Below are 144179 nucleotides of genomic sequence, written 5' to 3'. Positions count from 1 at the left end.
CGTGTATCATTTCACAAGAGTTAAAAGTTGACATTTTTATTAAAGGAAAGTTTGATTCTTACATGTAAAGCATGTACTTTAAAGATACATTTCCTTTTTCCGTTAAAACAATATGCATCCATCTTTCAACACTTTAAAGCAGTTTTCCTTGATTGTTTAGCATTGGATTATGATGATAATGAGAATAAAAGTTAAGATCTATATATAAGTGAAGTTTTTTCAAAAAGAAAACTGCAAAACAATAGAGGAAAGAAAATGTTTAACGTCGTCTCTTTTTTACTTAACACACACAAAATAAATAAATAAATAAATAAAACACTTATCGTTCTAAGCATCGATCTTGCGTAGATCCAAATATGCTTTTTTCTTTCTTTTTCTCTGAATTTTTTTTTAGTTAGACTTTCCATTCAAAGTAGATTGGCGACTCCACACACAAAATCCTAGGTTCGCTCGTGGGTCCATAGATTTATGTTTATTGATGTTTAATGTCTTGGGTCCAATAGTTAGAGGTGACCAACGTAACCATGCATATGGGTGATGGTCACAATGAAACAACGTCGGGGTGAGCCACCCCAACCATGAGTCAGAGGAGGCAAAACGGTAGTATGGTGGGAAAGAGATTGGTGGGGGAAATGGATTCTAGGCATAGAAAATTGTAAGAAGAAATGGAATCCAGGCAAAGACAAGAGTGGTTCTATTTTTATGTTTATGTTTGGAATATGTTACTTATTGAGTTTGATTGGCAGTTGGGACTTTAGAGAATATTAGTGCTGGGCTTGGAGGGGATTAATTATGATGATTATGATTATTAATGGATATGCAAATAATTATTTTGGTTGCTTGTGGCATTAAGCATCTTAAACTTGAGTTCAAATTCTATACGAAAAGACTTAAAAACTCTAACAATATAAACATTCTCATATAGTTAATCTGCAAAAAAAAAAAGTATCTTGTGTGTCTCCATGTTGTCTAACACGTGCTAATTAAATTCTCACTACCATTAATTTTTTTTTTTGGTGTCATTTTTGCTTCATGCATTTTTGTTTTCATTTAATTTGTTACTAAACATCAGTAAAAAAAAAAAAAAAACCCTTAAAAGAAACATATATAGTTACCAAATCGCTAAATAATTTTTTAGTAGTAAAACTTTCTAATAAAATTTTACGGTCAAAAGTTATATTTTCCAATGCAAACTTAAACAAGCTCGTAGTTTAGTAGGTCCTAGAATTTTCATTGTCTAGTAACAAAACACAAGTTTAATCTATAAACATATATCAACGCTGACCACAAATCAGCCAGCTACTTCTAGTGCTATTTCCTACAATTTCTATTGTATGCATGGTTCAGTTTTTGAAGGGCAGTAAATTTAGGTGGACCAAAAAAAAAAGCAAGATTTAATGAATATGCATCCAATAAATGATAGGTGATATAGACTTCATAAAGGATAAATATTTTGTATTAGGAAGACATATATTATGTTATAAATTATTTTAATTTTAAATTGTATGCATCATATTTTTTTATATATGATAAAAATATAATAAATAAAAAATGTATATATAATTTTATTCTTTTAGTGTTGCCCCTACTAAAGTCAATTCCTAGATCCGCCACTGCTCATACCTATTAAAACAAATGTCAGAAGCACATGTTATTAAAACAATCCTCACTGTTAATCAAACTCCTACGGGTAATTAACCCCACCCCCCAGAACTAGTTACCAGATAATCCAGAAGCTTTCACTCCTGACGGACTAAGCAGTTTATCCTCATGCCCAGGAGGCAACTGACCCCTAACATGTGCTTCTCTCATGTTAAGACACATATGTTAGTCTATTAAATTAATTTATATGAATTTGTAGCTAATTTTTGTCCGAGCAAGCTTCCCGGTTTTTTTTACCCTTTTTCTTGAGCCCCTTAAGTAAATAGTTTATGGTGACATGGGAAATCGGGATCTTCCTAGCTCATTTGAAGCGGAAAAGAATCCATTTTTTAAAAGAATGGGCAAAATTATCCAATAATAATAATAATAATAATAACATGGTAATTAATTTGGCCCCTACTTTTTAAGGAACGAGCACGGTGCCATGTTGAAATTTTTATTTGTCTTCTATGGCGGTTCTTCCCTTAAAAATAGGCGGAATTGCCTCTTTGTTTGGCATGTATCAAAAGATGTTTTATTTATAGAAGTGCTATAAAAACAATGAAATTCATAAAAAGGTGTACCGAATTTTCATACAAAATAAATTAGGACTCTTTTATGAAAATATGTTTACCGAACAGAGCTCCATTCCTGTGCATCACTAAGCATGTACATGATCAATAGGTCTTTCTATTTTGTTTCATTAATAAATATTATTGATGTAAGAAATTTTCTTCAAAAGTTTCATATTTAGTAATGATTTTCTTACAATCGTGCACTGCATGTCTCATAATTGATTAATTTTGAAGGCATATATACTTGATTAATTAGAAACAAAAAAATTATTAGATAAAGGATTTCAATTATTCTCTTCATGCTCCGCTAATTAAAGATCATGACAACCTCGTAAAGAAAAAATTACATGTGCCATATCCATTTTCATACAACTTAGGGACATTTATTGAAATCACACTCTCTGTGCCTCTAATATCTGAGTAATCACACCCAGATTTGATGCAAAAGCAAAATATGATGCAAAAGATGATAATGAGGTAATTACTTACAGTTACAGTGCTAGACAGGGGCTGTCTTCTAACACCGCGGCTCCTAAATCTCACTTGTGCAGTAGACGAACTTGAATAAACGACGGGATATAAAAGATGAAACGACTGGATAAGACTAAGACAGCTAACTAAGCGCAACTTGCTTCTTATAGTACTCAATACAGATTTGACACCCATCACAATTTTGACAGTTGGCAAAGACAGGAGTTAAACAAATGAGTTAATAGTTTCAACTGTTTCATCATCCTCTTCAATTATTGCAAATAATTCTTGAATTGATGAATGGACACAAATAATTCGTTTTGATATTTATTGCTACCGACACACTCATTGCTTTATTTGACATGTCTCCGCAATAACGAGAAGAGGGAGAGAGATTCGAATTAGTGACTTCTGTTTTATAAGGTGTGGTTTTCAGCCGATTAAGCTATCCTTTGGGGACAAAGCAGTGCAACGGAACAACAATTTTTTTTATTTTTTTTATTTGGGAAAATTTCAGTAAACTCCCCCGAACTTTCAGCCGATTTGACAAACACTTTCCGTACTTCAAACTCTCTCACTTTACCCCCCTGAACTTTTAATTTCTATCATTTTTTCTCCCTATGTTAGTTTTCACCATTAAACCGACATTTTGTGCCCATTATACCCTCAACCAAAACTACGTCGTTTTGGGTTTCAAAACTACATCACCACCCAACCCAAAACAACGTCGTTTTGAGCATAATATTAATTTTTTTTTTTTTAAAAAAAAAGACAAAATCGGGGTGGCTGGACTTGGCGATGGCTCCCCCTGGCCGGTCTGGGGGTGGTCGAACCACCCCCATGGCCAAGGGGGTGGTCCGACCACCCCCAAAAGGCCAAAAAAAAAAAGGAGGGGGGGGGGGGGGGGCTGGGGGGGATCGGGTTGTTTTGGCCACCTGGGGGTGGTTTCGGCCACCCCATACGGTCAGTAGGGGGTGGCCGAAACCACCCCCAGCCCCTTGGGGGTGGCCGAAACCACCTCCAAAACACTCGATCCCCCTTGTTTTTGGCCTTTTGGGGGTGGCTCTTGTCCAAAAATGGGGTGGTTCGACCACCCCATTTTGGTTAAGGGGGTGGCTGGAGCCACCCCGATTTGGTCTTTTTCTTTTCTTTCGTTTTTTTTAATATTTTGCTTTTCTTTTTTTTTTTTTTAAAAAAAAAAAAAAAAAATTAATGCCTTAAACGATGCCGTTTTGGGTTGGGTAGGTGTTGTAGTTTTAGGGCACAAAACGGTGTAATTTTGGGGTGAGGGTAAAATGAGCATAAAAAGTCAAACTATTTGACGTTAACGTTGAAAATTAACAGAATGGTCCAAAGTGAGAGTAAACTAAAGTTTAGGGGGTCTAAGTAAGAGTTTTGATAATTCAGAGGGTGTTTGTCAAATCGACTGGAAGTTCGGAAGGGTTTACTGAAGTTTCCTATTTTTATTTTTATGAAGTATTAGAGCATTTATACTCGGTTTAATAAATATTTCGTTAAATTTTAGCTAATTATCTATTTTTTAAAACACTTATATTTGACTTAATAGTTTATCTATCAACTTTTATTTTTTTTATTTAAAATATTATTTATTTTTCTACTTTTTCGATTAAAAAAAAAAATTGAATTTCCTTTTTATTATTATTAGTTATGGATAGTTGAGCTACAATGCTCAACAAATCTTTTGTGTAACTGCTCAACAAACTCTTGGTCACTTTGGCTAGCAGGATGTAAAGTCCTTTTTGCGACATGGCTTGAGCCAATGTGAGTGCTTCTCATCTTTACAAACTTATAAAGGTGATGGAGAGAAAAAGTGTGAGAAAAAATATAGAAACATAAAAAAATGGAATTGAGAAATGATTTTGTTCTCTAAATGTAAGAAGATGTTTGACAAGCCCTAAAATAAAAAGGGGAATAGAGAGCTTACTTTTTTTATAGAATTTAACCATAACAAAAAAGTGAATTGTAGAGCGCTTGTTGAAGATGCTCACCTTTTGTAATTTTCTTTTCTTCCTTTCCCCACATTAAATAATTTTTTTTTTTTTTTTTTTTTTTTTTTAAAAAAAACTATTCTTCTTCTTTCCAATGGCTGCATCAAACTCCACCTCCGTGGTCTTCTACCCACCCAATTTTGACCAACTAATTTTAGTGAAATTAAATGGGACAAATTATTTAAATTAAATTTTTTCAATTTGAACCAATTTTACATAGTAATGATCTTTTCAGTTTTGTGAATGGTAGTGAACCATGCCTAGTAAAATTCTTGCCTGATTCTCCTCCACATTGAATCTTTAATTATTATGTGTTTTGCCACATTTCCTGTGAAAGTTCTTTCTAGCTACTTTGTTTGGACTGCATTGGCAAGTGGATTTGCGTCATAATCCCGTCAATAATTCATCACCTTAAATGACAGTGGGATAATTTCATCAAGGTGGTCAGTGTGCAGTAGTGGACACCGGTAGACAAACTTGAAGAAACGAAAGGATAAGACTAAGACAGCGCGCGCACTGCTTCGTCGTTGAACTTGCTTCTTAGCATTCAATACCGATTTGACAATACTACATAATAATCCAATGTCCATACTACATAGTACAGTAGCCGAGATAGCTAGCAGGTTACCAAGTTTTGAGTTGGAAAAGGGTTGCATAGGCCCAATCGTAGATCTAAAATAAGAGGAATGCTAATATTATAAATAAATTGTCATCTTTTGATGTCTAGACCAAGTCAAGCAGCCTTTTCTAGTTTTATTTTTATGTTTATAAGTAATTAAGATATTATTACACATGCATTTTAAAAATTGTGATAATTTTACAGATATCATTAACAATGTTGAGGATGAGGACAGGAAGCTTCAATTTTTGGGAATGGCTGACTTACCATATTCAATTTTAGCATGTTGGAGTTTCTGCGATACAATTTATATGTAGTTAATATGTTTCTATAATGACAATTTCCTAAGCATTTTATATAAAGTGAAGTTTAATAATTAGTGTTAAGACAGCTAGCTTTCACGCCTAGCTAACAACCAGTTCGTCATTATTCAATATAGATTTGACAATTCTTGAACGAAATTAATGGATTTAAATAAAGAATCCAACGCCCATAGTACATATTACAGTTGGTGTAGTAGGTGTCTCGTAATAATAAGAACTGAGAAATTTAATTGCACTATTGATTTTTACAATTATTTTGTTCAACTACCGAGGAGGCTGCAATGTTTCCTTCGTCACATGCCATGTACCGTGTACGTGCCACTATTTAACACAGTCTGACCGTTTTTTATTTTTTATTTTTTAATTTTTTTCTTAAGCGTCTGACCCTTATTGGGTGTATTTATGTATGTATTTTTTTTGTCTGTATTCTTTTGAATTGTTTTGAAAATTGTGAATATCCAGAAAAAAAAAATTAAAACAATGTTTTGATGTTTTAGAGTCTAAAAACCTAAGTTAATAATATATGTTTGAAAAAATATATTAAATTTTATGTAATTGGAAAACTAAAATAATAATTGAAAAGTAATAAAAACTAAAAACCTAAAACTGAAAGTAAAAAAATAGAAGGGCTTGTTTCGGAACAACCCCATGTATTTGGGGTGGTTCGGCTATCCCTAGGACTTATAGGGGGTGGACCAAATTTGACGGAGTGGCCGATCCACCTCTAGATAGTGTAGACACTTGAGATAGTCTGACCACCACTTCAACGTCTTTTTTTCTTTTTTCTTTGGATTGCTTTTTCTTTTTCTTCTTTTTTATTTTTAATTTTTTCATGTTCAGTTGAAAAAATTTGAATTGGTGTAAAAAATAAAAGAGTTGGGGTGACATTGCAAAAGATTGAGTGTTTTGTGAACTTTTGAGGAATAATAGCAAAAGTGATTGAAATTTAAGAGGATTAAGTGAAGTTTCCAAAAAAATAAAAATGGTTTGTTGAAACCTATATTAAAAAAAAAGTTTAACAAAAAATATGGTTTTTTAACCTCTAAATCCAATTTAAGCCATGTGTTATATATGCTTCCTTTTTGTTTTGGGGAAAATATGCTCTAGCCCCCAAACTATTACCAATTTCACAATTACGACTTTAAAATTTAAAATGTGGCATCAAGGCCTCATGTATTATCATTGAGTGTCAAATTAAATACCCTTTTTTTTTTCTTTTTTTTTTTTTTTTTTTTTTTTTCAAAAAACCCTTGAAGTTTGTTAATGCATAGTTTTTCGAGGAGAAACGTGGCACACTCTCCGGGTTCCGGGTGATGTCGTGGTGTCCAAGCATGTGTCTGGCCTTCACACAAGAACAAATAATATGATTAGAGTCTCCGGTGATACTCCGGCGGAAATATTTCGATGCCTAAGTTAATCATTTGAGAGAGAAGATACAAGCAACAAGAAAACTAAAGAGCAAAGGTTGCAATTACCTTGGCATCGACAATTTCCTAAGCATTTTATCTAATGTGAAGTTTAATAATTAGTGTAAGACAGTTAACTTTCACGACTAGCTAACAACCAGTTCGTCATTATTCAATATAGATTTGACAATTCTTGAACAAAATTATGGGATATAAATAAAGAATCCAACGCCCATTGTACATATTACAGTTGGTGTGGTAGGTGTCTCATAATGATAAGAACTGAGAAATTTAATTGTACTATTAATTTTTACAATTATTTTGTTCAACTACCATGAAGGCTGCAAGCCTGCGATGTTCCTTCGTCAGATGCCATGTACCGTGTACGTGCCACTATTTAACACAGTCTGACCGTTATTTATTTATTTATTTTTTTAATTTTTTTTTCCTAATCGTCAGCCCCTTATTGGGGGTATTTTATTTTTATTTTTATCTGTATTCTTTTGAATTGTTTCGAAAATTGTGAATATCCAGAAAAAAACATTAAAATAATGTTTTGATGGTTTAGAGAATAAAAACCTAAGTTAATAATATATGTTTGAAAAAATGTATTAAATTTAATGTAATTGGAAAAAGTAAAACAATAATTGAAATAAAATAAAAACAAAAAACCTAAAACTGAAAGTGAAAAAGTAGAAGAGCGTGTTTTCGAACAGTCGTGCGGCTACCCCTGAAACTTAGAGTACTAGTAACAGACTCTCTATAGCTCATTCTCTTCTCTACGTTTATGAAAAATTTCAAAAAAATCACCAAAAAGCACCCACATCAGAAGCCCTAAATATAACCAACATCAAATGACATCTATAGTATTTTTCAATGCATTGAAAAACACTGTAAATACCCAATACATTATTAAATTATAAAAAACTAATTCTACCTCCTCTCTCATTGGTTGCAATGATAAAAAAAATAATATTTAATTCGTATAGGGAAAATAAGAAAATATATTGTGAAGTGATTTTTTATAGAGAATTAAAAAGTAGTTTTATTTCCTAAATTGAAGAAAAATGGTTGGAAAGCTGCTGCTAGTGCTTTTAGCATTTACAACAGACTCCCTATAAAGGAGCATGTTCTCTAAATTTAGGGAATATGTCCAAAAAAATCGCAAAAAACGTCACACAACAAACTCCCTAAATGAACCTTAAACATTAGGATTGCTACAGTGGAACCCAGTGTTTTGGGTTCCACTATTGCAATCCTTATGATTATTAAAAAAAAAAAAATGATTCTCTCTCATCTCTCCTCTCATGAGTCATGTTTTACAATTCTCTCTCATCTCTCCTCTCATATATATATATATATATATAAAACAACAAATATTTTAATGATATAATGAATGATTAAGAGAAGTTATTGGGGTGTATTTTGATATAGGGAAGCAAAAAGTAGTTTAAATCCTTAAATGTATAGACAATAACGAGAAAACTGTTGAGAATGCTCTTATAGGAGGTGGACCAAATCTGAGGGGGTGGTTGATCCACTTCTAGATAGTGTAGACACTTAGGATAGTTTGACCACCACTTCAAAGTCTTTTTTTTCTTTTTTCTTTCGATTGCTTTTTCTTTTTGTTCTTTTTTATTTTTAATTTTTTCAAGTTCAGTTGAAAAAATTTGAATTTGTGTAAAAAAAAAAAAAAAAAAACGAGTTGGAGTGACATTGCAAAAGATTGAGTGTTTTGTGAGCTTGAGGAATAATTGCAAAAGTGATTGAAATTCAAGGGGATTGAGTGAAGTTTTTTTTTTTTTTTAAAAAAAAAATGGTTTGTTGAAATCTATATTATAAAAAAAAAAATGTTTAACAAAAAATATGGTTTTTTTATTTTATTTTTTATTTTTTTCCTCTAAATCCATTTTAAGCCATGTGTTATGCTCTTTTTTTTGGGGGATGCTCTAGCCCCGAACTATTACCAATTTTACAATTACGATTTCAAACTTTAAAACGTGACATCAAGGCTCACGTACTAACATTGAGTGTCAATTAATTAAGCACTTACTTTTGTTTTTCCTTTCTTGAGTGTACATTTTAGGTCTAGTCTCGGCTCTACTGTAACCTGCGGACACAGCAACCACTCAAGATGGATAAAGATGGCATCGCACAGTGCAAGATTAATTTGGACGTCCATTTTGCCAGTGCGGTCTTCAAGCTTGCACAAAATTATTCGATAGAAGGTTTTTTGGTTGTATAATTTATAAGGTAAGAAATTATTTCGTTTGTTTTTCTGTTGGCAATCTCTATTAAATTTGTTCGTGGTTTTGGAAATTTGGGTGTGCAATTTGATTAGTCTTGTGGCTTTTTTCTCTGATTGATCCTGCAATGTGCGAGTATGCATGGCACAAGACTCGAGTGGCATTAGCCCTTTTTATTTTTATTATTTTTTATTTGCTTAAAATTTTATGATAAGCGATAATTTTAACAACATTGAATTCTCTTACCTTGTATAATGCTAAAAATCTTCTTGTATCCCTTAAAAAAATTATGCGACTTTTAAAATTACAATTGAATTTGTGATATATTATTACTAGATTTTTATCAAATGGTAATTCATTTCAGTTTTGGAGGGACATAAAAGAGATACAGAGAGAACTTATAAAATTACTCACCAGGATGGATAAAGATGGCTTCATCCCATAGTGATAGCATGGAATCAAGTAACGCTAGATCTGAAGTGATGCAAGATGTGGAAGTTTTTTTTTTTTTTTTTTTTAAATCAAAGCGAGAGAGAGGGAACTTCAAGATTTGGAAGTTATGCAAGGATTTGCAAGTCAATTATGCCACCAGGAACTTCAAGCTTGCACCATTTCTGCCTTAATTGAGGATAATTTCGGTAGAAGGTTTTTTGGTTTCATAAATGGTTGGGGATTATGCCCGAAATTCCAAATGATTCCATATAAAATGTTTTATCAACTTTCACATTTAAAAGTTTATAATGAATATAAGTTGTTATTCGATTAAATTATTTGAGCATATAGCAACTTGTGAGCCATTTTTGGTATAGCAAATGTTCAAATTAGAAGAAGCTCGTGAAACAAAATGTTGTATATCTGAGAAAGATATTTCGAACACCGTTGAGTTTGCATCATTCGGAGCTCGAGATCAAATGTTATGGCTAAGATACTCCGACTAGTTTATTTATGCAAACAACTTTTCAACTTTATTTGAGTTTTACCATTTCTCTTCCTTTATAGAGAATATGATGTTCATTTGGAAATTAAGACATCTAAGCACGAAAATACAAAGAGAGAGTGTAGAGAAGGTTCCTTACTTTTGGTTGAGAGCCATCTATGCTTTTCTTCTCCTGATGTTTGTGAAGTCTTATATGCATCACCATTGTTGTGCCAATTGAGATTTCCCAAAAAGCTTGAAGCTTTTTACCACTTGGGGTTTTGCTTGTGATTTCAAATCACACCATACATATCCTTCAACTGCAAATAAGTGTACCCGTTAATGGTCGGTAAGGAGATGTACTCTATGAAAATAGTCAAGCAAAGAGGCAAGCGGAAGCTTGTTGTCTTACAAAGTCTCGAACTTGTAAGGGATTTGTAAGTATTTTCTGTAATTTGGTTCTTTAAATAATGATTTTTCAGCTTTAACTGCCTCGGAGTGGGTTTTCTCTTTGTTTTGTTCACATAATTATTTTTTACTTCGTTAACAAATCTTTGTTGTGGATTTGTCAATATGTATATAATTGGACAATAGACAATTACACATATCTACCATTGTTAGAATATAATTGTATATGCCCATTGTTCAGTAATATAATCAGAAAATAAACAACATTTATTGTATTATAATCAAAACACTATCTCACCAATTGAAATTTTGGGCATCAGTTCCAACATATCTACTGCATGTTTGAGCTTAGATTGTTGTGGCTTCTTATCATGACTGTTATCTTGATCTACTCGAGAGGTCTTCGACTTCTCTGGAGTATCACTAGATGAAGTAGATTCGTCTCAACAGGCCCCACGGGTACTTCTTGAATTTACCTTTGGAATTAAACTAGATTTTCACTTCCCATTTTCTTTGGTCCGAGGGTTATTCCATGCATTCAAAGTCTCTTTCACAATCACGTATATAGTATGCATCATCAAAATGTGAAATATTGTTATATGAACCATGAAGTGGACAAATCCAACTTTAAATTATATATAAAAGGAACTATCATTAAATCACAAGACCTTCTTTAAAATGATACGGTATTTTTTTAAGAAAAAAAAAAAAAATTCTTCATGATTCTTCCCATTAAATATAATTTGGATCATTTAGAAATACATATATTCATTAAAACAAAAAACAAAAAAATAAAAACAAAACAAAACAGAAAAGAAAGAAGTGGCTTTAGAGCTCGTTCCCTCAAGGCCAGGGGCATAGCTTGAGCCACAAGCAGCCCAAAACACTGCAGAGTCTCTTTCACTAAACTAATATGCTAAGTTTTGTTTTCTTTTTTTAGGATGAACCATCGTAAGTTCGTATCTACACACAGTTTAACAACATATATATATATATATATATATATATACACACACACACGTATTGTCCAGCTAAAAATGAGGTAGTTCTTTTTCTCTCTCTTTTTTTTTTTTTTTTTTTTTTTTTTTTTTTTAAAAAAGCACAAATTATTGGGAGCTAGCCAGAAATTATAGATACTACATTTTACGGAGCCTTTGATTTTTTTTTAAAAAAAAAAAGTTAGTGCTGTCTTCTAGATATTAATTTTACATTCACAATGTTCGAGCATGTGCATTAATACAGAGACTGAGTCAGTATCTATAGGTAGGTATTCATTATACTTTTCTGCCAAGTATTCCAAGCGATTTTTGCCCAAGTAATCTCAATAATCTCAAAAAATGTGTCAGGTCCACATGAAATGTGTATTACATGTAAGCAGAGACGGATCTGGGGGACAGGTAGTAGCCCTGGCCCCCTCAAATTATAAGAAAAAAAATTTTTAAGGCAAAAAAAAAAAAAAAAAAGAAAAAGAAAAAGGTAAAAATAATTAATTTAAAATATTTTTTGTCAATTAGTCCCCCAAAATTTTTTTGGCCCTTGGTCCCCCAAATTCAAAGTTGGTTCAGTCCTGCATGTAAGGCCGTGGAATTCTTCTTAATTACTCCAAACCTTAAAAGCAGCTTCATCATATTCTTGCTTTGGAGGTCCGGTGGTTGCTTCAATTATTTGTCAAAGATCGTGGGCCATCAAATAGGTTTTTACTCAGAAAACTCTATTCCTTATAATTATCTTCTTCAAGTGAGGTTTTTACTCAGAACACTCTGTTCCTTATAATTATCTTCTTCAAGAACTTGAAGAACAACTGCACTCAAAAGCAACATTAAGAAAATATAGATAGTTAATTATCTTCTTTAAGAACTTAAACATCTTCTCCCACAAATTTAGGAACAATTAATAAAATATTGATAGTTGGGTTTTCATGAGTTTAAAAAAAAAAAAAAAATGGAATGATTTTTGCTTTTTTGCTAGCTTCCGAGACACATTGATAATTTTTGTTAATTTTTTTTTTATTAATTAGGTGGTAATTTGAGAGGATATGTAAATTTTTTCCTATTAAATATGTATAAATCTCTTTACTCTATGGTTTGTGAAATAGTTATGATGTTTATTGAACTCTTTTGTGCAAAGCCTAAATATATATATATATATATTTTCAGTAAAAACTAGTTAAAGGGATTTTTCAATAAAATGACCATAATGCTTATACCACACATACATATGTAAAATTGTGATAATTTTACAAATATCACTGAGGATTTTGAGGATGAGGACTCGTACTCGTGTCTAAATTTATGTTCATAAGGTTGACATTAAAGTTCAATTTTTTGGGAATGGTGGACTTACTATAGTCAATTTTAGCATGTTGGTATTTTTGCTGCGATTGTTATGATTCTAATGTAGCATCACATGAAAATTCAGATAAGTTTACTTACGACTTGTATTTAAAGCTAGGGTGCTACAAGCCACGTGTGTGGCTACCGTGTCCATAAATTTTGAGTAATGCTATAAGTCTTCTTAGAGTCCTTTTAAAGTCATCCCAAATGTAATGTGATTTTTAAAATCACCAATATATCCAAAGTCAATAAATCACATCTCAAATTCAACGGTAATTTTAAAAGTCACATCACATTTGTGATGACTCTAAGAAGACTCATAACATTACTCATAAATTTTAGTAGAGCCGAGACTATGACACAATATCATCACCATCCCCAGGGTCGAATGACTACCATGCCACCACCATCATATGTTATCACCATCTATTACCTCCGCCACTACCTCCAACATCATCATTCACCATCGATCGTTGTCATCATTACCATGATACCGTATCATTACCATCCCTAGGTCATTAATAATTTTTTTTAATTAAAATATTCATTTTTAATATGGAATTGGTATTTAGATTCTTCATCCAAATAAAACCTAAAATACTATAAAAAATAAATTAAAAAAAAAAAGATTAATATAATTTTCTATATATATATATATAGTCCGTATAAGATATATATATATCTTATACGGTATACGGTATAATTAGGTTGAGGACAAAGAAAAACTCAAAGAGTTAGGCTTCGTTTGGTTTGCACAATGTCTAGTCCATTGAAAAATGAATAGCTACTACTAGAAATAGAAGAGTGTGAAATAGTCGCTGCCCATTGGTTCACTGGCCATAGCCGCTACCATCTGATAGACACCATTTGGCATCGTTTCCAGCAGCCATCATCAGTGCACCAGTTCCAACAACCGTCCACTTAGAATATTCTCTATATTAAGCCTTATTCTAATTTCCTTGTAGGTCTATGCTCTTCCTTATTTAGTTTCAAATTTCATGTTCATCACTCCTAAACTTCTATATAAATATCATCTATTATAATACAGTTTATTATAATTCAATAGTCAAGATATAAGTCTAACGGTTTTTATTAGCCTTTCTCTCTCTACTTTCACTCTCTTTCACTACTTTATATGTTCAATTATATATTTCAATAGTTCCGCACTAACAGTTTGTTGGGACCCTCTTGAACTTGATTCATCATCATTGACTATTCGGATCAAGTTACACGGTGCCATGTTGTGTCCTCTTCCAATTCTTGAAGCGTCTAATCAGTTGAGTCAAGTATTAAATGTTCAAGTTCTGTTCATTTAATTTTATCTCGAACATGAGTCGAGCTTGAACTTATTACTAAGCTAGATAGTTTGTTTCAGCTTGGCTCATTTATTTTTCGAGCAAACCCAAGCTTATTCACGACTTGCTCACTTAACTTATTTATTCTTATATAAAGTTAATATCATGATTGCTTATTTTTTATTTTTTAAATCCATACTAATTATTAGTTAATTAATTATTCATTATGCACTCACACACAAGCATACTCATGCATACACAAACACACATATATCTATATAGAGACACAATAACAATAATTCAAGCTATATTTATTATGTTAAGAAGATAATTCTGCTCAGATGTTCTAGTTAAGAAATTAAAATAATACTATAAAAATATTAGAAATTAAAAATTTATACGAGTTTATACGAATCAAGCTAAGTTTATAAGAGTGTATATAGCTCATTTAATAATCAAGCTAATTTTATATTTTCGACTGGCTCATTTATTAAACGAACGAATTTGAGTCAAATTTATACGAATGGCTATCAAATGGGCTGTCGAATAGACATTTTCATTTACAATCCTAGTGGTGATATATAATTGCCATAAGAAAAGGGAAGGCTTATGTATTGACTTGTCTACTTTTGCAGTAACTAAAGATTGCAATGATGTAAATTATCTCGCTCTCTCTCTAGTGAGCTCCCCCTAAACCTAGTTCCCCTCTGAAAACCTTGTTTTCCCTCCTCTTGATCTTCTCTACCTCAATCTCCCTCCCTCCTCTATGGACATGGAAGCCCTTATAGCCCAGAAAGAAGCTCTATCCTGGGAGGATCCTTCCTCCTAAATTGAAACCTTAACACCCACTCAAGTTATAGAAGAATGCCTCCTTCTGGTTGGGCAACTTATTTCACAAAAAATTCACAACAACCAATATGTCCATACAGCTCTCACAAAGGCTTGGGATTTTGCAGTTCCCTTCTCTTTTGCCATGCTTGGCCCAAGCAAATTCCTGTTTAAATTCTCCAAACAGGAACATATAGAAAAAATCTTCAAACAACCTACATGGAATGTTAATGGATCTCTTTTAGTTCTTCAAAACTGGTCTCCCAAGCCTACTATGAGTGAGCTAAATTTCAACCTGTCCCCATTCTGGATTCAAATCCATGGTTTCCCTCTTCTCAACATGAGTCTGAAAAATGCCATAGCCATTGGGAAAGGTCTTGGAAATCTCATCAAGGTAGATGAAACTAGTGGCGAAAATAAGATTTTTAGAAGCTATCTCAGATTGTTGGTTGAGATAGATGTTACTAAACCTCTCAAAGCTGATTTCTCTTTATGTAGGGAAGAAGGTGAACCTTTATAGATTTGTATACAATTTGAGAGGCTAGATATCTACTGCACCTCTTGTGGGATGATTGGCCACAAACTCCAAAGCTGCCGAGCTCCTTCTGAGGAGCAATTCCCTGACAGGTTTAAAATCTCCCTCAAAGTTAACATCTTCTCCAACCTCCCCCCAATTTTAGCAAGTGCCAAGGAAAATTTCACTGGGGCAACCCCATCTTCACAAATTTCCAAAACTCTTAACCATGGCGGCAATCTAACTCAGCCACACGGAGTTAACCTCAATCCCCAAACATCTATCAGCTCCTATACATCACCTACTCTCCTCAATCCCCTAAAAAATCTCACCATACACCCCCTCAAACCCTATTATCCCCCCACATGCATCTGACGTACCCCCATCATCCACCCCATCTCCATTAAATGCAACCCAGTCTTTCTCACCTACCACCGCAAGATGTGACGACTTCACTTTGCCTTACCTCTTAAGTGCCCCCTCCAGGTCAAACCACCCTTCACCTCAACTCTCATCCAAACAACCAGAGTTAATCAGTGTAACCCTTTCATGCAACTTCATGTTGAAATCCAACCAGCCCATCATTGGGCCCATTTTCTCATCTCATGCTCAAGCCCAAACCCCACAAATACCCATAAAGCTAAAAAGCCACATCTCCTTCCAAGTAGCCTCCTCCCCAACAAACTTAACCACCTTTCCTATCTTTCCTGCCAAAAATTACATCAAACATACCCGCATCTCTCCTTATCCTCCTCGCAAAATAAAACCAAAAAAACCAAATCATCCTGGCAATGATCCTCCTTCTCCCTCTCAGATTACTGCTATTCAAAGGAAAGGACTAGGCTTCTTACCATCCTAGCTCCTTACAAAAAAAGTTGAAACCCCTTCTCCTATGGATTTCACTATGAGATTCTCTCCAAAACCTACAACACGATCCATATACAAAGTAGCTCGAAAGGGGAAAAAGGTTGTTGATGCAGGAAATGTCAACACAAATGTTTCAGGGGGACCGATTTGTGTCCCCCAAAGGCTCATGAAATTTCTGTCTTGGAATTGCAGGGGGATCTCTAGACCTTCTGCAGTTCGTAGCTTTAGGGTCTTGATTCATGAAAATAGACTTGAAGTTCTCTTTCTATCTGAAACCAAATCCTCCCCCCCCCCCCCCCCCTCCCCTCTCTTGTCTCCTCCATTCTGAATCATCTTGGGTTCTTCTCTATGACTCATGTGGCTTCTGCTGGTTCCAGTGGTGGCTTAGTTCTTGCCTGGCTAACATGTATTGATTTAGAATGATTCATTTCCAATAAAAATAATATTTCAGCTTGGTGTTTTTTGGATCCTCCTTGCTTTCTATGGATCCTCTCTTGTATTTATGGTCCTCCCTCTAGTAAGGACAAGTTAAAGTTCTGGGATTCTCTCATTGCTGTTGGTGAAAATTTTGTTGGTCCCTAGCTTTGTATAGGTGACTTTAATTTTGTTCTGAATCAATCTGAAAAACTCGGAGGCAGACCAGTAGCAAGCTTTTCTTCTTGCCCTTTTAGAAATTTCATAGACAAACTTGGTCTGATAGATTTAGGGTTTGCTGGAAACCCTTTCACTTGGTGCAACAATAGACAAAGTCCAGCTACCATCAAAGAGAGATTGGATAGAGGTTTAGCCTCTCTCAGCTAGGTTCATCTCCATCCTAAATTTCGATTCTCCACATCCCCGCTTTTGATTCTGACCACAACCCCATTACCCTTGATACGGCCATCCCCACTACCTTCCTTCCTAGACTTTTTAGATTTGAGAAATTTTGGACAAAAGACCCCTCTTGTGGCCTTGTTATCAATTCTGCATGGTCCTCTACCACATCTGCTGGGTCCCTAGCCCACTGTTTGGTAAAGAAGTTAAAAAGGACTAAAACAGCTTTGAAGAAGTGGAATTCTCTTCATTTTGGTCACATCCAGACCAAAATCAAAGGCACTTTGATCCAAATTGACTTGGCTCAACAGTCTCCTCCGGATCCATCTTCGCATTCTTTGGAAGCCAAGCTAAAACTTGATTTGGATGATCTTCTGAAAAAGGAGGAGATTCTTTGGAAGTCAAAGTCTAGGGAAACTTGGTTGACTTGCAAGGATCTCAACACCAAATACTTTCATGCCTCCACTCTTATTAAAAGAAGATTAAATGCTGTTAATTTTTTGAAGATTGGTGAGAGGAATTGGATCTCCGATAGAGCTACAATTCGAGGTAATTTTGTTTCTTACTTCTCTAATTTGTTATCTTCATCTTCCCCTCCAATTAAGGAAGAGATGCTGGACTTGTTCTCCCCTGTCATCACTGAAGAGGATAACTTGCTTCTCTGCTCTATCCTCTCTGAAGAAGAGGTGATCAAAGCCTTGTCCAGCCTAGGCTCCACCAAAGCCCCTGGCCCTAATGGCTTCACTGCCCTCTTTTACAAGAAGTATTGGTCAACTGTTAAGGATAATGTGCTGGCTTGCATTTGGAATCTTTTCCAAAATGATCCTCATCTGCAAGAGCAGAATCACACTTTCGTCTCTCTTATCCCAAAACAAAGTGGTTCTCATACAGTGCATCAATTTAGGCCGATCAGTTTATGCAACATTGTTTACAAGATCATCACTACGATTCTTACCAACAGACTAAAAATCTTACTCCCAAAGATTATCTCCCCACTTCAGTCATCTTTTGTTCCAAATAGGAGCATCCAAGACAATACAATTCTAGCTCATGAGTTGCTGCATACTTTCAAGGAAAAAAGAGGAAAATGGAGTCTTATGTTTCTCAAAATGGACATGGAAAAAGCCTTTGATAAAATGGAATGGGAGTTTATTTTGGCTATCATGAGCAAATTGGGTTTTCATTCTACCTGGATTAATTGGATCAGGACTTGCATCTCCTCGATCCGCCTCCTTCTCCATCCTTATTAATGGTAGCCCCTTTGGTTATTTCTCTCCTTCGAGAGGTCTAAGACAAGGAGACCCCTTGTCTCCTTTTCTCTTCATTCTTGGCACTGAAGTCTTCTTAGATTAATGTTTAAAGAAGAAAGAGCAGGCAACATTAAAGGTCTACATATCTCGAGAAATTCTCCAGCGCTTCACCACCTTCTGTTTGCAGATGACCTCCTCATCTTTGGCAAAGCCTCTTACTTGGAAGCTTGCAGCATCAAAAAATGCTTGGATAAATATTACTTATGGTCTGGCCAATCCATCAACAGTACCAAATCCTCCATTAGGTTCAGCAAAAATACCAACCATACTACCTCCTCTACCATTCTAGATATCCTGCCTTACACCTCCAATCCCATTGATTCTATCTACCTTGGGCTCACTATTTTGCTTGGCAACTCCAAAAAAAGCAGCTTTTCAAAGTATTAGTTTTAATGTTCTCAATAAGGTAGATGGATGGCGTGCAAAAACCCTCTCCCAAGCTGGCAGAATGGTCCTTATCAAATCAGTGGCAACTGCTATCCCTTCTTATGCCATGAGTTCTTTCATGCTCCCTTCCTCCCTCTGCAGCTCCTTGGATAGGATCTTTAAAAATTTATGGTGGGGGTTCCCTTCAACTAAGACCAGAAACGTCTCCCAAAAATCTTGGGACTCCCTTTGTCTTCCAAAGGATCAAGGTGGTCTGAGGTTCAGAAAAATGAGTGAGGTTAACTTGGCCCTCATCTCAAAGCTTGGTTCTAAGCGTCACACAAATTTCAATATAGCATGGGTGTTTCAACTCCAAGGTAAGTATCTCTCTTCTGGTTCTTTTCTCTCCCCCCCCCCCCCCCCCCCCTTCCCATTCTTTTCTATCTTGGCTCTGGGAAGGTATCCTCAAATCCCAATCCATCATCTCTTAAGGTACCTACCGTAGAGTCCACCAAAACTCTTCTTTTTCTGTTTGGAACTCCCCTTGGATTCCATCTCTTCCAGATTTCTTCCCCACCCCCTCCTATCTCTTAGACCAGCCCCTCCCCAACATCAAGGTCTCTGACCTCTTCTCTCCAAACAACTATTGGAATATTTCTCTCCTTCTTTCCCTGTTTGACCCTGTTAGTGTTAGGGAAATCCAAAAAATTAAAATCCATCCCCTCCCCCATTCTGAGTTCATTTGGACTCCTTCTTCCAATGGTCTCTTCTCTTCTAGTTCTGCTTATAAGTTGATCAGTAGCCCCAGAACTAGTTTGGCCTCCTCTCCTCTTGTCTCTAGTACTTGGAAGTAATTATGGAATCTCAATCTCAATGCTAGACTCAAACTTTTTCTTTGAAAAATTGCTTGGGATATAGTCCCCTCAAAAGCTAGGTTGAATAGAGTTTTCCTCATCTCCCTCTCAGATTCTCGTTGTCCTCTTTGCCATACAAAAACAGACTCTCTTCCTCACCTCTTTTTTAAGGGCATCTTTTCTAGGGTAACTTGGAGATCTTCCTTTTGGCCCATGGATTCTTCTGCTTGGTCTTCTCTTAGCCTTTCCAGCTGGGTTGAAGGCATTATCAGCCCTCACACTTCTTTTGGAATCCCTCTAGCTAATTCTCACCTTTCCCAAGTTTTTGTTGCTGTGCTCTGTGACCTTCTTTGGTTTTCCAGGAATAAAGCTTTCATGAAGGAGTCATTCCGGATGTGTTATCTCTGGCCAAAACTATAAAGAAAACTTCTTTGGATCATTCTTTGGCTTGGAAGGCTCTTACACCAGATACTGAAGTCTGGTCCCCTCTTGAAGCAGGCCCTTTAAGATCAACTTTAACACTGCCATTAGAGACATTTTCTCAGCCCAAGCAGCAGTGTGCAGGGACTCCGATGGCAAAATTATCAAGGCCATCTCTCAAATCAGTCCCCCCTGTGATCCTAGCTTTGGTGAAGCTTTAGCTGCTCTACTTGCAGCCTCCCTAGTAGTCTCCTTGAAGCTCAAGAAATTTCTGTTTGAGGGAGAATCTTTACTAGTTATTTCAACTTTACAATTTCCCTCCATTTCCCAGGATTGGCAAATTGAAAAAGTTATCTCTCATTTTTTTTCTTTTACTCCCAGCTTCTCCCTCTTTGAAGGCTAGGAAAGTTAACAGAAGTGCAAACTTCTGCGCCCATCATGTGGCATATTGGGCCGCAGCAAGAGTTTACTTGGGCTGCATTCCTACTCTCTTTTGCCCCCTCTCATCCATCCCTATCTGTATTGGAAAAGATTCATCTCCCTCTCCTTTGTATTTTTGTTCTCTGGTTTGTTTTTGAATGGAAAGTTTGTTTAAAAGAAAAAGAAAAAAGAAAAAAGATTGCATTGATTTCTGGAACTTTTTTATAGTCTCTTTGATCTTCACATAGTGGGTATTCTCACTTGGTCAAAGAAGAGACAGCAAGATCCCGTTCGTAAGAAATTCTGGCTTTGGTCAATGCTGGTTGGGAATCTTTCGTTCAACGCTACTTTTATTTTTTTTATTTTTTTTTATATTTTAAACTAAAAGTTGGTTAGAGCATCTCTACCCTAGCTAAAATATCAATATTAACTATATTTAGTTATTATTGCTTTTTCTTTTTTTCTTTTTTTTTAATTTTTTAATTTTTTTTTTAGCTTTAACAGAGTAGCTTGCCATTAGCTAGAATAGCTACATTGCTACAGTGAAAAGCAATTTGGAGCTATTCACTGTAGCACACTAGATGAATAAAATATTGTTTATTTTTCTTTTGTTTATTGTTTCTTTATTTCACCTCTTTTCAACCAACATCTTTTATTTATTCTGAACAGCGCTTCACATTTGCTACGCCTCTCTCTTAAACACAAAATTTATCTTTCTTGCTCACAAAAATTTGAATGCAGAAAAAATTTATTTCATGAAAACACATGGATGGAAACAAAATAATTGCAATTGGATGAAAAAATTTATTTATGTTATTAATTTTAAGAATTAGTACCTGCATGTGAGATGAATGTTCTTCATACATGTTTATTTTTATTTTTATGAATGATTTCTATATATGCGTTTGTTTTTTTTCCTTTAATTAAGTGTTGACAATAATATAATAAAAAAAGAATGAGAAATAATATTTTAAAGCAAGTAGAGAATGAAATAGAGAATTTACTAGAGTGTGTAGTGAAAAAACAATAATTAAAATAAAAAATTATACTTTTTCACTAGGTAAAATATCTAATGCTGGTGGAGATGCTCTACGTGCTGGGTAGTTAGAGTTTTTTTTTTTTTTAATTGAATAAGGAAAGGGTTACAGGGAAGAATCATTACCACTCCTAATCCGAAAGGAAAAAAGAGGGAACGATCCTAAAAACGAAAAAGGGGTGGGCTCCGCAACAATAGACCCAAAACAAATTAAAGACGAAAACGACAGAAAAATTCTAGTAACAGTTGGGAATGAGTCAAATAAATGACTCGGCCCATCAAGTGAACCGAAACAGCCAAAAAAGGCTGTAATAAACGGCAAAATTCTGTAAACGGAACACCCCAAAGGGTAGCCGACACGACCATCAGTGGTCGGAAAAGAATAACACAGCTGACCATCAGTAGTCGGAAAGGAGAAGATCTCTGTCAAAAATACAAACAAAGGCCAGATCAAGGATCTAGTCCAAAAAATGAACATAGTGAGCAGAAAAACACAAGCAAATACTAAGAGACAACAAATACAAGCAAATAAAAGCATAATAAAATCTCCTAAACCAAAAATCAGCAACCCCAGCGGTGGAGATGGTTGAGACGCGGCGGAGGAAGGAGATGAAGCCGGAGATGATGGTGGATGGGCGCGATAGGTGGCAGGGCTGCCATGGGAAATGAGATCGGATTGCAAAGAATCCAAATCGTAGACCCACGACAAAACCAAACGAAAAGGCTGAATCCGCGGCTCAGAGGAGGCGGAGGAGCGTCGGAGGAGGGGCTGGTGTTGGGATTCTTGGCGGAGATGGGATAAATCGCACAAGGCGATGGATAAAACCGGAGAAAACCAATCACCGGTGAGAGGCATAATAGAGAGAAAGAGGAAGAGAGATAGAGAGAGAGGGAAGGAGGGGTGGAAAGAAACAGGTCAACCGATTCTTCCCACCCCAAGTCGTTCTTTTCTCTGGCTGGAGGCGCTAGAGAGAAAAGAAAAAAACCCTGGGTAGTTAGGGTTTAATTGTGCTGTTATTCTTTATAAAGCTTTGGGCCTTTGGTTTTAGTCATTTCGTTAAGTACTTTTGTAAAAGTTCTTTGGTTCATTGGAGTACGGATTTGGCCATTTACATGTAATCGTTCCAGATCAACCATTTTACCAATCACTTCTTTATTTCATATCATCATTCCCCATCAATACATGGTGCACACTACACGGCCCGAGTAACTTCTAGGTTGTATTTAGCTTAATTGGAGGGTTAGCAAGATTGTATACCTGATGTGTTAACTATGTATACCTTGTTGAATGCATATAGCAAAGACATGCATTTTTTTTCCCTAATACTCCATCCGCTCGCAACACAAAATATTTTCTCATCGAGATATCAAATATGTGAACCCCTATATTTCAATTCATAACTCTTGTAATTCTGAGACTAGGAGTTGTAGGTAGACATCTATATTCGTTCTAGATGAAGTTGGGCATCCGATAATCAAGGATAAAATGAAATACGATTGTTTCATGCACAACTAAGGTGGCAAGTTGTACGGAACCAGCATCACTGACCAAGTAGTAGACTAAGCCTTACATTGTGTCAGTTCGATGCAAATTCTGGGTGTCTGTTATTGAATGAACTCATGCTTCACCATTAGTCGGATGCCTTAATATGTTGTCCTTTGTACACCCATCTGCATGCCACCTCGTATGGACAGCAGCATGTTGTGACATAAACAACCTTTGCGGTCGTGGTATGAGTGAAAACCACCACAACACCTTCACGGGCCGTCTTTAGGCAGTCGGAATTGCCCATCTTCATCTATAATTCTGTCCTTGCACTTTGATTTTCCACCAACTGTACATGAGACTAATTGTTCATTACGATCATTGCATGTCATCAATGTGGTACCACTGCATCTGTTATCATATATATATATTAGTCTTTAATTTTGAAAAGAAAAAGAAAGAACAGTGGACATCAGGTTATTGTTCTTTCTAACCATGCACATTGCCACCTAGTAAATTTTTTTTTTTTTTTTTGGTTATTAGTAGGAATTCCTCTAAGGCAAGACATGCCACACCGCGAAAAAAAAAAAAAAGCTCCTAGCTACACCACTAAAAGGAATCAACCTAAATTTTCATAATTTGATGTTATTTTTGCTTGACTTGAAATTGATCGATTGATTTGAGCTCTGGGCTCTACAAGACTACCTCCAAGTCAAGTTGCTTGGGGGACCTGCCATGAACCGGCGGTACCCAAATGAGGTTCTGTGCTGTTGTGCGTGCTTCAAAGAGATTATATTTGGAACAACATAAAATTGAAAATTTTAAAAAGGGTTAAATACCAAATACCTCTCTGGGGTTTGATACCTTTATTTTTACTCCCTTGGGGTTTCATTTTTATCACAGGACCTTCCTGGGGTTTTGATAAAGGACCAAGTTAGTCCATCCGTTAGTTGACCGTTATGACTGACACGTGGACCAATCAGATGTTGACATGTGACACATATTTAATTTTTTTTTTTTAAATTAAAAAAAAAATTGGGGGTGGCTCCTTGGCCATTTGGGGGTGGCCCTTTGGCCATGGGGGTGGCCAGGCCACTCCCATCTGGCCAGATGGGGGTGGCTCGCCCAAGGGGGTGGCCGAAACCACCCCTTGTACTCACTGGGGGTGGCTCGGCCACCCCCATGGAGCCTTGGGGTTGGCCGAAACCACCCCCAAATCACCATTGGGGGTGGTTTCGGCCACCCCCTTGGAGCCCGAGCCACCCCCAATTTATTTTTTTTTTTTTTTTTTTTTTTTTTTTTAAAAAAAAAAAAAAATTAAATATATGCCACGTGTCAACATTTGATTGGTCCACGTGTCAGTCATAACGGTCAACTAACTTGGTCCTTTATCAAAACCTCAGGGGGGTCCTGTGATAAAAATGAATCCCCAAGAGGTAAAAATAAAGGTATCAAACCCCAGGGGGATATTTGGTATTTAACCCTTAAAAAAAACAAAAAAACAAAAAACAAAAAACAAAAGATTAAATGATAATTGGTCTAAAACCAGCTGAATGAATCACAAAATATGCAAAATAATTAAACCAACTGAAAATTTATCAATCATTAGTCCAAGAAAAAGTAAAAAAGAAAAAAAAAAAATCACTAGTTTTGGCTGGTATGCCAATCTTAGTGGAGGACATTTACATTATACATCAAAATGAATAAAGTTATACCCATCGCTCTATTTTCTTATCGAAGATGTCTGGTCTGTAAGTTGAAATGAACATCTCAACGAGAAGGGGAAACTACATCAATACGAAGAAGGTGATGGGTACACTAGCCAAACAAATGGCAGGAATGATTATCCAAGAGTGTCCCTGTAGTATAATTATAAGAGTAACCGAAAAGGCTATCATCATGATTGCAATGGAAAAGAAAAGAGTCGAAAGGCTTATGATCATATTTCTTGGCAATGATTCAAGGAAATCGTCTTCTGCATAGTGTGTGATGTTAGGATTCCCAAAAACATCAAGACTGAAGTTGTGGAGGAAAAGAGCGACAAGGCAACAGATATTATAAAGAGCATGAACACTTTTTCATTTAAGAATAAAGGAAAGCCAGTATCTTGTTTGTTACCACCTGGAACAGTAAATGTTGCAGCAAACATAATAGTAACAATGAGAGAGCCTACCACTGGACAAGAAGTTGTTGTGCCCTTCATCAATTTCTCTCCATCTTTCATTAAGGCCTTGTGGTTCTTCGTAAACAATTCCATTGGAGTCAAATCATCAATGTTCAAAAATTCCTTATACCTTGGAGGGACAATACTCTCCACCTCCTACATTGTAGATTTATATCTTATAAGTCCCACCGTAAGCCCAAAAAAATTTAAAAAATAATACCTCCACATCACATAAAAAAACATTGTGTGGGAGGAAACCTATGGCAGGCCGTGCGTCTCTATATATGGCTAGTGAATTTTTTACTCAAAGGACATAATTGTATTTTTAGAGAAATGATGATAGGGGTATAATGGACATTTTACTCAATTTCCATCGGATTTATTAGAAGATTCTAATGGAGAGGACGTCTGTTTAGGATTGCGTTTGAGAAATAGAACTTTTAAGTCAAAAAACACTTTTTGACAAAAGCTTAAAAATGAAATTTTTGCCAAAAGTGCATTTTGGCCATTTTTAGGCTTTTTAGACCCTTAAAAGCGTTTTTAATTTTTTTACCAAACAACTACTTTTTTCTTCAAACGGGCTTTTAAGTGTTAAATGCAAAAAATAAAAAAATAAAAAAAATCTACTAATATATGAACTTAATACCCTATTAGTTAATGACAATAGCATACAGACAGGGAATTTAACCTTATAAGTAGGAAAATTAAATATAAACATTAAAGCTCAATACGTCATATAACTAAATGAAAAAGAAGTGAATTATGAAAATAAGATAAATATCATATCAAATCATTAGTTAAAAGGATGAGTATGATCGTTAACGTTTAATCGGTATTCTAACTTGATAGATATATATTAGAACTTTATTTACTTTATCCCAAAAACTTGGACTTTTAATTATTTATTTTATTTGTTTGTTTGTGTTCGAAACACTAAAGCATCTAGAATCCTATTCGCCATCTTAGGCATGTAACAAAGACCGATGTTGCACCGCTCCATGGCCTATTTTACATTATACAAATTTGTTTGCCCATTTTTCAACCACTAGAGCTTCCCCCTCTCTCTCCCGCTCTCTCTCTTAGACTCTGTTCTCCCTTTCCCAATCTCCATGTGCTCGTGTTTTCTTCTCAACTGAAATTTGTTTTGTTCGTGTTTATATATATTCAAGTTGGGAATATATATAATCCCAACTTGAATGCTGCCCCAATTGAACTAGCCTCCGCCTTCCACCGTTGAGTCCACTCGGTGTGCACCCCGCAGCCCCTCTTCACGACCATATGCCCCACCCACATCAAGTGTGCTTGAGCCTCCCACGAACCCCACCAGAAGATCTCACTGATCTGGGTTTCTCCAAGTTTCAACCACCTTCGTTTTGCTCACATCTTACCACTACACGTCTCCCAGATCCTTCGTCAAGTGACAACTGTTTGCAGAACATGTTTTCTCAAAATTAAGAGTCTTTGCAATTAGTAGATCTAACTTCTAAGAAATGCATTCATTTAGTAGTCCAACTCATTGCATTCTAAATGCATCAACAACGTAAGTACGACTCTCCACTTCAATGATCAAGGCAAATCATTATATCAGAAATAGTAAATATAAAAAATGCCAAAAAATCATTATAAAAAATGCAACGAATTTTATTTTAAAATATGAAGTTCCATTTGGTTTGTACGGTACTATTCCTAGTAATTAAGAGTGAGAGTATATAAGAAAAGTTTGGAATGCGAGAGATTACCTAAACCATTGTAGTTCTTGCAGATGCACCTTGAATTTGAATAAATTGAAATGAAGCTTCTGTCCTTCCTATCATATGTAATATGATATTGTGTTTGTCATCAAGCCCAAGTTGCCATAGAGGTTTTCACAGGAAGCCCAATATAAGACTAAAGATTTTTGCTTGACGATGTAGTATAGCAAATGCAAATATGGACATTGAATCTTCGCCACGGTACCACATAAGATTTGATTTTGCTTTGACTTTAAGAAAAACAAATTCAAAACTCCCCCTCGCGATAGAACGGAAGATGGCTTCTTTAAAAGGACGCATGTTCTCACTAATTCATACTTCTTTGCACATGTGATCTAGAAGTTCATGGGACTGGACATTGACTAACTTCATTTCATATAAATCCTTGATTCCTTTATCAACAATTGAAACAGTACAAACTTAGCTAGATGAAACTATAAATTAATAAAAATATAAATTAAGGAGATTTGAATTGATATAGGCTTGACAAAGTAAGTGAGGTATGGTATTAATTGAATTGACATAGCATACCAATGATATTAATTGAATTGACGTAGCATACCAATGATATTAATTGAATTCCGTCCATTAATTTAACAGCTTCTGTTAGTGTGATACTAAATTAAATATGACAAATATCACAATTTTATTGGCTCTAACGTTTTACACTATCAGAATTTGTTAAGTTAGTGAACGAAATTTGATTGTATGAACTAAATTATTTTTTTGGCATACGTGGGGGACCTTTGAGTTCATTTTGATACCACATAGAGTTAATTGCAAATTAGGTAAACCACATGGATTGATTTTGCATTTTTCCCTAAAAATTAAGGTTAAAAATTCTGGAAAATTGAGATTGAAAATAAGGGTGTTTCTTTGTTTCTTTTTCTTTTACTTTTTTTTTTTTTTCCTAGAGATGGCAGCAGTTGACAATGGAGGCTGGAGATGGTGGCCGGCGGTGGGTGTAGGAGATGATGGCCGAAAGCTCACTAGACTTGGTGGCGTCCGGAGACTAGAGTTTGTGGCGTTCAGCGACACTGACCAAAGTTGGGTTTTTAACAACAATAGGCCAAATAATGAGCCAAAATATGACTAACTATAGGCTAAAATAAGGGTCAACTTAGGCGAAAAATGAGTCTGAGTCATCAAACAAGACCAACAAGGGCCAGACTTAAGTCATCAAATAAGACTATCAATTTTTTCTTGCACTGTTCCACATGATTCATTAGCGTTTTCTTCCTCGCGGCGATAGATCACACTACATGAGTCATAACCCCAAAATTCACAGTCTAAAAGAATTGAAAAAGAAGCACATTAACAAAGACGCTATGGCCAGATCTAGACGTCATGCTTGGCCTACTTTAAGGGCCAGATGTTACACATTGCTTATCATACAACAAAGCAAGTCATTTTCCTTGGCTATGATGACGGAGATTAATGTACATATTCTTGGTATAAAATGGTGAATTAAGGGGAATTCCAAACATTTGATCCCTCGGTAATAAAATTTAATTAAAAATAATAGAAATATAACTAGTGAATTCTTCACTATAACGTATATCAATGATATATGTTTCAAGTCAAAAGCTCAGTAAAATTATTGTTGTTTTTCATAATCTCAGACAAGTATTATTATATATTTCATACGTACAATTAAAATATATAACAAAACTTATATATATTCATAAACAATTAATTTAAAATAGGAATTTAAATATAAAAATTTAATCAATGGAAAAGTTGTCAAAAAATTGTAGTTCAATCGGCTAGAAAGTCTCATAAAGCAAAAGTTATTAGTTCGAATTATCATCCCTCTTTCCCTCCCCTTATACGAACATGTAAAAAACAAAATGTAAAAGTTTGATTACGAATAAATTAATTTGAACTGTTCAAGGCTTGAAGTAGAAAGAAATTGCAAATTGTAAAATTTTTGAAATGTTGAATAGCTTCTAATTCTTTGATTTGTCAAATAGGCAAATAGCAGCATAGCTCTCGGTGTTAAGTTCGGTTTTTGAAAAACAACCAAAAACTAGTATAAAAATGATTTGACAAATGTATTTTAAAAACTGTGAAATAATTATTATTAAAAACAATAAGTTTTCATAGAACATCAATATGATAAGTTTATACAATAAAAAAAAAAACCTGAAAATGGATCATCGCAAATGAAAATGAAACCAGTTTTAAAAAACCATTTTATGGGGAAAAAAGCGACAAGGCATCAGATATTATAAAGAGCATGAACAATTTTTCATCTAAGAATATTGGGAAGCCAGTATCTTGTTTGTTATCACCTGGAACAGTAAAGGCTACACAAACATAATAGTAACAATGAGAGCACCTACAACTGTACAAGAAGTTGCTATGCCCTTCATCCATTGTTCTCCCTCTTTCATTCGGGTCTCATGGTTCTTCGTAAACAATTCTCTAGGAGTCAAACTATCATGTTCGAATATTCCTTCTACGTTGGAGGGACAATACTCTCCACCTCCTGCATTGTTGATTTATATCTTATAAGTCCCACCTTATCCCAAAATTTTTTTTAAAAATTATACTTACTCCCTCAAATTTATACTTGAATTCAAATTTCTCCCAAAATTTGAAGAGTTTCAATTGTCCCCCCAAACTACCTATATAGCAGTTACACATAGTCCCCTAGGTTGGGATTTTCCATTAAATTTGACGAAAAAAAAAAATGATAATAATACCCCCACATGACATAAAAAAACATTGTGGGACGAAACCCATGGCAAGGCCGTGTGTCTCCATGTCTAGTTAATTTTTTATTCAAAGGACATAATTGTATTTTTAGCGAAATGATAGGGGTATAATGGAAATTTCACTCAATTTTCGTCGAATTTAATAGAAGATTCTAATGGAGAGGACTAAGTGAAAGGATTAGGTAGTTTGGAGGTCAATTGCAACTTTTTAAAGTTTGAAAGGACATTCCAATTTAGATGCAAGTTTAAGAAGGGTAAGTATAGTATTTCAAAAAAAAAAACAAACTACTAATGTATAAACTTCATACCCTATTGGTTAATGACAATAGTATAAAGACAGAGAATCTAACCTTATGCGTAGGAAAAGTAAATATAAACATTAAAGCTCAATACGTCATATAACTAAATGAAAAAGAAGTGAATTATGAAGGTAAGATAAATATCACATCAAATCATCAGTTAAAAGGATGAGTATGATCGTTTAATCAGTATTTTAACTTGATAGATTTATATTTAAACTTTATTTACTTCATCCCAACAACTTGAACTTTATTTATTTATTTTATTTGTTTGTTTGTGTTCAAAACACTAAAGGATCTAGAATCCTTTTCGCCATCTATACTTTTAAATTAGTAGTTACATGCCTATTTTACATCAGGCCTATTTTACATGCCTATCGTTAACGAAGACTGATGTTGCACCGCTCCATGGCCTATTTTACATTATACAAATTTGTTTGTCCATTTTACAACCACTAGAGCTTCCCCCTCTCTCTCCCGCTCTCTCTCTTAGACTCTGTTCTCCTTTTCCCAATCTCCATGTGCTCGTGTTTTCTTCTCAGCTGCAATTTGTTTTGTTCGTGTTTATATATATTCAAGTTAGGAATATATATAATCCCAACTTGAATGCAGCCCCAATTGAACTAGCCTCCGCCTTCCACCGTTGAGTCCACTCGGTGTGCATCCCGCAGCCCCTCTTCACGACCATATGCCCCACCCACATCAAGTGTGCTTGAGCCTCCCACGAACCCCACCAGAAGATCTCACTGATCTGGGTTTCTCCAAGTTTCAACAACTTTTGTTTTGCTTGTAAAACATAAAATGGACATAACATACTATAACTTCCAGATCTTTACTATCATGAATTTCACAATAAATTGATAAAAGAAAACATACCAGAATCCATTGCTTCTTTAATTCTTCTTTAAAAGCCTAAACACCAGAAATCGGTTTATCTCGCTTGACCCACTTAAGGTACACGAAGATGATGAAAATTGTGTACATTTATAGGGTTGAGAGAGGACCGGTTTCCTTTATTCCTTTATAGCTCAACTTCCCATCAAAGTAAGAGTTAATTCAATAGGAAACCACTTCTCTTAATTAATTAATCAACAGTTTATTAAGAATTAGGATTAAATAATCTCATAACTTAAGGAGTCTAATAAATACTCATATGTGCCATGTCATGTGGGACATTAAATTCTTACATTGCTCACAGCTTACCACTACACGTCTCCCAGATCCTTCGTCAAGTGAAAACTGTTTGCAGAACATGTTTTCTCAAAATTAAGAGTCTTTGCAATTAGTAGATCTAACTTCTAAGAAATGCATTCAATTAGTAGTCCAACTCATTGCATTCTAAATGCATCAACAACGTAGGTACGACTATCCACATCAATGATCAAGGCAAATCATTATATCAAAAATAGTAAATATTATCGTCATTGCAAACAAAATACCCCATTTAGATATTTAATTTGTGCATTAATTGGAGTTAAAGCACCTAAATCACATACAATACAGCGAGGAATTCAATTCATCTCGTGAATCAAAATTATCCAAACATTATGAATATAAAAAATGCAACAAATTTTATTTTAAAATATGAAGTTCCATTTGGTTTGTACGGTACTATTCCTAGTAGTTAATAGTGAGGGATCGGGCTTACATGCGGTTGATAAAATAACCGCATAGCTGCTGTTAAAATTTGAAAGGTCCAGATTTAATACTAGTAGTTGAACGGTCTAGATTTAATAATAGCAGTTTTATCAGACGTTGTGACTGACCGAAAGAAAAACAAACGCCGTTTATTTTCTGGCGGAAGAGTGCTTATGGAGAGACACAAGGCTTTGAGGAATGAGAAGCAAGAGAGAGATTTGGGAGAAAGACGATTATTACAGAATGCTCTTCTTAATCCAGTCACCATTTTATTTTTCAGTCTCAAGCTCTCTCAGTCTGTGTTCGGCTGAAAGGGGTTTCTGGAAAGGAAATTTGAGGACAAGACGCTGGGCATGGAAGGGATAAAAAAGACGAAACAAAATGGATTAGATAGGGACACTCCTTTCATATTCCTCTTTTCCATGTTTTTATTTCCTTGCTGCTTTACAATTACCAGTGTTTTTTTTCCCCCTATTTTCCTCTTCAAAAGCCCCAAAAAGAGGAGTAATTGACGAAACAAATATTTTAAGCAAACTCACCGATCCAAGAAAATATTAACCATATTTGTGAACATCCACGCCCAGACTCATAAACTATTGATACCAAATGGGGAGATGTCTGTGGAATTACTGGAGTAATTGGGAACAAAGCTTTTAAGCAAACTCACAAATCCATGAAAATATTAAGCAGACCCAAATTTTTAAGTAAAGCTAACATAAATCTTCGAAGAGAAAGAGAAAGAAAGATGGGAAAGGAAGTCACAGCGGTGGGAGCGAGAGCAAGAGGTGGTGGAGGAACGAGTGTGGTTCAGTCTCTTGAATCCAACGTCGTTTGCTTTGCCTTTTTGTTAAATCAACATCGTAAGTGTAAAACTACTAGTATTAAATCTGAACCGTTCAAATTTTAACAGCAGCTATGCAGTTATTTTGTCAACAGCATGTAAGCTGCATCCAATAGGGAGAGTATATGAGAAAAGTTTGGAATGCGAGAGATTACCGGCCCTTAAACCATTTGTACTTCTTGCAGATGCACCTTGAATTTGATTAAATTGAATTGAAGCTTCTGTCCTTCCTATCATATGTAATATGATATTGTGTTTGTCATCAAGCCCAAGTTGCCATAGAGGTTTTCACAGGAAGCCCATATATATGACTAAAGATTTTTGCTTGATGTTGTAGTATAGCAAATGCAAATATGGACATTGAGTCTTTGCCACGGCACCACATAAGATTTGATTTTGCTTTGACTATACGAAAAACAAATTCAAAACTCCCCCTCGCGATAGAACGGAAGATGGCTTCTTTAAAGGGACACATGTTCTCACTAATTCATACTTCTTTGCACATGTGATCTAGAAGTTCATGGGACTGGACATTGACCAACTTCATTTCATATAAATCCTTGATTCCTTTATCAACAATTGAAACAACACAAACTTAGTTAGATGAAACTATAAATTAATAAAAATAAAAATTAAGGAGATTTGAATTGATATAGGCTTGACAAAGTAAGTGAGGTATGGTATTAATTGAATTCCATCCATTAATTTAACATATTCTGTTAGTGTGGCATTAACTTAAATATGACAAATATCACAATTCTATTGGCTCTAACGTTTCACGCTATCAGAATTTATTAAGTTAGTGAACAAAATTTGACTGTATGGGCTAAATTATTTTTTTGGCATACATGAGGGACCTTTGAGTTCATTTTGATACTATATAGAGTTAATTGTAAATCAGGTAAACCACGAGGAATAATTTTGCATTTTTCCCTAAAAATTAAGGTTAAAAATTCTAGAAGCTTGAGATTGAAAATAAGGGTGTTTCTTTGTTTCTTTTTCTCTTACTTTTACTTTTTTTTTCCTAGAGATGGTAGCAGTTGACAATGGAGGCTGGAGATGGTGGCCGGCGGTGTGGGTAGGAGATGATGGCCAAAAACTCACTAGACTTGGTGGCATCCGGTGACTAGAGTTTGTGGCGTTCAGCGACACTGACCGAAGATGGGTCTTTAACAACAATAGGCCAAATAATGAGCCAAAATATGACTAACTATAGGCTAAAATAAGGGTGAACTTAGGCCAAAAATGAGTCTGAGTCATCAAACAAGACCAACAAGGGCCAGACTTAAGTCATCAAATAAGACTATCAAATTTTTCTTGCACTGTTCCACATGATTCATTAGCGTTTTCTTCCTCGCAGCGATAGATCACATTACAAGAGTCATAACCTCAAAATTCAGAGTCTAAAAGAATTGAAAAAGAAGCACATTAATAAAGACGCTATGGCCAGATCTAGACGTCATGCATGGCCTACTTTAAGGGCCAGATGTTACACATTGCTTATCATACAACGAAGCAAGTCATTTCCCTTGGCTTTACAAATTGTAAAATTTTTGAAATGTTGAATAGCTTCTAATTCTTTGATTTGTCAAATAGGCAAATAGCAGTATAGCATGCTATACACCGAGTAATTATTATTTTTGAAAACAAAATGATTTGACAAATATATTTTAAAAACTGCGACATAATTATTACTAAAAACAGTAAGTTTTCATAGAACATCAATATGATAAGTTTATACGAAAAAAAAAGAAAAAAAAAAGCTGAAAATGGATCATTGTAACTTTTTTTGTTTTTTTTAATGAAAATGAAACCAGTTTTAAAAAACCATTTTATGGGGAAAATCAAACATAGCCATAGATCCTACGTAATGCTTTCACACTTATTGTGGAATTTCAAAAGTGGCAGAGGTTGTTTTTAACGTGGCAGATTTTTAAGTATAATTTGTTAAAGTAAGCACATATTTCAAAAAAAACAAATTCAATTTGAGTCGAAGCAATCAAATAAGTTATTTAAATATATTAAATATGGTTTGCAGTTTCGAAGCTTCAGAGTTTTCGTCAAAACCCAAAGCCCAACCCTCGCGCTTCTCAACGTTAGTAAACGGTGCGTTTTATATTGCTTAAACGGAGCGTTTTGTTAAAACGCACATCTAAACTTTGTCAACCTTTGTCCTTCGTCTTCTTCAACACACATTTGAACTTTGACCTAAATTTCAAACGGCCTGAGCAGAAAGAAAATTACTTCAACAAGTCGTAAATCTTGGTGCTCTTAGAAAATATTTGCCCCCTATGAATAGCTGAGAGGGGGAAACTAAGGCATACGAATTTTTTTACAGGGGTAAGGGAAATTTTTCGCGGTTGAGGGGGGGGGGGGGGGGTGGGCATGTGCCCCCCTCGACCCCCTCGATCCGCCGCTAATTGTGACTCACCCCTAGTGGTTGAATTAATAGCCTCATTGAACCGTAAATATTTTGCATGTAAAATGTTTCTTTATTGGGGATAATGCCATAAATCTCAATGTTTTTATTTGTATGACATTCTAGTTTATAATGAATAAAGTAATTATTGACTTATTTATTTAATTGAGCAAAATTGAGCATATGGCATATAATGAGATTATCACGTAAGATCTTAGATTAGTCTCTTTCATTTGTGTTTAGTGTTTTGGTATCGTCATTCTCTCTCTATTTTGGTTTCTGCTTAGATTTTTTTTTAAACTCAAATAAATTTTTTTAATAATACGACTCGTTGTGAGCTCGAGCTTGACACAAAATCAAACGAGCCAAGCTCGAGCTAGTACTACTCGCTCAAGCTCGGCTCGTTTATACTCCTAACTATCAATTGTCTTACATGATTATGTATTTTAATGTTAAAAAAACAATTTTATAGAAATATGAGTTCACAAAATGGATAATTGCCTTACATGTGATTTTACGTTACTAAGTGGTGGACTTATACTTGATTTTTCTTTCCACCCATGAAACACAATTGTGTTTTGCAATTTGTCAATCATTAATTGGTAGCCATATGAGACAATATGTACTTGTGAAGGATATAGTCAGACCCATCTTTGAGGAACTAGACTCAAAGTAGCACCAAACCATGTGGGATAGAAATGAGGGTAAGTGTAGCAAGATGATCAAGATTATTTATCTAATTTATCTTTTTAGGACTTGACCTTGATATTTCATGTGTATTTGAGATTTTTAAAATGTTTGCAGTTTCCTTTACTTATTGATGGTTTGAGGTTATTTTGGGAATTATAACGCTTTGGTTTTTAAGTTATTTCTCTCGAGAGATTTGTTATTTTCTATGGAAATTTAATGATTAATGGAATTATTTAGATGTGCTATATTGTATTAAGTTACAATTATTTTTGTTGTTTATTTTATACAAAGTAAACTAGTTAGATACATCCCTTGAGACTTATTTACGTTGTGAATAGGTCTTGGAAGGCGCACCATGTTAACTATAGTTTAGTTAATTCTCAAGGGTGTTATAGGTGTTGGGAATAAGATTGCAAATCAAACTATTTGCGTAGCAGAATGAATCGAATTCCCATGTCAAGTTCCTTTATGAAGAGCATGTGAAGAACGTTGGTATTTAAAATTAAATGATGAAGAACATTTACTTGGATATAAACGGCCACTCTTGGCTTTGGGCAAAAATCTTTTTGCTTCTCTAAGAATGTGTTCTTTATTGTTCAAGAACATGAAGAACGATTTCTTCTTTCTTGAAGAACTTAACCCTTCATATTTTTTATAATTATATGAATGATTGTTATACAACGGTTTTAACTAACATATGATTATTAGATTTTAATAGGCCAAGCCTAGAGAAGAAGTATTGTACTACACCATAGTTTAATGTAATTTAAGTAGAGAATTCGTATCAACCAAAGATGGATTATGATTATTCCTTGATTGTGTGTAGCCTATTAAGGAATTAGATAATTCATACCTAAGGAAGACGGATCGTACCGCATCTTAATGGTTAGGTGGACCGTCAGTGCCAACCGAAGATAGATTATACTTATTTCTTAATGAAGGTATTTTCTTAACTACTTGAGTGAGACGAACCCTATATCACGCATAATATGAATTTTCCTTATTAATTTATGATTAACCATTGTTATGCGGTTAGTGATGAAATTAACCCCCTATTCTATCTATCATCATTATTATGCATTTAGTTTAAAAACAAAACAAATCAACCATCTTTTAAATTGAGTTATATTTAATCTTGATTCTAGGTTATGCAAGAAAAGGAATCAACCTAAATTTTCATAATTTGATGTTATTTTTGCTTGACTTCCAATGGATTGACCGATAAGGTACAGTGTGAAGCCGTTCTGGGCTCTACAAGATTACCTCCAAGTCAAGCTGCTTAGAGGACCTGTCATGAACCGGCGATGCCCAAATGAGGTTCTGTGCTGTTGTGCGTGCTTCAAAGAGATTATATTTGGAACAATATAAAATAAAAAATAAAATAAAAAGATGAAATGATTAAATGATAATTGGTCTAAAACCAGTTGAATGAATCACAAAATATACAAAGTAAACCAACAAAAAATTTATCAGCCATTAGTCCGTGAAAAAGGGCAAAAAAAAAATCGCAGTTTTGGCTGGTATGCCAATTCTTAGTGGAGGACTTTTACATTATACATCAAAATGAATAAAGTTATACCCATCGCTTCATTTTCTTGTCGAAGATGCCTGGTCCGTAAGTTGAAATGAACAGCTCAACTAGAAGGGGAAACTGCACCAATATGAATAAGGTGATGGGTACACTAGCCAAACAAATGAGAGGAATGATTATCCATGATTGTCTCAGTAGCATAATATAAAGAGTAGCACAAAAGGCTATCATCATGGTCGCAATGGAAAAGAAAAGAGTCGAAAGGCCTATGATCATCTTTCTTGGCAAGGATTCTAGGAAATCGTCTTCTGCATAGCGTGAAGTTAGGATTCCCAAAAACATCAAGACTGAAGTTGCAGCGGAAAAGAGCGACAAGGCATCAGAGATTATAAATAGCGTGAACACTTTTTCATCTAAGAATACGGGAAAGCCAGTATCTTGTTTGTTACCACCTGGAACAGTAAATGCTGCAGCAAACATAATAGTAACAATGAGAGCGCCTACTACTGTACAAGAAGTTGCAGTGCCCTTCATCCATTTCTCTCCTTCTTTCATCAAGTCCTTATGGTTCTTCGTAAACAATTGCCTAGGAGTAAAACCATCTTGGTTCCGATATTCCTTAAACCTGGGAGGGACAATACTTTCCACCTCCTGCATTGTTTATTTAAATCTTAAAGTCCCACTTTATCCCAAAAAAGTTATAAAAATTGTACTTACTCCCTAAAACTTACACTTAAATGGTATTGTCTCCGAACTTTGAAGAGTTTCAATTGATCCCTCCCAAAACTACCTAGTTGTTGCACAGTCATTTCCGTTAGGATTTTTCATTAAATTTGACAAAATTGAGAAAATAACAACACCCTCACATCACATAAATTTTTATTTTTTTATTTTATTTTTTTTTAAAAAAAAACTATGCTGGAAACCCATGACCCAGCCGTGGGTCTCCAAGGATATTGAATTTTTTTAAGTCGTAGGACATAATCTTATTTTTAGAGATATGATAAGGGTATAATGGATATTTTACTTATGTTATGTCAGACTTAACAAAATATTCTAATGGAGGGGGTTAAGTGAAAGGGATAAGTAGTGTTTTGGTCAATTGCAACTTTTTAAAATTTAAGAAAATATTACAATTTTGGTGTACGTTTTAGAAGAGAGAGAGAAAACAAAAGCTACTAATATATAAACTACTATAGTATAAAGACAAATAATTTAACCTTATAGGTTGGAAAACTAAATGTTAACATTAAAGCTCAGTGCGTAATATAACTAACTAAGACAAGAAGTAAATTATGAAGATAGGATGAATGTCATATTAAATATTAGTTATTCAATGTCTTAAAACTTATAAAATGATGGGTACTATTACACATAAATCCATCACTGAAGCCCATGGGCCAGGAACCCGATGAACCCGGATAAGCCCGGCATATCCACATGGGCCGCGTAGACGCAATCCAATATGGGACTCACAGATACGACGCCGTCCCCTAATGCTAGACTGATTTACTCAATCCAAGAATATTGTGAACCGACCATATCGGATCCTCTCCATTTAATGCCTAGATACTGCCGTTACAGGCAAGGCACACACCGACTATATTGATAGCTCGAATACATCAAAATCACTAGAGCAGTTATAGTTCATATTTAAGCATTTTTGACAGTTACGCGCCATTCTCGGAATCCCGCTAATGACGGCAACTGTTAAGTGCCAAAATATTCGTATTTTAGCCCTTAAACTTATATGTGTTAATTCCTTAGTATAGTTAGTTTGTGCTATCTTACTTCCTTTTTGTATTTTCTTTGTTTTATAGGTTTTTGGAAGAAAAGAAAGCGTTTCCGAAAAAGTTCCAAGCTTAAAGGGAAAATTGGGAAGACCTAGAAGATTTGGTTAAGTTTAATCAAATAAAGAAAATGATTAAATCGGAATTTCTCAAATTGAAGTCAAAATCGGATTGGATTTAAAATTGGATTCTGCATATGTCTCGGTATTTTGACCAAAACTTTTAGCTCAAATATCCGATTGAGGTGATTCAAGCGGCATTGGAAAGCTAACTCAAAATGCTATAAATCATTGTGAAATATCATTTTCCAAATTCGGAGCTTCGTAATGCCAAAATCACCCCGCAAGATAGGAACGCAATTATAGGCGAATCCTATACCGATTTGGACTTAAGTTTTCTTTATCCTAGTTGGACTAGGACTTAAATCTCCAAATTTCCTAGAATTACTATGGCTTCTAGGACTCTTCTAAGCCCTATAAATAGACATCTAAGCCTCACAATTCAATAGACAATTTTAAGGGGACAACTTTGGGGAGAGGAATTGGAGGCTACTTCTAGGAGCGATTTTCGGTTCTTTCTTTCCCTTTTTCTTTTAGTTTTATTTTAATTATGTGTAACTAACTCTTAAGGAGAGCTAGATTGAAGTCTTAATTATATTTATTTAATATTTTAATATTGGCGCATTTGTGATAATCATATTGTGTTGCTTAACTTGATTAATTTCTGTTTTATTGAATTCCTCATATGTATGTGATTGACCATTATATGCATGTGGTATGGACTAGTTAATTAAATCAATTTGAATGATCGAGTCCTGGGTTTAATAAGAGTAACAAAAAAAATTCACACCGAGTTCTTGGGTTAATCAACATGGGGAACCGGGAGTAGACACCTATGCCCTAGGCCTCATGTGTTTGTCGATTTCTACAGATTTATGCTTTCTTAAAGAACAACTTAGTAGACACCCATACTAAATCATTTAAGAAAGAAAAGAATTAGAGTAGACATCCATGCTTAATTCGTTGCTTAGGGAAATCAATAGCTTAAGGAGTAGACACCCATACCCTTAGGTTGACAAACATTAAGTATTCATAAGATGATTGGATCATTAGCATATTGTTATATTATCTAAGTATGATTAGTGTTGGATATCAAAGCCCTGCATTTACCTTTTATTTATCTTTTTATCTTTTCATAATATCAATATCGTGACAATTTAGATATTTTAATTAATTCTAAATAAAATCGACAATATCCGTGGGATCCATCTCGTACTTGTTGCACTATACTATTGTTTTGATCTTGCGCATTTGCGAGTTAAAACGTACTAAATATTATCTATTAATTTAGGTAGTATTTGGCAGAACAAGTTTTTGGCGCCGTTGCCGAGGATTGTTTGATTCTGTTTGGAATTTTTTTCCTTTAATTTATTTTTATTTTAAATTTTTTTGTGTTTCTAGTTTTTTCCGCAGTTCCTGTTCTGCCTTTGGAGGTGCGCTCGAGCGCCCAACCAGGGCGATCGATCGCACATCCAGAGAGCAGCACAGTTACTGCAATAATTATAGATCTGATTTTTTTTTTTTGCTTTCGTTTCATGCAGGGTCATTCGAGTCTGCATATTAGTAAATTTTCTTTTTAAATTTCATTTTTATTTTCCCTTTTTAATTTTAACTTTTTGGTATTTGATTTTTAATTGCACACATGTGGGGAGGCGTTCCGACACCCCATAGACCATGTTCATGTTGCCATGACTCTTATCACCATGTTAGAGAATGTCTTACAATGAGACAAATCTCTAACAAATTTTATGGGCACATGAACACATCGTTCTCTAGACCGGGGAACGACCGCTATTTTGATTCCTGTTACCCATCATGGAGCCAACAATCCAATCTCTCATGGCAAGCTCAAGCTCCTGGAATTCATGCTTCATAATTTCTTGGAATGCAACATCACTCATATTAGCAATTCCATGATCATGCATACTCCTCTCGATCTGCTCCACAACAGCAATATCAAGCTGAACCATCTCCTCTTGAGTTTTCTGAAAATACATTAGCTCTGATCAGTTCAACAATTGAGGAGATGAAGAACTCTCATTTGAAATCAGTTGAAAGGATGGAGGCCCATTGTACACAAAGAACAAATTTTCTCAAAAAGGAAGAGCGCCAAAGTCAATCAGTTACCACTCCTCATGGACACTATATGGAGGAAGAGAGTATCTGCTATCATGAAGAAGAGTCATCTCGACAATTCTATGGTCAATCCTATTATTGTCTTAGTCCAAGTCTAAGGCAATCCATTTTCAAGATAGTAGCTCATGAAGAGGAACCATCAACCATATATGATCATTCATATCAACAATACCAAGAAGAACCACCTCCTCCAAAAAGGTTTGCCTTAGAAGAAGTGAGTCCAGCCTTAAAAGAAGCGCATGCCAGCTTAGAAGAAATAATATTAGCTTATCTTAGCCAAATGGAGGAAAGAAATTGATCACTTAAAAGGATGGAGAACTCTCGCATGCCATCATTTGAAAGGATGGAGGCTCACCTCAAGCAAATATCAGTCATACTTAAAGAAGAAGAGGAAGAGCGCCAAAGTCAGTTGGTGGCCAATCCTAATGAGCACTACATGGAGGAAGAGTGCACCTACTATCATGAGCAAGCTATCACATTAAGGAGTGAAGAGGTGGCTGAAAATCAAGTGGAAGAGGGGAAGGAGGAGCAAACCGAAATTCCACAGGAACCACATCAGGAAAGAGAAGAAAGCACTAAAATTTTTTCACCATTAGCTCTTATTCCTGAAACACCAAGAGGCCAAGAAAGAAGTCTATTAGAGCTACCACATGAGCAAATTGAGGACATCAAGATAGAGAAGCTCCCTGAGTTTTCTTCTTACTATATTCCAGTTCATGATTCCCCACCGGATGAGCAGCTGTTTGAGAAGACTCAGAGTGGTCCTCCCCGATCTATAGACACTCGGAAGCACTTTGCAACAGAAAAGATTCATCCCCTTTGGTGCAAGAGAAGAAAAGACTGGTGCTTCAAGTTTAAAGTGTCACAGTCTAGCTAAAGATGTTAAACTTAGCACTCATGGGAGGCACCCCATAGTTTATCTTGTTATTTTATTTTTGTGTGTTTTACTTAATCTTTTTATTTATCTTTAGTTTCGTTTTGTTTGATTTTATTTGTTTTTGTGTTCTCTTATTTTGCAGGGATAAGTGTATTTCGATTCAAGTTTGGGTGTGTGATATGAGCCATACTATTCCAAACAGTTCGTCCATCTCCAGGGTAAATTCTTTCCATGTTTTAGACACATTAGGGACAATGTGTAATTTAAGTTTGGGGTATGGGAGACACTTTACACAAACTTTGTCCCAGTTCTATCTTATTTTTATTTTTATTGTTTATGAAAAAAAAAAAAAAAATTCCCAGTTTTATTTTATTTTTGTTGTTTGTGAAAAGAAAATATATGTATGTTCATGTTGCCTTAAAATTTTGGTTGATCTTAAGAATTGTGATTTGATTTCATTGGTGAACTTAAAATTTTGAACACATGATCTGATAATTGATTTTTTCAGTTTGGTTACTTGCTTAGAACAGTTGAGAATTCACATGTTTGATCTGATCTCAAATAAGCACATTAGCACATAATTTGTGGGGTATGACATGAAGTATGATGTGTGTGTTTTTGTGTCTTGGGTGAAACTGAATGATTTATTAGATGGATATTTTGACATATACATATGTAAAAAAAAAAAAAAAAAAAAATCATTGATAAGCTTTTCACCAAGTAACTGGACCTCTTGCTTCAAAGCATTGAGTGTTCACGTCAAAAGGTGAAGAATTTTGATTTGATTAATGTTATGGTTAGTTTGGTTTCGTAGCCTTTTTGACTTGAGTTAGTAAGTCCTTAGGGGTGTTCTACATCTAATGCCCTAAAACCAACTGGTTTGGGAGTCATTGACTTAACACTCATTACATAGGTCAATTAGAAAGCTTAAGGGAACCAAACATTGCACAACCTGACAAAGAATAAAAAAAAAAAGAAAAAGAAAAAGAAAAGAAAAATATGCCATTGTTGTACATTCTAATAGGGATTTCAGTGAACTTTGAGATATTGAGACATTGCACATTGGAAATAATTGGCAACTTCATATTTATGTGCTAGTTCACTTTACACTGTTTCGAACTTGTAATGCCTTAGCATGTCTTTTGTAAGTGATTAAATTTTAAAATTCCAATTTATTGTGAAGGTGGAATTTATCTTTCTAAGCTTGCTAATGAATGAAAATCATGATTTTGAGTGATACCTTAATTTTTGGATAACATGAACTCTTGCATGATGTTTGTGGGTAACATTTTTGAAAAATCCTCACGAGACTTCACTCGTCCTCTAGGGAATTCCTAGGGGGTGTTGCATATGCTAAATGCAATCGTACATCCCACGAAAGATGGATTTATCCTTTTGTTTTCTATTTTTTCATTTTGTTTTTAGTTTCGTATTGTTAAGGGACTAGCAATATGTAAGTTTGGAGGTGAGTTAAGTGCCAGAATATTCATATTTTAGCCCTTAAACTTATATGTGTTAATTCATTAGTATAGTTAGTTTGTGCTATTTTACTTCCTTTTTGTATTTCTTTGTTTTATAGGTTTTTGGAAGAAAAGAAAGCGTTTCCGGAAAAGTTCCTAGCTTAGAGGGCAAATTGGGAAGACCTAGAAGATTTGGTTAAGTTTAATCAAATGAAGAAAAGGATTAAATTGAAATTTCTCAAATTGGAGTCAAAATCGGATTTGATTCAAAATTGGATTCTGCACATTTCTCGGTACTTTGACCATAACTTTTAACTTAAATATCCGATTGATGTGATTCAAGCGGCACTGGAAAGCTAACTCAAAATTCTACAAATCATTCTGAAATAGCATTTTCCTAATTTAGAGAGCCGCAATGCCAAAATCACCCCGCAAGATAGGAATGCAATTCTGAGAGAATCCTATTCCTATTTGGACTTAGGTTTTCTTTATCCTAGTTGGACTAGGACTTAGATCTTCGAATTTCTTAGGATTATTAGGGCTTCTAGGACTCTCCTAAGCCCTATAAATAGACGTCTAAGCCTCACAATTCAAGAGACAATTGGAAGGAGACAACTTTGGGGAGAGGAATTAGAGGCTACTTCTAGGAGCGATTTTCAGTTATTTCTTTCCTTTTTCTTTTTAGTTTTATTTTAATTATGTGTAACTATCTCTTAAGGAGGGCTAGATTGAAGCCCTAATCATGTTTATTTAATATTTCAATATTGACGCATTTGTGATAATCATATTATGTTGCTTAATTTGATTAATTCCTGTTTTCTTGAATTCCTCATATGTATGTGATTGGCCATTATATGCATGTGGTATGAACTAGTTAATTAAATCAATTTGGATGATTGAGTCCTGAGTTTAATAAGAGTAACAAAAGAAATTCACACCGGGTTCTTGGGTTAATCAACATGGGGAACCGGGAGTAGACACCCATGCCTAGGCCTCATGTGGTTGTCGATTTCCACAGATTTATGTTTTCTTAAAGAACAACTTAGTAGACACCCATGCTAAATCCTCTAAGAAAGAAAAGAATTAGAGTAGGCACTCATGTATAATTCATTGCTTAGGGAAATCAATAATTTAAGGAGTAGACACCTATACCCTTAGGTTGGCAAACATTAAGTATTCATAATATGATTGCATTATTGGCATATTGTTATATTATCTAAGTATGATCAGTGGTGGATATTAAAGCCATGCCTTTACCTTTTATTTATATTTTTATCTTTTCATAATATCAATATTGTGACAATTTTGATTAATTCTAAATAAAATCAACAATCTTCATGAGATCGATCTCATACTTGCTGCACTATACTATTGTTTGGATCTTGTGCACTTGCGAGTTAAAATGTACTAAATATTATCTATTAATTTAGGTAGTATTTGGCACAACAACGGTTTCATATCAACCACAATAGTCAACGAACAGGAATGTTAACTCCTCCATCCATTGCGCCCAAATCTTAGATTCTTCGCTCGGTCATTATAGCTATGTCAACATGATCTACTATAAAAGACCTAGTCGCAACGAAAACAGGGTATGATTCATTCTCTTATTTACGCACTATCGAGATTATACAAACACTGACTTAAGCCTCGAAGGAAGAACGACCGCCCACCACCCAACGCATCCTCTTAATGTGTATTCTCATTTTGCAGGAGTTAAGGAAAGCACTAAGCAGAAATTACCAACCCACCCTTGGGCTCACCATATTGAAAACTAAACCAACAGTTTAGCACCGTCTGTAGGAACGACAAATCGTGCTTACAAAATCAAAAATCCGTGATAATGGTGAACACAAGGTCCAGAAGCCAAGCCGAATGCCGCGAAGAATCAACTATCCAAGTCAACCAAAGGCCACCAACAGCTCCCAAAAATGTGGGAGATAGGGAGCATATTGTGTCCTTAGACGCACAGGTGGCGCGCCTAGTTCAACTAAACGATGAGTTGCGCCTCCGCTTACCTAAACAATCCCACTCCCAAGTCAACCTGAGCGGGCATTTGGAGGAGCAAGGAAATCGATACCACCACTCTGATGGCTGCAGCGACCAAGGTGAAAGTCTATATCACCAACACGATAACAACCAAGCCGAAAACAGTTGTGTCGAGCATAATACCTGGGGAAACACCCACTGAGGTGAGAATCCCCAAAAAACTGCTGAACTTGGAAAAGATTAGCCTGCCACTAACAACCAAAATCCACCGTTAGCTACTCAACAAAGCGAGGTAGACAAGCCCTAGCAGAGCTGAAGATGAAATTTGCAACCATGGAGAAAAAGGAAAAACACAAAGCTGTTGTGGTGAGTAAACTTTTTGCTGGGACTTTAACGCTTTTCACCAAGCAGGTGATCGACCATCCGCTCCCTCACAAGTTCAAAGCACCCCAGAGCTTGAGCTATAGCGGGGTCGGGGACCCAACCGAGTACCTGGAAAATTACCGGATGCATCTAGCGCTGCATGCCACGCTCAACGAAATTGCATGCAGAGCTTTTTCCCACCACACTCTTGGGAAATGCCAGGGAATGGTTTCGGAGTTTGATGCCTAACTCCATAGGCACCTTTGAAGATCTTGCTCGGATCTTCTTAACCCACTTTTTGGGATCCAGAGAAAGGAAGAAGCCTTCCGAATACCTCCTAACACTCCACAAACAGGAAGGGGAAAGCTTAAAGGAGTTTATGATTTGGTTCAATGCTGAAAAATAGAAGGTAGAGGATCCTTCCGATGGTGTGATATTTCCGCCATCTATAATGGCATCTCTCCTGAGGAACCAGTGGCGAGAAAAATTTCACGGAGACAAGGCATGACCCAAAGACAACTATCCATTACCACTGATAGATTTGCTTGTAGATTCGACTTCCAAGCATGAACTCTTGAGTTTCATGGATGCATTCTTGGGATATAATCAGATATCCATGCACGAATCCGACCAGGAGAACAGCCTTCATGACGGACAAAGATCTATACTGCCATCGGGTAATGCCCTTTGGACTGAAGAACGCAGGTGACACCTTCCAGAGATTGGTCAACAAAATATTCTGAGAACAGATCGAGCGGAATATGGAAGTTTATGTGGACGATATGCTAGTAAAAAGCATACAGGCAGCCAACCGCATCGCAGATTTGACGGAGGCCTTCAACACGTTAAGGCGTTATGGAATGAAGCTCAATCCTTTCAAGTGCGTATTCAGAGTATCCTTGGGTAAATTCCTCGAATTCATTGTCTTTCGAAGAGGGATTGAAGCAAATCCTGAGAAGATCAAGGCAATTCTGGAAATGAAAGCACCTCAAAGCACGAAGTAGCTTCAGCAACTGACGGGAAGAATAGTGGCACCTAATCGGTTCATTTCCCGATCAACTAAAAAGTGCCTCCCTTTCTTGAAGAAAGCTTTTTCTTCAAGCCCGGAATGCAACAAAGCCTTTCAAGAATTGAAAGAGTATCTGGTCAGCCCACCAATTTTAAGTCAACCGGTGGAAGGGGATGCCTTATACCTATATCTGGCAGTATCACCAACGGCTATAAGCTCGGCTTTAGTGTGAGAGGAAAATGGGGTCCAAAAACCCGTTTATTTCACAATAAAAGATTTGCATGGAGCGGAGGAGCGATACCCTCGAATCGAAAAGTTGGCCTTTGTATTGGTTACATCTGCCAGAAGACTGAGGCCATACTTCCAAGCACACACCTTTAGGGTGTTGACCAAGTACCCCGTAAGGAAGATCCTCTAAGAAAGAAAAGAATTAGAGTAGGCACTCATGTAAAATTCATTGCTTAGGGAAATCAATAGTTTAAGGAGTAGACACCTATACCCTTAGGTTGTCAAACATTAAGTATTCACAATATGATTGGATCATTGGCGTATTGTTATATTATATAAATATGATTAGTGGTGGATATCAAAGCCCTATCTTTAGCTTTTCATTTATCTTTATTTCTTTTTCACAATATTAATTTAGTGACAAGTTAATATTTTTATCAATTCAAAAACAAAATCAACAATCCTTGTGGAATCGATCTCGTACTTGTTGCACTATATTATCGTTTGATCTTGTGCACTTGCGAGTAAAACATACCAAGTATTTGCCTATTAATTTAGGTGGATATTTGGCACCGTTGCCGGGTATTGTTTGATTTTGTTTGGAATTTTTTTCCTTTAATTTATTTTTGTTTTAAATTTTTCTGTTTTTCTAATTTTTTCCACAGTTCCTGTTCTGCCTCTGAAGGTGCGCTCGAGCGCCCAACCAAGGCGATCGAGCACACCAATGCGATCAAGCGCACCTCACGTTGCGATCGATCACACATCCAGAGAGCAGCACAGTTACTGCACTAATTATAGATTTGATTTTTTTTTTTCTTTTATTTCATGCAAGGTCAGTTGAGTATGCATATTAGTAAGTTTTTATTTTTAATTTTGTTTTTATTTCCCTTTTAATTTTAACTTCTTTTTGTTATTTTATTTTTGCTTTCACACATGTGAGGCGGCATTCCAATACCTCGTAGACCATGTTTATGTTGCCACGACCCTTATCACCGTATTAGAGAATGTCTTACAATGAGACAAATTTCTTAAGGGTACATGAACACATCATTCTCTAGACCGGGGAACGGCCGCTATTTTTATTCCTGCAACCCATTGTAACACCCAACCCCAATGACACACAATATTGTCCACTTTTGGCTCCCCTAAACCAGACTTCCAGGAAGTCACCCATCCTGGTACTACTCCAGCAGAAGCACGCTTAACTGCGGATTTCTGATAGGATCATGGCCATCACGGCTTTAAAACGTGTTGTCTAGGATCAGAGATACACATCAGCAGCATAGTAGAGCCCTTCCCACAACAATATTGTCCTCTCTAGCGCATACCAAGAGTCGATCCCACGACCTCCTAGCATCCTTCAAGGCTTTGTTCCTCCCTAGCCACCACTAGGCTAGGAGAACGCGTTGTTGTCATTAAGGGTGTAGTATACGTTTAAGCACATCCCCATCTCCATAGCCAAGCAATGTGGGACATCACAATCACCCCCTCTTAGGACCCAGCGTCCCCACTGGCGACCCTCATGGGATTAGCCCATTCTTGGCGTTTGCCCCAGCGAGTGCCCGCTAGCGACCTTCATAGGCTTGTGCACGCTCCCCCCATCTTAGGCTGGGCAATGGCTCTAATACCATTTGTAACACCCTACCCTAATGACACACAATATTGTTCGCTTTTGGTTTCCCCAAACTAGACTTCCCCGGAGGTCACCTTCCTGGTACTACTCCAGCAGAAGCACGCTTAACTGCGGAGTTCTGATGGAATCATGACCATCACAGCTTTAAAACGCATTGTTTGGGATCAGAGATACACAGCAGCAGCGTATTAGAGCCCTTCCCACAACAATATTGTCCTTTCTGGCGCCTACCAGGAGTCGATCCCACGACCTCCTAGCATCCCTCAAGGCTTTGTTCCTCCCTAGCCACCACTAGGCTAGGAGAACGCGTTGTTGTCATTAAGGGTGTAGTATACATTTAAGCACATCCCCATCTCCATACCCAGGCGATGTGGGATGTCACACCCATCATGGAGCCAACAGTCCAATCTCTCATGGCAAGCTCAAGCTCCCGGAATTCATGCTTCACAATCTCATAGAATGCAACATAACTCATATCAGCAATTCTATGATCATTCACATTTCTCTCAATCGGCTTCACCACTACAAGATCAGATGGCTGCCATTGGGTCATTCCATTTCAAGCAAAGGAAATTAGGTGAATAAGGCCAAACCCGATATCATCTCCAAACTCCCCCTTCCTATGAAAACAAAGGGTGTAAGAAGTTTCCTTGGACATGCCGGGTTTTACAGAAGATTCATCAAGGATTTCTCCAACATTTCTAGACCACTCTGCGCACTGCTAGCCAAGGATGACAAGTTTGAATGGACTGAAGAATGCATGATCGTCTTCAACACACTGAAAAAAGGTGCTCACATCTGCACCAATAATGATGGCACCTGATTAGAATCTACCATTTGAGCTCATGTGTGATGCCAGTGACTTTGACTTGGGAGCTGTCTTAGGTCAAAGAATCAATAAGGTACCTCATGCTATTTATTATGCTTCTAGAACATTGAATGATACTCAGCTAAATTATTCTACTATTGAGCAAGAATTGTTAGCTATCTTCTTTGCTTTGGAGAAGTTTAGATCATACCTGGTTGGTTCTAAGGTTATAGTATTCACTAATCATGCTGCTTTGAGATATCTGTTTGCCAAGAAAGATGCAAAGCCTAGATTAATGAGATGGGTACTATTACTACAAGAATTTGACCTTGAGATTAGAGACAAGAAGGGCAATGAGAATGTGGTGGCAGATCACCTATCCCGACTACTTCATGAAAAAAAAAAGATGAACTTCCATTGAACCAAAATTTCCTAGATGTGCAATTGTTTGGACTCAAGGTCCAACTTCCATGGTATGCAGATATGTCTAAGAGTTGACAGAACCCGTGTTAAGTGCCAAAATATCCATATTTTAGCCCTTAAACTTATGTGTGTTAATTCCTTAATATTGTTAATTTGTGTTATTTTAGTTCCTTTGTGTGTTGTCCATGCTTTTGTATGCTTTTGGAAGAAAATGAAGTAAATCGGGAAGATTTGGGCTCAAAGAGAGAAAATTAGGAAAAGCTGGAGCCCCTGCCAGTGCGATAGATCACAAGCTCCCTACGATCAAGCGCCCTACCAGAGAGACAAAGCATGAAGCGGCCACGTGCGATCAAGCGCACAACAGAAGAGGCTCGATTACAGTTGTGTGATCGAGCGCACACGGGTTGCGATCGATCGCACCCGTGCGCAAGTGACAAATCAGAGCTATGGCCAGAATGCTAGTATTTCCATATTAGGGTTTTCCAACTCCCACTTGTAATAGGGGTAAAACCCTACGAATTTTCTAGGTTTACTAGTGTAACAAGGACTTCTAAAAGCCTATAAATAGATCTCTAAACCTTAAGAATAATCATCCCTGGAAGACGCACAACTTTGGGGGGAGGAATTAGAGGCTACCTTTCGGTTCTTTCTTTCCCTTTCTTTTTTAGTTTTAGTTTTATTTTTATTATGTATAACTAACTCTTAAGGAGAGCTAGATTGAAGCCCTAATTATGTTTATTTAATATTTCAATATTGGCGCCTTTGTGATAATCATATTGTGTTACTTAACTTAATTAATTCCTATTTTCTTGAATTCCTCATATGTATGTGATTGACTATTATATGCATGTGATATGGACTAGTTAATTAAATCAATTTGGATGACTGAGTCTTGGGTTTAATAAGAGTAACAAAAGAAATCCACATTGGGTTCTTGGGTTAATCAACATGGAAAGCCGGGAGTATACACCCATGCCATGCCCTAAGTTCCGTGTGTTTTTCGATTTTCATAGATTTATGCTTTCTTAAAGAACAACTTAGTATACACCTATGCTAAATCCTTTAAGAAAGAAAAGAGTTAGAGTATACACTTATGCATAACTCGTTGCTTTGGGAAATCAATAGCTTAAGGAGTATACACCCATGCCCTTAGGTTGACAAACATTAGATATTCATAATATGATTGAATCATTGCCATATTATTATATTAATTGAGCATAATTAGTGGTGGATATCAAAGCCCTACCTTTCATTTATCTTTATCTCTTTTTATTTCTTTTTCATAATATCAATCTCGTGACAAGTTTGATATTTTAATTAATTGTACAACAAAATCAACAATCCTCGTGGGATCGATCTCGTACTTGCTGCACTATACTATTGTTTTGATTTTGTGCACTTGCGAGTTAAAACGTACTACATATTATCTATTAATTTAGGTAGTATTTGGCACAACACTTTTTCATGCATAGGCAATGTGACGTCACAATCACCCCCTCTTAGGACTAGCGTCCTCTCTGGTGACCTTCATGAGCTTGTGCACGCTCCCCCCATATCAAGCTGGGCTATGACTTTGATACCATATGTAACATACCTGCTTCAAGTAGTATGATATTGTCCGCTTTGGGCCAAGCATGCACGGTTTTATTATTGGGTTTACCCCCAAAAGGCCTCATACCATTTAGAGAGAATATCTTCCATATAAACACATCATCTTTTCCATGCTCAGGCAATGTAGGACGGTTTTAGATCCTGAGAAGCTCAACTTCATTTGTCTTGGTTGAGGAATTTCGTCAAATGGATGGTGGGTATCTACGACTAGCACTGTTTCTTGTATCATCTTGTTTGTTGCTTCTTCTTCTTGCTCCAACTTCATTCTTGAAGTCTTGACACTCCCCTGCTCCTTTCTTGAATTCTTCTTGGGTATCTACCTTCTCGGATTCATAGCCATCACCAATCTCTTTCTCAAGACTCACAGCCCCAGCAACAGGATCACTCATGATCTCTGTCTCATCATTTGGTTCCACTGGATTGCCGGCCTTAGCAACAACATTAACACCGCATAAAATCCTCCTAGTTTCTACAGAACTTTGTGTTCCTACATCAAAAGCAGCCTTAAGAAGCAAGATTTCCTCTCCACACAAACAACTATTCTCAATCGTCACTGAAAGAGAACAAGAGCAATCTAGAATTTGATCACCTTCCAATGACAATGAATCATCTTCCTCTCTTCCTCGGGCTACTATCACATCATCCCTAGATACCCAATTGCTTTCATTTTGAGATACCATATCCAATGACTCTTCGACCCGTTGCATGGAATTTCCATCTATTGATTCCTCTGCCTTTGAATCATCATCTAACAATATAATTTCGTCTCTTTGTTGTTGCTGTGAATCTTGCGAAAATCATTTTTTAAACCTCTAGCAAAATCATCCCAAGAAGAAAGACCATTGTTATCACGTAATGCTCTAAACCAAGGTAAAGCCTTACCTTCCTTGTGGAATGTAATGAAGCGTAGTTGCTGACTTTCGGGTATCTCATAGAAGTCAAAATACTGTTCTGCTTTATAGCACCATGAATCTGGATCCTCACCTTCGAAAGAAGGCAATTCCAATCTGACAGATTTGATTTCTTGCCTGATAGCGTTAGATTGATAGCGTTCATCTATGGCTCTCAAATCTTCCTTCAAATATGCCTTATAGCATTAATGTATGGCTTGCATTTGTCTGATTATGTTCTTAATTTCACTATACAATTTGTGTACAAGGAAAGGACTTGTTTACTGGAAGGGTTAGGTTATACTCTGAATGTTAGTGTAGAAGATAATTAATCTTTTAAACTAACTAGGGGTGAGAACAAGGGTGTTTTCTTACAACTGATTGGTAATGATATTAACCAGTGGCAGGGGAATGAAGATGGAAGTGATCAAAACAGGGAAGTTGGTCTTATGGCTTAGTTATTAGAAGAATTTGCAGATATTTTTTGCAAATCCGAAGGAGCTGCCTCCTAAAAGATCTCATGATCATGCAATTCATTTGAAGGAGGGAGCACAGCCTGTTTCAGTGAAGCCCTATCGATACCCTTTTTACCAAAAGGAGGAGATAGAAGAGATTGTAAAGGAGTTGTTGCATACTGGAGTTATTAGATGCAGTTAGAGTCCTTTCTCTTCTCTAGTTTTACTTGTAAGAAAAGCAAATGGCAGCTGGTGGATGTGTATGGATTATAGAGCCTTGAATCAAGTAACTATCAAGAACAAATTTCCTATACCAATTGTTGATGAGCTGCTACATGAATTGTGGAAAACTAAGTGGTTTTCTAAACTAGACTTAAAATCAGGTTATCATCAAATTGGGGTGGTGGAGAAGGATATCCATAAGACTGCATTTCGCACTCATGAGAGTCATTATGAGTTCTTAGTAATGCCCTTGGCCTTACTAATGCCCCCTCTACTTTTCAAAGTCTTATGAATCAGGTTTTCAAACTTTTTCTCAAAAAATTCATCTTAGTTTTTTTTTTTTTTATTTCTTATTTTATTATTATTATTATTATTATTTATTATTTATTTTTATTTTTATGATATTCTGGTTTGAAATAAAGATCTAGAGACTCATGACCAGCATTTAAGGATTACTTTGGGCTTACTTAAACAGCATCAGTTATATGCTAAGATGTCCACGTGCAAGTTTGCTTGTGAGGAAGTGAAGTACCTTGGCCATGTGATTTCTGCTTCAGGAATTAAGGCTGACCATGAGAAAATTAAAGCTATGGTGTAGTGGCCTTTCCCTAGAAATCTTAAGTCTTTGAGAGGTGTTAAGTGCTAAAATATTCATATTTTAACCCTTAACTTACATCTGTTAATTCTTTAGTTTTGATTAATTTATGCCATTTTAGTTCTTTTATGTGCTTTCTTTGTTTTTGTAGGTTGCTGGAAGAACATGAAGCAATTTCGGAAGTTTTGGACTCAAAGAGTTATTTTGGAGAAAATTGGAGGCTCTGGTAGTGCGATCGATTGCAGGGGAGCTGCGATCGAGCGCATTACAGGCGAAGACCACGAAGCGCAAGGCGTGCGCTCGTGCGCACTAGAGGAAGCCTCGATCGCACTTGCGATCGAGCACCAGTACGAAGGATCAATCGCATACCTGCGATCGATCGCACACGGGCTGCGATCGAGTGCACCTATGTGTGAGAAACAAGCCAGCCGCCAGCCTTGATATGGAAAGTGTAATTTTTAGGGTTTTGGAGCTTTGTGCGAACTAGGGCTCAAACCCTACGATTTTTAGGATGTCTAAAGTATTCCCAAGGCCTATAAATAGACCCTTAAACCTCTAGAATATGACACAATTTCCAAGGAGAAGAATTTGAGCTCTTCAAGTTCAAGTTTCAGGTTTATTCTTTTCCTTTCTATTTTATTTTATGAAGATGTTTAACATCAAACTCATGTGTAACCAATTTACTTAGTAGGGCTAGATTGAAGCCCTAGTTATATTTAGTTAATATTTCAATATTGGCGCTTTTGTGATGATCATGTTGTGATATCTAACTTGATTAATTCCTGTTTTCATGAATTCCTCATATGTATTTGACTAATCAACATATGCATGTAGTATGGACTAATTAGTTAAACCAATTTGGATGACCGAGTCTTGGGTTTAATAAAAGTAACAAAAGAAATCCACACTGGGTTCTTGGGTTAATCAACATGGGGAACCGGGAGTATACACCCATGCCCTAGGCCTCAAGTGTTTGTCGATTTCCATAGAATCATGCTTTCTTAAAGAACAACTTAGTATTCACCCAAGCTAAATCCTTTAAGAAAGAAAAGAGTTAGAGTATACACTCATACCTAACTCGTTGCTTAGGGAAATCTATAGCTTAAGGAATATATACCCATGCCCTTAGGTTGACAAACATTAGATATGCATAACATGATCAAAGCATTGGCATATTGTTGTATTATCTAAATATAATTAGTGGTGGATATCAAAGCCTTACCTTTTATTATTTTCAAATCAAAATCAATCTTTGTTTTGTTTTACTTAAGGAATTTATTTTAAGCAAAATTTAGCAATCCTTGTGGGAATGATCCCGTACTTGCATCATATACTACTATGTTGACCTTGTGCACTTGCGGGTAAAACGTACAATTATATGTCTATTAATTTAGGTAGATATTTGTACAAGTTTTTGGCGCTGTTGCCGAGGATTGCGGCAAATTTTGTTTAGAATTATTTTCCTTTAGTTGTGTTATTTTAATTTTTAATTTTAAATCTTGTTTGTATCAAAAGTCAAAAATATTTTCCGTTTCTCTTATTTTTTTTTTTTTTTTCTGTTCTCTGTTTTGTGTTAGTTTTGCTGCACCAGCATTCTGTTATTGCGATCGAGTGTCGGCCAAGTGCGATCGAGTGCACTAACCTGCGTTCGAGCGCTATTCCAAGGAGCATCCAGATAAGTGGCACTAAAGCTACTTTGACTGCAGAGGCAATTCAATTTATGCAAGGTCATCGATCTCAAGATTCAACCATCCTTCCACTCAATCCTAAAATTGAGCAGACAATTCGACAAAGGCCTAGAGACAAAGAAGAAGAGGAAGAAGTTGAGGAAACGATGGAAGATTTGCAAGAGAACCCACCAATAGTGCAAAGACCACTAGAGGCCAATCCACCACTGGTGAGAAGGCTGATGAAACAAGCTTTCATCCCTACGAACCTCAACCAGCCATCATGCATAGCATATCAACCGGAGATGGAAGGCAATTATTATATTTCTCCTCAGATACTCAATGCATTGACTCACTTCAAGGGCACAGCTACTGAGGATCCTAACTTCATCTTAAGGATTTCTTTGATTTATGCAAGCTGCAACACATCCAAGGCCTAACTCCGGAGAGACTCAGGTTAGTACTCTTTCATTTTTCTTTAAAAGATAATGCTAAATTCTGGTATAATTCTTTGCTTGCAGATTCCATGCATACTTGGGAGGAATTAGCCACCAAGTTCCTGAAGAAGTTTTTCCCAGCTCAAAAGACGAGGCAGCTTAAAAGGGAACTTCAAATGTTCCAACAGAGAGATGATCTTTTCTCCAAAGCATGGAACCACTTCAATGCATTGCTTCTAAAGTGCCCACATCACAACATCCCTCAAGATGATCAGCTACAAATTTTTTATGAGGGATTAGATAATACTAACAAAGGGATGGTTGATTCAGCTTGTGGAGGTGAACTTATGGAAAAGAGTAGTGAGGAAGCCATGGAGCTCTTCGAAACACTAAGTGAGCACTCCCAACAATTCTACTCCAGAGGAAGGCGAGGAGTAAAAAGTAAAAGCATGTATGAAGTAAACCTCAATGGTGGATCTCCAAATCAAATGGCTGCTATGGAAAAAAAGCTGGATATGATTGTTAAAGCCATGATTGCTCAGAACATCTCACCTATTCAACAAGACACACAAATCTAGGTATGTGCCATATGTTCTCATTTTGATCACACCATTGAGACTTGTCCTTTATCTCCATTTGGAGATCAAGAAGAGGCGAATTATGTGGGACAAAACAACTACCCCCTCAAGAACAATCCATACTCCAACACCTACAATCTAGGATGGCGCAACAATCCAATTTCTCATGGAGTAACAATCGAAATGCTCTAAACCCTCAAGGACAGTAGAGGAGTCCCCAACAAGCAGTCCAACCAGTTCAAGAGCCAAAGAAGAATGACATGGAGAGTATTGTACATCAATTTGTGATTGCACAACAACAAACCAATGCCAAGCATAAGCAGTCCATTCAAAGGACCGAGCAAGCTTTTCAAAGATTAAAAGTACAAATGGGGCAAATGGCAAAAGAGCTGGGTGAAAGAAAGTAGGGTGAATTTCCATCCCAAACAATACCCAATCCAGGGGGTCACCAGCAATTGAAAGCAGTCATAATTCTCAAAAATGGCAAGGTCATAGGAACTGAAGAGACACCTCAAGCATCTCCAGATGAAGCCCAAACATCCAAGGTAAGTAAAATGGTGAAGGTGAATGCACCACCCTTCCCTCAAAGGTTAGTAAAGCCAAAGAAAGAAAAACAACTCATTGATATTTTTGAGACCTTGAGGAAAGTAGAGATTAATATTCCTTTATTAGATGTAATTAAACAAATTCCCTCATATGCTAAATTTTTAAAAGATTGTTGCACTAATAAAAAGAAGTTTCAGGAGCATGAGACAGTGGCCTTAACATAGGAGCTAAGTGCAGTTTTGTTAAGAAAATTACCACCGAAGCTGACAGATCCAAGTAGTTTTACCATTCCTTGTAGGATAGGCGACCATCCTTTTGAAAGGGCACTACTGGATCTAAGAGCAGGGGTTAATTTGCTACCATACACTGTATATGAGACACTAGGTTTGGGAGCGCGTCAACCAACCTCTTATTACCTTGCAATTGGTAGAGAGAAGCATCAAAAGACTAAAAGGTATGCTTGAGGATGTCTTGGTAAAGGTAGGTATATTTGTTTTACCTGCTGATTTTATTGTATTGGATGTGGAATAATCCCCTATGCCATCACATTTACCTATTATCATATGAAGACCTTTTATGAGAACTATTGATACTACAATAGGTATGAAAAAGGGTATTGTGAGTATGAAGGTGAATAGTGAGACAATAGAGTTCAAAATACTCAATGCATTGAAATTACCTCATGATAATTTAGAATGTTTTGAAGTTTGTATGATCCAAGGTGTTAGTGATCTAGTTTTGCAGGACCAACATAAAGATCCATTGAAGGCCACCCTCACTCACAATGTCACAAGGCAAAACATTAAGCCAAATTATGAAAAGGTTACTGAGGATATCATTGAAGCCAAGCATCCCTTTGAAACCTGTCCATCATATCCAAGTGCTAAGAGGAAGCTGCAGTTGTATGAACTTGAAGAATTGAGGTGTGAAGCAATTGAGGATACCAAGCTCCACAAGAAAAGACCCAAGGCTTATCATGATAAGAAGCATGTCAAGAAGGAGTCTTATGTGGATAGAAAGTGTTGACTTATACTTCACATTTAAGTCATGTCCCAACACCACCAAAAGCACTTGAGCCATAGTTAGTAGATTTCAAGTGCATCCCCCCAGAATAGTAGCACTGAAGCTACTAGTGGAAGCGTTTGAGCAGTTCAGGAACTCAAGCGCATCTACTCAGATCAATGGTACTGAGGCCACTGAATGCGGTACAATTTTCTATTCCTTTCTTTCACTTTCCTTTGTGTCAATTTTTTTCAAATTGTCCGAAGTACTTTTAGTGTTCTTATGTATATTTTGTGTCTGTTTTTCCTTAGTCCAGTTAGCTGCTATCCACTTTACGTATAAAAAATAATAATAATAATAAATTAAAAATTGTTTTACATTCTATTACTGCGATTGAGCACAACCTGAGTACGATCGAGCGCAGTGCCCAATTTTTGTTAAGTTCTATTCTGTTAGTGCGATCGAGCGCACCTCGTGTGCGTTCGAGCGCACCTCACCCACACACGCACACCACTGCAAGAGTGCGATCGAGCGCACCTTGCGTACGATCAAGTGCACTCAGGCAGACGGCCACGTGACCTATTTTAGGTCACTTTCCCCCATTCCTCTCATCACTTCGTCCCCACGCCGTACAAGTCCACCGCACTCTCACTTCACTCAACCGGAGCACCACCCCTCTCACTACACCTCCACTGGATTTCAACCAACACCACCACACCTCAACAACAAGGTTCTCCTCTCCGGCCACCACTTACCACTACACAACACTCACACCCATTCCCCCTTCACTTATTTCCACCCCAACTCCGCTCTAACCTCCATTTTTTTCATAATTTCTTGCAATTTGTGGGTGTTTCTCCACCCACATTTGCCTCTATGGTTGGGTTTCCTTTATTTTGCAGGGGGTTTGGACCATTGTTGCTGAGATTTTGAAACTTTGGTCGTCACACTGCACACCAAGTGTTCGACAAAAGTCTTGAACCAAGCTCACCATGCCAAAAACTCGAGCTTCTTCTCGGGGCTCTGATTCCCAAGCCATTTCCTCTCCACCTACTTGTGAGGAGCGAGAGCTACTGTTTGAAACTACATTTGCCATTCGAGAGGATTTCCAACACCTTGAAGCTACTCAATGGGCGGTTGCAGAATTCAAGCGCCGGGGGTTGAAGAAGCTATTCAAGCCAGTCATGATTGCAACAGGTTGGCTGCTCTCTCTTCCACAGTGCATGGCCAAGCTATTGACGTGACTAAGGCTGACATTGCCGCTGCTCTCCAGTGCAATGATGAGCACCCTCCAGAAGAAGCGTAGCTTGCAGAGCAACCTCCCAAATTCTATGTGGCGGAGATCATTGAAGACATGTGTCAAGGGAAATATGCCGACACACACCATAATGCCTGAAGCCGGTCCAAGCTGCCTCCATAGCTCTGCTTTGTGGACTCTATTTTGCACCGCAATGCCTTTCCCCTGGGGCACAAGACTCCAAGGCGAGACCAATTCTTACAAACACTCTACGCCTTTCATAAAAGTGCCTGGTGTTCCATTCCTGACAACATTTGGAATCAAATTCACAAGTTTTGGAATGGAGTGCATGTCAGGGGAGCTGAGTACACCCACTCGTGGGGGCTGCCTTTTCCATACTTAATCACTTACATCCTCCGGAAAAAGGGCATTAAAGGCACCTCAGCAGATGAGCCAGTCACTACGACCCCAAAGTTTGGCATTCGCCAATGGAACCAAAGTTGTTCCCACATGCCCAAAGTACCTCAAGCACCAGCAGCTGAAGAGGAAGAGTTGAGGAAGAGCTGATGGCAGAAGATGCACCAGCAACAGAGTAGGAGGCAGGAGCAGAGGAGGCCACTGTCACTTTGCGTGTAGCACAGTATTGTTCCATTAGTGAAGAAGTGGCAGGCCTCCGACGAGAGTTAGCAGATCGGAGACGAGAGGCTCGGGAGGATAAACAATTGATGGACCAAAGATTATCTGCCTTAAAAGAACTGATGCAATCCATTCTCAGCCGTTTGCCACCACCATCTGGAGCATCTTCTTCGAGACAACACTGAGAGGGGAATCACAATCTGGCTAAAGACGTTAAACTTAGCCCTCATGGAAGGCACCCCATAGTTTATCTTGTTATTTTGTTTTAGTTGTTTTTCACTTCATCTTTATATTTATCTTTAGTTTTGTTTTGTTTCATTTTTACTTGTTTTCGTGTTTTCTTATTTTGCAGGGACAAGTGTGCTTCGATTCAAGTTTGGGGGTGTGCTATGAGCCATGCTTTTCCAGACAAAGTTGTCCATATCCCGAGTAAATTCTTTCCAAGTTTTAGACACATTGGGGACAATGTGTCATTTAAGTTTAGGGGTATGGGAACACTCTACACACACCTTGTCCCAATTTCATGTTATTTGTTTGTTATTAAAAAAAAAAAAAAAAAAAAAAATTATGCATATTCCTATTTGCCTTAAAATTTCAGTTAATCTGAAAAAAAAAATTGTGGTTTGATTTCATCAGTGAGCTTAAAACTTTGAACACATGATCTAATGATAGAATCTGTTAAGTTTGGTTACTTGCTTAGGACAGTTAAGAATTCACATGTTTGATCTGATCACACAAGCACATTAGCACATAATTTGTGGGGTATGACATGAAAGTCTGATGTGTGTGTTTTTATGTCTTGGGTGAAACTCGATGACTTATTAGGTAGATACTTTGGCATATATTTGTGATGAAAAAAAAAAAAATCATTGATAAGCTTTTCACTAAGTAATTAGACCTCTTACCTCAAAGCATTGAGTCTTCACGTTAAAATGTGAAGAACTTTGATTTGATTAATGTCATGGTTAGTTTGGTTTCGTAACCTTTTTTACTCAAGTTAGTAAGCACTTAGGGGTGTTTTACACTTAATGCCCTAAAATCATCTGGTTTGGTAGTCATTGACTTAACACTCGTTACATGGGTCAATTAGAAAGCTTAAGGAAACCAAATATTGCATAACCTGACCAAAAAAAATATATATATATACCATTGTTGTTCATTCTAATAGGGATTTCAGTGAACTTTGAGATATGGTGACACTGCACATTGGAAATACTTGGAAGCTTCATAATTTTGTGCTAGTCCACTCTACACTGTTTCGAACTTGTGATGTTTTAGCATGTACTTAGTATGTAATTAAACTTTGAGATTCCAATTCATTAAGAAGATGGAGTTTATCTTTTTATGCTTGATAATGAATGAAAATCATGATCTTGAGATTTTCTTAATTTTTGGATAACATGAACTGTGCATAATTTTTGTGGGTAACATTCCTGGAAAACCCTCATGAGACTCCACTCATCCTCTAGGGAATCTCTAGGGATTTAAACAGCTTGTTGCATACGCTAAATGCAATCGTACATCCCACGAAAGATGGATTTATCTTTTTGTTTTTTGTTTTCCATTTAGTTTTCAATTTCGTATTGCTAAGGAACTAGCAATATGTAAGTTTGGAGGTGTGTTAAGTGCCAAAATATTCATATTTTTGCCCTTAACTTACATTTGTTAATACTTTAGTTTTGATTAATTTATGCCATTTTAGTTCTTTTATGTGCTTTCTTTGTTTTTGTAGGTTGTTCAAAGAAAAGAAACAATTTCAGAAGTTTTGGACTTAAAGAGTTATTTTGAAGAAAATTGGAGGCTCTGGTAGTGCGTGCGCACTAGAGGAAGCCTGCGATCGAGCGCCAGCAAAAAGGATCAATCGCATAGCTGCGATCGATCGCACACAGGTTGCGATCGAACGTACTCGTGCGTGAGGAACAAGCCAGCCGCCAGCCTTGATATGGAAAGTGTAATTTTTAGGGTTTTGGAGCTTTGTGCGAACTAGGGCTCAAACACTACGATTTTTAGGGTTTCTAGAGTATTCTTAACGCTTATAAATAGACCTTTAAACCTCTAGAATAGGACACAATTTCTAAGGAAAAGAATTGGAGCTCTTCAAGTTCAAGTTTCAGGTTTATTTTTTTCCTTTCTATTTTATTTTATGAAGATGTTTAACATCAAACTCATGTGTAACTAATTTACATAGTAGGGCTAGTTTGAAGCCCTAGTTATGTTTAGTTAATATTTCAATACTGGCGCCTTTGTAATGATCATGTTGTGATATCTAACTTGATTAATTCCTATTTTCACGAATTCCTCATATGTGTTTGCCTAATCAACATATGCATGTGGTATGGACTAGTTAGTTAAATCAATTTGGATGACCGAGCCCTAGGTTTAACAAAAGTAACAGAAGAAATTCACACCAGGTTCTTGGGTTAATCAACATGGGGAACCGGGAGTATACACCCATGCCCTAGGCCTCATGTGTTTGTTGATTTTCATAGAATCATGCTTTCTTAAAGAACTTAGTATACACACATGCTAAATCCTTTAAGAAAGAAAAGAGTTAAGAGTATACACCCATGCCTAACTCGTTGCTTAGGGAAATCTATAGCTTAAGAAGTATTCACCCATGCCCGTAGGTTGACAAACATTAGATATGCATAACATAATCAAAACATTGGCATATTGTTGTATTATCTAAATATAATTAGTGGTGGATATCAAAGCTCTACCTTTTATTATTATCAAATCAAAATCAATCTTTGTTTTGTTTCACTTAAGGAATTTATTTTAAGCCAAATTTTGCAATCGTCATGGGAATGATCCCGTACTTACATCATATACTACTATGTTGACCTTGTGCACCTATGAGTAAAATGTACAATTATTTGCCTATTAATTTAGGTTGAGATTTGCACAACAAGAGGATTTTTGGGCTCACTAGATACTACAGAAAGTTTATTCAAGGGTATGCTTTTTCTTGGGAGGAGTCAGTTGTTGAAGCATTTAACAATCTCAAGGCTACCATGACAGCAACCCTAGTTTTAGCTCTTCTTAATTTTTCCCAAACATTTGTGATTGAGTGTGATGTGAGTAGGATGGCAATTGGGGCAGTTTTGATGCAATTTGGTAGACCAATAGCTTTTTTGAGTAAAGCTTTAAAAGCGAAGGTTGTCCATATGTCCACTTATGAGAATGAATTATTTGCCTTAGTAACAACAATTCAAAAGTGGAGGCCTTACTTGATTGGGAGACCATTCATTGTTAAAACAGACCACCAAAGTTTGAAGTTTCTTTTAGAATCAAAGGTGGGCACCCCTTTTCAGCAGAAATGGATCACTAAGTTGATTGGCTACGACTTTACAGTGGAGTACAAAAAAGGGGTGGAGAATAGAGTGGCGGATGCCTTATCAAGAAGGGATGATTGGAAACTTGCGATGACTTTGTCTTTTTTGTCAATAGCTACTGTCACTTGGGTAAAAGATTTAAAAGCTCATTTGCAGTTGAAGACTTTATTAGAGCAGTGGTACAACAGTGAGTTGGATCCAGGAAAATTTTTCCTTAGGGATAATCTGTTGTTTTATAAGAAGAGGATCTATATTGGGAGTTCTCAGGCTATAAGAGCACAAGTTTTACAGTTTGTGCATAGTGATCCGATGGCTGGACATTCAGGGTTTGAAAAAACTTTACAAAGGGCTAAGAGAGATTTCTATTGGAAAGCGATGACTAAAGACCTCAAGAAGTTTATTATGAACTGTGCGGATTGCCAACAATCTAAGTATGAGAATATGTCCCCTGCTGGCCTGCTGCAACCTCTTCATATCCCTACCAGAATTTGGATTGATGTGTCTATTGTTAAGTGCTAAATTATTCATATTTTTAGCCCTTAACTTACATGTGTTAATCCTTTAGTTTTGGTTAATTTGTGCTATTTTACTTCCTTTTTGTATTTTCTTTGTTTTATAGGTTTTTGGAGAAAAAGAAAGCGTTTCCGAAAAAGTTCCAAGCTTAAAGGGCAAATTGGAAAGACCTAGAAGATATGATTAAGCTTAACCAATAAGTTTAATCAAATAAAGAAAATGATTAATTCGGAATTTCTCAAATTGGAGTCAAAATCGGATTGGATTCAAAATTGGATTCTGCTGCATACCTCTCGGTATTTTGACCTTAACTTTCAGCTCAAATATCCGATTGAGGTAATTCAAGCAGAATTAGAAAGCTAACTCAAAATGCTACAAATAATTGTGAAATATAATTTTCCCAATTCGGAGCGCCGCAATGCCAAAATCATGCCACAAGTTAGGACCGCAATTCTAGGCGAATCCTATTCCGATTTGGACTTAGGTTTTCTTTATTCTAATTGGACTTGGACTTAAATTTCCGAAATTCCTAGGATTACTAGGGCTTCTAGGACTCTCTGAAGCCCTATAAATAGACCTCTAAGCTTCACAATTCAAGAGACAATTGGAAGGAGACAACTTTGGGGAGAGGAATTGGAGGCTACTTCTAGGAGCGGTTTTCGGTTCTTTCTTTCCCTTTTCTTTTTACTTTTATTTTCATTATGTGTAACTAACTCTTTAGGAGGGCTGAATTGAAGCTGATGATCATGTTGTGATATTTAGCTTGATTAATTCTTGTTTTCTTGAATTCCTCATATGTATGTGACTGGCCATTATATGCATGTGGTATGGACTAGTTAGTTAAATCAATTTGAATGACCGAGTCCTGGGTTTAATAAAAGTAACAAAAGATATCCACATCGGATTCTTGGGTTAATCAACATGTGAAACCGGGAGTATACACTTATGCCCTAGGCCTTATGTGTTTGTCGATTTCCACCGAATATATGATTTTCTAAAGAACAACTTAGTATACACCATGCTAAATCATTTAGGAAAGAAAAGAGTTAAAATATACACTCATGCCTAACTCGTTGCTTAAGGAAATCAATAGCTTAAGGAATATACATCCATGCCCCTAAGTTGACAAACATTAGATATACATAACATGATCAAAACATTGGCATATTGACATATTATCTAAATATTATTAGTGGTGAATATCAAAGCCCTACCTTTACCTTTACCTTTACTTTATCTTTATATCTTTTTATTTTTTTTAATATCAAATCAGTGACAATTTGATATTTTAATTAATTTGAAACAAAATCACAATCCTCGTGGGATCGATCTCGTACTTGCTGCACTATACTATTGTTTTGATCTTGTGCACTTGCGAGTTAAAACGTACTAAATATTATCTATTAATTTAGGTAGTATTTGGCACAACATCTATGGATTTTGTTGAGGGTTTGCCAAGGGCAATTCGTGACCTTGGTGGTTGCGGACAAGTTGTCTAAGTATAGCCATTTTATTGCTCTCTCACATCCCTATACAGCCATTAAAGTAGCTCAAATATTTGTTCAGAATGTCGTTAGACTACATGGAATGCCTACTTCCATTGTTTCAGATTGAGACCCTGTTTTCACTAGTGCTTTTTGGAGGGAGTTGTTCAAGCTTCAAGGCACTACTTTGAAATTTAGCACAAGTTATCACCCTCAAACAGATGGCAAGACTGAAATGGTTAATAAGTGTGTAGAGACTTATTTGAGGTGTTTTGTGCAAAAGAGGCCTAGGTAGTGGTTGTCTTGGCTGCCATGGGCAGAGTATTGGTATAATACTACATGGCATGCATCTATCAAAATGACACCTTTTGAGGCTATGTATGGTTTACCTCCTCCACGGTTACTCTCTTACATTCCAAGGACAACAAAAATGGAGGATGTTGATGAAGTTCTTAGATCCAGAGAACAGATTCTATCCCTATTAATGTACAATCTGCAACAAGCTCAGCAGAGGATGAAGAAGTATGCTGATTTAAGGAGATTTGAGAGGGTGTTTGAGGTGGGACAGATGGTTTATCTAAGGCTGCAGCCTTATAGACAACATTCAGTGGGTACTAGAAGATCTTTGAAGTTATCTCCTAGGTTCTGTGGACCATTTCAGATCATTCGTAAGGTTGGGAAGGTTTCTTATAAGTTAGATCTTCCAGTAGCAGCTCGTATTCATCCAGTTTTTCATGTCTCTCAGTTGAAGTTGAAGCTCGGTAGTAGGAATTTTCTTCTTCCTAAATAACCTCCAGTTGATGTACAAGGGGTTATCATCCGAGAACCTTTGAAAATTTTGGCTAGAAGATGCAAAAATAAGGAGAATCGAGCAGTCACTGAAGTTTTGGTTCAGTGGGTGGGACAAACTGAAGATGATGCTTCTTGGGAAGAATTATTTCACTTGCAACAGTCTTACCCGCACCTTGTGGGAAAGGTACTTTAGAGGAGAAGGCTATGTCACGGGAGCTGAAGAAGAGGAAGGCTGAAGAGATGAGAATTTAGAGGAAAGGAAGCTTGATAATTAATTCTGTTAGGAAGTTAGTTGGTAGTTATGTGAGTTAGTTGTAAACAGATTGTAACCGAATTGCCTTAATTGTTAAGCCTATATAAGGCTGGTTAAGCACAATTAGCCATCTCGAATTGGCCAAGTTGATTCAATAAGAAGTAGTCCAATTCACTCTCAAAGTCTCCCATTTTCTCTCTTTCATTTTCTATCCTATATTCTGTTGGCAATAACTTCCATGTTACAGTATAAGCAACCTTTCAAAGATATAGCTTAAAAATAAGCTTACCATCAAGGATCTTAATTACTCCAAAAACGTTCCTCGATCTCCAGCTTTATTGATACTAAATTTGAACGTATGTTAAATCAAAGCCATGGAATGTAAGAGGTTGCCTTCTCAGCCTCAACAACCTCAACCCTTGGCCTCCAGGGCTGACTCTTGAACCTTCTTGATCAAGATTCATGTTTCTCTTTTAGGATGAATTAACCACAAGAAAACTTCCATCAACCTAACATCATAAAAGTCGTAAGTCAATCTAGATATGTCCACCGTTGAGGATCCACTCGATCTTCACCCCCTCTTCACCACCGTATGCCCCAACCACATCAAGTGTGCTCCAGCCTCCCACAAACCCCACTAAAAGATCTCACTGATCTTACCACTGCACGTCTCCCAAATCCTTCGTCAAGTGACAATTGTTTGTAGAACGTGTTTCCTCAAAATTAAGAGTCTTTTCAATTACTAGATCTAAGAAATGCATTCAATTAGTAGTCCAACTCATTGCATTCTTAATGCATCAACATGGTAAGTACGACTCTCCACTTCAATGATCAAGGCAAATCATTTTATCAGAAATAGTAAATATTATCGTCATTGCAAATAAAATGCCCAATTTTGCTACTTGTTATGAACTCACATTTACAAGTTATAAGGACCTTGTGATTTAGATATTTTGTGCATTAATTGGACTTAAAGCACCTAAATGACATACAATATAACAAGGAATTCAATTCATCCCGTGAATCAAAATTTCCCAAACATTATGAATATAAAAAATAAAACAAAAAAAATTATTTTAAAAAATGAAGTCCCATTTGGTTTGTAGGCTACTATTCCTAGTAGTTAATAGTGAAAGTATATGTGAAAAGTTTGGAATGAGATAGATTACCTTAAACCATTGTAGTTCTCTTTGCATCTGCAAAGCTGCACCTTGGATTTGATTAAGTTGAATTGAAGCTTCTGTCCTTCCTGTCATATGTAATGTGATATTGCCTTTGTCATCAACCCAAATTGGCAATAAATTTTTTCACAGGAAGCCCATATAAAAGGCTAAAGATTTTCGCTTGACGATGTAGGGTAGCAAATGCAAATATGGACATTGAATCTTCGCCACGACTCCAGAGAAGATTTGATTTTGCTTTGACTATACGAAAAACAAATTCAAAATTCCCCCTTGCGATAGAATGGAACAGGGCTTTTCTAAGGAGACTGAATTCTTCACTAATTGATACTTCTTTGCACATGCGATCTAGAAGTTCATGGGACTGGACATTGACTAACTTCATTTCATATAAATCCTTGATTCCTTTATCAACAATCGAAACAATACAATCTTAGCTAGATGAAACTATAAATTAATAATTAAAAAAAAAAAAAAATTAAGGAGATTTGAATTGATGTAGGCTTGACAAAGTAAGTGAGGAATGGTATTAATTGAATTGACGTAGCATACCTAAGAATTTAAGGAGATTTGAAACTAGCTGGCGCAATAGAGCTTGCACTACAAAATAAAACAAAATTCGGTCACTCATACACATTAAAAAATTATTACCAAAACAAAATTTTTTTGTTTATGGATCAGATGGTAGATAAAATCTATTCAACTGCAAATTATTGAGTTGAGTGATATCAACAAGCATTATACTAGCTTGACCATCTATTAATTAAATCATATGTATAGAAAACTTATTCATGAACAGTTAATCAATGGTTTAGGTAAAGCGAGAGAAAAAAGAACACATCTTCCTTTTGAATCCCTGGAATTCCACAAAAAGGAGAGGACATTCAAAGAAAACTTTCTTTCGTTAAAAAGGCTATTTTCGTTAAAAAGGCTATTTTTTTTTTTATTATTCTTTGTTCAAAATTCATAATCAAATAAAAAAATAAAGACATTAGAGGAATAGAATAAAATAGAGACAAGTAATTTTACCCAAAAGCTTACATGTTGTACGTGGTCCCCTATAACATTTGGTGCATGGAAATTGGTTTTTTGGTTGGAGTGACCATGTAACATAGGCTTTGGGGGTATGGGGTGATAAATATAATTACTTTAAATACCTACGTCCGCCACTAGGATAAAACCTTGTAGGGCGACATTGTGATCTTATTACTTGATACGAGCATACAAATTATTTGAATTTATTCAAATCGAATCTAATCATAAGTAAATCCCTTCCTTTAGGGTAATTCAATCTCATCAAATCCCTAAATTTAAGGCAAAAAATGCTAGAAGCTAGAGATTGAAAATAGGGTGTTTGTTTGTTTCTTTTTCTTTTTTCTTTTTTTGCTTGAGATGTCAACAGTCGACAATGGAGGCTGGAGATGGTGGCGAGCGGTGGGGATAGGATATGATGGTCGGAAACTCACTAGACTTGGTGGCGTTTGAAGACTAGAGTTGGTGGCATTCAGTGACGGTAATCAAAGATGGGCCTTTAACAATAATAGGCCAAACAATGAGCCAAAATATGACTAACTATAGGTCAAAATGAGGGTCAACTTAGGCCGACAATGAAATTGGGTCATCAAACAAGACCAACAAAGGCCAGGGCTCAAGCCTAAGTCAACAAATATGACTATCTAATTTTTCTTGCACTGCTCCACGTGAGCAATTAGCGTTTTCTGCCTCACGGCGAAAAATCACACTACAAAAGTGATAACCTCAAAATTCACAGTCCAAAAGAATTGAAAAAGAAGCAAATTAACGAAAAGGCTATGGCCAAATCTAGATGTCAAGCATTGTAGTGACCTAAATAATTAACTAAGCTTAGGTAGCTTAATTAGGAGGTTAATTTGAGTTTTGGGAGGGCATTTTCAGAATTTTGGATTTTCTGATCATACGTACGCTTGGGGGACCACGCGGACATACGCTTGCAAATAGTATGCGGACGTACGCGTGGGGGGACCACCCAGGCGTATGCTGACTTTTGGTTATCCCCTGGTTAATGCTCGTACGTACGATGCAGCCTTCGGTCTGTTGGGTAAACAGTATGCAAACGTACTCCCCAATAGCACCTTACATACGCTTCTTTTCAGAACAACTCTGCAGCGCTCACAGCTTCATCCCACCTATAAATACCTCACCCCTACACGACCCTTACCCTCCATTTAGCCTTTATTGCCCCATAGAGTTGGTGCTTGAGTGTTTTTGGGAGTTTGTGAGTAGTTAGTATTTTGTGCTGGCTTAATTCGATTCCAAAGTGTGTGACAAAACGAAGGTCAGAATGCCCCATTCGCAAGCCCGTCAGCAACACCGTTTGGATGCCCACTTAAGTGAACGAAATTTTGGAAAAGTCTGGAGGTCAGTAGCCCTCATTCGCAAGGCCGTTCGAAGCCCTATCCGGATGCCCATTGAAGCCCATCCGGACCCCCTCTTACCTGCAGCCTTCTTGAAGTGCACAGAACCACCCATTCGTAGCCGTCCGAACGGGAGCTCGTAGGAAGTTTTATATTGATGTTTTTATCATCTTTGACTGCCTTGATTCATGGGGATTTCCATTCTATAATTGTTTATGGTAGCATGGGCATTTATCTAATGTGGTATGGGTTGATGAAGGCATGGGATTAGTTTATTGAAAGCATGGGCTTCTCTTGAGCACATGGGTGCTTGGATGGTTGCACATGGCAGCAGGAAATCGTGGGTGTAGAGGTTCCCACGCGTGCAGAAGTGAATGGAGCGCCGATTGAGTTGTTGCAGCATTGCCCATTAGGACACCCCTCCTTGGCAGTCCGGACGCCCGGTTGACAGACTACTTATTATTTGTTTAATTGTTTTTGTCTTGTCCCTTTCTCTTGAAGCCTATTTAAGTGAGCCGTAAGCACACATTTTTGTCAAGCAAACGAGCCAGAGATAGAGTGATATTGAGAGAGCCCTTGTGCTAGAGTGTTTGTTTCCTTATGAGCTAAGAGAGATTGATGTTTATGTGCCTTAAAGCAATACTCTCTTAGAGTGTTTTGTGATTTGTATTTGAGCTATACTTGTGTAATCATCTGTGGAGAAGAAGAAGTCTACCGAAAGGAGTTCGGTAAAGGAGAATCATTGTGAAGAAGATTCGAGAGAGTTGGAAGACAAGCGGGTTGCTTGTTGATTCTTACAGAGCCAAGAACTTGCTAGGGTTGTAAGTGTCTCGTGTCTATAATCGCGTGAGTAATCTTTTGATAGTGATAATCTTGGGTTTGGCTGCCCCGTAGAAGTCTTTCCTTATAGAACGGTTTCTATAAGGTTTCCTCTTCGTCACCAAAATCGTTGTGTTCATCTCTTTGTTGCTTTACATTTTGGTGATTGAATGTTTATTGCTTGTGAGATTTTAATTCCGCATTATATTTGGCAAACACCTATTCAACCCCCCCCCCCCCCTTCTGGGTGTGTTTGGAGTCGTTAACGTATCTTCATGAGTTCTTAGAGAAGGAGAGATGATTCTTGGATGTTGTGCTTTAAAGAGGCAATCTTCTAAGCTTAGCTTGTTCCCCACTTAGTGGTTATATATGTGGTACTTTTCATAGATAGCTTAGTTAGTAGTTTTGAGCTTCTGGTTAAGTTGTTTCTATTTAATCTTGATTTAAGTTGGTTTCACCTTTTATTGAATGGATATTCTTATGCATAGAGGTGTCATTTTGAGATAGGAGGTCCTAGCTTTTTGGTAGCTTTAGAACTAGCTTGGGAGGATAGGAGGACATTTGGAACAAATGAAGTTTTACCTGAACCTTCTGGTTGGACTTACGGCCAAGAGCCCAGACGTACAGCCAGTAGAGTTCCAGAGGACGTCATTTTGGCCAATCGTCTGATAGCTCCTGTTTCGTGTTCTAGGTTCATTTTAGTTAAACTTAGGACTAATGGTAGATTTTTCATAGATTTGGAGAACTCGGATTTTTTGGAGTGATACTCGGAGAATTTACATGACCCAAGCAAGTTTTAACTCACATAATGCTCACCATTTATTCTCCCACATCGCACGACCATTTTGTTTACCAAAACATGCATATTTACAACTCTCATGATATACACTTTGTTGCACATGAACTCTTATCATTTGTGAAAATGTGTTACTTAACAAGATAATGACATTGAGACTTGTGAAAGCATACATGTAAAATACGGGCAAGATTAATTGCATCGTATGACATGGTACACCGGTACGTGCGGGATAACGGCCATGGGTTTACTATATATGTTAACTTTATTGTCAAATGTGTGTGTTGATATATGAGCCTTGGATCCAATAGTTGTATTCGTGACCGGCACAACCTTAAGGGGCAGTCACTATAGGACGTACATCATTAGTAGCGTCGGCCACCCAAGGTCGAACTCGGTCGGGCTGCTAGTTTTATGGACGGTAGCATGCAATGGTCGGGGAACCGGCATTATATTACATATCCCTCGGGACAGTGTCAACCCTGTTGAGAAGGGCTAATATCTTGGGTAGACCATACTATTGAACTATCACTGTTACTCATGATTATAGCATGTATTATATTTATATTGCGTCCATGGACTACCATATCTAAAATGTTGCATTCTTTATTAAACAAAGTTCATTACTAAGATGGCATTGGCATTACATGCATTAACCCTCACTAAGTCTTTGGACTTACCCCTTTTATTTTCCTCACTCCATTATGTATAAATTGTGCAGTTTAGCTAGTATAGAGGAGAATGCCTACGGACCGAACTTGGGTGATTGCTTAGGACTTGATTAGAGTCGTTTTTGAATATATGGACTTGAATTGGCTAAAGTCTATGTGGGATGATGGAGGAATCACATGAAAGGATATGATAGAGATTGTTATCTCATTGGCGTTACTCAAAATTACGTTTTAATCTTATGATCTTATTTCCAGACATTATTATTTTGAGATGTAATATTTTGATGATCAGTCTTTTGACCAGTACATTTGGATGATCTATTTATGACGTGATGCTTTATCTTTACTCTGATGATTATTATGTGTGGTATTTAGTAGTTGCCTTCTATTTCTGTAGTTAAAGTCTTCTGTTGTATCTCTCGTTTATGAGAAGTTAAGATTCCTGAGTCTTGTCTCATGAAGAATAGGGTTGGTAGACAAACCATGAAGTTAATTACTAGTTAATTAATTTCCATTGGGGCTTTACAAGCATGGCCTACTCTAAGGGCCAGGTGTTGCACATTGCTTATCATACAACAAAGCCACGCATTTCGCTTGGCTTTACAAAAAGTGCAAAATGAGAGAGCGGGGGCGTGCCCACTGTGGGTGCCCCTCCAATCAATAGCTTGTGTATTTCCTATGGCATGCACTGGTCTACTCATGTTACCCAAGTCTTGATAGAAATTACTTCATGGCTATGATGACGAAGATTAATGTACATGTTCTTGTTGGTTCGTTGTATAAAATGGTGAATCAAGGGAAATTCTAGATATTTGATCCCACGTTCTATCAATTGTGACTCACCCCCAGTGGTTAAATTAATAGCCTCAATCAACATGTAAACAGTTTGCATGCAAAATCTTTCTTTACCGGGGATTATGCCATAAATCCCAATGTTTTTATTTGTATGACATTCTAGTTTTTAATGAATAAAGTAATTATTTATTGATTTATTTAATTGAGCAAAATTGAGCATATAGCATATAACATTTTACATGTTTATTTTATTATTTATATTGTGCAAGCAAATAGTCCTTAGATTACATTAAATATTGTCTATGATGTAAGTAATGAGATTATCACACAAGATCCTAGATTAGCCTCTTTCATTTGTGTTTAGTGTTTTGGGATCCTCTCTCTCTCTCTCTCTCTCTCTTATGCTTTCTGCTTAGGTTTTTTTAAAAAAAAAACTCAAATAAAAAATTTAAATAATACAACTCGAGCCGAGCTTGAGACAAAATCGGACGAGCCAAGCTCGAGTTAGTACTACTCGCTCAAGCTCGGCTCGTTTATACCACTAATTATCAACTGTCTTACATGATTATGTATATTAATGTTACAAAACATTTTCATAAAACTATGAGTTTACAAAATGGATAATTGCCTTACATGTGATTTTACCTCACTAAGTCGTGGACTTATACTTGATTTTTCTTATCCACTTGTGAAACACAATTGCAATTGTGTTTTGCAATTAGTCAGCAGTTAATTGGTGAGCCCCACGAGATGATATGTACTTGTGAATGATATAATCATGCTCATCTTTGAGGAACTATACTCAAAGTAGCTTCAAACCATGTGAGATAGAAATGATGGCAAGCATAGAGATGATCGAGATTATTTATCTAATTAATCTTTTTAGTACTAGACCTTGATATTTGATGTTTATTTGAGATTTTTAACATGTTTGGAGTTAAAAATTGTAACGCTTTCTGCTTATTTTGGAAATAGTAACGCTTTGGTATTTAAGTTTTCTCTTGAGAGATTTATTTTTATTTTTGGATATTTAATGATTAATAGAATTATTTAGATATGCTATCTTGTATTAAGTTACAATTATTTTCATTGTTAATTTTATACAAAGTAAACTTGTTAGATTCATCCCTTGATCTGGCTTATTTATGTTGTGAATAGATCTTGGAAGGCGCACCGAGTTAACTACATCTTAGTTAATTCTCAAGAGCGTTACAGGATGAGGTTGAGCATGACAAACACCACAAAGGACAGAGATTCTTCCATTTTTCCCAGTGCTGCAGAGCCGTAGTGAAGCGTTCAGCAGAGGAATGGGGGCATGGTGGAGGAGAGTTGGTGAGGTTGTGGGTTCTACTCTAGGAAGGAGAAATTTTGTCGATTGAAAATATGGTGAAATCCCTTTTAGTACTCTACACTGATGTGTCTGTCTTTTGTTGGAGGGCAAAAAGAATCTCATTTGTGTCAAAATTGGAATATCACACAAATTGTAAACAACAGATTTGTAACTATTGTACATTAGTAGGAACATTTAACATATTTTGTACAAGCATGCGACATGGGAATTTTTTTCATATATTAACTTGATCATTTTTTTTTTTTTCTCTTGAGATATGTCATATTTGACGTTTAATTTAAGGACAAAGTAAATTTTTGCATTGATTGTTGAAGGCAAGTCCTGATTTTACCATTAAAGTAATTATCACAAGAGAAAACATGAAGTTTTTCAAAATATTAATCTTACTGGTAGAAGCAAAATCTTAGGGAAAAAAAATTAGGCAACATACCTGATCCGATGATTTTTACTTTATCATTTTGCCCTTTTTCTAGGCTTCGAATGTCCAAACGAGTTTCCTTGATGGCACTAGCAGGTTCAATGTGTATACCTTTCATCAAAAAATGCCAATGAATCTCAAGCAAGAATTTGGTAATAGTTTTAATACATATGAGCAATTTTGTTTTTAGCAACACAAAAGACTTAGGGGAAACTTCACGTACCCTCCGAAATATAAGAGGTTTTAAAATCTTTAACTTTAAGTTTAAAAATTTACAATGTCGGTATCCCATATTTCAACCCCTTTTAATTTTACTATTTTTTGTTAAATTACCCAAATGCCCAAGTTTTTTTATGAAAAAAAAAATGAAATTTTTAAAAGTAAAATAAAAAATGCTTTGGACTCATCAACGGCTTGGCCGACATAGAAAATTTTTAAACTTCAAGGTTATGATTGCAAAACCTCTTATACTTTGTGGGATATAAGTAAAGTTTTCAGAAAGATTAAATAAATAACTCATAAATTTGGCTTTATCATATAGTATGTTGAAACATTTGAAAAGTAATACAAATAGCACTGGATATATGGGAAGAAATAGCACTGGTTATAGTTTCCAATGGCATGATAAACAAAGACTAGTATTGCATTTTGGTGTCTTGGAGGCTACCTTTTCCCCCCTTTTTTTAATCCTTTTTTCTTTTTTGCATATATATATATATATATATATATATATACACTAGCCCTCTTGTAGGGGACTTTTTGATTCTTGTCTTGGTGGCTACTAAAGTATTATAGGCATGCAAAAGGACTTAAGCTCAAACTCCCACAAAACAAGAAAGCCCACATAAATACAATTAACAATTGTTATATTTAGCCCGTGCGCTAATATCACTTACATCCATTAACAATACTTGCAATATAATAATAATGAGTAGCAATGACAATTCAATATTAACAGTGAAGGAACAATTGCCAGGTATAAAGCACCCCATCCAGGTGCCAAGCATCAAACCAAAGATAAATATTCTTTCCATTACCAACATCAAAAGAGATAAAATGTTATGCTTCATCTCTAAGCTTTAACAATTTCTCCAACTCCAAGTACAAATCTGAGAGATAGAAACTTGCCAAAAGCTCTTTCCCTTTAGAAGATTTTCCTTTACCCATGCAACCCAAAGGGATCCAGCTTTCGCAAACAAACTCTAAATATGCCTCATCATGGCAGCCCGGTTCCATTCCTCAAGCTTTTTAATGCTTAGACCCCCCTCTTTTGTTGGCATAGAAAGCACACTCCAAGAAACTTTAGCTCTAGCATCCCCTTCATCATTACCATTCCAAATAAATCTATTAAATTTTTGTTCAATAGCTCTAATAATTTTCTTTGGTAAAATGAAAATATTACTCCAATAAACTTGCACACGATACAGCACAGAGGAAATAAGTTGCAACCTCTCAGCAAAGGATAAATTCTTAGAAAGCCAAGAATTTATTCTTGCAGTAATTTTTTCCAAAAGAGTATCACAATCAACTGCACACAGCCGAGAAGAAATCAAGGGAACACCTAAATAACGAACTGGAAGCTTACCTTCACCCATCTTCAGCATAGAAAGAATCTGAGATTGAACCAAAGGAGAAACCCCAGCACAGAAACAAGTACTCCTATCAGGATTTGCCCTCAGACCAGAGAGAGACTCAAACTCACAAAGAACTTTCTGAATAGCACTAACAGATGGCACACTAGCCTCCGAGAAAATGAGAAGATCATCCGCAAAACATAGATGAGTGAGACCAACCTTAGAGCATCGATGGTGATAGCCAAATCCCTCCTCCTTAACCACACAATCTGCCAAAAGACTAAACAAAACTTCCATAGACAAAACAAACAAATAAGGAGATAAAGGATCACCTTGCCTAAAACCTCTCTTCCCCTCAAAATAACCAATAAAAGTACCATTTACAGCCACCGAAAACCGAGAAGTAATGCACTCCTGAACCCAAGAAACAAAATTTTCAGGCATACGAAAACAGCAAAGACAACGAAGAGCAAAATCCCAATTGACAGAATCATAAGCCTTCATAAGATCCACCTTCAGTGTACAACGTGCCATTCCACCACTCTTATGATAATTCTTCATAACTTCTTGAGCTAATAACACATTTTCAGCAATACTTCTATTAGGAATAAAAGCTGTTTGGTTTGGACTAATTAAGTCTTCCAAACAAGAAACCAACCGATTCGCCAAAATTTTAGTAATGCACTTGTAGATAAGATTACAACAGGAGATAGGACGACAATCACCCATTTTTGAAGGATTTACTTTCTTCGGAACCAATGTGATAATTGTAGCATTTGCTGCTTTTAGAATCTTTCCAGATTGGAAAAAACTCCTAATAGCAACAATAACATCCTGACCAACAATAGACCAAGCCTTCTTAGAGAACTCAACAGGAAAACCATCAGGACCGGGGGCTTTCTCATTTTTCATAGCAAACACAGTAGCCATAATTTCTGCACCAGTAACCCCAGCCCGTAGCATAGCACACTGAATAGTAGTAATTCGCTTAGTAATAAGTTGAGAGACTTGGCTAGCTTTATCTTCATTAAAAACAAGAGACTCAGAACCTAGAAGCTTCTTATAAAAATCAACCGCAACTTGCTTAATTCGATTCTCCTCAACTACTTTATCTCCATTATCATCCCACAAGTGAGTGATTAAATTCCTATAAGCTTGAATTTTAACTATCTTGAAAAAATAAGAGGAGTTTTGATCCCCCAAATTCAACCATTTAACTCGAGACTGTTGTTTATAATAATCTTCCTCGGCCTTACTAATCGAAAGAAATTCATGAAGACATTCTTTCTCTTTTTTTACACAATCAGCTTGCCCACCATACATTAAAATCTCTCTCTGAGCTTGTTCCAATCTTTCTTTAGCTTGAGCAACCTTTTGATGGATAGCCCCATAACAAACCGAAGTCTTACTCTTCAAAATGCATTTAAAAGCCTTCAACCGAGCATACAATCTGAACATAGGAACTCCCTCAGCATATAACCTCCATCCCTCTTCCACCCAATTCAAAAAATCTGTATTCTCAACCCAAAAGCTAAAAAATTTAAAAGGACGAGGACCAAAACTCTTTAACTTACCCACAGTAACCACAGAAGGGGAATGATCTGAAATTCCTGCATCAAGAAATTCAACCAGAGTATTGCCATACGTCCCCATCCAAGCTGTATTTGCAAGCACCCTATCCAATTTCCTGGCCACATAACATGTACCCTCTTGCTTATTACACCAAGTAAAAAAACACCCAGAAAAATTCAGATCAGCAACCTCTAAATTATTTAAAGAGTCTTTAAAATCAATCTCATAAGAATTTAAATGATCCTAACCCCACTTTTCCTTTGCACACAACACTACATTAAAATCACAACCATTCAACCAAGGAGAAGAAGCTACAAACCAATTTTAACCAAAACCAAAGAATGCCATAATTGCCTTCTCTCAATGCCTTTGTTAGCCCCATACACAAAAGAATGAAACCAAATCAAATCCTCTTGAATAGCAGCAGTTTTACAACTTATCTCCTGAGCACTTTTGCTAACAATATCCACTTTCAGGGTCAAAACAAACCCAAATTCTGTCCAAATGATGATACTCATAGTTGGATATAAATCCCCAACCAGGAAAAATATCTCCCTGAATCTTCAGAAACTTATCACTTTTCACCTTAGTTTCAATTATACAAATTCGATGAATATGAAGCCTTTTAACCAAACTCCTAATTTCTCTTTGTTTCAAGGAGTCATTGAGGCCTCTAATATTCCAAGTAACAATCTTCATACTGTAGGTGAAAAACCCCTACCCTCATGATCATTCTCCTCATCCAGTTGCGCCTTCCATTTAAGCTCTTTAATTTCAGCTTAGAATGTTCCTTAGACAAAGCATCCTCAATAACTTTTTGAATAGCATTGATTGCTACTCTATTTCTCTGAATTTCTCCTTCCTCAAACCCAACATCCTTCTTATTACGCAATGCCTCAAAAGAATTTGACTAAGCCTTCGTATTAGTATGGTTTACTGGAATTTGCTTTCCAGGACTACCTTTAGAAAAAATACTCCCATCCATATCCCCTTCCTTACGTTTCCTTGTCTGAGGAGCCAAAATCTCCTTCCATTCATTACCTTTAGAACTTTGAACCTGAACAGACAGAATCACTCCCTGAACCTTCGCCTCCACCACTTGATTCTGTGTTGTACGAGCCTTAGGTACCCAGATTTTCTTTTCCACCTTAGAACAAGAATAAGTTGCATGACCAAAGAACTTGCAATTTTTACATTGAACCAGAATCCACGGATACTCCACCCCAACAGACACCAACTGACCACCAGCCCCTTTAATCACAATTTCCTTAGGGAAAGTAGAATCAAAATGAACTTCCACAAGGACCCTAGCAAAACCAAGACGGTTTTGGTCTCCTGTAATAGAATCGGCATAAAGAGGCTTCCCAACCCCACTAGCTACATAGCTCAAACAGGTAGGAGTCCAAAATTCTAAGGGAGATGCATCAATTTAATCCAAATCAGAATTGAATTAAGAGACAACTTTAAAATTTGCATACCTGGCTCCCAGCTCCGAAGAATAAGAGGTTTGTTGGAAATATGCCACAAACGAGCAGATAACACTTCATCTCTAGTAGCCTCATCAGCAAATCGGAAGATATACATACCATTATCTAAAAGAAACACCTCCATCTTCCCAAACTGCTTCCAAAGCATATCCACTGCTTTCTTCACACGATAACAAGGAAGAGGCTTATCCAGAAATTGCCTTACTAGACTAGAGCTCCATTTGAAAATCTCTTCCTGAATAACCTTAAATGGCAGCTCAACAACAACCTTCCCATCAATAACGTCCGATTCAAAATACTGCAAAGAAACCCCTGCACTTTCAGAGTAAAAAAGCCCACGCCAATCACTTTCAGGTTTGGAAGTCTCTCTAATATGAATATTACTTTCGGTCAGCCCAGCATCAACTAAACCTGATTTTTGATTTGCTGAAGAAAAAAAATCCCAATTCTCCTACCTCCACAGAATTCCTACAACTCTTTACCCCTTCATTGTCTTCAATTTCTGCAACAATCTCCTTATCAACCATCTCTTCAAGCGCATCTACACCATCCACAGAAGCTATGACCTCCTCACTAGATCTACCCACAGATAATGCAGAATCCACTCGCTCCACCACTTTAGCATTCTTCCCCTTCAAACGCCCTCGACTCGTACGCCCTCAAGCCATCCCAGAATAATTAGAGAATCAAAAATCCAACCAAAAACCAGCCAGATGCATTCACGACAGGCTGTTTCGTTGTTCCACGCGCCTCTACACTCTCAAAATCCGCCCTCTGTACAGCCAAACATCCAAAGGATTTCCCTAACTACCTCAGAGCAAAAATCATCAGCCACGTCAGCAAAATCCCCAACTTTTTTCCGCCACTGGAATAGTAGATTTTTTGTTAATTGATTAGTTTTACTCATACAAATGATTTTAGGTGGATAACTAAGGATTTCTACTTTTATTAATTTACAGGCCGAGATGGAGGAAACCCCATTGCAGATGACGATGATGCTCAAGCGGGAGATGTATGCACTAGAGAGGCCACCAGGTGACTTTTCTACCACTATAGAGTTGTATTTATTTTGGGATTTTATTTCATAATCTGATTGCTTAGTTTTGTAACACACTTGAACACATAGAAGTTTCTAACCTTTCGTTTAAGTTATGAGCTGTGTTTAAGATTAAGGTTGATTTTTAAGCTACAAGAGAATGATTCGGGGGGTTGGGCTTGGTTTAGATTAGAAAATACTTGACATGGATATTTTGAATGTTGCAATTTGGTCATGAAGGGATTTTGTAGCACACCCGTATTTTGAATGCTACAAGTTTCGTTTGGCCAATTGTTTCATTTGGTTTGGTATCCTGCAAATATGTGTGTGACAATGTTTTCAAGCTAATAGCCGAGTATCCTCAACACATTAACTTTTCTAAGTTGTTCATGATGGGATCACCTTTTGAATACGTACTGTGTTTTCACTTTTATATGAAAACATGATTGTGTTTTGTTGCCTTACTTTCCATGCGTCCAACAGTGCCTTAACTTTTCATCTGAGTAGATTACAAGCTAAATGGGGATCGGGGATGCTTTATTGATAACGATGAGTGGCATCAATCCCTTCAACGATGGCTGTTGAAGGGTTACTTGGACATACTTTGGCTGCTTCATTGAATGATCTTCTTGATATTTAGAATGATATGCATGATTGCATGTATTGATTAAATGTTTGGACACGCATTATGTTATGTTTTATTTCTCTGTGTATTCGTGTATTTCTAAGAATGATTATGTTTTTATATTGTATTGAGTACATTTATTGAAACTAGTTTATATGAAAGTAGTTGGAGTTTTATTAGACTTGTGTGTTGTTATATTTGCTTTGATTACTTATTCCTTTTTTTTTTTTATTAATAAAATAAGTTAAAATCGATTTTTATAAATGACATTAATTTATAGGTCAAAATTCTCGTCATTTTCCTCATAAATGATGAGAATTACAGTATACATTTGTACATCATTTTAGTACGAAACAATGAGTATTTGTTATATTTCTCATTGCTTTCCTTCACAACGAGAATTTTTGGTTCTCGACCTTGGGTTTCACAGTAGATGAAAAATGACAAGAAAAGAACCATTGGTTGTTTTTGTAATTGTTAACGTCATTTAGAGAATGATGCAAAACATGGATTTTTTTTAGTGTTGGTGTTGTACCAAAGGTTCTACAGGGACGCACAAACCTCACAATAAGAGGTTTCAAGGTACAAATAGGCGATACGAAGGACAATTATGACCGCTAATATTTATTAATATTATATATTGAATTTCTCATCAGCATGGTTTCGTTTCTATTCTATTCTAAACTGAATTCAATGCTTAGTTCGAGTGTAGACTTCGTCAGTTCGAACGAGTCAACAGACGAATGAAGAATGAAAACTGAAATAATGCTCCGTTCTATTGGCTGTTCGAAGTGTCGATCGGAAGACTTCCAAAGAGCTTCATCCTAAGTTCTATTCCAAGTTTTGTTCTAACGAAAGACTTCTAACATTGACCCAGCTGGAGTAAAACATTCATAGCTTTGATTCTGAAATTTGATGAAGTTAAACTTGGTGAAGTTGGAAAGCTAATTCAAATTGAGATAATTTTGTATTTCATGAAAAGTTTCCAATTCGAACGTTCAGGGGGTCAAAACGATCTGTAAACAAAAGACTGAAAAAGCTGAATTGTTGGAAGTTGCTCCAGGATTATTGGACCACCGACTTTCTGGTTTTAGGTGTACTTTCACAAGTCTATTTATGGGCTTTTAGAGCACATATTTTGTAGGGATTGGAAGCATTATTGCCAAAGAAAAAAAAAAGTTTTTTCTACCATGTGCTAAGAGAGAAAGTTTAGGTTTTTGTGCTGTCAATTGCTCCTCTCTTATAGTCTTTGTTGTAAATCACCTTTCATCAACAACAATAGAAGCCTATTGGCGTTCCTGTAAAGGAGGTCAAATAGAAGAATTGTCCAAATGTTCTAGGAAAACTACTGTGATCCTGAGCAAGCGTGTCACTTGTCTAATACAAGGGTGTGTAAATTACGTACAAAGGTTTTATAAGTGTGAACAACTTGTAATTTCTAATTTTTCTATAGTGGATTGATTTTCTCGTTTTGGCTACCTCTGAGTGGTTTGACTTTTGAAGAGTTTTTCAAAAGCTTTCAACTTCGTCACCAAAATCCTTGTGTTGATTGTGTGATGATTGATATTTTATGATTTTTCTTTATTTCACTATTGAAGAATTTGTATTCTCCGTTGTGATGCATAATTGAGTGTTGGTTATAATTGATAATTTTTAAATTATGTATTATATTGTCAACACCTATTCAACCACCTTCTAGGAGTTTTTTGGAGTCTAGTTTTATATTTCACTTGGGTTATATTTTGAGTAAGACATACCATTGCGATTAGGCGTGGACACATTAACCATTTACTGCCTACCAATTGCGACCGAACCGACATTAACCGCCTACCTCTAGAAGTTGATCGGTAATCGGTTAAAGATTTTAGTACAAACTTCAATTCGGTTCAGTTAATCGGTATAAATATTTTTTTGTCGGTTAAACGAATTAACCGATAACTAACCGATAATAAATACTCTAGTAGAATGAAGATTACGAGAGCATTAGCTAGGTTTTTTTAGTAGAACATATTAGTTGATGGATTCTATCACCAATTTATTAGTAGAACATATATATGGTAGAATCTTATTGTGTTAATTAATGAGCCCATTTAAAATTTGTTTGGTTCAATAAGCCATTTTAGCCCCCAAAAACAATTTGGGCCTCCAAAACAATCGATTTTTGACCCAATAAAAATGCCCACAGTTAGCCGATTAACCGAACAATTTTAACCGAAATATTTGTTTAACCGAAACTTTCGAAATAAATCATTATCGAGATGTAATCGGTAAATTAACTGATTTAACTGACAATTTCGATTAACCAAAACAAAAACGGCTTTACCGAACCGAACCAATACCTACCCCTTATTGCGATATTACAATTCATATCAATATTTTCTTTCTGTATCCCACTATATTTTTACTCGGATTATTATTGTCAAATGTACTACTTGGAGTTAATTACAAGTTAATTACATTTTGAACACTACAAGTAACACTTTAAGTTACTTACCATAGTTAATTAATTTTTGAGGCATTATAGGGTGACCGACCCTCCATAATAAAAGGATAGTCGGATGATCAACCCTCCATATAGGCTGGCTAACTGACTCTCCATAATAGATTGTTGGCTGGGTTATCGGTTCTCTATATAGGTTGGGTGACCGACCCTCCATGATAGAATATCAATTCCGTCTTGGGCCCTCATGATAATATACCGGCTGGGTTGTGGGCCTTCTATGACAAAATATGATACGGCCATTGGTGGAGATCTTGTGGCCCTCTTTTGTTAACATTTCATACCAAAATTGTAGTCCAACCTTAGTTGGCCACCTCCAATAGAAAGGGGAAGTGAAAGAATAAGTGATCAAACTTACCTTTCTCCCCAATAGAGATTACCAAATAATTTGCTACGTTTTTTCAAAACTTAAAAAGTTGCGATGTGTGGTTTTAATGTATTAGCCCATTTAGTTAACCTCTACCATTAAACTTTTTACGTTAACTTACACATTTAACATGTATAATGTCCATTATACCCCATAAAATCTATAAAAATACAACTATGCCCTTAAAGTTTTGTTTTAAAAAAACTAAAATAAAAAATTCTGGAAAGGAGTAATTTTTCATTCTTTTTTTTTTTTTTTTAGCTTAATATTTTATTTCTTGACAGGTAGTTTTGTCAATTTTCTCCTCATTTAGGATTTAACAAAAATTTCTAATGGGGGTAACTAAAAGGGGTGATAAATTAAAACTCCACATTACAATTTTTTAATACCAATTGCTTGTTAGTTCGGATGGCTTAAGTATAGTTTTTCCTTTAATTTTTAGTTTACTCGATTACACGATGGATTTTATAATTTTATTTGCATTCTCTAAATGTCTATGGATTAAGTCATTTATTTCTATTTTATATTATATTATTATTAAGGTTGTTCAAATATCAAATATGTACTGAAAATAGTAGGGATATTTCATCTAAAAAAAGGAAGAAAAAAAAAAGGGAGAAGAAGGAAATAATTGCGAGTGGGCATCGCATTGTATTTTTTGGCTCGACATTTCCATACAATACGCCAAGATTTCATCATTTAAAACATGGGTTTGGTTACGCTATTAAGTGTAGCTAAAAAAAAATTGAAAATTACTTGGCCACATTATATATATTACTTATGCGAAACGCACAATTTTTTCATTTGTTTATTCTTTCAAGATTATGTTAAAATACTTAGATAGTGTCTATTTTTTTAAATAGACATTATTTTTTTTAATCTTTACTTGAAAGGTTGAGAGTGATAATAACAAATAATTATGTTGTTATAATTGTTGTGTTACATTTGGTATCACTTCTTTTGTATGTATAAAAATATGAAATTATTATTAGAGTGTATGAACTTATAGTTCGGAGTTAAATTTATTTATGCAGATATTTGTTTTTTTTAAGGAATGTATGTTCATATTTCAATTGATAGGAATCACTTGCTAAAGTATTAGGTAGCTTACTCCTTCACTTGGAAAGAAAAAGAATTGAAGAAGATCTGATTTGGGAATCCATTATTGGATGATGTTATATATAATCTTTATAGAAATTATATCCAACCTAGCTAGCAAGCCGTGTGCATAAAACCAGAAAGAAATTTAATGAGAAGCAATAAGAGAAAAAGAGATTGGTACTAACAGTAGCTGTAGATCCATCGTTTCCAAAACACGAGCCCATCTCCACTCCGGAATGCATTTGGCATATCGGCCAGAGCATACAAAGGGGACGAACCATCTCTCTCAAGAGCAAGAGCCAAACGTGGACACTGTTCAATTAAATCCAAAGCAATATCTGTTGTGTTGTGCCAGCAGCGTAGAGAAAACATTGAACGAAAAGGGAATTAATTATATATATTGCGAAAATTTCAAATCATAGAAATACCGAACCATGCATGGATTATTAGACTTACCCGAAGAAGTTCATTCTTACCTAAACTTCGGTTATATATAGCTCGGTAACAAAGTGTAGCGCCGTGGAAGCCACTTTCTGGCGTTAGATGTTCCAGCGGGGTTAGAGAATAGAAATATCTAGCCAATTCTGTTTCCCCATTGAAAAGAGCCTTACTAACTGGAATATCTTGATTCGAATCTTTAATGCGGAGCAAGTTGTTGTTCTTTCTAACCATGCATGCAGCCATCCTGTAGTTTCCAGAATTAATTATTTGAACCAGAGCTGTGTTACCAAAGATATCTTGTATTGCCAAGACTTCCTCGGACATTAAATCCACTAACTTCACCACTATATTCTCATGCCCAGCCTCAACAGCTAAGTGAAGAGCTGTCTCGTCCAAACTTGTGATTTTTGCAGCCGCTGCATCCGGTTGGCGCTTAAGGAACTCCTCTGCAGTGTTCCAATCACCACTTTCCATAGCCTTCTTTAAGGCCTCATACTGAACATATTCGATGCCTGCAAAGTTTTTTTTTCTTTCGTTTTCAAGGAATGATAGTGAAATGAAGGCATTCTGACATCAATATGACAACAATGACTATCGGATGTTCTTTTCTTTCCATTTTAAATTTCAATATTAACTTAACATGTAAAGGCCATTAGAATTAGCACCAATAAGAAGCATGCCAAGTCAAGACAAGTGAGATACCTGCCTAAAACTTCTTTATAACATCAGAAACTTGGAAGGAAAAAATCTTCCTCTTTGTGTGTGTTTGTGTATGCATATATATTGTGCACCATCAACAAACTATTGGATTTTTTACGTAGTTGTCATATCAAACTAAATTGATGGTTGAATTGAAAAAAATCATGTAAGCTGACTAATTTTTGGTTAGATAGTTTACTATACCCTGCAATAAAACCAATTAGAATCCATTGAACTACTGCTTTTCCAAAAATAAAAAGTATTTTTGATTTTTCTCTTAATCTTATTATACATTAAGAATGTTTTAGCATATATATGCACCGATGAGAGAGAGAGAGACCTGAGTTGAACTTTTTTCCCAACGTATCCCAAGCGACTTTTGCTGAACTAATCTCAATAATCTCAGAAAATGAGTCTGGTCCACATGAAATTTGGATTACATGTAAGGCCATGGAATTCTTCTTACTCCAAGCCTTAAAAACAGCTTCATCATCTTCTTGCTTTGGAGGTTGGGTGGTTGCTTCAATTATTTCCCAAAGATGATGGGCCATCAAATAGGTTCTTACCTGAACACTCCAATCTACATAATTAAAATTATGTTTCTCAAGAACAGGAAGAAACCTTTTTGCCAACCTATCCCAAGCGACTTTTGCGGAACCAATCCCAATAATCTCAGAAAATGAGTCCGCTCCACATGAAATATGGATTATATGTAAGGCCATGGAATCCTTCTTACTCCAATCCTTAAAAGCAGCTTCATCATCTTCTTGCCTTGGAGGTTGGGTTGTTGCTTCAATTATTTCCCAAAGATGATGGGCCATCAAATAGTTTTTTACCCGAACACTCCAATCCACATAATTATCTTTCTTAAGAACTTGAAGAATAACTGCACTCAAAAGCAAGCTTTGTTTGAGCATGGATGTGCATTTTTGAGAGAGGGAGAGAGAGAGAGAGAGAGAGAGAGAGAGACCTGCCAAAGTATTCCATGCAATTTTAGCCGAACTAATCTTCCTAATCATAGACAATACGTCCGGCCCGCATGAAACTTGGAGCACATGTAAAGCCGTGGAATTCTTCTCACTCCAAGCCTTGAAAGCAGCTTCATCATCTGCTTGCTTAGGAGGTTCAGTAGTTTCTTCAATTATTTCCCAAAGATCTTGAGCCATTAAATAGGTTTTTACCCGAGAACTCCAAACCACGTAATTATCTTTGTCAAGAACTTCAAGAACAGCTGCACTCAAGCCATCCTTTATTTCCATGTTAAATCTGTCTTTATATATCAGTATAAATGGTGTTAGAAGCACCTTAATGAAAGACAATAAAAGGAGGATGGGCTACCTACAGTAATAATAGGAATTTCTTATTCATAACAAAAGAAAAAAAAAAAGGAATTCCTTGATGGACTTCCCTAATCCCCTTGAAGACTATTAACTGATGTTTAAGCATTTGGTACTTCTTTCTAATAAATATTGAGTAATGTTGTGTGCAAGACTCTTATCCCCCAAATTAATTTGTCTTTTTAAATTATTGTTTGATCAAAATTCAATACATTACTCATGATTATTTATTGGCCAGGAAAACCCAACAACCGAAATACACGGTCACCTACTATATGTCCATTTGGGTATGAGAGAAAAACGAAAATTCAGCATTTACTTTGAAATAAATTCAAATTCTAAGAATTATGAAAACAAAAATTGCTTAAAAATACAAAGGAATCAATAAAGTTTTTTTTTATTGGGTAAGTGAATCAAATGAAGAGCACAAGAACACGGGCTGCACTTTTGGAATTAGAAGTTCTGCTTGTCAAATGTGGCATTGAATTCATCTGCTTTTATGGTTATGGTTGGTGGTACAATTAATCAGCATTAAGGCTGAAGCTTAAAACCTATTTAATATAAAAGACTCAATCAAGCAGCCCAATATGTGGTGATAACCAAGTAGCTCTAAGTATGCCAAATGACAAGCTTTCAGGAAGCATATTCAGCAAGCCCCTCACTTTAAAAATGGAGACCCTCTACAAAAATTAAAAAAAAAGCTTAGGTATCACGCTGTGATCTGCCTACCAAAAAAAATTTCTCTATTCATTTTGTTCTGTTAAATACAGTATTAACTTAAGCATCGGAGTAAGTAACTATTTTTTCTATTTTACAGAAGTTCTGTTGCCGGCCCGACAGTCTAAAAAATTGCTCTAACAAAATTCAATGATGGAGCTAGGGTGTCTAGAAGGGGCAAGTGACCTCTATAGCCCGCCTAACAATTTCGGCTCTCCCCTCACTTAATTGGCTTAGAATGGCTACTGAAAATTGTAGACTTTGTTGGATCATGTTGAGGACGTTGAGGCTTCTTCTATATGTTTGTATTTATAAGATAATTATTTCAAAAACTCCACAAAACTTTATACATGGAATTTCTGACATCCAAATTTAAGTTCAAATTACATGAAAAAACTATATCATTGTAAAATTGTATCAACATTTTCAATCTCATATCACCTACCATGACTCTTCACACTTCACACTAAAAGTATATCACAGTTAACATGGTGAAATAGAATAGAAGGAATATCAGTTAAGGTAAAAGATAGTAGGAATTCCTTCATGGACTTCTCTAAACTACTTTTAGACTATTAATTTAGAGGTTAGGGAAAACAAAAACCAAAAAAGTCAACGTCTATATTAGAAAACCAAAGAAACGAGGAAAAATAAATCACATTTGGCTACATGTAATACGGGTTTGCAGCCTTAATCCTAACAAGTTGTCATGCGTCCCAAGAGATAGCTCAATCGGCTGGAGATCACACCTTATAAAGCGGAGGTCACTAGTTCGAATCCCTCCTCCCCCTCTTGTATCGACATGTCAAAAAAAAAAAAAAAAAAAGTTGTCAAGCGGATTAATTTAATTCACCTATCTATAAGGTTGAGTGATCCTGAAATTAGTTTCCAAAATATAAATTTCAATCTAAGTGATTTCCAGAATTCCAAGATGAATAAATTAAGGATTTAAGTTTTCTATTTTTTGGTTGAGTCAAGGAAATTACTTCTATTCTCGAGGAGGGTGGGCCATTATGAATTTTATTAAAAAAATTTACATCTTTCATGTAATTTATTTTATAAATGTAACACCCCAATTTAATACTTGACAATTATTTTAAATAATCATTGGCTTAAAACCACGAGAATTTTTAATTGATCTTAAATTTTATATATAAAAATTTCCCTAATACGCATATATAAATAAAAGTGTTTTTTAACATGTGTTTTATAATTATTATCCTTAGGGTTTCTTCAACCAACAATCGACCGGTCCTAGAATGATTGATTGATACACGTGTGTTGAAGCTAATATTTAGTCCCATTCAAACTCAGCTACTAAAGATGATGTTGAAGCTAAAGTCAATGTTAAGATGGCAGTAATTAACATGAAGAGCTCAAAGGTTGTGAAATTCAAATACTTGACGTTATTGCCATCTTATTATTGACTATGGCTTCAACATTATTCCTAATAGCTGAGTTTGAGTGGGACTGAATATTAGCGAGCTTCAACAACTTGGCACATAACGATTAATGGATGCTTTTCAATGATCAATAGGTGCCCACTTGCATGATTTTTAACAACTTTTCCCGCACATGATTCATGTGAATGGTCTTATTTAAGGATTTAGGATAAACGATAGGTCCCATTTCACATTTTTCCCATAAACCTAAACCTAGAGAGAGAGAGAGAGAGAGAGAGAACCACCTTGGAGATATTTCTCCTAAGGGCTTGGAGAAGCTCTCACCCTGAGGTAAGGAGGCTTAACCCAACTCTCAATCTTGATTTATTATGCATGTTTTACACTGGTTTTCGTACTTAATCATGCTTAGTCGTGTATCATTTCACAAGAGTTAAAAGTTGACATTTTTATTAAAGGAAAGTTTGATTCTTACATGTAAAGCATGTACTTTAAAGATACATTTCCTTTTTCCGTCAAAATAATATGCATTCATCTTTCAACACTTTAAAGCAGTTTTCCTTGATTGTTTAGCATTGGATTATGATGATAATGAGAATAAAGTTAGGATCTATATATAAGTGAAGTTTTTTCAAAAAGAAAACTGCAAAACAATAGAGGAAAGTAAATGCTTAACGTGGTCTCTTTTTTACTTAACACACACAAAAATAAAAAATAAAAAATAAAAACACTAATCGTTCTAAGCATCGATCTTGCGTAGATCCAAATGTGCTTCTTTCTTTCTTTTTCTCTGATTTTTTTTATTTTATTTCCTCTTTGTTTGGCATGTATCAAAAGATGTTTTATTTATAGAAGTGCTATAAAAACAATGAAATTCATAAAAAGCTGTACCGAATTTTCATACAAATAAATTAGGACTCTTTTGTGAAAATATGTTTACCGAACAGAGCTCCATTCCTTGTGCATCACTAAGCATGTGCATGATCAATAGGTCTTTCTATTTTGTTTTACTAATAAATATGATTGATGTAAGAAATTTTCTTCAAAAGTTTCATATTTAGTAATGATTTTCTTAGAATCGTGCACTGCATGTCTCATAATTGATTAATTTTGAAGGCATATATACTTGATTAATTAGAAACAAAAAAATTATTAGATAAATGATTTCAATTATTTTCTTCATGCTCCGCTAAAGATCATGACAACCTCGTAAAGAAAAAAGCACATGTGCCATATCCATTTTCATACAACTTAAGGACATTTTATTGAAATCACACTCTCTTTGCCTCTAATATCTGAGTACTCACACCCAGATTTGATGCAAAAGCAAAATATGATGCAAAAGATGATAATGAGGTAATTACTTACAGTTACGGTGCTAGACGGGGGCTGTCTTCCAACACCACGGCTCCTAAATCTCACTTGTGCAGTGGACGAACTTGAATAAACGACGGGATATAAAAGATGAACCGACTGGATAAGAATAACACAGCTAGAACTTCGTCGTTATTAAGCGCAACTTGCTTCTTACAGTATTCAATACAGATTTGACACCCATCATAATTTTGACAGTTGGCGCGGCGATATAGGAGTTAAACAAATGAGTTAACAGTTTCAACTGTTTCACCAATATCCTCTTCAAGTATTGCAAATAATTCTTGAATTAATGAATGGACACAAATAATTCGTTTTGATATTTACTGCTACCGACGCATTCATTGCCATATTAGTTTCAGGAGAAGTGCAACGGAGCAACAATTTTTTTTATTTTACGGAGCATTTATACTCGGTTTAATAAATATTTCGTTAAATTTTAGCTAATTATTTACTTTTTTAAAACACGTATATTCGACTTAATAGTTTACCTATCAACTTTTATTTTTTTATTTTAAAAATTATTTATTTGTCTACTTTTTTGATTAAAAAAAAAATGAATTTCCTTTTTATTATTATTAGGTGTGGATAGTTGAGTTACAATGCTCAATAAATTTGTTGTGTAACTGTTCAACAATCTCTTGGCCACTTTGACTAGTAAGATGTAAAGTCCTTTTTGCGACATGGCTTGTGCCAATGTAAATGCTCCTCACCTTTACAAACTTATAAAAGTGATGGAGAGAGAAAATGTGAGAGAAAATATAAAACCATAAAAAGTAAAATAGAGAAATGATTTTGTTCTCTAAATGTAAAAAGAGGTTCGGCAAGCCTTAAAATGAAAAGGGGAATAGAGTTTGCTTTTTATAGAATTTAACCAAATTTTAACAAAAAGTGAATTGCAGAGAGCTTGTTGAAGATGATCACCTTCATAATTTTCTTTTCTTCCTTTCCCCAATTAAATCATTTTTATTTTTTTATTAAAAAAAAAAAAAAAAAAAAAAAAAAAAAACTATTCTTCTTTCCAATGGCTGCATCAAATTCCACCTCCCTAGTCTTCTACCCACCCAATTTTGACCAACTAATTTTAGTGAAATTAAATGGGACAAATTATTTAAATTAATTTTTTTCAAATTGAACCAATTTTACATAGTAATGATCTTTTCAGTGTTGTGAATGGTAGTGAACCATGCCTAGTAAAATTCTTGCCAAATTCTCCTCCACATTGAATCTTTAATTATTATGTGCTTTGCCACATTTCCTGTGAAAGTTCTTTCTACTTTGTTTGGACTGCATTGGCAACTGGATTTGCGTCATAATCCCCTCAATAATTCATCACCTTAAATGACAGTTGGATAATTTCATCAAGGTGGTCGGTGTGTAGTAGTGGTCACCGGTAGACAAACTTGAAGAAACGAAAGGATAAGACTAGGACACAGCGCGCACCGCTTCATCGTTGAACTTGCTTCTTAGCATTCAATACCGGTTTGACAATACTACATAATAATCCAATGTCCATACTACATAGTACAGTTGCCGACGTAGCTAGCAGGTTACCAAGTTTTGAGTTGGAAAAGGGTTGCGTAGGCCAAATCGTAGACCAAGTCAAGCAGCCTTTTCTAGTTTTATTTTTATGTTTATAAGTAATTAAGATATTCTTACACATGTATTTTAAAAATTGTGATAATTTTACAGATATCATTAACAATGTTGAGGATGAGGACAGGAAGCTTCAATTTTTGGGAATGGCTGACTCTGACTTACTATATTCAATTTTAGTATGTCGGTGTTTCTGTGATACAATTTAGATGTAGTTAATATGTTTCTAGAATGACAATTTCCTAAGCATTTTATATAATGTGAAGTTTAATTAGTGTAAGACAGCTAGCTTTCACGCCTAGCTAACAACCAGTTCGTCATTATTCAATATAGATTTGACAATTCTTGAACGAAATTAATGGATATAAATAAAGAATCCAACGCCCATAGTACATATTACAGTTGGTGTGGTAGGTGTCTCGTAATAATAAGAACTGAGAAATTTAATTGTACTATTAATTTTTACAATTATTTTGTTCAACTACCGAGGAGGCTACAATGTTTCCTTCGTTACATGCCATGTACCGTGGAAAAGGAACTATCTCTATTTTAAAATTTTTTAATTTTTTTTATTTAGTACATTTTGAAAGGTAGTGTTATCCAAAAACTTTAATTATAGTAGTGCATTAAATGCAATACCCTTCAAAATACACTAAATAGAAGAAATTAAAAGATTTTGAAATGGAGAGAATCATTTTCCATATACCGTGTACGTGCCACTATTTAACACAATCTGACCGTTATTTATTTATTTATTTTTAATTTTTTTCCTAAGCGTCTGACCCTTATTGGGTGTATGTATGTATTTTTTTTTTTCTGTGTTCTTTTGAATTGTTTTAAAAATTGTGAATATCCAGAAAAAAAATTAAAATAGTGTTTCGATGTTTTAGAGACTTAAAACCTAAGTTAATAATATATGTTTGAAAAAATATATTAAATTCAATGTAATTAGAAAAACTAAAATAATAATTGAAAAATAATAAAAACTAAAACCTAAAACTGAAAGTAAAAAAAATAGAAGGGCTTGTTTCCAAACAACCCCATGTATTTGGGGTAGTTCGGCTACCCCTGGGACTTATAGGAGGTGGACCAAATCTGACGGGGTGGCCGATCCACCTCTAGATAGTGTAGATACTTGGGATGGTCTGACCACCAGTACTTCAATGCCTTTTTTTCTTTTTTCTTTGGATTGCTTTTTCTTTTTATTTTTTTTTTATTTTTTCAAGTTCAGTTAATAAAAAAATAAAAAAATGGTTTGTTGAAACCTAAATTATAAAAAAAAAAAAAAAGTTTAACAAAAAATATGGTTTTTTTTTACCTCTAAATCCATTTTAAGCCATGTGTTATGCTTCCTTTTTGTTTTGGGGAAAATATGCTCTAGCCCCCAAACTATTACCAATTTTACAATTACTACTTCAAAATTAAAAATGTGACATCAAGGCCTCACGCACTACCCTTGAGTGTCAAATTAAACACCCTTTTTTAAAAAAAAAAAAAAAAAAAAAAAAAAAAAAAAATTCTTCTCAAAAAACGCTTGAAGTTTGTTAATGCACAGTTTTCCGATGAAGAACGTGGCACACTCTTCGGGTGATGTCGTGGTGTCCAAGCATGCGTTGGGCCTTCACACAAGAACAAATAATAGGATAAGAGTCCTCGGTGGTGCTCCGACGGCTCAATGATCTGAGAGAGAAAATACAAGCAACAAGAAAGCTGAAAAGCAAAGGTTGCAATTACCTTAGCATTGAGAGGTGAATTGCATTTTATAGGCATGAAATGAAGTTTGATTCCCCACACGTCTCAGATCCCTTATCCCTCAATATTTGTTGTGCAGTTATTTGAGAATGATAGAGTTTGTTAGCCACTCCGTGATCTTAGTAGCCTAAGATTGTGGGATAAGTGATATGGCTTCTGTTTGACGTTAGATAAGGATGCCCGAGTAGTCCTCGGTCAGACGTGTACAGCTTAAACGCTGACAGCTATCATGCATCCTAATCACTGTAGATAACCTTTTGAATTTGAATGATGGCCTATCTCGTTGATAAGATTACCTAATTTAATAGAATATAGATATATCCTTATTGTAGAATGACTGACCTGCCCTTCGGTTATTGACTATTTCGGTCCATGAGTTGAGTTCAGGCTAAGTCGTCCGAGGCCTTGTTGGGTTTGCGGATTTACGGAAACCAGGTTCGGGATCTGTTGGGCCTTACAAAGCTGATCCATGACCCAACAGTTACCCCCCAATTTCCTGGTCTAAATGACTATGAAAATTTTGTGTTCTTCAAGAATGGATCGGTCTTCCGAGGTCCGACTCTTTGAAGTGGCATGTCTGAGGCATCCGAGGTGGGAAATTTGAACTTTGGGCTTCAAATTTTGGTGAGATTTTTCCCTCTGATTTTTGCCGAGACGGTTGATTTGACCGTGGATTAGTCGATTTGCTTGCTTGTCGATTTGCATGGTTAAGTACGCGTCCACGTGTCAACGTCGGTATGGTCGTACTTTTGCTTACCACGCGTCATCATCTGGAAGGTGATAAGACGCACCTGCTACGGCACTTATTGCGCGTGTTTCCGAGGCGTCGTCTAGGGTTTTAAGCGCCGATGCCCCTTCGTCTTCTCAGACACACTATAAAAGGGGTTTCTCCCTCTTTCTTTTATTTTCTACTTTCACCTTTTTCTTAAGACGCTATTGTTGCTTGCTAAAGCTTTACAAGTTTTTCCTACTTCTCACTGGCTTGCTTCCATTCCAATTTCTTTCCTCAATACTACTTTTTGAGAGTAGTATTTTTTAGGGTTTCGATCAATCGAACCCTTCGTCTTCCTTTGTGTGAGCAGTTCGTCCATCCTGACAGTCCAATACTCAAATATTTGGATCTATTGCTGCCATTCATCGAACCAGCAGTTGATTGCCTTCGTCTGTCTGTTACCCATCTATTGATTCATAACCGTTACCCCTGTATCCATCGGTCACTATATCCCGAGTTCTTGTTCCTTATTGGTGACGGAGAATGATTGGATTCTGATGGTGTACAATGTTATGGATTCAGTTATACATTCAGGTAATGCGAAAAGAGAGGGGTGCGGGCCGGTCGTGGGAGCTCCAAGCCTCCAAGTATTATTTAAATTATTAGCTATGTGAATTGGAAAAATATGTTGTTATAAGAGCAGTGGCTTACGGGTTATTTGAATTATTATCCATATGAAATGGATTTAGTTGCTATTTAAAGTCAGTTTGTTTTTGGGTATTTGTATTTGTATTTTTGTATTTTTTATTTTTTTATAGTGCCTATATGTAACATTATTGATATATTGACACATTTATAAAGTTTCGGTACACATATATATTGTGTTTTAAAATACTTAAGATCTTTTTATATTGTGTTTATTATATTTTTTGTAAATAGTAAAAAATTGTATGTAAAGAAAGAAAGAAAAAAAAATAGAAACACGGTGATAAGTCATTTTGAAGCCTTTCTAGGCTCTAAAAGAGTCAAGCTGCTTGGAGGACTTGTCATGATCTGGCGGTACATGGACGAGGTCGTGTGTCGCTGTGCTCGCGTCAAAGAGACTATATTTGGAGCAATATAAATTAGAAAATTAAAGAATAAAAAGAGTAAACGATAATTGGTCTTAAAACCAGCTGGATGAATCACAACGTCTGCAACGTAAACCAACTACACATTTATCAATCATCTGTCCAGCAAAAAAAAGAAAGAAAAAAAGAAAAGAAAAAAGAGAACAAGAAAAGATCATTAGGTCTGGCTTGTATGCCAATTATAACACGTTTACATTGCATTACACAGCAAACTGAATAAAGTTACATGGACCGCTTCATTTTCTTATTGAAGATGCCCGGTCTGTAAGTGGAAATGAACATGTCAGCAAGAAGGGAGAACTGCATTAGTACGAATAGGGTGATGGGTAAACTAGCTAAACAAACTACAGGAATGACAATCCTTAATTGTCCATGTAGCATAATTAAAAGAGCAGCAGAAAAGGCTATCATCATGGTTGCAATGGAGAAGAAAAGAGTAGAGAGGCCTATGATCATCTTTCTTGGCAATGATTCAAGAAAATCATCTTCTGCATAGCGTGATGTTAGGATTCCCAAAAACATCAAGACTGAAGTTGAAGAGGAAAAGAGAGAGCATGCATCGGATAGTATAAAGATCATGAACAATTTTTTATCTAAAAATATTGGGAAGCCTGTATTTTGGTTGTTACCGCCTGGAACCGTAAAAATTGCAGAAAACATAATGGTAATGATGAGAGCAGCTATCACAGTACAAGAAGTTGCTGTACCCTTCATCCATTTCTCTCCCGCTTTCCTCAGGTCCTCATGCTCCTTCGTAAACAATTCTCGAGGAGTCAAAAGATCATTGTTGAGAGCTTCCTTAAACTTGGGATGAACAATTCTCTCGACCTCCTGCAATTATTAATCAAAGTCTTAGAACAATTCCATGCTCTTTGAAAAGCCTTCTTCTAACCCACAACATACGGATCAATTGAGGAGTCAAAAGATCATAGTTTATGCTGCAACAATAGTTTAGTAACTCAATAAATTTTTAAACCAAAAAAAAAAAGAAAAAGAAAGCAATAATTAGAACATTATCTTATAATACAAATAATAGAAGAACATATTCCTTTAGAAAAAATTGCAACTTGGAAGTCACAATGCAATTTGGAAGAGAACTTAAAAAAGCTACTTACTTTTGGAAGAGAATCAAAAAAGTCTATGTCTATTGGGATCAATTTGGAAGAGAAGTTCATACTTACTTTTCAGTTTGAGTCTTCTTATTCGGCTGCTATGCTAGAGTCAGAGTATATATATATACTCTTTGTATTATGGAATAACCTATCCTAAGTGGCTAACATAAAAATAAAAAAAATAAATAAGGAACTGCTTCCTTACTGAAATCTAATCCCGTGTAGGGCCGTGAATCTTTTTTTTTTTTTCCCTGGCCGTGGGAGCTGTATATCAATTAGTTGAAAAATTATCTTATAAAGTAAAAAATTTTAAACCCATTGTAGGGGCCAATGAGCTTTAGCAACATGCTCAACCGTAAGGATCTTCTTTTCCATCACATCATTATCCGATTTTAACAAATCCATTTCAGAGTTAACTCTGACCAACTCATCCATAACAAGCTCATTATCAAGATTGACCAAATGAAGTCTCTTGGACGACTGATTTTGAGATTCAATTAGAAACCCTAGTAAACTAGAATGATCAGCACAATCACTAGCTATTAGGACTTCCTAACTTAGAAGAATTTAAAGACTCCGGTATGCCAGCACACGATACAGAAGACATATCAAAATCTTTGAAATAAAAAATCTCATCAAGAAAGGGAACATTAATAGACATGGGCAAATCCATAGCAAAAGGGGATAAGAATAGCCTCAAGACATGATTCAAAACACGAGCGAACCTCGCTCTAATACCAATTGATAAAACACGAGGATTGTGTTCTACCCCCAACAACAACTAGTACGAATGATAACGCATAAACAAATTAAACATGCTTAGCGAAAATTAAATCATCACAGCCACAAAACAAAAATGTGTTGACGAAGTGAAAAACCATTTGAACAAATCAAATGGAAAAACCACTCCGAGGCAGCCAAATCCGAGAAATCACTATACGAAGAAACATAATACAAACAATCGAAATTATCACAAACCCTTGCAAGTCTCTAGACTTTGTAAGAATAACAAGTTCACTTCCTTGCCTCCTAGATGATGATCTTCATGGAGCGCATTTCCTCACTGACGCTCTGGTAGGCTTCTTCATGGTAGTAGAATGAAAACTTGTTGTAGATTGTAGAATGATGATCAACACATCAAGAGAAGGACAACCCTAAGCTTTCACCGCATCCTTGGAAATCAACTCATGAGAACTATTTGCTCGAAGTAAAACTTTGACACTATCGAGAAAATCACCCAAAAAGTCTACTGTGAATAGTAATAGAAAATGGAACTTAGTCAAGAAAATTTACTAATCATGTCTTAATGGGACTCATTTAGTGTCAAGACGTGATGAACAAAATATGCAAATATGAAATCTGGATATATTCACGTCTTAACGGGAACAGAGTCGCGTCATGACGGCAAGAGTAAACTCATTGCAGTCCCGTCACAATTCTGTCCTAACCTGCCATCTAACTAGAAAATAGAGAGCTTTCTCTTGAGTCACGTGACAAGCCCTTCCTGACGTGCCATCTTACGAGAAAGTAAAAAGCTTTTCTTGAAGTGTTGTCACGAGACCGTGATGATGTGCCATTTGACTAGGAAGCAGAGTGCATTCCTTGAAGTGCCATCACGTCCTAGTCCTAACGCCCATCTAATGGAAAAACAAAGAGCTTCCTTTTTGCACCAAACTTGTGCTCTTAAACATGGTTTTAAAGAACGAAAGAAACAATAGATATTTGTATTGAATATAAGGCCAAATTAAAACCTAACAGAGGTAATTTTGGCCAAAAAGAATGATGGTACACTTGTGAATGCATTTTGGCTAATTAGTTGTCCTAAATTCACTTACCTCATAGCAACAGGCATGAGAAGAGATCCTTCGGGATTACATGCAACCCTAGTACATGGATCAGAATTGTGTAAATTGGCGTACTAAGAGAGAGTTTAAGAATTATACTTATATGTTATGAAGTATCTTGCTTTAAATTGATTTTTACAAAAAATGAATTTATATCCATATATATGCTGGAAGCTCAACAAATCAAAACCAAAATGCAAGAGAGTTTTTTCTAAATGGTAGAAGTTATAAGTTCTTTTAATTAATAAGGGACTTTAGTTTTCTAAACTCATGTGTTTATTCAATTCTCAACTGAAGTCTAAACTTAAAGATAAGTTTTTTGTTATTTAATACAATAAATATGGAGAAGTAAAAGCTTTGTAAGTTAGTCTTTGAATGCCTCTATTTATAGGCTTCGTAAGATGTATTTTCATACAAGTGAAATATAAAGAAGAATTCCTCCACTCTTCTCTAGTCTAATTATTTGTTCTTTGTCTTTTAGTAATAAAAGAGAGAAAGAAAGAAAAGAGAGAGAGAGAGAGAGAGAAATAGAAAAGAGGTAACTAGTTTGTAAACAAGTATTTTATCTTTCAAATTGGTATCCAAGCTTAGTTGTGCCAATTCCCATTTTTGTCCCTAGATTATCAAAAGATACTATGGGTCATTGTTTATCCAACTGAGAGCCTTGTTTGGGTTTCAAGATCTGTGGGAAGTCATTATTGACGGATTTACAGAACCAATTGAGGAGGAGGAAGCTAAATACACAACAGATGAGAAGAAGACTCTTAAGGAGCAAAGGAAGAAGGACAAAAAGGCCTTGTTTCTACTCTATCAAGCATTGGACGAGTCTACCTTCGAGAAAGTTGCTGAAGCAATGACAAGTAAACAAGCATGGGAGATTCTAGCTTCCATCTTCAAAGTAGACGAACAGGTGAAACGGGTCCGTCTCTAATCATTACAGGGCGAGTTTGAGGCTCTTTACATAAAGGATGGAGAATCGGTGTCCGATTATTTCTCATGATTGCTGGTAATCGTGAATGGTTTGAAAAGAAACAATGAGAAGTTCGATGACATCCGAGTCGTTGAAAAGGTACTTCGATCCTTTTCCTCTAAATTTGAACTTGTAGTTGTAGCTATTGAAGAGTCTAAGGACTTGGAGAAGCTAACAATTGAGGAGTTGTTGGGTTCATTACAAGTACATGAGCAAAGGATGCAGAAGAATGCTAATTCTGGTGTATTAGAACAAGCACTAGAGTCAAAATTGACTCAAAATGATCAAGGCAAATTCAACTCCAACCGTGGTCGTGGCAGACGCCGAAGGCGTGGTATTTTCTAACAACCACGTTAAAGTCAGCAAGAGACTCAAAGCTTTAGAGGTCGAGGACGAGGAGGCTACCGAGGAAGAGGAAGATCCACATATGGAGGTGGAAACTCCAAGAATATCCAATGCTACAACTGCAAGAAGTTTGGACACTATGCCTTGGATTGTTGGCACAAAGATGATGAACAACCAAATGTTGCAGAAGCAACAAATGAGGTTCGTAGTGATTCTATTTTACTTCTCGCTCATGATGATTCAAATTCACAAAATGAGGTTTGGTACCTCGATTCTGGCGCAAGAAATCACATGTGTGGGAAGAAAGATCTGCTAGTAGAACTCACAAAAGGAGTTCATAGAAATGTGAACTTGGGGGACTCTTCCAAAGTCTCAGTTGAAGGCAAAGGGAAGATAAAAATCTGTCAAAATGATGGTAAGAAAGGGTACATTTTTTATGTTTATTATGTGCCTAACATGAAAAGCAATATTCTTAGCATTGGGCAACTGCTCGAGCAGGGGTACACCATACATATGGAGAATTAGTCTCTCATTTTGAGAGATACACGTGGAGGAATTGTGGCTTGTGTTCCAATGACCAATAATCGCATGTTCCCGTTACATCTTAACATAAAGTCTGAGAAGTGCTTCTATGGACTCAAGGAAAGTGAGTCATGGAAGTGGCATCTTCGCTTTGGCCATCTACATTTTAGTGGTATAAAGCTACTATCTTCAGTTGGCATGGTGCATGGGCTACCAGTGATCGAGCCACCGAGCAATGTTTGTGAAGGATGTATACTTGGCAAGCAGGCAAGACTTCCTTTTCCCAGTGGCAAATCTTGGAGAGCAACATTACCATTGCAACTGGTTCACACCGACATATGTGGACCAATAGAGCCCATGTCCTTAGGAGGTAATAGATACTTTATTACCTTCATCGATGACTTTACCAAAAAACTTCGAGTTTATTTTCTTAAAGAAAAATCAGCTGCCTTTATTGTATTCAAGAACTTGAAAGCTCTTGTTGAAAATTAGAGTGGCCATAAGCTTGTAACTCTCCATTTTGACCGAGGTGGAGAATACACCTTAAAAGAATTTGATAAGTATTGCAGGGAACAAGGCATAAAGCCTCAGTTGACAGCTGCTTACACACCACAGAAAAACGGGATCGCCGAAAGAAAGAACCATACATTTCTTAATATGACCAGAACTATGCTCAAGGAGAAAGGGCTGCCAAAACAATTATGGGCAAAAGCCGTGGTGTGCTCATCATATCTACTCAACCGATGTCCTACCAAAAGTGTCAAGAATATAACACCTTAAGAGGCATGGAGCGGCTACAATGTAACGACCTCGATGGGCAAATCAATTAATTGGTAATTGATCCCATGGTTCGTCTCCCAGCCCTATCCCTCGTGGGACATGACTCAGGGATTTCAACCTTTCTCATCGAAATGAGAAAATCTCAGCGGAAGACTTTCGAAAACTATAGGAAATAGAGAGTAATAAATTTAACATCCACAAAACACGTACTTGAGTAAATATAAATCCTCATAATATAAAGATAACCATCAACGGTACCAGTCATCAGACCGTCATCAAAATAGGAAAACATGCCATAACATAATGTCATAACATTGTTCCAACAAAAGATCACTAGATCAAATCCTAGATCTAAGCTTAAGTAGGGCTAACAAGATTAAAATCTTGATCATATCATCAAGGGCAGTTCCTCCATCCTCCCACATAAACTTCAACCAAACCGGGTGCATGTCCTAAAAAATGACCCGAATCAAGTCCTGTGCTATCACCCAAGTTGGCTCCGATGGCATCCTCTTCTAGGGTAGCTAAACTGCGCAAATATTCGTAATGATAGGGGAAAACATAAATAAAAAGGGGGGTAAGTCTAAGACTTAGGGAATATTAACGCAAATAATGTCCATGCCAGTTTAGTAATGAACTCCATTTTCATAAGGCAAGAAACAATTCCATATGACAGTTTTGCTCAAGAATATTGTATAGATATATGATATATGCATATGATATAGAGTGACAATCATAGTTCAACAGTATGGCCTACCCGAGATATTACCCCTTCCCAGCAGGGTTAATGCTGTCCTGAGGGACCTGTAATACAATGCTGGTGCCTCAGACATTGTACACTATCGTACATAACACTAGTGGCATTATAGAGTCTGACCTCGGGTGGCCTACACCGCTAATGATGTTCATCCTGTAATAACCTAGCCATTTGGGAATGGCTACTCCACGTCACAAAATCATTGGATTTAAAGCCCAGATAACACTCATACATTTGACCATAAGGCTAACATATATAGTAAGCCCATGGCCATTATACCGCAAGTACTAGTGTCCCATGTCATACGATGCAAATTATCTTGTCTATATTTTACATGCATGCTTTTACAAGTCTCATTTTCTTAACATATTCAGCATAATGTTTTTCTCAAAATGCTAGAGTTCATGTGCAGCAAGTATAAATGCGAGAGTTGCAAATATGCAAGTTTTTGGTACACAAAATAGTCGTGCAGTGCAAGGAAAATAACAATGAGCATTATGTGAGTTAAAACTCACCTGGGTCGTATAATGTCTCCAAGTATTCTAAATGATCCGGGTTCTCCAAATCTGTGGAAAACCTTCTATTAGTCCTATTTCTATCAAAACCACTCTCAAACAAGAAATAGGAGCTATCAGACGGCTAGTTAAAATAAAGTTTCCTATCACACTCTGGACCATACATCCGGGATTGGGACCGTATGTCCTTTATGATGTCTCAGACTGTATGTTCGGCCGCGAGATCATACGTCCGCTTCGAGGTTTTCACTGAGAACCTCATTTTGTCCACTCGTCCTCCTATTCTTTAGAGCCAAATTCTAAGGCTATCAAAGGGCTTTCTAAGGTCTCCTAACTCAAAACAACGTCTCCAAGCAAATGAAATCATGCTAAGTCAAGACAACGCCATTCTAACAAGATTCAAAGCATAAGTAAAGCTAAAGCTAAACTAACAACTCAAACAACAACTAAGACAATGTTCAAGTAGCATAAGGACATAAAAACGAGCTAGGATTAAGAGCATTACCTTCTTGAAGCGAAACTTTAAGAACTTCCCTTCCTTTAGCACCAAACGCTCACAATCTCACAAAACACTAACAAAAGGGCGTCTGGCAACTTGGGGGTGAGAGAGAGGTGTGAAAAACTAAAGAAGTAAGGGGTATTTATATCTGAGGGGCTCTACCAACTCTATAGAAAAGCAACGGACGTTCGCCAACCCTAGCATACGTCCGGTACTATTTCCACAGTAGTCCAAAGGCTGCTTCATACGTCCAGGTATTATCCAAAGGGTATTCCAAAAAGTAGCGTACGTCTGTGTAGTCCCGCGTACGTTCGTGTACTATTTACAGAGTGTACGTATGGTGGTCCCCCTACACACGTCCGAGCTACAAACATAAGCGTATGTCAGTTAACCCTAGCGTACGTCTGGTCCAAAAGTCCAAATTACCCTTCTAGGGTCCTTAGTGACCCAAAGCCCAAATTATCCCCTAACTAAGCTACCTAAGCTTAGTTAATTATTTAGGTCACTACATCCTCCCCTCCTTATAAAAATTTCATCCTCGAAATTTCTAAACACAATACCAAAAGATTAGCTCTTAAAAGTGTAGTAGAATGTTACCTTTTGTCTGTGGGTTTTTGGGCTATCTACTCCCATCCATTATGGAACTACGTCATCCTCAAACAACTGCGGAAAATCACCTCATAAATCATCAAGCATGTCATACTCAATGTTGCCAATGCTATACCAATCCTCATCAATCTCAACTCCTAAGTCCATCAGCTCACAGAAGGAGCAATTCCACATGTAGTCCGGGTTGATTGGTATAGGTGCCATAATCTTGTAGAGAAAAGCAACTCTTTCTTAGTCAACTATTCCATTATCCAAAAAGGAAATAGGCATACTGTCAAAGTATAATCTTTGAAGAAAAGAGTCATACACAATCATTCAAACAAATGCGGATAGCGACTCCGCACGTCTTGCTCTGCCTCCCATGATGCTTCATCAACTCCATGGTTACGCCACAATACTTTAATGATAGGAATCGTCTTGGTATGTAGCACTTGCTCCTTCTTATCCACGATCTTCACTGGTTCTTTGACATTGGTCAATCCCTCCTGGATTCCTATTGGTTCGTACTCCATAATCACGTCGAGATCAACGATGTACTTCCTTAACATCGAGACGTGGAAAACGTCATGCTTTCCGACCAAATTTGGGGGTAAGGTGACTTTATATGTCAATCTCCCAATCCTCTAGGTGATCTGAAACGGTCCAATAAATCAAGGACTGAGCTTCCCCTTCTTCCCAAATCGTATCACTCCCCTCATGGATGATATCTTTAGAAATACACGATCCCCCATGTCGAATTCCGACGGTAGTCTCCGATTATCAGTATAACTCTTCTGTTGACTCTAAGCTGCACTCATCCTTTCCCTGATGATGGGTAACTTGTCACGAGTGTCCTGATCAACTCCAGCCCCAACGTTTGCCTCTCACCAGCGTTGTCCCAATACAAGGGCGACTGACACTTACGTCCATAAAGTGCTTCGTAAGGCGGCATTCCAATAGTCGCCTGGTAGCTGTTGTTATAGGCGAACTCGATCAAAGGTAGATACTGGACCCAATTACCCTTGAAATCCAACACGCAAGCTCGCAACATATATTCCAAAATTTGATTAGTCTGCTCCGACTGACTATTTGTCGGTGGATGGAAGGCAACACTAAACTTTAGCTCTGTCCCTATCTCCTTCTGCAAGCTTCGCCAAAACCTTGAAGTAAAGTGAGAATCTCTATCCAAAACGATCGCTGATGGCACTCCATGCAAACGGGCTATATTCTCAACATATAGTTTGGCCAACTTATCCATTGGATCTTTAACCTTCATGGGAATGAAGTGAGCACTCTTTGTGAGACTATCAACTACTACCTAGATGGAATCTTCTCCAGTGGGTGCCTTGGGTAACCCCAAAATAAAATCCACAGCGATCTTATCCCACTTCCACTTCGGTACAAGCAAGGGCTTGAGTGTTCCTCCCTGTCTCTAATGCTCCGCTTTCACTTGTTGACAGGTTGAGCATTGTTCCATAAACCTTGCAATATCTCGCTTCATATTGTTTCACCAATATGATCCCTTCACGTCCCGATAAATCTTAGTACCACCGGGATGTATAATGTACGGGAACGATGAGCCTCACTCATTATCTTCTTCCTGAATCCTCCACTCTCTGGTACACACACTTGCTTAAAATGGGTAAGCAACCCATCATCTTTGAGACAAAACTCCCTTGCCTTTCCTTCTTCAAGCAACTGCTTGATCTTGGCGCAATCAGGGTCATCCAACTGAGCGGCTTTGATCCTTACAAGCAATTTTGACTAAACCATCAGGTTAGCCAAGTGTACGGGTGCACCTTTGTCTACTACTTCCAATCCCATCCCAAGGAACTCCCTGATCAACTGGGGTTGATAAATCTCAAGAGCGGCAAGCTCCACCGTTGATTTCTTGCTTGACGCATCTGCCACTATATTACCCTTGCCAGGATGATAATTGATCTCACAATCCTAATCCTTGATCAGCTCCAACCACTTTCTCTGCCTCATGTTGAGCTCCTTTTAGGTAAAGAAGTACTTCAAGCTCTTGTGGTCCGTGTATATCTCACACTTCTCGCCATACAAATAGTGTCTCCAAATCTTTAGAGCAAACACAACTGTTGCCAACTCCAAGTCGTGTGTAGGATAGTTCTGCTCATAAGTCTTTAGCTGACGTGAAGTGTAGGCAATAACAATGCCGTTCTACATAAGCACGCACCCTAAACCCTTCTTAGAGGTGTCGCTATACACTACGAAATTGCCAGATCCCGTAGGTAATACCAACATATGAGCAATTATCAGGTGCTTCTTCAGCTCCTAAAAACTCTTCTCACACTCGTCCATCCAAACATAGCGAGCATTCTTCTTGTTCAGAGTAGTAAATGGTGCCGATAGCTTCGTGAAATCCTTAATAAAACGTCGGTAGTGACCAGCAAGTCCTAAGAAACTTTAGATCTCGAACACACTAATTGGCCTAGTCCACTCCACTACTGCCTTTACCTTCTCCGGGTCAATCGCTACACCCTCTCCGAAAATCACGTGCCCAATGTAAGACACGCTATCCAGCAAACACTAGCACTTTTCGAGTTTAGCATGGAGTTGCTCGCTTCGAAGCCTTTCCAATGCTTTCCGTAAATGATCCTCGTGCTCCTCCTGCGTCTTAGAGTAGATCAGAATGTCATCAATAAAGACCACAGTGAACTGATCTAGATAGTAATGAAAGACTCTGTTTATCGCGTCCATGAAGATAGTGGGCATATTAGTTAGTCTGAAAGACATAACTAAGAACATGTATTGTTCGTAACGAGTCCTGAAGTCAATCTTAGGAATGTCCTCCTCCTTCACCCTCACTTGGTGATAGCTTGAGCGCAGATCGATCTTAGAAAACACGCGCTCTCCTTGCAACTGATCCAACAAATCGTCAATCCTTGGCAAAGGATATCTGTTCTTGATCGTCACCTTGTTCAACTCGCGGTAGTCAATGCGCATCCTCATTGACCCATCCTTCTTCTTCACGAACAACACATGCACTCCCCACGGTGATGAACTAGGGCAGATAAATCCTTTATCCCGAAGCTCTTGGAGCTGTTTGTTTAGCTCTTTTAAAACTGATGGCGCCATCCTATACTGTGCCTTCAATATAGGATTATTGCCTGGCACGCACTCAATCCTAAACTCCACCTCCCTCTGTGGTGGCAACCCAGAATAGTCTGTTGAAAAGACATTTGGATAATCTCGCACCACAGGAATGTCTTGCAGGCCTTTTTTCTCTTCCTTAAGTGGGGTAACAACGAACGTCAAAAACGCCTATCCTCCTTTAAGAATAAGCTTCCTGGCCAGAATGGCCAAAATCCTTGGAGGTAAAGAGCTCACTCACGATCCAATGTACGTTACTTCTCCTTCTCCCCACGACTTAAATGTAACTTGCTTCCAAGTGCAGTCGATAATTGCCTGTTGCTTCTCCAGCCAATCCATTCCAAGAATAATGTCATAACTAATCATAAGGAGAACAACTAAGTTTGCGGGACGTACTCTTCCACAATTGTTGATAGGGCATCCACAAACTACACGCTTACAAACCACAGTTTTCCCTACGGGGGTAGTTTAGACTAGGTTCCAAAGTTCGTACTACAAGTCTAGACAGTCTTACAAACATAAATGATACGAAAGAGTGGGTAGCATCTAAATCAAATAAAACTAAAGCTTCAAATCCAATTATAGGGAGAGTACCTGTCACTACTTTCGATCCTCCTTCCGATTCTTCTGGAACAAGCGCATAAACCCGAGCTGGTGCCAAAGGTTTCTGAGCACCTCCTTTGCTCATGCAGTCCTTGCTATAGTGACCAAACTGGTCATACCAATAGCAAGTCCCGGTCGCCATCCTACATTGTCCTCAGTGAACTCGGTTACACTTCCTACACAATTTTGATATCTAACTCATTTGCAGTAGAATTGGAGGGTTACCAGAGGTACGTTCTTGCGATCTCTGTGGTAGAAAACTCCCCACTGCCATCCTTTTAGTTGGCCTGACTTTTCCTGCCAAAGTACCAGGTCCTTGAGCCCTCATCTTCTGATCCGCGTACTTAGTAGCATTCTCCTTCAGGCTCTCTTCGTAAATCGAAGCCCGATCCACCAACTGAGAGAAATCTCAGATGTCAAAGCAACTCATCATAATTCGAATTCGAGAGTTCAAACCTCGCTCAAACTTCCTCGCCTTCTTTTCCTCATTCGGGATGAGGTACATGCCGAAGCGTGACAATTGCAGAAACTTCACGGCATACTCAATCATCGACATTCCTCACTGGACCAACTCCAGAAACTCTCGCGCCTTCACCTCCTGTACGACTCGAGGAAAGAAGTGCCAATTGAACTTGTGCATAAAGATGTCCCAAGTAATGGCAGTCTCTGATCCCAAATCGGTGCTTGCCACCGCCTTCTTGTCCTACCACCAACGCTTGGCCTCTCCCGTTAGCTTATAAGCAGTATAAGCCACCTTCTGCTCATTAGTACACCCAATTGTAACTAACAATTCCTTCATGTCATTTAGCCATTCTCAGCGCTGATGTGATTATCTCTTCCATCGAAACTCACCGAGTGATGACTACAGAAGTCCTTCAAAGAGCATCCAGTCCTTTTAACTGGCTGCCTTGCAACCCTATCGCAATCTAAGACAAACACTAGCTGGCCAATCGCGTCCATCACTTGATTACTCGAGGGTGCTACTTAATAGACTAGGATGTCTGCAGGCTCGGGGTGAATATTCCGTTAGGGTATCCAAGTTCTAGCACGTTAGGTCCAATTGTAGGGTTCCTTCGGGGCAGGATTCTCTGCAACGAAAAGCAGAGTTATAACCGATTCGTCTAGAACCGAGTGACCGAACCTAGAGGCTAAGTCCTAACAACCTATCTAACCTAAACTCTGGTGTGATCATGGCCTAAGTTCTCTTTTCCTTTAAACTATAGTATTTTCAGAGCACAAGGCTTTGATACCAACTGTAACAACCCTGATGGGTAAATCGATTAACTAGTAATTGACCCCAAAGTTTGTCTCCCAGCCTTATCCCTCGCGGGACAAGACTCAGGGATTTCAACTTTTCACATCGAAACGAGAAAATCTCAGGAAAAGACTTTCGAAAACTATAGGAAATAGAGAGCAGTAAATTTAACATCCACACAACATGTACCAGAGTAAATATAAATCATCATAACATAAAGATAACCATCAACGGTACTAGTCATCAAAACATCATCAAAATAGGATTACGAACCATAACATCATGTCATAACATTGTTCGAACAAAAGATTAACAGATCAAATCCTAGATCTAAGCTTGAGTAGGGCTAACGAGATTAAATTCTTGATCATATCATCACGGGCAGTTCCTCCAACCTTCCACATAAAATTCAACCAAACCGGATCCATGTCCTAAAAAATTACCCAAATCAAGTCCTGAGCTATCACCCAAGTCGGCTCCGACGGCATCCTCTTCTAGGGTAGCTAAACTGTGCAGATATTCGTAATGATAGGGGAAAACATAAATAAAAAAGGGGGTAAGTCTAAGACTTAGTGAATATTAACGCAAATAATGTCCATGCCAATTTAGTAATGAACTCCATTTTCATAAGGCAAGAAACAGTTCCATATGTCAATTTTTATCAAGAATGTGGTATAGATATATGATATATGCATATGATATAGAGTGACAGTCATAGTTCAACAATATGGCCTACCCGAGATATTACCCTTTCTCAGCAGGGTTGGTGCTATCCCGAGGGACCTGTAATACAATGTCGGTGCCCCGGCCATTATACGCTACCGCATATAACACTAGTGACACGATCGAGTCCAACCTCGGGTGGCCCACACCATTAATGATGTTCGTCTTGTAGTAACCTAGCCATTTGGAAATGGCTGCATCACGTGACAAAACCATTGCATCCAAAGCCCACATAACACTTATACATTTGACCATAAAGCTAACATGTATAGTAAGCCCATGACCATTATACCGCACGTACTGGTGTACTGTGTCATATGATGCAAATTATCTTGTTTGTATTTTACATGCATGCTTTTACAAGTCTCACTTTCTTAACATATTCAACACAACGTTTTTCTCAAAATGCTAGAGTTCATGTGCAGAAAGTATAAATGTGAAAGTTACAAGTATGCATGTTTTTGGTACACAAAATAGTCGTGTAGTGCATGGAAAATAACAATGAGCATTATGTGAGTTAAAACTCACTTGGGCCATATAACGTCTCCGAGTATTCCAAATGATCCAGATTCTTCGAATCTGTGGAAAACCTTCTATTAGCTCTATTTCTATAAAAAATGACTCTAAAATATAAAAATAGGACCTATCGGACGACTAGTTAAAATAAAGTTCCCTATCATACTCTAGACTGTACGTCCCGGATTGGGACCGTACGTCCTCTGTGATATCTCGGACCGTACGTACGGTCGCGAGAGCATACGTCCGCTTCGAGGTTTTCAAAGAGAACCTCATTTTGTTCGCTCGTTCTCCTATTCTCTAGAACCAAATTCTAAGGCTATCAAAAGGCTTTCTAAGGTCTCCTAACTCAAAACAACGTCTCCAAGCAAACGAAATCATGCTAAGTCAAGACAATGCAATTCTAACAAGATTTAAAGCATAACTAAAGCTAAAGCTAAACTAGCAACTCAAACAACAACTAAGACAATGTTTAAGCAGCATAACGTCGTAAAAACGAGCTAGGCTTAAGAGTGTTACCTCCTTGAAGCGAAACTTCAAGAACTCCCCTTCCGTTAGCACCAAACACTCACAATCTCACAAAACACTTACAAAAGGGTTTCTGGCAGCCTGGGGGTGAGAGAGAGGTGTGAAAAATGTTGTGCAAAATATTACCTAAATTAATAGATAATAATTTGTATGCTTTACCTGCAAGTGCACAAGGTCAACATAGTAGTATATGGTGCAAGTACAGGATCATCCCCACGAGAATTGCTAAATTTATGTTTAAAAATAGATTCCTTAAGCAAAAGCAAAACAAAGATTGATTGTTGAAGTAATGATAATAAAGGGTAGGGCTTTGATATCCACCACTAATTATATTTAGTTAATATAACAATATGCCAATGCTTTGATCAAGTTATGCATATCTAATGTTTGTCAACCTTAGGGCATGGCATATACTCCTAAGGCTATAGATTTTCCTAAGCAACAAGTTAGGCATGGCGTATACTCTACCTCTTTTCATTCCTAAGAGATTTAGCATGATCTATACTAAGTTGTTCCTTAGGAAGGCATATGTTCTATGAAAATCGATAAACACATGAGGCCTAGGGCATGGCATATACTCCCGGTTCCCCATGTTGATTAACCCAAGAACCCGGTGTGGCTTTCTTTTGTTATTTATGTTAAACCCAGGACTCGGCAATCCAAATTGATTTAACTAACTAGTCCGTACCACATGCATATGTTGATCAGGCACACACATATGAGGAATTCATGCAAGCAGGTATTAATCAAGTTAAATAGCACAACAAGATCATTACAAAGGCACCAATATTGAAATATTAACAAAACATAACTAGGGTTTCAATCAAGCCCTACTAATTAAATTAGCTACACATAAAGTTGATGTTAAACATCTTCATAAAATAAAATAAAAGAAAGGAAAAGAATAAACCCGAGACTTGAACTTGAAGAGCTCCTATTCTTCTCCTTACAAGTATATCTATTCTAGAGGCTTAAGGGTCTATTTATAGGCTTTAGAAGTCCTAAACAAAGTAGTAAACCTAGGAATTTCGTAGGGTTTTGAGACCTATTACAATTTGGAGTGGGAAAACCCTAATATGGAAAGAATGTCAATCTAGCCGCCACTTGATAAGTCTCCTGCGCACGGGTGCGCTCGATCGCAGGTCTGCGATCGTTCCTTCTTTTGGCATGCGCTCGATCACTCTTGGCCTATTTGATTTTGTGTCCTCCCGCGTATTACGCTCGATCATAGGTACCCTGCGATTGATTGTAGTACCAGGGAGCTCCAATTGTCTCCATCTTCTCTTTTGAGCTCAAATCACCTAGTTTTACTTCATTTTCTTCCAAAAGTTTGTAAAAGTATGAAAAACACAAAAAGGAATTAAAATAGCCTAATTAACTAAAACCAAAGGATTAAAATATGCAAGTTAAGGGCTAAAAATATTAATATTTTAGCACTTATCAAAAAATTGAAGGGGTAAGGGAGTATTTATAGCTAAGGGGCTCTACCAACTCTCTTGAAAAGCAGCGGCCGCCAATCCTTGCGTACATCGGGTACTATTTTCTCAGCGGTCCAAAGGCTTCCTCGTACGTCCACGTATTATCCAAAAGGTATTCCAAAAAGTAGCGTACGTCCATGTGGTCCCGCATACGTCTGTGTACTATTTACAGAGTGTACATACGGTGGTCCTCCCATGTACGTCCGAGCTACAAATAGCAGTGAACGTCTGCTAACTGATAAGTGCTAAAATATTCATATTTTTAGCCCTTAACTTGCATGTTTTAATCCTTTGGTTTTAGTTAATTAGGCCATTTGAATTCATTTTTGTGTTTTGCACACTTTTGTACGCTTTTGGAAGAAAATGAAGTAAATCTAGATGATTTAGGCTCAAAAAGAGAAAAGGGAGAAAATTGGAGTTCCCTGACACTGCGATTGAGCGCAGTACCCGAGAGGACACAACACAAAGCAGGATAGGAGTGATCGAGCGCATGCTAGAAGAAGGATCGATTGCAGACCTACGATCAAGTGCACACGGGCTGCGATGAATCGCACCCGTGCGCAGGAGACACATCAAATGGTGGCTAAAGTGTCACTATTTTCATTTAGGGTTTTCCAACTCCCAATTGTAATAGGTCTCAAAACCCTACGAAATCCCTAGGTTTACTACTTTGTCAAGGACTTCTAAAACCTATAAATAGACCCTTAAGCCTCTAGAATAGATATGCTTTGTAAGGAGAAGAAGATGAGCTCTTGAAGTTCAAGTCTCAGGCTTATTCTTTTCTTTTATGAAGATGTTTAACATTAACTCTATGTGTAGCGAATTTATTTAGTTGGGCTAGATTGAAGCCCTAGTTATGTTTAATTAATATTTCAATATTGGCACCTTTGTGATGATCTTGTTGTGCTATTTAACTTGATTAATACCTGATTGCATGAATTCCTCATATGTGTGTGCCTGATCAACATATGCATGCAGTATGGACTAGTTAGTTAGATTAATTTGGATGACCGAGTCCTGGGTTTAATATAAGTGACAAAAGAATCCACACCGCGATTCATGGGTTAATTAACATGGGGAACCGGGAGTATACACCCACGCCCTAGGCCTCGTGTGTTTGTTGATTTCCAGAGAGCATATGCTTTTCTAGAGAACAACTTAGTACATATCATGCTAAATCTTTTAGGAAAGAAAAGAGTTAGAGTACACACCCATGCCTAACTCATTGTTTAGGGAAATCTATAGCTTAAGGAATATACACCTATGCCCTTAGGTTGACAAACATTAGATATGCATAACATGATCAAAGCATTGGCATATTGTTATATTAGTTGAATATAATTAGTGGTGGATATCAAAGCCCTACCTTTTTATTATTATCAACTCAATCAATCTTTGTTTTACTTAAGGAATTTATTTTTAAATGAAAATTCAGCAATCCTCGTGGGAATGATCATGTACTTGCACCATATACTACTATGTTGACTTTGTGCACTTGCAGGTAAAACGTACAATTATTTACCTATTAATTTAGGTAGATATTTGCACAACACTAACCCTAGCATACGTCCGGTCCAAAAGTCCAAATTACCCTTTTAAGGTCCTTAGTGACCCAAAGCCCAAATTATCCCCCTAACGGAGGTACCTAAGCTTAGTTAATTATTCGGGTTACTACATATAAGCCAAGTATTGCACACCTAAGAATCTTTGGGTGTGTTGCATATTCTCAAGTTCCCGAATCCAATAGAAAGAAGCTTGATGATCGTGGTGAAAAATGTATCTTCCTTGGATATAGTGAAGAGTCGAAAGCATACAAGCTCTACAATCCACTAACAAAAAAATTAGTGGTTAGTAGAGACATTATCTTTGATGAAGAAAGAGTGTGGAACTAGAGTGATGAAGAGAAGGCCAAAGAATGACAACTATTTGAGTAGCCTAAAGAGCTCTCAACAGAAGCTCTACCAAGTATCCCACCATCTTCTCTGCCTTCCACACCGTTCGCAGCACATAGAGACTCTACACCTTCTATGGGAGGTAACACCAGCAGATCCTTCACAAATCAAAGTAAGATGAGAAGTCTCAGGGAAATTTATAAGCAAACAGAAGATGGAGAGACTAATCTTTTCTGCCTATATTCTGATCATTAGCCTCTTACCTTTCAAGAAGCCGTTGAAGAAGATTGTTGGAGATCCGCAATGGAGGAGGAGAGACATGCTATTCAAAAGAATGACACTTGGGAGTTGACAACACTCCCATCAAACCAAAAGGCTATTGGTGTCAAGTGGGTGTACATGTTAAGTGCTAAAATATTCATATTTTCAGCCCTTAACTTGCATATTTTAATCCTTTGGTTTTAGTTAATTAGGTCATTTTAATTCATTTTTGTGATTTCCATACCTTTGTAGGCTTTTGGAATCAAAAAGAGAAGATGGGAAAAATGGGAGCCCCTGACACTGCGATCGATCACAAGTTACCTGCGATCGAGCACAATACCAGAGAAGACACAGCACGAAGCAGGCAACCAGCGTTAGAGCGCATAACAGAAGAGTCTCGATCGCAAACCTACGATCGAGCGCACACGGGTTGCGATCGATTGCACCCGTGCGCAGAAGACATATTAAGTGGTGGCCAGATTGTCATTCTTTCCATATTAGGGTTTTCCAACTCCCAATTGTAATATGTTTTGAAACCCTATGAAATTCCTAGGTTTACTAGTTTGTCAAGAACTTCTAAAGCCTATAAATAAACCCTTAAGCCTCTAGGATAGGTATGCTTTGTAAGGAGAAGAATTGTAGCTCTTCAAGTTCAAGTTTTGGGTTTATTCTTTTTCTTTCTTTTATTTTATTTTATGAAGATGTTTAACATTAACTCTATGTGTAGCTAATTTAATTAGTAGGGCTAGATTGAAACCATAGTTATGTTTTGTTAATATTCAATATTGGAGCCTTTGTGATGATCTTGTTTTGATATCTAACTTGATTAATACCTAGTTTCATGAATTCCTCATATGTGTGTGCCTGATCAACATGTGCATAAGGTATGGACTAGTTCGTTAAATCAATTTGGATGACCGAGTCCTGAGTTTAACATAAGTAACAAAAGTAATCCACATCGGGTTCTTGGGTTAATCAACATGATGAACCGGGAGTATACACCCATGCCCTAGGTCTCATGTGTTTGTCAATTTCCATATAGCATATGCTTTTCTAAAGAACAACTTAGTATATACCATGCTAAATCCTTTAGGAAAGAAAAGAGTTAGAGTATACACCCATGCCTAACTCGTTGCTTAGGGAAATCTATAACTTAAGGAATATACACCCATGCCCTTAGGTTGACAAACATTAGATAGACATAACTTGATCAAAACATTGTCATATTGATATATTAGCTTAATATAATTAGTGGTGGATATCAAAGCCCTACATTTTTATCATTATAAATTTAAATCCAATCTCTTGTTTTATTTCACTTTGGGAATTAATTTTAGACAAGATTCAGCAGTCCTCGTAGGAATGACCTCGTATTTGCACACTATACTACTATGTTGACCTCGTGCACTTGCGGGTAAAACATCTAGTTATTTGCCTATTAATTTAGGTGGGTAATTATGGAACAACAGTACAAGATCAAATGCACTACAGAAGGTGAAGTTTCTCGATACAAGGGAAGACTAGTAGCTAAAGGCTACAAACAAAAGTATGGCATCGACTATGAAGAGGTCTTTGCAATAGTTGCGAGACTTGACACAATGAGATTGTTGATCGCACTTGCCGCTCATTGATAAGTGCAAAAATATATGTATTTTAGCCCCTTAATTTATATTTTTTTAATTCCTTAGTTTTGTTAGTTTGTGCTATTTTATTTTCTATTTGTGTTTTCTGTGTTTTTGTAGGTAATGGAAGAAAAGAAAGCGTTTCCGAAAAAGTTCCAAGCTTAAAGGGCAAATTGGGAAGACCTGGAAGATATAATTAAGCTTAACCAATTATAATATGATATGGTTAAGTTTAATCAAATAAAGGAAATGATTAAATCGAAATTTCTCAAATTGGAGTCAAAATTAGATTGGATTCAAATTTGGATTCTGCACATGTCTCGGTATTTTGACCATAACTTTTAGCTCAAATATTTGATTGAGGTGATTCAAATGGAATTGGAAAGCTAACTCAAAATAATACAAATCATTGTGAAATAGTATTTTCCTAATTCGGAATGCTGCTATGCCAAAATCACCTCGCAAGATAGGAACGTAATTCTGGACGAATCCTATTCCGATTTGGACTTAGGTTTTCTTTATCCTAATTGGGCTAGGACTTAAATCTCCAAATTTCGTAGGATTACTAGGGCTTCTAGGACTCTCCTAAGCCCTATAAATAGACCTCTAAGCCTCACAATTCAATACACAATTTCAAGGAGACAACTTTGTGGAGAGGAATTGGAGGCTACTTCTAAGCGCGGTTTTCGGTTCTTTCTTTCCCCTTTCTTTTTAGTTTTATTTTAATCATATGTAACTAACTCTTGAGGAGGGTTAGATTGAAGCCCTAATTATGTTTATTTAATATTTCAATATTGGCGTCTTTGTGATAATTATATTGTGATGCTTAACTTGATTAATGCATGTTTTCTTGAATTTCTCATATGTGTGTGATTGGCCATTATATACATGTGGTATGGACTAGTTAATTAAATCAATTTGGACGACCGAGTCCTGGGTTTAATAAGAGTAACAAAATAAATCCACACCGCTTGAGTTAATCAACATGGAGAACCGGGAGTAGACACCCATGCCCTAGGCCTTATGTGTTTGTCGATTTCCATTGATTTTTGCTTCCTTAAAGAACAACTTAGTATACACCCATGCTAAATCCTTTGAGAAAGAAAAGAGCTAGAGTATACACCCATGCCTAACTCGTTGCTTAGAAAGATCAATAGCTTAAGGAGTATACACCTATGCCCTTAGGTTGGCAAACATTACGTATTCATAATAAGATTGGATCATTGGCATATTGTTATATTATTTGAGTATGATTAGTGGTGGATATTAAAGACCTACCTTTACCTTATCTTATCTTTATTTCTTTTCCTTAGTATCAATATCAATCTCGTGACAATTTTGGTATTTTAATTACTTTTAAAACAAAATCAACAATCTCCGTGGGATCAATCTCGTACTTGCTTCATTATACTATCGTTTGATCTTGTGCACTTGCGAGTAAAACATACTAAATATTATCTATTAATTTAGGTAGTATTTACCACAACACTCATCACAATTGGAAGATATACCAAATGTCAAGTCTGCCTTTCTCAATGGCATCCTTGAAGAAGAAGTGTACGTACAACAGCCAGAAGGTTTTATAAAGGAAGGAGAAGAAAGCAAGGTGTACCGCCTTAAGAAGGTGTTATATGGCTTAAAGCAGGCACCAAGAGCTTGGAATGCATGCATTGATAATTACCTTCATCAGAATGGCTGCACCAAATGTCCATATGAGCATGCTGTTTATATAAAGAAAAACCATCGTGGTGAATTTCTAATCATTTGCCTATATGTTGATGATCTGTTATACATAGGAAATAGTAGTGAAATCTTCAAGAAATTGAAGCAATCAATGTTTAAGGAGTTTGAGATCACAGACAACAGGCTCATGTCTACTTCCTTGGTATTGAAGTGAAGCAACAACATAATGAAATTTTCATATCCCAAAAGAAGTACATGGGGAGATTTTAAAAAAAATCAAGATGGATAGTTGCAACTCTGTGAATACCCTAGTTGAAACAAGTATAAAGTTGTCAAAAGAAGGAGATGATCAAGTTATTGAACCAACTCTTTACAAGAGTGTGGTTGGAAGTCTGAGGTACTTGATGATCACCAGGCCAGATATCATCTATAGAGTTGGACTTGTGAGTCGATACATGGAGACACCAATGGAGACTCATTGGTTAGCTACAAAAAGGATCCTAAGGTACATCAAAGGCACTCTGAATCTTGATTTATTTTATGCCTATGGTGATGAAGCGAAATTAGTTGGTTATTCAGATAGTGATTGGGGATGTGACCAAGATGAGAGGAAAAATACTACTGGGTATGTGTTCTGTCTTAGTTCTACAGCATTTTCTTGGACATCCAATAAACAAGGAATTGTAGCCTTGTCTACCTATGAGGCGGAGTATGTGGCGGCTTCATCTACTGTTTGTGAAGCTATTTGGCTAAGGAATCTCTTGAAGGAACTGGAACATCCACAAGAAGAATTGATTGTGATTTACGTGGATAACCACTCAGCTATAAAGTTAGCAAAGAATCCAGTACAACATGGGAGGAGTAAACACAACGACACTAGGTTCCACTTTCTTAGAGACCGTGTCAAGCAGAAGACAGTAGAGCTCCAGTATTGCCATACCACTGAGCAAGTAGCAAATATATTTACTAAGTCATTATCTTGTGCAATTTTCATGAGGCTAAGAGACATGCTTGGCATGAGGACGGTTTTGATTTGAGGGAGCTTGTTGGAAGCTCAACAAATCAAAACCAAAACACAAGAGAGTTTTTTCTAAATGGTAGAAGTTATAAGTTCTTTTAATTAATAAGGGACTTTAGTTTTTAAACTCATGTGTTTATTCAATTCTCAACTGAAATCTTAACTTAGAGATAAGTTTTTTGTTATTTAATACAATAAATATGGAGAAGTAAAAGCTTTGTAAGTTAGTCTTTGAATGCCTCTATTTATAGGCTTCGTAAGATGTATTTTCATACAAGTGAAATATGAAGAAGAATTCCTCCACTCTTCTCTAGTCTAATTATTTGTTCTTTGCCTTTTAGTAATAAAGAGAAAGAGAGAAAAGAGAAAGAAAGAGAGAGAGAGAGAGAGAGAGAGAGAAATAGAAAAGAGGTAACTAGTTTGTAAACTAGTATTTTATCTGTCAATATAAGTGTTGAGATGTAACAAGTAATCCTTCATGTGATTTTGAGGAATAAAGTGTTTTAAAGAAAATGAATTTAACTCAAACGGTTTCAATTCGTGGTTGAGGATTTTGGGTACTTGGCCTTTCCGCTCATTCTTTTATCTTTTTGTTTTGAGGATATAAGCGGAGAGGAATATGAGGCTAGAATGTGAAGTGAGGAGATCAATAGAGAGGACGGTTATGAAACTTTTTATTTTAATAATTAAGTGCAATTCCATAATTAGGAAATTTAATATTTATGAAACTTATTTTCCGTATTCAATGAAGTTTTAAATGTGATGCGATTTTTATTATTATGCATTTATTACTAGGGACGTTACATAATACATGTTAGACCACCCATTGACAAAATGGTGCTACTCTATACCACAGGTGGTCTAAATGTAACTTGCCTTTAAAAAAAATTGCCCCATTTTTACTGCTCTGCTTTCTCTCTTCTAAAATCTCTGAATTGTGAAGCATATTAGTAATCAAAGCATACCAGATTAGTAATCAAAGCATACCAGAAAAATATAAAGTGAGAGAGGTGACCTTAAACCATTGTAGTTCTCTTTGCATCTGCAAAGCTGCACCTTGGATTCGATTAAGAATAGTTGAATCTGCTGAAATCCCTGCAATATGTAATATGTGATTGCCTGTTTCATCAACGCTATATGTGAAAGCTCTCTTATCATCAAGCGAGTATATATGGCTGAAGATTTGAGGTTGACGATATTGGACAGCAGCGGAAAATATGCTTCTTCTTCCTTCAGTGCCCCGCAAAAGGTCTGGATTTGCTCTCAGTGCATCAAAAACAAACTCAATATTCCCTTTCTTGATAGCAATGACGATGGCTGAATAAACACAACCATTCTTCCTCTGTTCATAATTTGATCTTGATATCTCTTTCCACATTAGAGACAGAATTTCAAGGGATTGGACTTGGACTAACTTCATTTCATATAAATGCTTAATTCCTTTGTCAATAATCAAAAGAATGCTAATTTAGCAATATGAAACTATACATTAAAATAATAATAATAATAATAATAATAATAATAAAATGCAAAATTTAAGCAGTATACCCAAGACATCAAAGAGATATGAAACTAGGTTGCGCAAGAGAGATTTCACTGCAAAGTAAAAATGAAATGTATCGTCACTTATTAGAAAATTGTTACTAAAACAGAAATAATAGAATATTTATTTTTCCAATATACCAGTCTGAAATTTGAGCATATGTCCATAACTATAACGCTTGCTTCATACGTAATGAGGACTTCTCAATAGAATCAGCTAAATCTATTACCTAGTCAACATTTTAAATCACAAAATGCTTGTGTTCTTTCTCAATATATATAAGAATATATTGCATCGTTAGTTCCTCGTCATTGATAGAAATTATGATTTAGTTCTCATTAACAATATTCAAAATTTTGTTTTCAGTCATAAATCCAAAAAGTTTGAGTTCTACGATTAGAGATAGCTATGGTGCAGGACTTGATCCTTCCCGCGCCTATTTATATGGATTAGAATGAATATTTTACAGATTATAAAAATTATCCTTACATGGTTTTCCATAATTATATTGACACCATTCATTACATGGTTTTCCGTTTAGGAAAAAAAAAACGGTATAAGTTGATGCATTCGTTAGTTTATAGCTAGTAAACAATCAATTTCTTTCCTTACCAAATATAGAGGAACATGGTAAAAAAGAAATAAAATAAAGAAGAATAAATTAAGGGCCATTTTTTTGCATAACTTGTGTAAGGGTGTTAGGATCCCATTGGCATCTCCATCAATCCATTGTTATGTTATGGGAGAGTCTATATAAAAGTCACTGTCCGAATATGTGGTTAGATAGCTCAAAATTTGTTTGAGTAGGCAGGTCCTATATGAACTCCTTCACAATGTACTACCCAAATTGATAAAACCCAACATAACTAATGAGAGAATAAAGAAGAAAATACTTGTATATTACTTGATTTACATGAGGATGTATTTATACAAAAAAACTTGGTATACATAGCCGTTAAGAATTAATGTTGTAATCTTCTATACAAGGAAATTGTTTATGTAGATGGAATTTTAACAACATTGTAGATTTGAGATTTTCTTTTCTCAATTGATTTATGACTGTTGCTTGTATTTCTTTCCTCAACACTCCCCCTCAAGTTGGAGTGGATATTCATAACACCGAACTTGCCGAGTAGGTGATGAAAGTGTATTAAACCCAGCGCCTTAGTAAATAGATCAATGGGTTGTTGAGTGGTAAGTATGTTGAAAGTCTGAATTACACCATCCTGCAGCTTTTCCTGAATGAGGTGACTGTCAATCTCTATATGCTTTGTTCTTTCATGAAAGATGGGATTCGAGGCAATGTGGATGACCGCCTCGTTTTCATAATACAATTTCGCTGGTTGTGGATATGGGATATGGAGGTCTGCCAACAGTTGTTTCAACTAGGTAATTTCACAAAAAGTTGAGGCCATAACTCTGTATTATGATTCAGCTAAAGAACGGGATATTGTTGTTTACTTCATTTTTTTCCAAGATATTGGTGACCTTCCAAGGATATCTATGTAGCGTAATCTTTGTCCTAGAGACTGCTTGATGTAGCGTAATACTCTATGTGCTGCATCTAAATGGGATGTGTGGTTTGTCTATAAACTGACTCAACACCTGCACTCCATGGGCCAAATCTGGTCTGGTGATGGTTAAAAAAGTCAACTTACCAACTAGTCGACGATATGATGAGGGATCCGCAATGAGGTCTCCACCATGTTTACTGAGTGCCAAATTTTGCTCCATGGGAAAAGTGCTATATTTGGCACCAAGTAAGCATGTATCTTCAAGAGCGTACTTTCTTTATGATAGAAGATGCCTTTCTTTGAACGAGCCACTTCAATACAATAGATATACATTATGTTGCTCATATATTTGAGTTTGAAATGGTCATTTAAATGTTTCTTAAGTTTTTGAATCTACTCCAAGTTATTGCCTACCAATATAATATCATCTACATACACAAGAATAGCTGTGAAGTTATGTTTGTGGGATCGGAAAAATAATGAGTAGTTGGTCTTAGATTGTTTATATCCTGTATTAATGAGAGTAGAAAAGAGTTTTGCATACCATTGTCCTAAAGCTTGTTTAAGCTCATACAAGGATTTATTAAGTTTGCAAAACTCTGGTCTACCCCTTTCGTCTGAAACTAGGAGGAAGGTCCATGTAGACTTCTTCGTTAAGGTCACCATGAAAGAAGGCATTGTTAACATCAAGTTGATTTAAGTGCCATCCCCATGAGGCAGCAAGGGCAAGGAGAGAGCAGACAATTACTGAGAGTTTATAAAGATCGTGTTCTACCTCTACCAACCAAATATTCAAAAGTAAGCAACTAAGCCATTTTGTCAAACACACAAAATGCATAGTGGAATAAAGGAAACAAACACATCCACAACAAATAAGGTTTGTTTACGAAATGGAAAACCCTTGAGCACCTCAAGGTAAAAACCACTCCGGGGCAGCTAAACCCAAGAAACCATTAAATGAAGACTCACAGTTATAGACTAGACAATGCTCGCTCCCTAGAGAAGCTTTAGATTCTGTAAGAACAACAAGCCTCCTAACTTGTCCCCATCGTGACCATCTTCAAGTAGTGCATCTCTTTACAGACTCTTCGGTAGACTTCTTTCTTTAAGCATCCATAGCGACGAACTTAGTGTAGATTCACGAGCGAGGCAACATGCCAAAATAAAAAACTCTCTAGAGTCACAGCACTCGTAGAGAAAAATCTTGAGACTTTAGTGAAGAGAGCTCACAAGATAAATTTCCAAAGTCTGAAGAATAAACAGTGACTAAAAGCCTATTTATAGGAGACCCAGTTTCTTCGTCACGTCGTAACAGGACACTTTCCCGTTATAATGGAAAGAACAGATTCATAGATTTGAGAATTTCACATCTTGACAAGAAAGCAGTTTCATTATGACGGGAAGAACAAATGTCTCCTATTTGTCACATGTCCTGTCTTAACGCACCAATTAACGAAAAACCAGGGAATCCAACTTTGGTCCCGTTACATGTCCTGCCCTGATGGCATTCCTGGAGATAAAACAGAGACTTCAATTTTTCTCTCGTCACTTGTTCCGTTCTGACAAGCTTCCTGATGAGAAACCGAAGAGTTTAACTTTTGCTCCTATCACATCCTCGTCTTGACGCAGTTCCTGATGGAAAACCAAGGAGTCCAACTTCTACTCTCGTCACCTCATCGTCTTAATGTAGTTCCTGACGAGAAACGAGGGAGTCCAACTTCTGCTCATGTCACATCCTCGTCCTGATGCCATTCCTGACAAGAAATAGGGAGACCGCTTTCACTCTCTTTACATGCCCCGTTCTAACGGTACTTTTGACAGGAAAACAGAGGCTCTTCATTTAGTCTCGTTACAAGCCTCGTTCTGACAACACTTCTGACTGAAAAACAGAGAACACTACAAGAAGCCCTAAAAACCTTAGAATCAACTCCCCAAGGCTCAACAAAATTTTAAACAACAAAAAGGAATACAGGAACAATCATTGAATTAGGCCAATCTAAAACCTAACAGTTACCATCTTAGCAACATAAGGATAGGTTTTGGTATAATCATGGCATGCTTGTTGGTTGTAACCCTTAGCCACTAAGCGAGCTTTATGTTGTTCCACTGAACCATCTGGTGATATTTGATTTTGTAAACCCATTTGCAGTCAATGGGTTTCTTTCCGAGTGAAAGAGGAGTTAGAGTCCATGTTTGAGTCGACTCAAGAGCATTCACCTCAGCACGCATAGCACCACGCCATTTGGAATCCTGCATGGTCTACACAAAAGACTTTGGCTCTTGTGCAAGGGAAATAGCTGTGGTAAAGGCACAATGGTGGTTAGAGAGACATGTGTAAGATAAAAAGGCATCAAGGGAGTAAGGGGTACCTAACAAATGCACCAACACTAATTCAAATGATTGAGTGATATAAGAAGACAAAGCCTATGCAAGATGAATATCACACAAGTATGCAGGTGGCTGGGTCGACTGAGTGGATCACCGACTGACCAGACATGGGGAAGGGACACTCTAAATGAGGGAAGGGGCAACTGGAGCTTCAACGATAGGTGAAAATGGGGTAAGGCCATCATCAAAAAGGTCAAAAGGGATAGGTAAGACCTGAAGAGATTGGTTAGGGGAGGTTTGGGCAAAAAGGAACTGATCTTCATTATAAATGACATCACGAGATATTAAGGTTTTGTGATGATCAAGATCATGTAGATGGTATCCCTTCTAACTATATGGATAATTGAGGAAGACACATCGTATGGCATATGGCACGAAGGTCAAATTTTGATGGATTTTGTGGATGATTGGAAGCAAAGCTTAACAACCGAAATCTCGCAAGTGATTGTATTGAGGTTTCGAGTTGTATAACTTCTCATATGGAGATTTGCCAAATAAGAAGGGGGTAAGAGTTCTATTGATCAAATAGGTAGGAGTGAGGATAGCGTCTCCTCATAAACGTATGGTTAAGTGGGTCAGAAAGAGTAAATCACCGAACATATTGAGAAGGTGACGATGATTATGTTCAGCAACTCCATTTTGTTGGGGAGTAGAGACACAACTGGTTTGATGGATGATTCATTTGTTAGAATAAAAGGAAGGAACAATGAATTCATGGCCATTGTCACTGCAAATAACTTTGATGGTAGTCAAGAATTGGTTCTCGACAAGATTAATGAAGGATTGTAGAAGAAAGCGAGCCACGGATTTAGGTTGCATCAAATATACCCATGTATATCGGGTGTAATCATTAACAATGGTCAGAAAATAATGTACCCCATTAATGGAAGGTGTGTGGTAACCACCCCAAATATCAATGTGTATTAATGCAAAAGGTACAGTATAAGAAATTTGACTAGTTGGAAACAGAATAAGTGTTTGCTTTTCCTAGAGGACAAACAAGACAATGTTCTGAATTTGAACTACAAATTTCAAATACATTATTAGAAGGAAATGACAAAAATTTATTAGAGAGGTGACCTAATCGGCGATGCCAAAGTTGTGAGGTTGACTTTGCCACCTAACATTGTTCAGGTCTCGTGCTGGGAACTAATACTGGCCATCCCTCTCAATGACCAGACCAATCATCTTCATAGAGTGAAGGTCCTGGATGAAACAAAAATCAGAAGAAAAAAAAAATGAGACAATGCAATGTCCAACTTAGTGTACGCACAAAGATCAGGTTAAAGTGAAAAGTAGGAACACAATAGACATTTTGAAGAACGAGTGATGGGGAGAAATTCACAGATCCAATGTGAGTTTCGAAAGCATATGAGCCATCAGGTAATTGGATAGTACGACCATGAATAGGATATGACTAGGTCAAGGCAGTGGGAGAACAGACCACATGATCAGTAGCACCACATTCCATAATCCATAATGAATCATCAAATGAGACAAAATATGTACCTACGAGAGATGGTTCGGTACTACGTGTTTGGTGGGCCATGGATTGTTGTGAAGTGATGTTATTCAAAATTGCAAGAATCTATTGGCATTGATCAGGTGTAAACGAAAAATTGTTGGTAGTAGAAAACTGATGAGCACGAGGCTTAGGACTAAAGCCAGAGCCAAAGTCAATCTTGCGACGAGTAGGAGGGAATCCGTGAAGTTGGTAGCATAGCTCGGTAGTATGACCATCATGACTGCAATAAGTGCATTTCAGTCTTTCCTTCTTCAAAAAATCAAATTAGTTTTCCTTCTGTGGTGGTAGATTGCCTTTGCAGCCAAGGTAATGCCCTCAAAGGTGGGTGGGGTGGTAATGGTGTGTTGGCGTTCCTCTTGAAAGACCAAGGCATATGCACGATTGACTGAAGGCAATAGTTCTGTCAAGAGGATATGTTCCCAAACAGCTACATATGACTCATTGAGTCCAATGAAGAACTTCATGGTACATTAACATTGCTGTAGTTGGAGGTCCTCTTTTAGTGCGCCACAAGTGCAAGGGGGTTGGGCTGAAGTGCTGACAATTCATCCCTAACCCTTTTAATTTTGTGAAGTATGTGGCGATAGGCATGGTGCCTTGGACGAGGGTGTTGATATCTGGCACTAGTTGAAACATGTGAGGACTATTCACTTGAGAAAATCGTTCTTTAAGATGCAACCAAATGTCACTCGCAAGATTGCAATAAATAACACTAGAGCAAATATCATTAGAAATGGAATTTGTTGTCTATTCTTCTTTCGTCTTGTAGCGATCAACAGATCCACTGGAAAAGCTGAACCAAGCGGAGAAACTGAGGGATGGGTGGGGTGAATCTGGTTACACGGAGTGCTGCACAGCACCACTGAATCAGACTTTTGGACTTGGGCGTGCGAGTGTCATAAGTGTTTTAATTTTAGACAAATTCGGGCAACTTATCCAAACTCTTTGTAAAAAGAATGCTATGAAAGCCACTTTGAAAGATAAGTCATACATTGATGACTCTCCTATAAAGAATAAAAGCACCTCCATACTTCTACCGCCCCTCTTTGAAAAGTAATTTAGATATGTTACTTAGTAATTTACAAATGCTTCATCAAATATTGTAATCTCTAATGTATTTGGTTATGTTGTTTTCTCTCGAGTTATGTTATATTTGACGTTTACTTTAAGGACAAAGTAATTTTTGCATTGATATTGCCAACACCGAAAGCAAAATAGTTACTCGTTTACTGTTTTTTCTGATGAAGGCAACGAAATAATCACAAGAGAAAGTATCAAGTTGTCCATAATATTATTCTTCATGTTTCAAGCCAAATATCAGGCAAAAAAATAAAAAAGATTAGGCAACAACATACTTGATCTGGTGATTTGAATTCCTTGGTCACTTCGGCGATTTGCTTCATTTTCAACGCTCATACGAAGTTCATCTATGGCAAGACCCGGTTGAATGTGCATACCTTTCATTAAAAAAGGCCAATGACTTTCGAATAAGAATTCGGTAATAGTGTTAATACATGTCTAGCATGAGCAATTTTCTTTTCAGCAACACAAAAGATTAAATAAGTAACTCTTCAATTTACCTTAGAAATTTTTCTTTATCCTGAAGTACGTGTGTTGCAGCATTCAAAAGGTAACACAAATAGCACAAGAGATATGAGTGCAAATGGGACTAGGACACCATCTTACGTACGAAGTAAATTCTATATATAATTTTCTACGAAACAATAAAAAATGTACTACATTTTGGAGTCTTGGAAACTATCTTTTCCTTACTAATTTTTTCCTTTTCCATCATCTTATGATTAGTAATTGATTTTATCTGATTATTACAAGGATGAGATTATATATAGAACTTTAAAGAAAAAAGAAATTCCAGAGAAAATTTGTACTTTATCTTCCATTATTATGAAAAGTCTCTTTCTAAAGTAAATGACTTGATAATTCCACTTTGGCACTTTGATACACATATTTTATGAAAAATATTGTCAGTTTTAAATAATCTTTAACCTCGAAAACCATTTTGAAAACAAAGACAGAAATTTTAAGGAAAAAGGAGGTTCACATCACACACCAATAACGTCAATCTGTTTATACTTGCTTAGTCCTGGACTCGATCTTCCACTTGTAAAATTGTAATTTTTACAAATTTCATTGAGGAGGGGTTGAGGAGGCCTAGGTCTCTTATATATGCGAGCTTGAACTACTATCTTCCTTCTTCTAAAAAGCAGATTGGTTCTCCTTCCATGGTGGTAGATTGCCTTTGCAGCCAAGGTAATGCCCTCAAAGGTGGGTGGGGTGGTAATGGGGTGTTGGCGTTCCTCTTGAAAGACCAAGGCATATGCACGATTGACTGAAGGCAATAGTTCTGTCAAGAGGATATGTTCCCAAACAGCTACATATGACTCATTGAGTCCAATGAAGAACTTCATGGTACATTAACATTGCTGTAGTTGGAGGTCCTCTTTTAGTGCGCCACAAGTGCAAGGGGGTTGGGCTGAAGTGCTGACAATTCATCCCTAACCCTTTTAATTTTGTGAAGTATGTGGCGATAGGCATGGTGCCTTGGACGAGGGTGTTGATATCTGGCACTAGTTGAAACATGTGAGGACTATTCACTTGAGAAAATCGTTCTTTAAGATGCAACCAAATGTCACTCGCAAGATTGCAATAAATAACACTAGAGCAAATATCATTAGAAATGGAATTTGTTGTCTATTCTTCTTTCGTCTTGTAGCGATCAACAGATCCACTGGAAAAGCTGAACCAAGCGGAGAAACTGAGGGATGGGTGGGGCGAATCTGGTTACACGGAGTGCTGCACAGCACCACTGAATCAGACTTTTGGACTTGGGCGTGCGAGTGGCATAAGTGTTTTAATTTTAGACAAATTCGGGCAACTTATCCAAACTCTTTGTAAAAAGAATGCTATGAAAGCCACTTTGAAAGATAAGTCATACATTGATGACTCTCCTATAAAGAATAAAAGCACCTCCATACTTCTACCGCCCCTCTTTGAAAAGTAATTTAGATATGTTACTTAGTAATTTACAAATGCTTCATCAAATATTGTAATCTCTAATGTATTTGGTTATGTTGTTTTCTCCCGAGTTATGTTATATTTGACGTTTACTTTAAGGACAAAGTAATTTTTGCATTGATATTGCCAACACCGAAAGCAAAATAGTTACTCGTTTACTGTTTTTTCTGATGAAGGCAACGAAATAATCACAAGAGAAAATATCAAGTTGTCCATAATATTATTCTTCATGTTTCAAGCCAAATATCAGGCAAAAAAATAAAAAAGATTAGGCAACAACATACTTGATCTGGTGATTTGAATTCCTTGGTCACTTCGGCGATTTGCTTCATTTTCAACGCTCATACGAAGTTCATCTATGGCAAGACCCGGTTGAATGTGCATACCTTTCATTAAAAAAGGCCAATGACTTTCGAATAAGAATTCGGTAATAGTGTTAATACATGTCTAGCATGAGCAATTTTCTTTTCAGCAACACAAAAGATTAAATAAGTAACTCTTCAATTTACCTTAGAAATTTTTCTTTATCCTGAAGTACGTGTGTTGCAGCATTCAAAAGGTAACACAGATAGCACAAGAGATATGAGTGCAAATGGGACTAGGACACCATCTTAAGTACGAAGTAAATTCTATATATAATTTTCTATGACACAATAAAAAATGTACTACATTTTGGAGTCTTGGAAACTATCTTTTCCTTACTAATTTTTTCCTTTTCCATCATCTTATGATTAGTAATTGATTTTATCTGATTATTACAAGGATGAGATTATATATAGAACTTTAAAGAAAAAAGAAATTCCAGAGAAAATTTGTACTTTATCTTCCATTATTATGAAAAGTCTCTTTCTAAAGTAAATGACTTGATAATTCCACTTTGGCACTTTGATACACATATTTTATGAAAAATATTGTCAGTTTTAAATAATCTTTAACCTCGAAAACCATTTTGAAAACAAAGACAGAAATTTTAAGGAAAAAGGAGGTTCACATCACACACCAATAACGTCAATCTGTTTATACTTGCTTAGTCCTGGACTCGATCTTCCACTTGTAAAATTGTAATTTTTACAAATTTCATTGAGGAGGGGTTGAGGAGGCCTAGGTCTCTTATATATGCGAGCTTGAACTACTATCTTCCTTCTTCTAAAAAGCAGATTGGTTCTCCTTCCATGGTGGTAGATTGCCTTTGCAGCCAAGGTAATGCCCTCAAAGGTGGGTGGGGTGGTAATGGGGTGTTGGCGTTCCTCTTGAAAGACCAAGGCATATGCACGATTGACTGAAGGCAATAGTTCTGTCAAGAGGATATGTTCCCAAACAGCTACATATGACTCATTGAGTCCAATGAAGAACTTCATGGTACATTAACATTGCTGTAGTTGGAGGTCCTCTTTTAGTGCGCCACAAGTGCAAGGGGGTTGGGCTGAAGTGCTGACAATTCATCCCTAACCCTTTTAATTTTGTGAAGTATGTGGCGATAGGCATGGTGCCTTGGACGAGGGTGTTGATATCTGGCACTAGTTGAAACATGTGAGGACTATTCACTTGAGAAAATCGTTCTTTAAGATGCAACCAAATGTCACTCGCAAGATTGCAATAAATAACACTAGAGCAAATATCATTAGAAATGGAATTTGTTGTCTATTCTTCTTTCGTCTTGTAGCGATCAACAGATCCACTGGAAAAGCTGAACCAAGCGGAGAAACTGAGGGATGGGTGGGGCGAATCTGGTTACACGGAGTGCTGCACAGCACCACTGAATCAGACTTTTGGACTTGGGCGTGCGAGTGGCATAAGTGTTTTAATTTTAGACAAATTCGGGCAACTTATCCAAACTCTTTGTAAAAAGAATGCTATGAAAGCCACTTTGAAAGATAAGTCATACATTGATGACTCTCCTATAAAGAATAAAAGCACCTCCATACTTCTACCGCCCCTCTTTGAAAAGTAATTTAGATATGTTACTTAGTAATTTACAAATGCTTCATCAAATATTGTAATCTCTAATGTATTTGGTTATGTTGTTTTCTCTCGCGTTATGTTATATTTGACGTTTACTTTAAGGACAAAGTAATTTTTGCATTGATATTGCCAACACCGAAAGCAAAATAGTTACTCGTTTACTGTTTTTTCTGATGAAGGCAACGAAATAATCACAAGAGAAAATATCAAGTTGTCCATAATATTATTCTTCATGTTTCAAGCCAAATATCAGGCAAAAAAATAAAAAAGATTAGGCAACAACATACTTGATCTGGTGATTTGAATTCCTTGGTCACTTCGGCGATTTGCTTCATTTTCAACGCTCATACGAAGTTCATCTATGGCAAGACCCGGTTGAATGTGCATACCTTTCATTAAAAAAGGCCAATGACTTTCGAATAAGAATTCGGTAATAGTGTTAATACATGTCTAGCATGAGCAATTTTCTTTTCAGCAACACAAAAGATTAAATAAGTAACTCTTCAATTTACCTTAGAAATTTTTCTTTATCCTGAAGTACGTGTGTTGCAGCATTCAAAAGGTAACACAGATAGCACAAGAGATATGAGTGCAAATGGGACTAGGACACCATCTTAAGTACGAAGTAAATTCTATATATAATTTTCTATGACACAATAAAAAATGTACTACATTTTGGAGTCTTGGAAACTATCTTTTCCTTACTAATTTTTTCCTTTTCCATCATCTTATGATTAGTAATTGATTTTATCTGATTATTACAAGGATGAGATTATATATAGAACTTTAAAGAAAAAAGAAATTCCAGAGAAAATTTGTACTTTATCTTCCATTATTATGAAAAGTCTCTTTCTAAAGTAAATGACTTGATAATTCCACTTTGGCACTTTGATACACATATTTTATGAAAAATATTGTCAGTTTTAAATAATCTTTAACCTCGAAAACCATTTTGAAAACAAAGACAGAAATTTTAAGGAAAAAGGAGGTTCACATCACACACCAATAACGTCAATCTGTTTATACTTGCTTAGTCCTGGACTCGATCTTCCACTTGTAAAATTGTAATTTTTACAAATTTCATTGAGGAGGGGTTGATGATGCAGGTCGCAGGTTCCCTGGTCGTGCGATCGATCGCACTATACCTGCGATCGATCGCACACGGAGCATTATGTTAATTTTCTGCGTTGTTAAATTAGGTCAAGCCGTCTTTATTTCCTTGTTTTAGTAGGATTAGGGTTTTGGGAGCCTTTATTTCGTTATTTTATTAGGTGTAGGGTTTTGGGGATATTTATGTCATATTTTATTATGTTTAGGGTTTTGGGGCTATAAATATATGCTTATAGCCTCTAGAGAAAACAGTTGTTGTTTATTATTGATTTTGATTAATGAGAATACTCAGAGTTGAGTTTATTCTTCTTTTCCTATAAACTTTAGAGAGTATCTATTGTTTTTAGAAGAATTCTTAGGTCTTTGATAGAATCTAGATCTGGAATTGTTTATCCGTTCTTTTATTGTTGTTCTTCGCTGCAGCCTACTAAGTCACGCTGCATCAGTTGAGGAGGCCTAGGTCATATATGCGAGCTTGAACTACTATCTTCCTTCTTCTAAAAAGCAGATTGGTTCTCCTTCCATGGTGGTAGATTGCCTTTGCAGCCAAGGTAATGCCCTCAAAGGTGGGTGGGGTGGTAATGGGGTGTTGGCGTTCCTCTTGAAAGACCAAGGCATATGCACGATTGACTGAAGGCAATAGTTCTGTCAAGAGGATATGTTCCCAAACAGCTACATATGACTCATTGAGTCCAATGAAGAACTTCATGGTACATTAACATTGCTGTAGTTGGAGGTCCTCTTTTAGTGCGCCACAAGTGCAAGGGGGTTGGGCTGAAGTGCTGACAATTCATCCCTAACCCTTTTAATTTTGTGAAGTATGTGGCGATAGGCATGGTGCCTTGGACGAGGGTATTGATATCTGGTTCTAATTGAAACATGCGAGGACTATTCACTTGAGAAAATCGTTCTTTAAGATCCAACCAAATGTCACTCGCAAGATTGCAATAAATAACACTAGAGCAAATGTCATTAGAAATGGAATTTAATAACTAAGATTTTACTATATTGTTGCAATGACTCCATTGTGAAAAATATTTGGAGGTGGTCACTGGTAGAGAGATGGTCCCGTCAATTAATCCGAGCTTGTTCTTGGCGGTGAGAGCCATAATGATTGTCCGGCTTCATGTTTGATAATTTTCACCATTAAGAAATTGAGATGCCAATACCACACCAAGATGATCGGAATGGTGGAGGTTCAAATGATGATTGGGATCTTGGGAAGGAGGTGTGGAAATGATAGAATGTGTGGTTTCAGCCATTGTGAAGACTAGGTGTTTATTTATTATTATTATTATTATTTATTTATTTTTTTGAAGGGAGCATTAAACGACTTGTAGCTTAGTTATGATGTATAAACTACTTGTAGTTTATAACATGTAGGTGTACTGGTTTGTGCGTTTGTGTAGATGGGCTTTAGAAAAAAAAAAATTGTTAGTGAATAATGGAATAGTTGGGCTAGGTCTAAACCAAAACAAAATAAAAAACAACAAAAAAATAGGATTATAGGTTAGGTACGAATAAAGCACCTGATGGCCGCGTGCCTCACCCAAAAGATTGAAGCAATTGCTTCTTCTTGTGCAGAGTGTTTGACCACAGAGGAAAAAAATTGCCCACCGAAGAGCAATTTGTTGTCTATTCTTCTTTCGTCTTGCAGCGATCAACAGATCCACTGGAAAAGCTGAACCAAGCGGAGAAACTGAGGGATGGGTGGGGCGAATCTGGTTACACGGAGTGCTGCACAGCACCACTGAATCAGACTTTTGGACTTGTGCGTGCGAGTGTCATGAGTGTTTTACTTTTAGACAAATGCGGGCAACTTATCCAAACTCTTTGTAAAAAGAATGCTATGAAAGCCACTTGGAAGGATAAGTCATACATTGATGACTCTCCTATAAAGAATAATAGCACCTCCATACTTCTACCGCCCCTCTTTGAAAAGTAATTTAGATATGTTACTTAGTAATTTACAAATGCGTCATCAAATATTGTAATCTCTAATGTATTTAGTTATGTTGTCTTCTCTCGAGTTATGTTATATTTGACGTTTACTTTAAGGACAAAGTAATTTTTGCATTGATATTGCCAACACCGAAAGCAAAATAGTTACTCGTTTATTGTTTTTTCTGATGAAAGCAACGAAATAATCACCAGAGAAAATATCAAGTTGTCCATAATATTATTCTTCATGTTTCAAGCCAAATATCAGGCAAACAAATAAAAAAGATTAAGCAACAACATACTTAAGCCGGTGATTTGACTTCCTCGAGCACTTCGGGGAATATATGCTTCCTTGTGAACGCTCTTACGAAGTTCATCTATGGCATGATCCGGTTGAATGTGTATACCTTTCATTAAAAAAGGCCAATGACTTTCGAATAAGAATTCGGTAATAGTGTTAATACATGTCTAGCATGAGCAATTTTCTTTTCAGCAACACAAAAGATGAAATAATTAACTCTTCAATTTACCTTAGAAATTTTTCTTTATCATAAAGTGTGTTGCAGCATTCAAAAGGTAACACAAATAGCACAAGAGATATGAGTGCAAATGGAACTAGGACACCATCTTACGCACGAAGTAAATTCTATATATAATTTTCTATGACACAATAAAAAATGTACTACATTTTGGAGTCTTGGAAACTATCTTTTCCCTATAAATTTTTTCCTTTTCCATTATCATATGATTAGTAATTGATTTTATCTGCTTATTACAAGGATGAGATTATAGAACTTTAAAGAAAAAAAAAAAATTCCGGGGAAAATTTGTACTTTACCTTCCATTATTATGAAAAGTCGATCTCTTTCTAAAGTGAATGACTTGATGATTCCACTTTGGCCCTTTAATACACATATTTTATGAAAAATATTGTCAGTTTTAAATAATCTTTAACCTCGAAAACCATTTTGAAAACAAAGACAGAAATTTTAAGGAAAAGGGAGGTTCACATCACACACCAATAACGGTCAATCTGTTTATACTTGCTCAGTTCTGGACTCGATCTTCCACTTATAAAATTGTAATTTTTACAAATTTCATTGAGGAGGGGTTGAGGAGGCCTAGGTCTCTTATATATGCGAGCTTGAACTACTATCTGTGAGATTGGTAGGAGGCCTTAACTTTTGAAGGGCAGAGTTTTGTCAATCAGTCATAATTACGTACGAATGCCTTGTGTGGCATTCTTTTGAATTGTACAAAAACAATAGTAGTATAGGATTATGTAATGACTTTCAATTATGCATAAAATGTTATTTCAATTTAGAGCTCTAGTATATTGGTTCGTTTAAGTGAGCTTGTGATTTTAAAAACAAAGGGAAAATTGGGTACGGAAGAAAAGTTGTAGTACCACGTGAAATATGAATTTATTCCACGCTTATGGCTTAATATTAATGTCTAGGTGTTACACATTAGCTAGCGCTAGAGATGGGGCAGGAGGTGCAAAACTTTAGCGGTGAACCTAGTTGTCATCGAGAGATTTATTTGTTATGGCAAGTTTTATCCGTTGATGGTACTTAGTGCTCTGATGTAAAGATGTTGATGGTACTTGGTAGTTCGGGGGTTAAGTGTCGTTTTTCCTTTACTTTTTTAGAATAGTCCATGGATTTTATATTTATATTTCTTTTTGTAAATATCAATTATTAAGTAATTTATTTCTTTTTTGTATCAGTACGTAGTTAAGGTTGTTTCAATTATGGATTGAAAATAGTGGGGAGTGGGCATGCCTCACTATCTTTTTTGTGCGTCCTATATATATATATATAGTGGGGAGTGGGCATCACTATCTTGGTTTCCTTCATTGGATTGTATCTATATAGATACAATCCAATGAAGGAAACCAAGATTTCATTATTTAAAAGTATAAAACATGGGTCTGGTTACGCTATTTATCTAACAAATGTAGTTAAAAAAAAAAAAAAATGGAAATTAGGTTGCCACATATACAATATTACTCATGTGAAAAGCACAATTTTTTTCGTTTGTTTATGCTTTCAAGATTATGTTAAAATAGTTGACTGCCTCGTCAATTTATAAGAAGTTTCTATGATTTGTTTGTACAGTTTACAATCACTCATTTGAAATCAGTTATTCAAACATCACTAATTGTTTTATCTTTCCACAAAAGTAATTAAAGCTTAATAATAACAAATAACTATTTTTTAATGTGTGTTAATGTTGTGTTTCGTTATCAGATTCTTTTGTATGTATACATGAAAATATGAAATTATTAGAGTTTTTGAAGTTTTCCTTACACTACTGTGGTTTGTAGCGGAGTCCCATGCCTACCTTTTCATGGACTCTTTATTTAGATTTTAACCGTGTCTTTCCCGCTTTAACTTTCTTTTCAATTTGATTTTAAAAAATAAAAAAATAAAAAAAATAAAAAAATAAAAACATGGTCTCCGTTGATCCTTTCTAACCATTTGTCAATTTTATTTAGAAAATAAATAAACCAGAAAATAATAATAATGAGAAGCACAGAGAAAAGAGATTGGTGCTAACCGGAGTAGATCCATCGTTTCCAAAACGCGAGCCGATCTACACTCGGGAATGCATAAGGCATAGCAGACAAAGCGTAGAAAGGGGACAAACCCTGATAGTCCAGAGCAAGAACCAAACGTGGATAGCCCTGAATTAAATTGAAAGCAATATCTGGTGTGTGGTGCCAGCGTACAAAAAACATTGAAACAAAAGGGAATTATATTGAGAAGATTTCAAATCATCAGATATAACGTTAGTTGGATTGGTAGGGTTGGTTCTTACCTAAACTTCGGTTATATATAGCCTGGGTAAAAAATGTAGCGCCGTTGATGCATTTTTCTTGGATTAGAACATCCCATGTAGTATGAAAATACAGATATCGAGCCAATCTGATATGCGCATTGAAAATAGCCTGAATAACTGGAATATACCCATGTGAATCTTTAATGAGGAGCAATTTCTTGTTCTTTTGAACCATGCACTCTGCCATCATGTAGTTTCCAGCACTAACCGCACGAACCAGAGTTGTGTCACCAGACCAATCTTGAATTTCCAAGTCTTCTTTCGACATTAAATCCACTAGCCTCTTCACTAAATGCTCATGCCCAGCACTAACAGCAACGTGAAGAGCCGTCTCGCCTAAATATGTGATTTTCGCACCCGGTTCACAGTTAAGGAACTGCTGTACCGAAGCGTTCCAATCACCACTTTCCATAGCCACTTTAATGTGCTGAAACTCAACAAAGTCATCGTACCCAATTTCTTCGAAGCCTGCAAAGTTTTTTTTTTTCTCGTTTTCATGGAATGATAGTGAAATGAAGCCATTCTGACATCAACATGCACGCAGAATTAACTCAATATGTAAAGGTCATCAGAATTAGTACAAACAAGCAGCATCCGAAGTCAAGGCAAAACCCATGCAGATACCTGTCTATAATTTCTTTATAACATAGGAAACTTGATGAAAAAAATATTATTAAAGAGCAAAATTTTATTTAATAAATTAATATCTTTCTCTCGTGTGTGTTTGCGTATATATGTATATTATATATGCACTACCAATGAAGCACTGAATTTTGTACATATATAGTACGTTATCATATCACACACTAGCTATTGATGGTTGATTTGAAAATTAAAATACATGTACCGACTCATTTTTTGTTAGAAAGTTTGCCATACCCTGCAATAAAACCAATAAGAATCGATTGAAATAATGATTTTCCAAAAATAATAAAATCGACCAAGTGAACTATAGATTAAATAATAGAACTGGAAAATAATAAGTAATTGTCATGGTGAACCCGAACATTGAATGATAAAAGAAACTACCATTAGTTTACAATACCTTCTTTAATAAGATATTATATTTTTTAATATATTCCCATTGAATTTTATCCCCGATCATTTGCAGTGCTACTAAGTTTCATCATTGTAGTGGAATGACATAGCACGTCGTCAATTAATTCAAAAATAAGTTGACGAATGGACATAATATTTAACACTAGTGTTTTAATTAGTAACAAAAGTTTCTCTTAACTAACATTTTTATTTATAAAAAATTATCGAAATTGAAAATTAGAAGATTAAATTGAAAAAAATAAAATAAAATTAACGACTAATTTTGATTTTTCCCTTAATGTACGTTATTATACATTTAGAATGTATGAGCATCTACGCGGTTGAAAGAGAGAGAACTTATGACTTAGTATTTTCAAGAACGTTATACTTTTCCGCTCCTAAACAATTTTTACTAAACTAATCTCAATAATCCTAGAAAATGGGTCCGTCTGAAAGAAATTTTGATTACATGTAAGGCCATGGAAGTTTTCTTACTTCAAGCCTCAAAAGCAACTTCATCATCGATCGTCTTGCTTTGGAGGTTCAGTGATTGCTTCAATTATGTCCAAAGATCATGGGCCATCAAAAAGGTGTTTATCCAACCATTCCTCATAATTATCTTCCTCAAGAACTTGAAGAAAAATTGCACTCAAATTAAAGCAACCTTTGTTTCAACATGCATGTGAATATTTCAAGGAGTGGGATAGAGAGAGAGAGAGAGAGAGAGAGAGACCTGCCAATGTATCCCATGCACTTTTAGCCGAACTAATCAGTTTAATCTTCGAAAATTTGTCGGGTCCGCATGAAATTTGAATTACATGTAAGGCTGTGGAATTCTTCTTACTCCAAACCTTAAAAGCAGCTTCATCATCTTCTTGCCTCGGAGGTTCGGTGGTTGCTTCAATTATGTCCCAAACATCATGGGCCATCAAATAGGTTTTTACCCGATCACTCCAATCCACATAATTATCTTTTCCAAGAGCTTGAAGAAACATTTTTGTCAATGTATCCCAAGCGATTTTTGCAGAACTAATTTGAATAATCTTAGAAAATGTATCTGGTCCGCATGAAATTTGGATTACATGTAAGGCTATAGAATTCTTCTTACTCCAAGCCTTAAAATAAGCTTCATCATCTTCTTGCCGTGGAGGTTCGGTGGCTGCTTCAATTATTTCCCAAAGCTCATGGGCCATCAAATAGATTTTTACCCGAACGCTCCAAGCCACGTAATTATCTTTGTCAAGAACTTCAACAACAACTGCATTCAAGGCATCCTTTCTTTCCATGTTTAATCTGTGAGTATATCCATATGGCCGGTGTTAGGACCATGATTAAAGACAATAAAAGTAATAATAGGAATTCCTTGATGGACTTCCCTAATCCCCTTGCACTGTATTAATTCACATTTAATCACTTGTTACTTCTTAATTTTTACTTATTAATAAATATTGGGAAATGCTAGGTGCTCTCCTGATGTCATCTTAATCCTAAGTAGATATTATTTTCTAGTCCTAGGTGGAAGAAACCTTAAATTGAGGACAAAACGCTTCTTAAACAAAACCATAAATAACATCCAATAAAATAGAATCTAGTCGTGCAACTGATTCAACATGCTCCTATAAAGTAATTCTAGAAGTGTATTTTGTGTCCTTCTAAGAATGATGTGGTTCTTAAAATTACCATTTGATCAAAATTCAATAAAATTACCATTTGATTTCCCCAACTCCCCCAATGGGTGGTCAAGCCACCCACTTTATTTTTCATATTTTTTATTTATTTATTTTGTTTTAACTTAAGAAAAAAAAAAAAAAAAAAAGATTATATGAGTATTTTTGAAAAATATATTCATTTCCTTAAGGATTAGTAGTTTGATGGAAATAAAATATTCCTAAAAATATTGTGTAACCAAACAAAAAAATAGATATACCGTAGGATTAGTTATTCCTTTGCAGTGGTCTATTCCACAAACCAAACGAGGCCTAAAGGTTGCTAGCTAGTCCAATGGAAATATGTTGTAAATCTTACTTATCACTTTTAAATATTGGAGGCTTTTAAATATTTTGCCTCAAATATTTAAAAAGTAGCAATCAAACTCTCTGAAATTTTAGTAGTTTATAAATTTACCCATCTATTAGCATTTTGTTTCTTTCCTGATGGAGAATGACCCACATAGGTCACACATGAGTTTTTAGAGGATAAAGTCCCAATATGTCCCTAGGGTTTAAAGTGTTAAAAATGATAAGAACTAATAAAACCAAATTAAGAAGCCCAAAAACAAAACCGTGACATACGTATACCAACTCTTAAACCAGTCAGTCAGAAGGACTAAAACACGAAATATCATTCATTTATACATCGACAAAAAAAAAAAAAAAAACAAATAAATAAATAAAAAGACCATTCTGGAACTTCCCTCTATCAGACGATCTAACAAAAAATATAATGAGACAATCACATGCATGCAATCACATCTTTCACGAGGAAACCTTACAACAACGATTATTTGATAATTTAATAGCATTTCTCTTCATACAAATGATCCCAAATTAAACGTTAAAACTTGATCGCATATATATAGATGCATAAATATAAATTAATCTTATATATATAAGGTTGAGTGATCGTGAAATTAGTTTCCAAAATATAAATTCAATATAAGTAATTTCCAGAATTCCAGGATGAATAAATTAAGGATTTAAGTTTTCTATTTTTTGGTTGAGTCAAGGAAATTACTTCTATTCTCGAGGAGGGTGGGCCATTATGGCCATTATGGATTTTATTAAAAAAATTTACATCTTTCATGTAATTTATTTTATAAATGTAACACCCCAATTTAATACTTGACAATTATGTTAAATAATCATTGGTTTAAAACCACGAGAATTTTTAATTGATCTTAAATTTTATATATAAAAATTTCCCTAATAGGCATATATAAATAAAAGTGTTTTTTAAAATGTGTTTGGAATGTGTTTTATAATTATTATCCTTAGGGTTTCTTCGACCAACAATCGACCAGTCCTAGAATGATTGATTGATACACGTGTGTTGAAGCTAATATTCAATCCCACTCAAACTCAGCTACTAAGGATATTCAGTCCCACTCAAACTCAACTACTAAGGATAATGTTGAAGCTAAAGTCAATGTTAAGATGGCAGTAATTAACATAAAGAGCTCAAAGGTTGTGAAATTCAAATACTTGACGTTATTGCCATCTTATTATTGACTTTGGCTTCAACATTATCCTTAATAGTTGAGTTTGAGTGGGATTGAATATTAGCTAGCTTCAACAACTTGGCACATAACAATTAATCGATGCTTTTCAATGATCGATAGGTGCCCACTCGCATGCTTTTTAACAACTTTTCCGGCACATGATTCATGTGAATGGTCTTATTTAAGGATTTAGGATAAACCATAGGTCCCATTTCACATTTTTCCCATAAACCTCACCCTAGAGAGAGAGAGAGAACCACCTTGGTGGTATTTCTCCTAAGGGCTTGGAGAAGCTCTCACCCTGAGGTAAGGAGGCTTAACCCAACTCTTAATCTTGATTTATTATGCCTGTTTTACACTGGTTTTCGTACTTAATCATGCTTAGTCGTGTATCATTTCACAAGAGTTAAAATTTGACATTTTTATTAAAGGAAAGTTTGATTCTTACATGTAAAGCATGTACTTTAAAGATACATTTCCTTTTTCCGTTAAAACAATATGCATCCATCTTTCAACACTTTAAAGCAGTTTTCCTTGATTGTTTAGCATTGGATTATGATGATAATGAGAATAAAGTTAGGATCTATATATAAGTGAAGTTTTTTCAAAAAGAAAACTGCAAAACAATAGAAGAAAGAAAATGTTTAACGTGGTCTCTTTTTTACTTAACACACACACACACACACACAAAAAAAAAAAAAAAACACTTATCGTTCTAAGCATCGATCTTGCGTAGATCCATATGTGCCTTTTTCTTTCTTTTTCTCTGATTTTTTAGTTAGACTTTCCATTCAAAGTAGATTGGCGACTCCACACACAAAATCCTAGGTTCGCTCGTGGGTCCATAGATTTATGTTTATTGATGTTTAATGTCTTGGGTCCAATATTTAGAGGTGACCAACGTAACCATGCATATGGGTGATGGTCACAATGAAACAACGTCGGGGTGAGCCACCCCAACCATGAGTCAGAGGAGGCAAAACGGTAGTATGGTGGGAAAGAGATTGGTGGGGGAAATGGATTCTAGGCATAGAAAATTGTAAGAAGAAATGGAATCCAGGCAAAGACAAGAGTGGTTCTATTTTTATGTTTATGTTTGGAATATGTTACTTATTGAGTTTGATTGGCAGTTGGGACTTTAGAGAATATTAGTGCTGGGCTTGGAGGGGATTAATTATGATGATTATTATTATTAATGGATATGCAAATAATTATTCTGGTTGCTTGTGGCATTAAGCATCTTAAACTTGAGTTCAAATTCTATACGAAAAGACTTAAAAACTCTAACAATATAAACATTCTCATATAGTTAATCTGCAAAAAAAAAAAAGTATCTTGTGTGTCTCCATGTTGTCTAACACGTGCTAATTAAATTCTCACTACCATTAATTTTTTTTTAAAAAAAAAAAAAAAAAAATCACATTTTAGGTTGCTATAAACGAAATAAAAAAATATTACGTCATTTTTTTTTTTTTGGTGTCATTTTTGCTTGATGCATTTTTGTTTTCATTTAATTTGTTACTAAACATCAGTTAAAAAAAATAAAAAAAATAAAAAAAAAAACATATATAGTTACCAAATCGCTAAATAATTTTTTAGTAGTAAAACTTTCTAATAAAATTTTACGGTCAAAAGTTATATTTTCCAATGCAAACTTAAACAAGCTCATAGTTTAGTAGGTCCTAGAATTTTCATTGTCTAGTAACAAAACACAAGTTTAATCTATAAACATATATCAACGCTGAGCACAAATCAGTCAGCTACTTCTAGTGCTATTTCCTACAATTTCTCTTGTGTGCATGGTTGAGTTTTTGAAGGGCAGTAAATTTAGGTGGACACAAAAAAAAAAGCAAGATTTAATGCATATGCATCCAATAAATGATGGGTGATATAGACTTCATAAAGGATAAATATTTTATATTAAGAAGACATATTTTATGTTATAAAGTATTTTAATTTTAAATTGTATGCATCATATTTTTATATATATATATATATTATAAAAATATAATAAATAAAAAATTTAAATATAATTACATCAGCCACTGTAATACTTTTTTTTTTTTTTTTTTAATGAGGAGGTCAATTGTAGCTATTCTACTTGAGCGGGACCATAGTAATACCAACCCATGGGCGCCGCTCAGAAGGGCCTAGATTGTGGGAACCGCAGGCACTCCCTCAAAACCGATCGAATCATAACTTAACACCCGCCCCACTAGGCATCAGTGGGACTCAAGGTGGCTAACACTAATACACTAAGGGATTCTCATTGCGGGAGTCGAACTCAAGCTCTAGTGCATCCCCAATCCCTTGAGACCATTGAACTACCACCATTGGTGGTAGCCACTGCCATACCTACCTACACATATTACTCTATTAAATTGATTTGTATGAAATTGCAGCTAATTTCTGTTCAAGCAAGCTTTCAATATATTTTTTTTTCCCTTTTTTCTTGAGGCCCTTGAAGTAAATAGTCTATGGTGGCATGAGAAATGGAGATCCTCTCTGGGTCATTTAAAGCGGAGAAAAATAATAACATTATAATTTTGCAATACTTTCGTGAAAATTTTTCTTGTCTTCTGACTGTTCTTCCCTAAAAAACATAGGCGGAATTGCCTCTTTGTTTAGCATGTATCAAAAAGATCTTTTATTTATAGAAGTGCTATAAAAACAATGAAGTTCATAAAAAGCTGTACGGAATTTTCATACAAAATAAATTAGAACTCTTTTATGAAAATATGTTTACCGAAGAGTTCCATTCCTGTTCATTAGCATCCACATCAGTAGGCCTTTTTATTAAGTTTTATTAATAATATTTCAAAATTATTGCTGTAAGAAATATTCTTCAAAAGTTTAATGTTTGTAGTAATAATTTTCTTAAAATTCTCTTCATCCTCAGCTAAAGATCACGACAATTGACAACCTCGTAAAGAAAAAACCACATGTGCCGGCCATTTCCATTTTCATACAACTTAAGGACATTTTATTGAAATCACACTCTCTGTGCCTCTAATATCTGAGTACTCACACCCAGACTTGATGCAAACGCAAAATATGATGCAAAAGATGATGATGAGGTAATTACTTATAGTTACCGTGCTAGATGGGCTGCCTTCCAAAACCGCCGGCTCCTAAAATCTTAGGGTGTGTTTGGCAAAGGGCCTGAAAAAGAAAGTGGACCGAAAGTATAATAGATTTGATTGATGTGAAAAAAAAAAAAAAAAAAAAAAAAAAAAAAAATTATTATTTTGTTGTGATTTTTTTATTTGAATAATAAAAAAAAAATTATTGATATGATATAAAAAGTAAGAATATTAGGTTTGACTTTGAGATGAATTTTTTAGGTATTTAGGTA

General features: G+C 36.3%; 1 protein-coding gene and 2 pseudogenes across 2 annotated transcripts; all 3 read right to left on the bottom strand.

Moving 5' to 3' along the window:
* Nucleotides 1-24865: 24865 nt before the first annotated feature.
* On the bottom strand, nucleotides 24866-27371 carry LOC148587388 (uncharacterized; annotated as a pseudogene).
* Nucleotides 27372-37102: 9731 nt separating this feature from the next.
* On the bottom strand, nucleotides 37103-90933 carry LOC132168243 (uncharacterized; annotated as a pseudogene). Its single transcript, XR_015911408.1, has 9 exons — nucleotides 90886-90933; nucleotides 87034-87333; nucleotides 86404-86949; nucleotides 85400-85876; nucleotides 85109-85261; nucleotides 74674-74772; nucleotides 67971-68018; nucleotides 67407-67823; nucleotides 37103-37860 (listed from the first exon to the last, which is right to left on the bottom strand). The product of XR_015911408.1 is annotated as an uncharacterized LOC132168243 (transcript).
* A 5370-nt stretch (nucleotides 90934-96303) lies between these two features.
* On the bottom strand, nucleotides 96304-138893 carry LOC132169063 (uncharacterized). Its single transcript, XM_088513162.1, has 7 exons — nucleotides 138341-138893; nucleotides 136549-137028; nucleotides 136288-136437; nucleotides 130962-131063; nucleotides 120255-120302; nucleotides 119722-120146; nucleotides 96304-96912 (listed from the first exon to the last, which is right to left on the bottom strand). Exons 1-7 carry the CDS (start codon nucleotides 138891-138893, stop codon nucleotides 96304-96306), a joined length of 2367 nt encoding a protein of 788 aa, XP_088369288.1.
* Nucleotides 138894-144179: the final 5286 nt, after the last annotated feature.

This window comes from Corylus avellana, chromosome 2, assembly GCF_965113065.1.
Source record: "Corylus avellana chromosome 2, dhCorAvel1.hap1.2, whole genome shotgun sequence".
In the NCBI taxonomy this organism is placed as follows: Eukaryota; Viridiplantae; Streptophyta; class Magnoliopsida; order Fagales; family Betulaceae; genus Corylus; species Corylus avellana.
The sequence above is the reverse complement of the archived record's forward strand: the minus strand, read 5'-3'. Positions and strand labels throughout refer to the sequence as shown.

Excerpts from the sequence above, each read along its gene's own strand:
- LOC132169063 (XM_088513162.1), bottom strand. The coding sequence starts at position 138,893 with ATGGAAAGAAAGGATGCCTTGAATGCAGTTGTTGTTGAAGTTCTTGAC. Across the intron at positions 131,064-136,287 it reads GAAACGATGGATCTACTCCG|GTATGCACATTCAACCGGGT; the intron begins GTTAGCACCAAT and ends TTTTAATGAAAG. Across the intron at positions 120,303-130,961 it reads AATTCAAATCACCAGATCAA|TGAAATCTCTCTTGCGCAAC; the intron begins GTATGTTGTTGC and ends TTTACTTTGCAG.